This window comes from Eretmochelys imbricata, chromosome 23, assembly GCF_965152235.1.
Source record: "Eretmochelys imbricata isolate rEreImb1 chromosome 23, rEreImb1.hap1, whole genome shotgun sequence".
Classification (NCBI taxonomy): Eukaryota; Metazoa; Chordata; order Testudines; family Cheloniidae; genus Eretmochelys; species Eretmochelys imbricata.
This window is the reverse complement of record NC_135594.1, coordinates 4,813,434-4,957,612: the sequence shown is the minus strand read 5'-3', so window position 1 is coordinate 4,957,612 and position 144,179 is coordinate 4,813,434. Positions and strand designations below refer to the sequence as shown.

Here is a 144,179-nt window from a genome sequence, read left to right as displayed (position 1 = left end):
CAGGGCCAAGAACCAACCCCCGCGGGACCCCAATAGAAACACATCCAGGGGCTGTTGCTGCAGGCAGGGTACTACCACAGCAATTAGGGAGAGGCAGTGATGCCTAGTGGATAGAGCACCAGACTGGGACACAAGAGAGCTTGGTTCTGTTCCTAGCTCTGCTGCTGGCCTAAGGCCAAGTCCTACTCCGTGCCTCAGTTTCCCCATCTCTAAAATGGGGGATGGTGATACTGTCCTCGTTTGAAAGCTATGGGTGGTAAGAGCTAGGTTTTATTATTCAGGGTAGGCACCATCTCTGAGCCATTACCGTGATGCACAAGGAGCAAGGATACCAGACTGCTACCTAGAGGGATCTACAAATCTTATCCAGGATTCTGGGCCCAATGAACCAGTGCAGCTATTAGCCCAACATGGCTCCAGCTGAGATGGAAGCAGTGGTTCAGTGCAACATTCATGCACGGTGAGAGGACAGACCTTCCTTAAAAAGAATTGGGCCTCACCCCAGGAAGAAAGGACCTTTCCCTGCATTCCGGGCTGCCCCAAGACAGCCTGCATTCTCCACAAAAACAACATGAGGGAAAAGCCCTAACAGGGGACGACTGCTCCGGAGATTGGCACTCCTGGCCTCTTTCATGAGACACCAGGGTAAATTCCTCAGCAGTATAGTCCAAGCTCTGGAGAAAGCCAATTAGAGCAACAGCCCCGCGTGTACGGTGAACTCCCTGTAGCATCTGAAGGTCACACAGCAGCTCCTGACCAGACCCACTTAGCTCAAAATATTAAGTATTACAGCCAAAATATTTCAGTCCTGAAATGGCAACTGTGAAGCATGGCTCCTGTTCTCCTCTACAGGCTGGGCTCCCCAGCCAGACTACATCTCCCATGATGCACTGCCTTCCTTCAAAAGGGAAGACTCTGGTGGCTCATGAGAGTGGCAGTCCAACCAGGGAGTCCAGCCTATGGGGAGAATGGGAGCATAAGGTGCCTGAACTCCCATGATGCACCACAGCAGCATTTCAGAATTGAAATCATTTGGCTGAAAACACATAGTCCTGTTTTTCTTGCCAAGATTGTCCATGAAAAATTTGGGGGAAAAACCTACCCTCTCCCCCCTGTACATCGTTCCCCACCAGCTCTGGTGACAGTCTCTGAAAGTGGCTCTGAAAGTGGGGAATACCAGAGGCCACTAAGAACATGACCTGCTCCCAATGCCAGATAGCAACACCCAACAGGAGTTTCCTGCATGTACCTCAGAGCCTTATGTCAAATCTACCACCAAGAACCCCATTCCCACTCCCTCCCTCCTGCTTCTGCAGGGCTCTTCAGAGACCACCACGGAGAAAGGAGCGTTTCACAGATCGTTTATTTCAATACAGCACTGGCCATACGGTACGGCTGCCGCTCACCAATGGGTAACACACAGTTGCGGTCCCACTTCTGGTGCAGACTCGGCACACGAACGGGGGGACGACGACGACAGCGCACGCTGGTTATATGGAGGGAAAACACAGAGGTTCGGGGATGGTTGTGTCAGGGCCCTAAAAGGAATTTTTTTTTTTTTTTTAATACAGTTGCTCTCTCCCGTTAGACCCACCCACACGGGATCTCAGCTGCCGCATTCGAGTGTGGGGAGGTGGGACTGAAATTTTCGACTTGTGGTTCTGATCCATTTGAGGGGGCGTCCCTTCCTCACAGTGGAGAGTGGCTACATTTGCTCTGAGACAGTCATTGATTCAGGGACTAGGTGCAAGGAGGAGACTAGAGGCAGGGTGGGGTATGGAGCCGATTCGATCCAGTTCTCTCATTCCAAGGACTGCAGCATAAGCAGCTGTTTCAGGACTTTCGTTTGGCTTGTCTCACGGATCTCGCCGGCTAGGAACATCTCGTCCACCACGGTGTAAACCTGCCACAAAAAACAGACCACCCGTGAGCGACGTGCACTGAGAGCAGCCTCAGCACTGCCTCTCCCTCTGGGGAACTCTGCAGCATACCTGTAGCCTGGTATGCAGCACCTGGGTTCGTCCATCAAGTGGCACCGAAAAGCATTTCCAAGGACAACGTTGTTTCCTCTGACATTTTCTGCATCCCAAGTGCCACGGGAAGGTAAAAAGACTGGCACCTGTGTCCTCCCCCAGAACAGCAGAGTGACCCTGGCACAGAGGGACCCTCACGGTACTGAGGCCTGGCAAGTGGGTCCATAGCCATCAAATAGAGACCAGCATGCTTAACCTCTCCCTGCTACATTCCAGCCCTCTAAAATCCTCCAACTCGCAGCGGGGATTTATGTACCGGAATGCCACAGGGTTGCATGGGATCTGCCCTGTGAAGCTGGAAGGGTCATCAGGGACAAGGGCTGTCAATTTAACACGTTATATTTTGAATGTTTAATCCTTCCTCCTCCCCACCCAGGAGATGGGGAGGCCAAGCACGCTCAGCGCAGCAATGATTCATAGATTCCACAGCCAGAAGGGACCATTGGGATCATCTCGTCTGATCTCCTGTGTAGCACAGGCCAGAGAATGGCCCCAAAACAACTCCTAGAGCAGATCCTAGAAAAACATCCAGTCTTGATTTCAAAATTGTCAGCGATAGAGAATCCACCATGACCCCTGGTCAAATGTCCCAGTGGTTAATGACTCTCACTGTTAAAAACTGACTCCTAATTTTGAGTCTGAATTTGTCCGGCTTCAGCTTCCAGCTATTGGATCACGTTAGAGATTTCCTCTGCTAGGCTGAAGAGCCAGTTATTCAATATTTATTCCCTACGCATGTACTGTTAGACTGGGATCAAATCCCTGCCTAACAGTCGCTTTCTTAAGCTAAATAGATTTAGCTCCTGGAATCCATCACAATAAATAAATATTTCCTAATCCTTTAATCATTCTCGTGGCTCTTCTCAGACCCCCTCCAATTTATCGACATCCTTCTTGGACTGTGGGCACCAGAACCGGACACAGGATTCCAGCAGCGGTTGCACCAGGGCCAAATACAGAAGGAGAATAATTTCTCATAGAAACATGATTCTCTCCACTCCTACTTGAGATTCCTCTGTTGATGCATCCAAGGATCGCATTGGCCTTTTTGGCCACAGCATTGCAGTGGGAGCTCATGTTCAGCTGCTTATCCACCCCCATCCCCCAATTCTTTTTCAGAGTCACTGCTTCCCACGATAGGGTCCCCCAGCCTGTAGGTACGTCTGACACGAGACCATTATTATACAGCAGCTGCATGGAACTGCACAGTGACGGGCCCCGCGCTCCCCTCTCCGCTGGGCTGAGCTCACCTTGTAGAAGTTGAAGACCAGGTCAAGTTCACAGACGTTGTGGAAATATTCATTCAAAACCTGGGCCAAGAGAAAGGAGAGCTGGATTTCAGAGACTGGGAGAAGGAAGGAGCCACGTCACCTTTCAGTGAGAGATGCTAAAGCCACAAGGGACCATTGTGATTGTCCAGTCTGATCTCCTGATTAGCACAGCCCACAGAATCCCACACAGGATCCCTGCCTGAGCCAGCATGGGTCGTTTAGAAAGACACGGCCAGCCTGGATTTAAGACTCCAAGGGATGGAAAAAAATCTACCCTTGTCTCTGGATCAGCTGTTCCAATGTATCAACCTTACCTCTAGTTTCAGCTTCCAGCCGCTACAATGGGTCAGACCATTGCCTGGGCGGGATATGCCTCTGCCTCAGAAAAGGGTCACCAAAAGAGATCCCTTGCAGCCAGTGGAATCTGCAACCCTGACCCCCTTGAACACAGGCACAGCCCCCAGTCTACCTGAAGGATGAGGCACCATCTTTATGTCCCATCACAGCCGAGATCAGAGGGGCAGGAACTGCTGACTGTCCTGCCAGCACAGAGAGGGGCTGTTGAAAACAGCTCACGGTCCTTTTAGGGCTGCCGTCCCTCTGAGGAGCTGGCACAAAGGACCAGGCCACAAGACGGCTCAAACTAAGGGAAGGGAAAAGGCCGCGGGCAGTGCTCACCTCCACGAAGTTGTGGATGGCCTCCAGGTAGGCCAGGTTGTTGTCGTTCACATCCACGCAGATGCAGAAGTACAGCCCCGCGTAGCGGCGGTAGATGATCTTAAAATTCCGGAACTGGGAGAGAGAGGAAGAGGACCAGCTGACATCTGTGCTGCCCCTGGATCAGACAGCCCCCCACCCCCCAGATAGCCCCCTTCTGGAGCATAGAGCAGCCAGTCAGAGACAGCATGGCCCAAGGGGTCACCCATATCACTGGTGATAGCCGAGTCTATAGAATAAATCCCTAGCTCTAGTCTAGCACTTTTCACCCCGAGACCTCAAAGTGCTTTATGAAGGAGGGGCAGAATCATTAGCCCCATTTTACAGATGGGGAAACTGAGGCACAGAGCGAGGCAGTGACTTGCTCAAGGTCACCCAGCAGGCCAGGACACAGCCAGGAATAGAATCCAAGTCTGTCCCCCCCGCAACCCTCCGTACCAGTCTAGTCATCACATCACAGCAGCTCAATGTCGGCCTGCTGCCCCCAGGCTGATCGGAGCAACTCCAACGAGATGAGACATGAACGGCTTGTGGCTGGAGGAGAGATACCAGGAGAATTGTGAATCCCTACGCAACTGGCTGGGCTTGCCTCAAACAGACTAGCTGGCTCTCCGCTCAAGGGCGTCAGGGCTGAGCAGCTGGTGGCTGGTTCTTAGCTGCAGTGATCCACCGCCCCTAGACTGTGTAATGAGCATGCTATATTTGGAGCTGCCTCGAGAGCCACCCACAGGCTGCAGCCACAGCAGGACCCAGCAGCTGGAGGGCTCAGGCATGGAGATCTCCAAGATCAGGGTTGGTATAAATTGAAGGGTTGTACCAGAGAGGGCGAGATTACACCTGCCACAGCCTCAGAGGCCTGCAGTGTATGCTGGGGCGTCGGTTGGCTGCCCATTTGGCATGCCAGGGGTGCCTTACCTCCACGAAGTTGGTGTGCTTAGCGTCTCGCACCGTGACCACGGCATGCACCTCCTCGATGAGCTTCTGCTTCTCGTCGTCATCGAACTGCATGTACCACTTGGCCAGGCGCGTCTTGCCAGCCCGGTTCTGGATGAGGATGAAGCGAATCTGCAGAGAGAGCAGGCAGGGTTACGGGCATCCCACCCAGCTCTCCCCACCACTAGCACCACCCCCCCACCGGGATGCTGCTGCTCAAATACGGGGCGGCTCGCAGGCTCCCGGGAGGGTGGTGCCTCCCCTCCCCCTCATGTCAGCTGGCAGAGAGCCCAGCTGTTCAAAGCTGGAGCCACCAATGTAGGGACCTTTACTCTGAACTGCAGAAAATTCTGTAACTATCTAGACTTCCTCTGCCCTGTGCTCACTGGCTGTTTGCTCCATCCCCCTCCCTCCCTCAGCCCCACTCACCCTGTTCTCCCCTGCATCTTCCCCCTCCTCTTTCCATTTCTCTGATCCCCTCCCTAACTAATCCCACCCAAAAATAAAGTCACAGCACGGACATGTCTGTCACTGCCATCGCTTTGTTCACGCTCGACCCCTCGCCCCACCTCGGCTCTGTCTGGTCTATTCGATTGCCAGCTCTTTGGGGCAAGGGCAGTCCACTACCATTTGTACAGCACCTTGCACAACGAGGCCCCATCTTGGTTGGTCTTTAGGCATGTAATAAAGATGATTGCTAAGCAGCAACAGCTGCGGGGTAGAGTCTGGGGGCTACTTCTTTATGGAGGTGGAGCCGTTGCCTCTCTGTGGGTGCAGCATACCCTGGAAGGAGGGTCTGTCCAAGTACGCTAACATCCCAGTGTGGCCCGTGCCCTCTGCAGGCACAGCTGTGCCTTAGCAAGCAGTCGGCACAGTATGGGGTAGAAGCAGAGGTCACTTTACCAGTCCCATGTGAGGTTATTCTCCATCAGTGACATGGGAGCTGCTCTAAGTCCCAGCTGCTCTTCCCATGTCATTCTGTGTCCCCCATAGACCTCCTTCATGGCACTCTCCAAAAGGGCACCGGCTCCCCCAGGCAGACTGCCCTGGCAAGGGTCTAAGATCCCTGGAACTTGGTTCTCATTGTCTGGCCCATGTAGTTCATTGGCCTCCTGGAAGCTCTTCCTAGGGACAGCAACAGCAAGAATCAGGCAGAGTGGGGGACAGGACAGGGCAGATCTCCCCCTCACCAAGGTATCTCCCAGAGGAAAGAGATGCAGAACTGCCTTCGTACATGGCGTCTTCAGCAGGTGTCTCTCCCAACCTGCCCCACTTCGGGGGCCCTTTGTCAGCTGCTCCCTCTGACAAGATCCTGTCCCTTCCTTTCACCCGCTGGCATCCCGTGGCTGTGCACAAAAGACAACATGTCTTGCGCCTCCTCCCACCCCACCCGTTCTGCTGGGCTGTGTGGAAAACAGATAACAAGGGGGGTTGTTGACGCAGGGATGCCCCAGAGCAGGAGAAGCCACAGGCATAGTTTGCGACTCCTGTCCATTGCCCTGCTGGTCCAGCCTCCTTCCTCCACTTCCGCCCACCAGCCTGTGTCTCATGTCACAGCCATAAGTCGGGCCTGTGTGGATCCTCCTTCCCTTTCTGAGGGCTCCTTCCCATCACCAGGAACCCCACCATAACAGCGAGGCCCCACGTAACAGCCAGAGAGATCACTGCTTGCACAGCTCCTCTGGGGTGTCAGCACCGGGTACTGTATTCTGGAAAGCAAGCAACTCACAGAAATTCAGGGGTGGTGGTGGATGATCAGCTGAACACAGGCTCCTAAAGACGCTGTGGCCAAGAGCTAATGCAATCCTGGGATGCATCAACAGGGGACTCTCGAGTAGGAGCAGAGATGTGATTTTATCTCTGTAGTTGGCCCTGGGATGACCGCTACTGGAATCCTCTGTCCAGTTCTGGTGCCCACAATTCAAGAAGGATGTGGATAAATTGGAGAGGGGTCAGAGAAGAGCCATGAGAATGATAGATTCAAGGAGCTCAATTTATTTATTTTAACAAAGACAAGGTTAAGGGATGACTTAATCCCATTCTATCAGTATCTACATGGCGAACATTTAATAATGGGCTCTTCAGTCTAGCAGAGGAAGGTCTAACACAATCCAACGGCTGAAAGTGGAAGCTGGACAAATTCAGACTGGAAATAAGGGGTCAATTTTTAACAGGGAGAGTAATTAACCACGGAGACAAACTCACCAAGGGTCATGGTGGATTCTCCAGCACTGACCATGTTTAAATCAAGGATTGGATGTCTATCTAAAAGATCTGCTCTGAGGACTATTTTGGGGCAGTTTTCTGGCTTGGGTTATCCACGGGGTCAGTCTAGATCAGGGGCGGGCAAACTTTTTGGCCTGAGGGCCATATCGGGTTTCCAAAATTGTGTGGAGAGCTGGTTAGTGGAGGCTGTGCCTCCCCAAACAGCCAGGCGTGGCCTGGCCCCTGACCCCTATCCAACCCCCCTGTTTCTCGACCCCCCCGGGACCACTGCCCCATCCAACCATCCCTTCTCCCTGTCTCCTGAGCGCCCCCAGAACCCCTGACTGTCCCCCGCCACCCCACCCAACCCCTCCTCTCCTTCCTGACTGCCCTCCTGGGACCCCTGCCCCCATTCAACCCCCCTCTTTCCTGCCCTCTGACCACCCCGACCCATATCCACACCCCCACCCCCTCACCGCCCCCCGAACTCCCCTGCCCTGTATCCGACCCCCCGCCCCGCTCCCTGCCCCCTTACTGCACTGCCTGGAGCACCGGTGGCTGGCGGAGCTAAAACCATGCCACACAGCACAGTGCACCAGGTCAGGCCGGGCACTGCAGCCCCCCTGCCCAGAGCATTGTACCGGCGGCACAGTGAGCTGAGGCTCCGCGGGAGGGGGAACAGTGGGGGAGGGGCTGGGGGCGAGCCTCCCGGGCCAGGAGCTGGGCAGGAGGGTCCCGCGGGCCGGGCCGTACTTTGCCCACCTCTGGTCTAGATGATCACAACGGTTCCTGCTGGCCTTGGAATCTATGAATAAGCAGCAGCATGGGAGGGGTCACGGCAGATGGCTCCTCCCCAGAAGGAGCTGCCTCACCATACTGCAGGGCCTTGCTAAGCAGAGAAGGGCATGAGTCGTCCAAGCAGCCTGCAAGGTCTTGCATTCTGCTGAGCCAGGAGAAAGGGCTTGCTCAGAGGAAATTCAGACGAGCAGCTGGCATGGCTCCAGCACAGAGCCGGTTGGTCGCACAAACCCGGGGGGGGGGGGGGGGGGATCTTGCTCATTTCCAGTCCATTGACAGCAGGCAGACATGCAGGGGACAGGCAGCACTGCAGAGACACCCCTGCATTTTAAGCTTGTTTTTCCTTATATTTTGCTGGGCTTCAGCATCCAAACATCTCACACCACGTCACACGCTGCAGCTAATCCTCACGTCACTAGCTGGGAAGTAGCCAGTCCCCATTCCACAGATAGCAAGGGGAGGGGAAGCGAGGTGTCCAAGGTGTGTCAGTGAATCAGTGGCAGAGAGAATGGAGCCCAGGACTCCCATCTCGACCTGTGTCCCACATTCAGGCCTCACCAAGGAGAAGGACAGGCAGGAGGGTCAGAGAGTTGGCCAGTTCCAGCAGCACCCCACTCACCCAAGCTTCGTGTTTGAGGGTAGGGAAGATCTCACTCAGTGGAGAGTGCTGTATGGCTTTTCCAAACTCCAGCTCTCCCCCACAGCCAGACCATGTGGATTTATCTACTACTCTGCTTTACTTGCGGAGCCCTGCAACGTCACCAAACAGCCACTTGCTCCTTATCTCTGCACCGAGACGCTGACCCCAAGCAAGGGGCACTAGCCCTGGGTTTGGATCCCACGCCAAGCAACCTCCATCGCTCCCCAGGCTCTGAGTCCCCCTCCCTGGGGGATAGGCAGCCCTCTCACCCTCAGCCAAGACAACTGATGGCCTCAGTGCCCCCAGCGCAACCCAAGAGCAGCCATGCTAGTACATCCTCTGCATCCCGGCAATTACCGGCCACCAGGGTCCAAGCTGAGCAGATTGCTAGCAACATCAAGGGCAGAGAGACCGGGCAGCTACTCCAAGGGGACCTCCCTTTATAGCCACACATCACATCGGGTGTGAGAGCTTCATGTGGCCCCATCTGTGTCAAACACCAAGGGCAACAAGGGAGAAAACCATCTCTTTCAGGAGCCTTAGGGCTCAGACTGAACATTACTTGCAGAGTTCACTCCCAACAGGGTGAAGGGGCTGGCACGAGCCCACTCCGTTTTCCTCATCCACATACTAGGCTCAGAACATCCTTGATTACGCCCAACACCGCCCACCCGTCTGAGTGGTTGACAGAGGATCTCTAAACTGGCAACAGACAGTAACACTGTCCCCCCTCCGCCCCCACCTTCCCAGCAAGCATTGGAGTGGGCTTGTTCTGTAGCAAAGAGACTTGGTTTTGAGCTTGTGCAGCATGTGTTAGGACCTGTCTGGGTCAAAGCAAAGGGCCAGGCAGCCGAGAAAACAGATCAGAATGGGGAGATCTTTTGCGTCAGGAGATCAGGGCGTCTCAGATCCCACCGCAGATGGGAGGGCTGAACTGTTTCTAATCCTGAGAGAGTTTATGGCAGGGGAGAAATGCCAGACCGAGGGTCCTGGGGTCTGATTCACTCTAGTGACCCCCTCGAGGATGTACAGGATGGGCAGCAGCTGGGGAGGGGACTAATTGGCGCATTAGCCAGGAGGTTAATGGAAAGGGAACACGCAGACTCCGTGTCAGGGTTAGAGCTAGCCAGAACAAATTCACCAAAACGAGATCTCATCAAACCAAAACATTTCGCAGAGACCTATTGGCTTCCATTAAACTTTTGTCATGAAGGTTTTCGGGTCAGAAAGACTGGCTACAGCTGGGTGCTTCGGGCCCTGCCCTGGGACGTGGGTTCAACTCCCTACCAGGTCTGATTTGGAGCAACCTGGGATGAACACCTCTGCTCTGAAGCAGGCAGAGCAGGGAGTCAAACCCATAGCAAAAAGAAAAGGAGTACTTGTGGCACCTTAGAGACTAACCAATTTATTTGAGCATGAGCTTTTGTGAGCTAGAGCTCACTTCATCGGATGCATACCGTGGAAACTGCAGAAGACATTATATACACACAGAGACCATGAAACAATACCTCCTCCCACCCCACTGTCCTGCTGGTAATAGCTTATCTAAAGTGATCATCAAGTTGGGCCATTTCCAGCACAAATCCAGGTTTTCTCACCTTCCGCCCCCCCCCACACAAACTCACTCTCCTGCTGGTAATAGCCCATCCAAAGTGACCACTCTCTTCACAATGTGTATGATAATCAAGGTGGGCCATTTCCTGCACAAATCCAGGTTCTCTCACTCCCTCACCCCCCTCCAAAAACCACACACACAAACTCACTCTCCTGCTGGTAATAGCTTATCCAAAGTGACCACTCTCCTTACCCATAGCAGACGCCAGTGCCCTGTGCACCAAGCTGCAGAGCGACACGCATGCATTTGGCCAGCTCTCAGCAAGATTCATTTTCCAACCATAAGATCTGCTAGGCTATGAAATCGCCTCCCCGAGGGAAGTGTTGGAAGCCACTTGGCTTAGGGCAGTGATACTCAATTAGATCGACCCACAGGCCAATTTGAGAATTGTATAACAAGAGGCGGGCCGGGCCATTTGTGCAGAAGGCTGACAAAAAAAAAAAAAAAAAAAAACCAAAGCAAACAAAACTTCAGCTGCCAATAAAGACCTGGACTGCACCGTAAGTATTAGAGTTTCTATCTTTTAACAAAGTTTATAAATCAACATTATTACCTGTGTGTGTGGCAATCTCTAATGGGAGATTTCAGAGTAGCAGCCGTGTTAGTCTGTATTCGCAAAAAGCTTTCAGCTCACTTCCTCGGATGCATTCAGTGGAAAGCTTATGCTCAAATAAATTTGTTAGTCTCTAAGGTGCCACAAGTCCTCCTTTTCTTTTTTCTAATGGGAGAGGTGACATCGAGGATCTCCGGCAAGCTTTGTGAAGAGTGGTTTGTGGGAGGTCAGGGCAAGGTGCGTGCACTGGTGAAGATGTTCATGTCACACAACTGTGGTGCTGGTTTTTTATGAAGTTCACGCTAGAAAACCCAGATTCGCAGGGGTACGTTGATCTAAAGATCGTTAAAAGATAAATGGCTAGATTCTGGGTACTCTGAAACTGGTCAGCATATTGAATCCAGAAATCACAAAGTCCCACTTCTCTGAATTTTCCCTTCAAGACATCTGAGCTCCGGAGACTTACAATTTTTAATTGAAAGGCATCTTCATCAATTGAATCAAGAATGTTCTTTGCTTCAGAAGGGCAAGGTCCATCAGCAGAGACAATAAATGGATCACAAACAAAAGCAAATCCTTTGGAATTTTAAAATTCTCAAATCGCATTTTGAAATTTTCCATCAGATAGTTTAGGAATTCATGCATCGTTTTTATCTGCAGCAACAACATGCAATATGGGAAAGTGCAACATCTTTCCTGTTAAGTTTGTCTGAAAGATTTCAAGATTCCTCTGAAAGACACACACTTTTTCAAACAAATCCCTGAGACTGCTTGCATGGCCTGGGAGCTGCAAATGGAGGGAATTCAAGTGACCAGTAATATCGCACAGAAAAGCTACCTATGACATAGAGGGGACATCATTCAAAATTCCAGAACTTGCAAGCCTTGTTGGTCTTGTGGTTTGAAGGAAATTCTATTATTTCTTTTTGAAGTGCACAAAACCTCTCTAACACGCGGCCACTACTTAACCAGCGAACATCAACTGTGCTGCAATATTCGCCTGAAATATCTTGTGAAATAGCTTTAACCAGACGATATTGTAAGCTAGAAGTTGGCCATATGTAGTTCACTAAGCTCATCACAGTTCAAAATCCCCAGACAATTTACCGCAAAGGACAATCTGGTGAATAATGCACTGAAGTGTATTTAATGAAGGGTGTAGAACTGCCAAACGTGAAGCAAAGCCCTTCTCTTTCCCTGCCATGGAGGGACCTCCGTCTGTAACAAGCAAGTTTACTTTCCGCAAACCTGAACCTTCCCCCAGCCCCCCAAAGCCTTTTACTTTTTACAAAATGCTCTCTTCTGTAGTGTAGGTTTCTAATGGTATTAAGCACAAAATTCTTCCTGACAATTTCACCATCATAAAAATCTAACAGCAATAGATGGGCAGTGTCACTTAAATCGCCTAATTCGTCCACTGCAAGAAACATATATTTGGCGTTTTTTTAAACCAGAAAGCAGTGCTGACAAATAATCCTCATAAATTATCTCCAATCTTCACACTGTGGAGGAATCAGACAGGGCAACTTGCTTCACACGTTTCACTAGGTCATCTTTGTTTTTATGTCCAGCAAAAAGCTCCTGCAGCATTTCCAATGGCACTCCTTGGCAAGCCTGGCATCCAGGAAAAGCTTTTCTTTTTAGCTAGTACCAACAGTATCTGAAGTGAAGCAGTTATTGCTTTTCCCTGTACAGTTGCTGATGTTAGGAGAATGATATTTGAAGTGTGCTACAACCATGTCAAATTTTCAATTTTGTCACATCTTGCAACATTGCCACGAGGACCTTATTGAAGTTACTGTGCTTTGATTCAAAGTGGTGCCTCATGCTGACGACCTTACAGACGGGGCACATTAAACACAAAGGGTTTGCGTTTAAATGAGGCAGCATAATAAAAAGTGACAGGTTTCAGAGTAGCAGCCGTGTTAGTCTGTATTCGCAAAAAGAAAAGGAGGACTTGTGGCACCTTGGAGACTAACCAATTTATTTGAGCATAAGCTTTCGTGAGCTACAGCTCACTTCATCGGATGCATACTGTGGAAACTGTAGTATGCATCCGATGAAGTGAGCTGTAGCTCACGAAAGCTTATGCTCAAATAAATTGGTTAGTCTCTAAGATGCCACAAGTACTCCTTTTCTTTTTAAGATCCAGTAAGTTACTAATGAAGGAAGTCATAGGCAAATGATAGGCAGCACATCACTGTTTGTGAGTTTAATTAGACACATTTTTTAAGGTGAGCTGGTGGGCCACACAGGAAGCCTTGGTAGGACACATTTGGCCTGCAGGTGACCTACTGAGTATCACTGTCTTAGGGTGTTTCAAACTCTACTAGTCAAGGCCCCAGGAGTCAGACTGAAGGGGACACTCCTGCATTTGCAAGGAAATGGACTGGAGAATTGGTCTTTTCCATTGCTAACTTTTGCAATTCAATTACACACATGCGCACGCACACAGAATTCGGTCCTCAATCTCCAGGGCTGAAACTGGTGGGTTTTTTGCGACCATCCCATCAAGATGGTAATAGCTGTCATGGAGCTGAGTGAGCCAAAGCTTGGAACAACTGGCTTAGGCACAGAAGTGTCTGGATGTCATTATGAATCCCCTGTGCCACCTGAATTAAACCAGACTAGGTCAGATGGGGCCACTCAAGGGGTCCAGGAACCCCTTGGTTGATGACAATATCAGCCCAAATCTGTTATCATCTAAAATCTCCCCACTTGTCACAATGCCACACCACATGGCCCCTCGGAAATTCATAAAGACAACTGGGACTAGAACTCAGAACCTGCCCTTGCCCCGTAAAGCAGAAGACAATCTCCGTAATCAGTTGGTGCTAGACGAGGGGACCCCTGAACAAACAGCTTACTACATCCCACACCAGAGACGGCTGCATGTCAGCAGCGGCTGAGAAACCCCTGTACACAGCCCACACGGCAGTAAGAGTGCTGTCAGAATTACAGCCCCAGCCCCAATCTTCTTCTGTTACCTGCCTACCAAATATCTTATCCTGCAAGAGCCTCCCTCCTCAGGCACTGGGGCTGCTCCCTACTTCCCCAGGGGTGGGGGAGCTTATATCCCAATGGTGCACCCCCTTTCCCCACCCAGGATAGGGAGCCTCTCCCCCACATCCTTCCCCTACAGAGAAACCACCACTGGTGCCTCTCTACAACCCCGAGAGACAGAATCACAGAATCATAGGCCTGGAATGGACCTCAAGAGGTCATCTAGTCCTCTCCCTTGCACTCCTGGCGGGACAAAGTATTATCCATGGGGCTGGGGATCCTGACCCAAATCCCTCCCCATAAGACCCCCAATTTTCCCCCTTTTCCCAGGGATGAAACCCACATCCCACCCAATGGCACCCCACGCTGAAGAGGGAGCCAGGCCCATATCCCCCCCACAGAAGATCTTCCAATGGTGCCCCTCCCACCAGGGATAGGGAGCCAGACCCACATCCCTCCCCCTCGGGATGAGGGCCCATCCCCCCGGGAAAAGGAGCCAGACCCACATCCCTCCATAGAGCCCCACAGTGATGCCCCCCCTTACCATGATGGTCCCGTCCTAGCCAGGCCCCCCAGACCTTCTTCTTTCCCCTCCGCTTCCTCACACCTTCTCTTTTCACCGGATATCCGGCACCGTCCTGTCGCGCGGCCTGCTGGGAGCCGTAGTCCCGGCCGGCCCGGCGGAGTTGCCCCCCCTGCAGGCCGTGCGGCCGCAGCGGTGCATGCTGGGGGTTGTAGTTCCTCCCGCCAGGGCGGGGCGGCGTCGTTCCCCGCCGGCTCCGCCAGGGGGAGCCCGGGCTCCGCGGTGCTTGGGGTCGGCAGCGGTCTGTTGGAGCCGGGGAGTCGCCTGGCGGCCCAGCCGGGAGCTTCCACGCGGGGTCGGGAGAGCTGCCTACGTTAGCCCGCTGCTGGGAGAGGCCGAGTAGGCCCGAGCCTGGCCCAGAGCCCCGCAGCCCCGGGGAAAGCGAGCTGGTCCCCCCACCACCGGGGGGGACCTGTCCCGGTTCCCCCCCTGAAGCGGGGCAGTTCCCAGGCCACTTCCCCCACCTGAGGCAGCGGTGGGGGGCGGCTCATGGCCCGGTTTGCCCCCCAATCCTGGGCAATGGGGCTAGCGGGGAGGGCGACTCTGCCTGAGTCTGGCCCCCGTCCTAGGGGCGAGATCATGGAAGGCACCAGTGGGCTCAGTTCCTTGCACGCTCTGGTCCTGGAGCGGGGCCCTGTCTTCCAATAGTGGGCGTGAGGCCCCCCACCCCACAGTAGCCGGCGGCTGGGTCTGGGCTGTGATTGTGCGAGGTTACATGGGGGACACAAAACCGGGAACGGTAGCTAAACAGAGCTGTAGGACAGACTTGCTTCCTGAAGGGCTTTTTGGTGATCCTTAAATTTAGGAGACCCAGGTTCTAGTCCCTGCTCTGCTACAAGCTCCCTGCATGTCCTCCGGCAAGTCACCTAGTCTCTCCTGGCCTCAATTTCTCCCCTGCACAATGTGGATAAATTCACTAAAGACTGTGAGGCGCTCAGATATTATGAGGATGTGGGACTTAGCTTAGCTTAAACTTGTGTTTTGTGCCCAGACCCCACAGTGACTGGACCCCAGACAGATCAAAGTGACATGCAAACTCCTTAGAGCAAGGACTTTATCTTCTGGAGGCTTGTAGAACACCCTCTAGCTCTATGTTGTAATCACTTTTAGGCTAGAACTTTGAGCCTCCTGCTCTGAAAGCCCTGGCCTCTGCCCTCTGAGCTAAAGGAGAATCTCCATTAGCTAGCAGCAGCATATAGACCTATGACACACAGTTGAGTAGTCCCTGTTGCAGCCAGTAGATGTTAGTGGTGTATATGTGGTAACCCTGAGCCTGGGACGAGCACAGGGGTGGGCAAACTTTTTGGGCTGAGGGCCACATCTGAGTATAGAAATTGTATGGCGGGCCATGAATGCTTACAAAATTGGGGTTGGGGTGTGGGAGTGGGGCGGTGAGGGGCTCCGGCTGGGGGTGCAGGCTCTGGGGTGGGGCTGGGGATGAGGGGTTTGGGGTGCAGGAGGGTGCTTCAGGCTGGGACTGAGGGGTTTGGAGGGTGGGAAGGGGGATCAGGGCTGGGGCAGAGGGTTGGGGTGCAGGGGGTGGGAGGTGGCTCAGGGGTGTAGGCTCTGGGTGGTGCTTACCTCAAGCAGCTCCTGGTAGCAGCAGCATGTCCTGCTCTGGTTCCTATGCAGAGGCACGGCACTGGCCAGGCAGCTCAGCGTGCTGCCCTGTCCGCAGGTGCCACCCCTGCAGCTCCCAGCCAATGGGGTAGGGGCAGTGTGTGGAGCCCAGTGGCTGCCCCTACACATAGGAGCCGGAGAGGGGACATGCTGCTGTGTCCGGAAGCCACATGGAAAGCCCCTGAGCCCGACCCTGCTCCCCAGCGGGAGCTTGAGGGACGGATTAAAAATTCTGACGGGCCAGACTGGGCCCGCAGGCCATAGTTTGCCCACACCTGGACTAGTATGTGATGCAGCAGAACAAAATGCTGTCCTGGGGAGAGACAGACAGCCAATGAGGGCAACTGGAGCTGGAGAGCTGGGAAGGCACCCGAAGGGGGCAGCTGGAAAAAACCTGTTAGAGATGGCGAAGTCCTGCCTTGAGTGCAAGGGACTGGACTAGAAGACCTCTGCAGGTCCCTTCCAGTCCTACGATTCTATAGGAATCTAAATGCTGAGCTATCGGATGAACTGAAGTCTGGATATAAGGTGAAATCATAAAAGAATAGGAGAATGAAAGGAGGGGACTGGGAAGTGAGAAGGAGGAAAGCAGAAAAATAGGAAAGCCTTCAGGTCAGGAGAAGCAGAAACAAAAACAAACCAGGGTATGTGAGCAAACACTATTAGAGAAGGGAAGTAAAGGGAAATAAAATCTACAGATGTACCAGAGAGAGAGAGTATCAAGGGAAAAAAAACGGAAAGGAAATATAATTGGTGAAAAAGGGACTTGATCAGAGAGCTGTGTTAGATTAAAACAGATCCTGAAAGCAGTAAACAGGACGCCCACTTACAAAGGATCTAAACCAGTGATTCTCAACCAGGGGCCCCTGGGAGGCCGCCAGCAGGTTTCAGGGGGTCTGCCAAGCAAGGCCAGCATTAGACTTGCTGGGGCCCAGGGCAGAAAGCCGAAGCCCCACTGCATGGGGCTGAAGCCCAGGGCCCCGTGCCCTGCCACTCAGGGCTGAAGCCAAAGCTGAGTAACTTAGCCCCACTGTGGCACGGGGACCCAGCAGTTACCCTGCTTGCTATCCCCATTGTTGGTCCTGGCTTTTATATGTAGAATATATATGTATAATAGTTGTTGTGGCACATGTGGGCTGTGGAGTTTTTGTAGCAAGTTGGGTGGGCCTCAGAAAGCAAAAGGTTGAGAACCCCTGGTCTAAAGTGTATGAACAGAGAGAATGACCGAGTGAACAGCTATTGAAGAAACACTGTTCAAAGGTGCCTAATGGACAAGTGAGGGTCCACCAGGTGAAGAAACCCTGTTTGTGGATAAACTCGGTGAAAAGAGGTACAGCCTCAGGAACATTGAATCTAAGGAGCACTTCAAGCCAAAGAAAGCAAAGAACAGGACAGCAAAGAGTGGAGCTGGATGTACAGCCCAGAAGAGGAAAAGTTGATTATTCGCTGAAGTGACACAGTATGTTGTTAAGTAATCTCCTTTGTTCTTGTTAATAGTGCATTTGGTATTAACGGCACAGAGTAAGGAAGAGTAGCATGTACGAGCTCCCAATGTGTTGGTAATCTATAGTTTATTATGATAAGGAGTGAGTACTTGGTAATATTCTATATTATTTATGCTCCTGGTACTATATTTGAGTTTTCCCTTACAAAGTTCTAAAAAAACAAATTAAAAGGATCCCTTTTGTATTGGTTTGCCTCTGCCTCTCCTCACAGTTAGCAGAGCCTAGCCTAGCCAGGTCACCACAGTCCCTCCATAGTTACAGTGTGAATAATAATACTTGCTTTCTCCATAGAAAGCGGAATAATGAGGGGAGTAGTTGAAGTGCGACAAGAAAGTGGAGGCAAAGGAGTAATTGGAGGAAGTGGTGGGGAGTCTGCATGGTTTGTCAAAGTCCCTTCCAGTGACAGAAAAGGGGCAGGTGGTCCCCTGTCTTCATTTTTCTGAATCAAGTTATTTTTTTGTCATGTCAGTGGGGACAGTGTTTTATGTAACATGTTCTGAATAATACCAGGAAAGGTCTCCACGCTTGTGAAACTAACCTGGCTCTTTTATTAAGAGAATTATTTACAGAGATGCCACATTTGTAACTAGTATTCCAGCCATGTGCACACAGACTGACTCCCTGGGGTCTCCTCCAAACTCTTCCCCCTTGCAACCTGTGCACCTCCCTCCAAGTTCCATGCAGGTTGTCACATCTCCCTTTTTTAATCGTTGTTGTGTCTGTTGTGCAAGCATTGTCTGACTTGGGGAGTTCAGAGATTATTAGGACATAGACCACCCCAGGGGACATGGCCCTTAGTGACAGCCCATTGCAGTCTGGTAGTTCTCAGAGTCCTTCAAGTGTGACCCCCCCGCCCTTCTTGTTTGTGTTCTCGCAGCTGGTGGAGTAGTTGCTGACTTCTGAGGGGTGGCATCCTCTTGGTCCCCTGTTGTGCTCACGTTCCTTGTTTCTTCTGAATCTCCTACATCAGGCCAGCCGACGCTGAGGCTCTTTCTAAGTCCTCCTGGTCCTGACCTTGGCACCATCTGTCTGGGCATGCTGGCTGCCTGCCACTGCTCTGCAGTTCAGCTCCATCACCGTGCCGAGTCCGTAGCTACCTCATGTGACCTGTGTGCCACTGCAGCTGAGACTGTTGCTTCTCGCCGTTGCGTTGTCTGGCTATTTGATGGTTGGGCCCAGACCTGGTCAGCTATGCGTAGTGGCCTCAAGTTCTGGCTCCTTTGCTGTAGCAACTGCCTCCTAGCTTGGCATTAACTGTTTCTGTGTCCTGCCCATCATTTCTCCTTTGGGGGAATGGGCAGCGCAGGGGTGGAGCCTCATGGGACAGGTGGCACAGGGGGCAGGGCCACGGGTCTGGCACCAGTGGCTCCTCCATTTTTAAGGAGCTTCCGTGGTTCCTGCCTTCTCCTGTAGCATGTTAGGGCTGCAGCCTTGCTTAGGGTTGTTCTTACGCTTTCCGATGCCTGCTCTTGGGTCTCTCACCATTCCCACATTGCATCATTGCGTGTTAACTGTCTCCAGGGCTAACGGGCTTCTGACAGGTGCGCCCAGAGTCTGAAAAACTCGCCCGTCTAACTCGCTGGACTCCCTCCATAGTCTCGACTCTGATCATTTCCTTACTGCCTCTCAGTGTCTGGCCAGAGTCCTTCAGAGGACAACAGACGGCTGATGGAGGGCACCTCAGTTTGTTTCAGCTTGTTGGCATTCAGACTGGTACCCTGCTCCCAGCACCCATTTAGGAGCTGTCCCAGCTTGGTATCAAGGTCCTGGATTGCCTCTTCCTTGGCATCTTCTCTTACAATAAGAATGACAATCTTGGTTGTCCCTCTAGTGCTTGGCTCAGTTTACACTGAAACACCTCTGCGCTGGGCTGATGCCCACAGGTGTTTGTACCCAGCAGTACCTGCCAAAGGACGGGGCAAAGGGTGACCGTGTGGCTGATCTAGCTCAATACACCAGCCGTCACAAACACTGACCACGTTTGCCTTGGCTAGATCGGGCAGCGTGTCCTCCATCCTTAACGGGCAGCGACTTCTTTTCAGTGCTCTGTGCAGATCCTCAGTTCTCACCGCTGCTGACCCTTTTGGTGCTAGGTTCCACAGGTGTAATGATGCCTCTTCTTTGCAGGCTTGCCTGTTCCTTCTTCAGTGGGACCGGGGCTAATGGACCTCAGTGTTTCACTAGTCACATGGGCTGCACTTGGGGGTCTGTTTCTACCTTCAGCTTGCCCCCTCCTCGAAATATGCCATTATGTTCTGTGAGAATACCAGACAGGGCCCACAGTGACTATGGTCATGTTGTCAGATCCAGAGCATGTGCTGCCCTTGTGTGTTGGCAGCTATAACTTAAATGTACTTTGGAGCCCGGGGACTGGAACGTGGGTCTCCCATCTCCCCGGGAGAGCCCTAACCACTGAGCTAGAGGCAGATTCTCTCTGACCCCAGGTATAGTTCAGTATTTATACACCGTGGAACAGCTTCGGGGGCAGAGGGGCAGGCAGGGAATTGAGCACAGCCACCGGATTGAGGCCCAAAGGCAATTTATGTGGGGGAGGAATGCCTAGTTTGTGAATCCCAGAGGCTTAGAGGTGAGCTAGGCACTGCCTTGCTGGGCGGTGCCAGAATGTAGGTGGCTGTGCACACACCCACCAGCTGAAATGTAGGAGCCTTGGGAACTTTAATGGCAGAAATTTAGGCACTCCCAGGGCTAGGTAGCAGCTGAGCAGGAATTTTGTGAATGCCTGAGGTTCTTAAAGGTTGGACGTAGGTACCTAAATATCTTTGTGAATGTACCCCATGGTGTGATTATTAGAGGGGTGTTTGGGGCTCTTCAGTCTCCATAAAGACAATACTTTAGAAGGTCTTAGCCAAAGACAAACACCAGCTCTGGTTGCAGCTACCACTTAGTGGCGATGCCTCAAATAGGGGTGGCGGGGCAGACGCATTGATTCTTGGGCAGCAGATATCCCGACCTTGGTTCCTTCATCCTTCTCCACCCCCAGAGCATCATCCTCCAACCAGGCTGTCTTGCTTCTTGCACTTGGTGCAGTCAATAGCTTCTAACTGTTTGTTTATAGTGTCCCTGCATTGGCCTGGTATTCAGCACAGAGGTGTCTAGGATAAAAGTCTGTTTCCTAGGGCTAGCTGAGAGCCGTTTCCTGTACACACTTGTATTGTTCATATGCAGGAGAATTAAGACAATGAAAAGACTGAGTCATCCTTATTAGCTCTCAAGTTTAGTTGTAAATGACCCATGTCTATACTCTGTCTATACTTGAAGGAAAAGGGGTGTTCTAGCCCAGGTTAAACTAATAACGATGTCAGACTTTTAACTTGAGTTAGTGGCTTGAGTTAAAGCCTAAAGGTATTGTACAGGAGCGGCTAACCTGACAAAAGCCAAGTTGCTGTGTCTTCATTGCTATTTTAGCTCAGGTTAGCTAACCCTAGATAACACCCTTTTTTTGCAGTGTAGACACGCTCAGTGGTGGGACTTCTAATGGGCCCCAATGATTGGAAGATGAGTTTGAAGTTGTAGTTTTTGCCTTCCTGAACCCACATAAGTCAAGTAGGCTGGTTTTGTGGTTAAAACCCGGTGTTGAGGTCAGGCAGTCTAGATTCAATTCCCTGCTCTTCCGCAAACTCCCTGGGGGACCTTGAACAAGTCCTTGAATCTCTGGGCTTAAGGCCAAGGTTACACTGGAAATGTATTTTCGTCAGGGGTGTGACTTGTTGTATGTTGGCAAAAACCCTAGCATGGGATCTGCTAATGGAGATGCAGCTTATATCCCCACAAGAGTGCTTTTGCCAGAATAGCTTATTTCATTGGCCGCACTGATATAAGCTGTACCGGCAAAAGCACCCCGTTACCCGTATAAGCGGCATCTCCACTATAACGGTATTAGCAACTCCGGCAAACCTTCTCTAGGCTTAAGTTCCCCCTCTGTAAAAGCGGGATAATGACAGTTCTCTGCCTCCCAGGGATGTTGAGAAGATAAATCCACAAACAGCTGTACGCTGCCCAAGTCACAGCACCCTGGGCCGTGAGTATTTTCCACTTCGCATGGACGAGTTTACAGAAGGCTGCGACCATCTAACCACAAAGGAGTCTTAGGAATCGAGTCCCTGCTATTCAACCATTCCAATCACTGATTGAAAACAACATGCTGCCTCTTCTGTACATTTTCGTCTCTTTATCCTAGTGCGTAGTTACTTATTTATTAAGTTACACAGAGCCTTGCTAGCCACCAAGCTCTTTAAAGATTTAGGCCCAGTTCCTCGAAGGTATTTAGGCTCCCAACAGGAATTAGGCACCCAAATACCTTTGAGGATCTGGGTCTTTCAGACTACACAGGGGTCACTTCATCATCTAAATGCAGCCATCCTGAAGTGGAAGTGTAGCAGTGCTGTCTATGCTTGCTGCTGCCTCAGTTTCCCCTCAGGTTGGATTCCCCCAAATGTTCCAGTCTTGTTTGGTTGCTGCAGTGTCTTGGCTTTCCAGCTAAGTCATTAAGGGGGGAAAAAGCCAGCCCCCTTCCAGGATATGCAAAACAAACACAGAAGAATCTCCCATCCCACATCTCAAGCTAGGCACAGACCCTCCTCCTTCCTAATGGTCGGTTGGTCTTTCTACCTGTCTGTCTAAGTTTTAGGCACTCTTCACCCCACCCTCTGGGTTCTGCTTTCCAGGATCTGCTGCTGCTCAGTCTTGCTGCTGTGGGTCACACCTTGCTCTGTACTGAGCAGCAGCTTCCTGGAATCTTCCTACTCGCCTCTGGCTTGCTACAGGCTTCTGTTTTATCTCCCCTGCCAAGCCCTGCCTGCCATGTGGCCTTGTTCACTTTCTCCACCTGGGGAGGTAAGCTAAGAGCTTTGCAGGTAGGGCTGGACCCATCTCCCCTTAAAGGGACAGTCACTCAGTGATAGGAGAGGAGCAGGCAACAAGCAAAGGCAAATAAAATTAGAGAAAGGCCCAGATCCTTAAAGGTGTTTAGGCTCCTAACTCCCATTGGTGATCTGGGCCGAATGTTTCCCGGCACGGACCCTGTCTTATGATCTGTTTTTATAGTGCCCCCACCCTGATGGGGGTTTCTGGGAGCCATCCCAACTCAAATAGCCCAGAAATAACTCTACCGGACCCTTTGACCCAGCCACTTCAATCAAGAATGCATCTGCTGAAGAAAGCCAGACAGTCTTTGTATTAAAGGTGACCTGGCCAAACAAACAAACAAACAAACAAACAAAAACGGTTAGTGCCCTTTTTTAATGCTTCATGAGGGTTAAAGGCAGCCTGACTTTTATTTATTTATTTATTTCAAGGAAAAATAAGTTTCTGCCTGTCCCTCCCCACCCCCTTAAAAATCCAGGTCTTGTTTACTCTGGAAGTTTCGGTGGAAGACCAGAGAACAGGTAAGGTTAGAACATCAGCCGGGCTAAGGTTACAGAACCTGATTAACTGAGAGAGGGAATGATTTCCCCCCCCCCCCCGACTTTTTAAAACACTGCTTTTTGTTGTTAACAGAAAACACTGGGAAGAAAAAATCTCTTTAAGTATGCAACACCCGCAACCTCTGTTATTAATACTGCAGGAGAGGTTAATGCTAGACGAAGGGGGATAGACTAAAAGACCCCCTCCAAACCTATGATTCTAAGAACCCCAATCAAGGGTTTGAATTCCCATTGTGCTAGGGCTGTACAGATAAATAAGAAAGGAGACAATCTATAGTTCATACACACATTATGGTGCAAGGGCTGGAGAAAATGTCTTACAATAAGAGATTTAAAGAGCTCAAGCTGACTGAGAGTGGCTTGAATATGGCGGTGGAGGAAGGTAGAACAAGACCCAACGGCTGGGAGCTGAAGCCAGACATATTCAGGGTTGAAATTAGGCCTAAACATTTACCAGTGAGGGAGAGTAACCACTGGAACAAACTCCCAAGAGAAGTGGTGGATTTTCCATCTCTTGAGTGTTTCAGATGGAGACTGGATGCCGTTCTGGAAGATGCTTTTGCCCAGCACAGGTTGCTGGGGTCAATACAGGGGTAAGGGGCAAATTTAGTGGCCTGCGCTATACAGGAGGTCAGACTAGAAGATCTAATGATCCCTTCTGGCCTGAAACTCTGTGAATAGAGCACCTGGATTCAGGGCGGGAGAATGAGAGTACAATCAAGACACCAGATTTTAGCAAGCCAATGAAGTGCTGACAACCCTCCTAGGCTGCATTGTCGCTAGAAATGGCTTCCAGACATTGGATTGTGTTAGTCTGCTAGACTGAAGAGACCGTGATGGAATATTTGTTCCCCATGTAGGTGCTGATAGATTAGGATCAAGTCTTCTCTTTGTTTAGCTAAGTAGATTGAGCTCCTTAAGTCTATCACTGCTAGGCAGGTTTTCTAACCCTTTGATCATCCCTGTGTCTCTTCTCTGACCCGTCTCCGATTTATCAACGTCCTCCTTGAATGGTGGGCACCAGAACTGGACACAGGATCCCAGCAGCGGTCGCACCAGGGCCAAACACAGTACTCAAGATTCCCTCTGCTCCTACTTGGGATTCCTCTGTTTATGGAGCCAAGGATTGCAGCCCCACCCGCTCCCCTGGAGCCATACTCGGGTGCTACCCTGAGCCGCCACCACGCTACCTGGGCCACGCTGCTATTTTTAGGTATTAGCTTGAGCAGTGTAGACACTGGCATCGACTTTCCAAAGTACCAGGGGATGCTTGACTCCCAGCTACCCTAGGCCCCACCCCCATTCTACCCCTTCCCTAAGGCCTCACCCAAGCCCTGCCTCTTCCTGCCCCGCTCCACCCCTGCCCTGCCTCTTCCCACCAGTTCCACCCCCTCCCCTAAGCGTGCCAGGTCCTCGCTCCTCCCCCCTCCCTCCCAGCTTCCTGCATGCCGCAAAACAGCTGATCGCGGTGGGCGGGAGCCGCGGGGAGGGAGGGGGAGGTACTGATCTGCGGGGCCTGCTGGTGGGCAGGAGGCAATGGGGGTGGGGTGGGGGGGCTGCCGCATTTTTCCCCATGGGTGCTCCAGCCCAAGAGCACCCATGGAATCAGTGCCTATAGATGTACCCTATAAGGTTTGTTTTCCACTCGTTTAATCATAGTCCTGGCTCTCCTCTGAGTCCATTCCAATTCTGATTAGATTTTGGTAGCCTTTTTGTTTGCAAAATCCACGATCGGGGCCTGACACAGGTAATTTACGTGTAGCTCTGTGTGTTTATAGAAATTCCGCCCCCCGAAGAAACATTTCCCTGAAGGTTTTCAAACTTTCCTCGCCTGCTCTGGAATGAATCCCGAGCCACCTCTCCGGTCTCCAGGGTAATGATGTAATTATGTGGGTGTTTTTCAGAAGCATGTTCAGTGCCCGGCAAAATGAAACTGTGCTGATCTATCGTGTTATGTCATTAGGATGCCCGTTATCTATATTAAGAATCTACATGAATAGTCACGACACATTTACACAGTGCACACTCGGCAGGAAGTTTTGCAGGCCCCACTGTCTCGCCGGAAGGCCAAAAGCTGGAAGGCCTGGGGCTGGAACCATGACTCCCTCCCAGGTTTTCAACCAAAACAGGATTTAAGTCCTGGCTCCACGGCTGATTCTGAACAACCTGCTAATCTAAGCTGAAAACCAGCATGGGGACTTTTTTTCTTTTGTAAGTGGGTACCTGCGTGTGAAAACTCTGATATTGTGCATTTCTCTATCCTCTTTCATCCAGGAATTTCCAGGCCCTGGCCTCTAGTCTCCCCTACAACCTCCTCAGCAGGTTTAACCAGTTTAACTCGGCAGGTTTAACCAGTACTCACAGCACCAGAGCATAGGCGCCAACTCTGTGGGTGTTCCAGGGCTCAGCACCCACCAGCCACCCCCCGATCAGCTGTTCGGCGGTGGGTGGGAAGTGCTGTGGGGAGGGGGCGAGGTGGGGGCAGGGCTTTGGGGGAGGAGGTGCAGCAGGGATGGGAAGAGGTGGAGTGGGGGTGGGGCACCCACCCAGAAAGAAGAACATTGGTGCCTGTGCACCAGAGTCTTGTCTATATTAGGACACCGAGCGGGAGCATTGGTGGGAATCGTAGGTGCCAACTCTGTGGGACTGGCAGCCAGCTCCCCACCAGTGCCTCCAGTCTGCCGGTGGCCCCGCCACTCAACTCCTCCCCCTCCCTCCCAGCACTTCCCACCCACCACAATCTGCTGTTTCACGGCATGCTGGAGGCACTGGGAGGGAGGGGGAGGAGTGGGGATGGGGTGCACTCAGGGGAGGGAGAGGAAGAGGTGGGGAGGGGGCGGAGAATGGGTGGGAAGAAGTGGGGCTGGGGTGGGGGCTTACGGGAAGGGGTACAGTGGGGGCAGGCCTGGGGCTGAGCAGGCATTGAGCACCCCTGGGCAAAGGAAAAGGCCAGCGCCTACGGTGGAAATCTTTCTAAAATTCCTCCAACGTAGACACAGTGTAAAGGAACAAATATTATTTCCCTAAGATACACAGACACAGGCTTCCACTACTCTGGAAGAAAGAGGAAGAGCCCTCAAAAGAGCTATAAAAGTTACCTTCCAAGCCATGGTGCCTAGCAGTTAGGGCAGAGGGCTAGAAATTGGGAACTGTGGGTTTGAATGCCCTGCCACCAGTCCAATGCGTGGCCTTCCCATCTTTGTGCCACACATTTCCATCTTTAAAATGGGGATAATACCTCTTAGCTCAGGAATCAAATCATGTGGTAACGGGGGGGGCCCCAAAATGCAGGACAAATACCTGACAACCTGCCCCCGAGTCCCAGCCGGTGGCGCAGCAGGGCTCAGGCAGGCAGGCTGCCTGCATACCATGGCTGGTGGCCCCACACTGCTCCTGGAAGCGGCCGGCTGCTGGCATGTCTCTGCGTGTCCCGGCGGGCTGGGGGGAAGCAGCTCCGTGCACTGCCCCCGCCCTGAGCGCTGACTCTGCCGCTCCCATTGGCCAGGAATTGCAGCCAATGGGAACTGCGGGGGCAGCAGCCGTGCACAGAGTCCTCCTTCTCCAACCCCCCTCCACCCCACAGGAGCCGCTGCCAGAGGGGGGTGTGTGCCGGTTGCTTTGGGGGCCATGCCACCCGAGATAAGTGCCATCCCCCTGCCCGCCTCCTGCACCCTAATCCCTTGCCCCAGCCCACAGCCTGCATCCAGCACCCAAATTTCCTCCCAGAGCCCACTCTCCGCACCCCCCCCGCACCCCAACACCCTGCCCCAATCAAGGTACCTTTTTTAATTTTCATTTATTTCCCATTACTTATAATAGAGGAGGAGGATGAAGTAAAAAAGAATGAAAAACAGGGGGGAGATAAGGGAGAATGTTGGGTCCCGAGGGGGCCCCGACAATGAAGCTGTGCACAGGGCCACACTAACTCGAAATCCACCACTGTCTTCACTGCTATAACATGGCTTGAAATTCTCAGATGAAAGATCAAGTGTGATTACTACCTAATATACCAGCTCCCTTCGTTCCTGGGCTCCACTTTCAGCATTCGTTCCGGAAACCTTTTGTTTATAGCTGAAATAATGATTACTCCTAACATACACAAACAAGTGTTAGGACACTGTAGCTTTTTCCAGGACCAGCTATTTAAAGAGACCAGCTCTAAGAATGGCTTTTTCTTCTCAACTAGAACGTCTTCCACCTTGAGGGTCAGGCATTGAATAGCTGCTTGGCCCTTTTCTCCCATCAGTCACTGCTTCCTCAACCAAGCTCACCTCCCGGATGAATGGACAAGATCTAATCCGCAAGAGGCAACGCTGTGTTGCAGGACCCATTTCCATAAACTTGGCCATTTCTTCTGCAGCCTCCTCCTGCTCATCTGGACCAGGGCTGGCAGCTCGGACTCCCATTATAAATGAGGCAAATCCCACCTTTATTTTCCTTTAACTAGAGTAATAGAGACTTTTCCTTTCCTTTGCTCCCTGTAACCCACTCAACGCTACCAAACCTGAGGTCTAGCAACTTTTCTTCTCCCAGCCTGGAGAAATCATTAAGGCCCACAGAGGAGTTAGCTGTCTAAATAATTTAGAATGTAAGAGTGGCCAGATCATGATCCATCTTGCCCAGTTTCTTGTCTCTGACATTGTGCCGTACCAGAGTTTCAGGGGGAATGTACAGAATGGTAATTATGGAGCGATCCACCCATCTTCCTCTCCTGGCTTCTTGGCAGTCAGAGGGTTAGGGTCACCTCGAGCATGAGGTTGCGTTTCTGACCGTCTTGGCTAATAGCTACTGATGGACCTGTCCTCCGTGAACATATCCAGGTCTTTTTTTAACATAGTTGTACTTTTGGCCAACTCAACATCCATTGGCAATGAGTTCCACAGGTTAGTTGTACATTGTGAAAAAGTACGTCCTCTTGTTTGTATTAAACATGTTGCCTATTAGTTTCTTTGGATGACCCCTAGTTTTTGTGTTATAAGAAAGGATAAATATCACTTCTCTATCCACTTTCGCCACACTACTCATGATTTTGCAGACCTCATCATATTCCCCCTTTGTTATCTGTTTTCAAAGCTGATCAGCCCTAATCTTTTTAGTCTCTCCTCAAACGACCTTTGAAGATCTGGGCCCAGGGGTCCATCCAAGGGAACAACCTAAAGCCAGCATAACCTACTGGATAGGGTGATGGACCAGGAATCAAGAGTCACTTACTTTACCTCTGTTTCTTCTCCTACCCTTTGTCTGTCTTATCTGTTTAGATCATAAATTCTTTGAGACAGGGAATCTCTCACTATGGTTTGATCTACATATAGATTTTGTCCCAGTTTAACTGTGAGAAGAATGGAAGACTTGTTGTGATCGGTGCAATCTATATGAGGATCGATCAAGGTGAAGGTGATAACTATATCTATTAATTACAGGTTTCAGAGTAGCAGCCGTGTTAGTCTGTATTCACAAAAAGAAAAGGAGTACTTGTGGCACCTTAGAGACTAACCAATTTATTTGAGCATAAGCTTTTGTGAAGTGAGCTGTAGCTCACGAAAGCTTATGCTCAAATAAATTGGTCAGTCTCTAAGGTGCCACAAGTACTCCTTTTCTTTTTATGTCTATTAAGGATGTGGTTTTTTTTTAAACTTTGTTGTTTCGGGTTGGGCATAAGCATCACCATTCATTCAGGGTGAATGTAAAGAAGTGCCTGGAATAATAGTAAAGGAGGACTTGTGGCACCTTAGAGACTAACCAATTTATTTGAGCATAAGCTTTCGTGAGCTACAGCTCACTTGATCGGATGCATGTGTCTCCGCCCAAAAGAAAAGGCAAATGCAAGGCTGCCTAGAAATGTGAGTGGCTTGATATCATTTGGTCTCCTGAGCCCCTGTCTGGTGCTTTCTCCAGTAGGCCACACTGCCTCCATCCTCCTCCCCCCCCCCAGGTTCTGCTCTCTCTGGCGTCTCATTAATGTAAAACCTGCCCCAGTGCTAAATCTGGATCACACACACCTTCCCTGAGAGATGAGTCCTTCCTCAAATGAGCGGGGGGGGGGGGGGGGGCGGGAGGAGGTTCCCTCACCTGACAGGACTTGAAAGGGAAGGGAGAAAAAGGTGTAGGGCCAGATGCAAAAGCTAAGAGGTCTGCAGTGGGCTATTACAACCCATAGTGCTAGGGCAGGGGTTCTCAAACTGGGGGTCGTGACCCCTCAAGGGGTCACGAGGTTATTATGGGGGGTTGTTGTGACCTGTCAGCCCCGGTGCATGCTGGAGCTGACAGCCCCTGCCCTTTGGAGCTGGATGGCTGGAGAGCAGGGGCTGCTGGCTGGGCACTCAGCTCTGAAGTCAGCACTGCCCCCAGCAGCAGCGCAGAAGTAAGGGTGGCGTGGTATGGGGGATGTTGTCACTTTTTTCTGGGGGTTGTCACAGCCTGAAATATTTCCAAAGGGGGTCCCAGCAAAAAAAATTTGAGAAGCCCTGGATTATTGAGTGATCCATCCCGTTAGCCAGTCCCAGCTTCTGGCAGTCAGAGGTTTAGGAATACCCTGAGCATGGGGTTGTGTCCCTCACCATCTTGGCTAATAGCCATTGATGGACCTATGCTCCAGGAACTTATCTTATTATTTTTTTTAAACCACTTACACTTTTGGCCTTCACAACGTCCCCTGGCAATGAGTTCCACAGGTTTGCAGTGCGTTGAGTGAAGCACTTCCTTTTGTTTGTTTTAAACCTACTTCCTGTTAATTTCATTGGGCGATCCCCTGGTTTGTGTATTATATGAAAGGGTAAATAACACTTCCCTAGTCACTTTCTCCACACCATTCATGATTTTAGAGACCTCTATCATATCCCCCCTTAGTCGTCTCTTTTCTAAGTCGAACAGTCCCAGGCTTTTCAATCTCTTCTCACATGGAAGCTGTTCCATACCCCCCTAGTAATTTTTGTTGTCCTCTGTAACTTTTTGAATTCTAATATATCTTTCTTGAGAGGGGGGTACCAGAACTGCACGCAGTAGTCAAGGTGTGGGCATACCATGGCTTTATACAGTGGCATTATGAAATTTTCTGTTTCATAATCTAGCCCTTTCCTAATGGTTCCTAACATCCTATTAGTTTTTTTGACTGCCGCTGCACAGTGAGCCAAGGCTTTCAGAGAACTAGCCACGAGGACTCCAAGATTTCTTCCTTGAGTGGTTACACAGCTAATTCAGACCCCCTCATTGTGTATGTAGAGCTGGAATGATGTTTTCCATGGGACCCTAAGCTTGTGGCATGTGGGGTGCGTGGGGCGGGGAGGCATGCGTGGGTGTGGGGGAGCACGCACGGGGTGTGCATAGGTGTGGGGGAGTATTTGTGGGGGGTGTGCAGGGATGGAGTGGGGGGCATATGTGGGGTGTGCACGGCAGTGGGGGAGTGTGCGTGGGGTGCGCAGGAATGGAGTGGGGGGGCACGTGTGGGGTGTGCACGGGGGGGTGGGGGCAAGCGTGGGGGAATATGTGGGAGTCCTGGGCAATGGGGCAGAGGCGTGGTGCAGGCGCTGCGGTGCGGTCACGCATGGGGCTAGAAGGGCGTGCGTGGGGGGGGTCACGCGTGGGAGCGTGCCTGGGGCTGGAGGAGGGGTGTGGCCGCGCGTGGTGCAGCCAGCTCAGACCCGGCGGCCCCCCGCGCGCGCGCGCACCTCAGGCTCCCTCGCGTCGCGCGCACGCCGACGCGCCTCGCGCTGCCGGAGCCCGCGGCCCCGCCCCCTGCTGCCCGCCCGCGCGCGCCCGCCCGCTCGCTCGCTCCCGCGGCGGCGGAGTCTGAGGGGAGGAGGAAGGAGTCGCGGCAGCCGCCGCCATTACAGGCCGAGCCCGCCCCGAGAGGGACTCGCGCCCCCCCCCCCCTCCCCGCCAGCCGCCGCCAGTCCCCACCGCCGCCCGGGGAGAAACATGGCGCCGCCGCCGTCACCGCCCCCTCCCGCAGTCCCGGGCCGGACCTGCCGCCGCCAGGGTAGGTATCGCCCCCCCCCGCGCCGCCGGGAACAATGGGGCCGGGCCCCACCCCCTGCCGCGGCCTGAGGGGGGAGCCGCCCCCCCCCACCGTGGCATGTGGGGGGCGGGGTGGGGAGCGACCCCCCCTTTCCTGGCATGGGGGGTGGGGAGGGATCCCACACCCACCCCGGCATGTGAGTGTGGGGGGAGCCTGGGGAGCGACCACCCCCACACACACACCGTGGCTTTGGGGGGGGGTAAAGAACAGGGAATGACCCCCCCCATCCTCACCCTGCCGTGGGGAGCGGCCCCTTCTCCTGGCATGGGGCGGGGGACGGGGAGAGTGACCCGCCCCCCTTTCCAGCCCCCTGGGGCCTGAGTGGGGAGGATGGAGCGTGGCTGTCCTCGTCTCTCAGGCCCCGGGAGTGGGGGGGGAGGGGAGGTCTCCTCCCCCCTCCGGGTCATGGGGGCAGGCGGGCGGTGAACTGCCCGCCCGCCCCTCCACCTGGGCGCCTTGCGGCGCGGGGGGAGTGAGGAGCGGCCTCCTTCAGCCGCCGCCCCCCTGCTTAGAGTGGGAAAATGTGCCCTCGTGTCCTGACCCCCGACCAGGGGCCAGGAAGCAGCCTCCTAGCCCTCGTTGTGGCCCTCGGGGAGGGTTAAATGGGGGAGCCACCCAGGGCCAGGGAACATCGATCCTCTCACTTCCTTCTAGGTGGCTGTTGCGTCAGTCCCCACCCTCCTGCCAAGGGTTTTCTCCCATCCTTTTTCGCCTGTGTCAAGGGATAGCCCCCTCTCCTGTGCTAGCGGGAGGATGAGGAAGTATCTGTTTGCTGCCAGGGAATATTGTTCACTGTTCCCAGGGTTTTCTCCTAACACCCCTTTACCTCACTCCTCCCATGTCCTAGGGTGGTCTGCTCCATTCTCAGTGCCAGGAGATTTCAAGATCTGTCCCCCTCCTCAGGCACAGTGCTGCAGATTTTAGGCCTCGCCCTCTTTATCCTCTTTGCTTTGTGCTTTCTAGGGGAGGGGTCCAGAGTAAATTTACCCTCTCTCTTTCAATTATAAATAATTTCTCTGAGCTGGGGGAGGGGAAGGGAAGACCCTGCGTCCCCACAAAAAGAGACCTGATTTTTCCTCCCTTGGCTCCCAGTATCCCCATGCAGATGGAGAATTCTGATTTCCCAGTCGCTGGAATCTCTGGGTTTTGTGACTGGTACAGTAGAGACTCCCTCCTGTCATTTGCCATCGCTGCCCCCTTCCTGTTCATGTGTCTCTTCACGAGTTCGTCTGAGAGCTTGGCCACCTTCGAGCTTCACCCCATAAAATAAGTTCTGTGGTGGGTTAGTGTATGCAGTTGAATGACAGGTGATGGGCACCAGTTTGTCATACCTTCTGTTCTACTAGCCACTGCCCACCATCTCCTATAGAACAAGGGGTCTATCCAGTCCGAGGGCAAAATTTGAGGATCAGAGAGTCCCAGTTGTCTCAGTGAGCTTGTAGCATCCACAGTTAATTGGGAAGCATCAGGCACTAGCTGGTAAAGTGGGGCAGTTGTCCCAAAGGGATTGGAAACTGCAGCTTTAAATGCTTCTCTACATTAAAATAGAATAAATTGACTTTCTTGGAGGGTCATCTCTCTTTATCTGTCCGTTCAGTGCAGACATATATATCCATTTTAGCACATCCTTTGGGGGGTATCAAGCTGAATATGTTTGTAATAACCCTTCCCATAATCAGTTACTAAGGTCCGGTCCTGCTCATATTGAAGTCAACTGGAAACTTATTGACTTCTGTGGCAGCACGATTGGACCACAGCTCTGAGGGAGCAGTTGTGTGAAGGTCTAGCAAGATTACACTGATCAACATTTGTTTTATCATCTCTTACTTAGATTAGAAATCAAATCGTGTATGTGTGTATATAATCCTGTGTATCACTGATACATAGTCATGGAATAAAAACATTCCTGTGTGATGTAAATCAAAACAACTTCAGTGATCAGTAGGACAGTCATGAGTTTTTAATTGTAAATGGTGTCAAGGAACATTTAGCAAAGACTGTGAGACAGAAAACACAGTTTCTTTTAGCCAGTTAATTATAATCAGGAAATTAATATGATCTGCAGTTTCTAAAAGGCCCTTTAGTTTCATTTGCACTCTAGAGCAGAGTTGTGCACCATTTTTTGTCTCAGGAATTCAGGTTTATTCTCTTAAAGTGTGAGTCTGTGAGGTCTGAAAATATAGCTAAGTGTGGCTTTCCGGAGTGTGGCAGTAAATATTTTCTTAGCATGGTGAACTAAAGGCTTGGACGTGTTTTTTTTTTTTTTTTTTTTACCATCATTCACATTCTTATTTGAAAAAGAAATATTTGTGTATGTTCTTGTGCTTCATTTACATAACAGAATGAGCAGACAGATTTACTAGGGAGCTGATTTTTTTCCCTACTTGCTTGAGCTGATAACTGATTTTGTAAAGACTGTGGGATGCTGTGAGCTGACATTGAGGGAGGGAATTCAAAGCAAATGATACATTTATATCTGCTTTTGTTCATGTATTGATGGCTTCAAGAATCTGTGGTGGTAACATTTTCTGTGATACGTGTGCCCGTTGGTGTAAGGTGGTGTGTTTTCTGCATAGATTCTGCATTTCTCATCGCTGGAACCCCTTTAGTAGAGGTAAAGCTGGGTTAGTGAGGACATTCTTATCCAAGGAGTAGGTGATGAAGGTGTGTTCCTAACCATTATTTCTGTGAAAGGAGCTGGGAATTACCAGACCTCTTTGAAAGGCAGCAATAGCCATGTTGATAATTTCTGGTTTTCCTGAATTGTAAAGCTGTTTAGTGTCACATTCTGATTTAGAGTTACTTTTATTTTTTCCAGTCTAGCTTGGACCTCACTTTGTAACACCCAAAGAGCTCAACTCCCAAAGATGGTGTTGGATAATGAAGAGGGTGGCAGTTTATGTACAATACTGAATGTAAAGTTTTTGTTTTTAATCTGTGTTTTGGTTGCACAGTTCTTGTTTGCATTGAACAGGTGAAATAAAGCACAAACATGCCCTGTTTCGTTTTTTTAAGTTATTCAAATGGAAATTAATTCATATTTGGGGGGGGAGGGGAAATCCACACTTTTTTGCCTTTGTAATTAAGACTACACATTTTTAAAAAAGACTTAACTTTTCATGCTGAGTCATTGTTGACCCAGTGCTCCAATAGCAAAGATCTGAATGAATGGCTTGAATTACTGCAATTTGTTTCTATATCAATATTCCTGAAAGTGCACAGCCCTCCCTACTTTTTAATGATTATATTCGGAATGTTCATTCTGGAGTTTTGCACGGTTATTATGGAAGATATCTTTTACATTTCACTTGTTCTTCTGTAAACTTAACAGCTTTCTGTTTCTTGATTATGGAGGGTGGTGGGATTATTGTCAACATTAACGTATTCTCTTGAGCTGTGTGTTAACAGAATTATTGCTTAAAATACTGTGCTCTTCCCATGCTGTTTTCTCCACATGCTACCTTTTGTTAAATTTGGATTCCTTTTCTCTAAATTATCAAGAAATGTTAAAACTACAACTGGCCCTGTTTACCCTAGGATTTTAAAATGTGTTATCTATAACATTTTGAAAACACAGCTTTTTCCTTGTGTATGTCTGGCCTTGGAGACTGCATTTGTGGTGTTGGGTGCACTCCATTGTAGGAGCTTGTAGTATTAGTTTTTTTTTCTCAGTGGAAAGCGCAATGTCTATCCGGGAGGAAGGCATGGGGAGCTGAGTACAAGGGGAGATAATTTTTGGTAGCCAGAAGACAACACGTTGGACTTCAGACAACCAATCCGAGCACCAAGTTGAACTGCATTTTGAATACATGGCCACTATCCCAAAATACAAGTTGCCATATTGATGCAATCTTTATTTGGACTCTTCAGCAAAGTGAATATAGTGTATTCGGCAAGCATCAGGTCTCTGTGTAACAAAGAAGAGAATAAAATGAGGAGTACTTGTGGCTCCTTAGAGACAAACAAATTTATTTGGGCATAAGCTTTTGTTTCCACTGCATGCATCCGATGAAGTGGGTTTTAGCCCACAAAAGCTTATGCCCAAATAAATTTGTTAGTCTCTAGGGTGCCACAAGTACTCCTCGGTTTTTTTGTGCTGATACAGACTAACACGGCTACCACTCTGAAAGAGAAGAATGAATGTCCCGTCATATGCTCATACCCTGCATTCTAAAAGGCCTAAATGTTTTCCTGCTACGGTTGGTGGCTTGTTTCATATTATAAATTTTTCTGAACAGGCTGTAGTAATTTTTTTAATTTAAGACCTTCCAAAATCTTTTTCTTTAGATAAGCAGTAAACCTCTCTAATAACTTGACAGTGTTCCTTTAAATATGAAGGATTATTTCTCCCTTTGGGGAAACTGCAGTCATTTTACAGCATCAAAGTTACAGAGATACGCTGTACAGTCCACAATATACACCATATCCTGAGTTATGTACTTTGAAAATTAGTCTAACTGATGTATAAGTTGACCATGACCAAAAACAATAAGTTTCTTTGTTGCATATTAAAGCAGCATGTTGGAATTGTATTGATTGATTTTTAAATTTTGTTGTAATGACCCTCTAAGAAAACCTTTAAAATCCCAGTTTTTCCTTCTCCATGGAAGGTCAATGATGTATAGTTTCATAATCTATTGGAACCTCTGCATGTACTGACACATGGCAGCTGTGTGAGTGATCACACTTTACAGGAATAAAATGAGAAAAATCATTACCATTAATTGCCATAGGCAATTAAAAAGACCTCTTTTGGTAATTGTTTACAAATGAAAGTGGATAATATGTTACATATGAGATTATTAGACTACCCTCAATGATTCCTAAATCAGGATTTTTAGACAAATAGGGGCTTTTATATCTAGGTAGTGATTTTATGTGGGATAGGATACCTAAATGGACTAGTGATAATTGGCATTTTAATCTGGCCAGATAGAGTTTGGAATGGATGCTTGCTTAGACGGTAGGTGGACTGCTGGCTGATGCTGCTATTGTGATGTAATTTTTAATGGCCTGGATTCATTGATTTATTTCTTTAGCCTGCTGACTGATGTGAGATTCAAGCACTGATTAGTCAGTAAAAGAATGCAAATGAACCCATTTGATAAATGTAAAAAAAAAAAAAAAAAATAACTGCTGTGAGGACTAGCAGTGGGCCTGTGAAATTGGCATTTGCCCAGTAAACAGTCATTGAATACAAATGCTTGGAAGGTGGTGGGTTTAGCTCCAGTGGCCAGTGAATTTGAGGTCTGCATGACTGAGGTTAGTGTCTTTGTCTTGTTTATGCCCAGATCAGTTTGCAGTGTGACATGGTGATGTTTACCTTTTTCATATGTAATAGTTTGGAGTTTTATACAACAGTGTCCTCTGGGTTCTAATTCAAGGTTTTACTTCTAGTGGCATATGGTACTGGAATGAGAAAAGTGTTGTAATAAATATGCTTACAGAACAGTATATGTTATTACTTGTACTTTGATTCTTGTGTTTGTTTTTCTCTGTCCTGATTTTTTTTTTAAATTAGTTTCTCCTGATCTGGATTATCCAAATTTTTGGTGGTTTCAGTTTTTTGAGTCCATTGGAAGTTGTTGAAAATAAACTAAAATCTGATTTTTTTTGGCCTACCACAATCCAGAGTGCTTGTTATCAAATATGATGGTGCACATCTAGTGCCCTTGGTTATGCTATCACAGTTGCTTTTTTTTATCCCCCCCCCCCCCCCACTCCCCGAGGTGTAGTGTGTGGAAATATGTGCCTATGGATTTGTGAGGAAGATTAAGACCATAATCCAATCAAATGGCCTTAATCTCTGATATTTTGGTAAAGTACTCTTTTTAGCCATCGGGTCATCCACATTCTTGATGAAACCATGATGATTCTTCATTTCCCCTTCTTTTATTGCTGCTGTCTCTTGGCCCTGCATCTCAGTTTCCATCTTTCTGCAGATGGCAGGATAGGCTGACTACCGCCGTGCCTCTCCCTCCCTCCCTCCCCCCCCCCCCCCCCCCCCCGAATCCATCAGTGCTGTTCAATTGGCTGGAGGGGTCACCCAGGAGCAGTCTGCTGCCTCTGAAGTGCTTCCAGCATTTGTCTCTCACATAGCAGTGCAAAGCTGTTTTATTAGATCTTTGAGCCAGCCGTACTTATTTCTGACCCTTACCTGTCGCTTTTTTGCTGCTACCCTCTTAATCTTGATGACAAATTTTCCAAGTGTTTTCTTAAGAGTTTTTTAATATCCTTTTGAATCCTCATCTGATTAGGATGAAATTTTAATATCAGTTTTGTCTGTCGACTATTGAGTACATTGGCATTTGTTCTTCGTAGTTGTAATGTGCCCTAATTTTAGTTATTTGTGAAAGGGTGTGGACAAAATGTGGTGACAGGAGATTGGAAGGAGTAAGGCTGTAATGGAACAGTTCACTAAAGATCTAACACCCTGGAATATTGCTCTTGATGCTGCTAGATATAGTTTTTATTCTCATTTTTATACCTTTTTTTGGGGGGTGTGTGTGCGGTGGGGGGTTAGTGTTACATTTCTATTTGCAAACAAAAGCCCTGCCTTCACATTCGTCTGCTGTGATTGGCTCTGACTGCAGTCTGACATTTCACTCTTGATTATTAGAGAATTTTTCTCTTTCCTAATGAATGTATTCGAGGGGCACCATGCATTCAGTAACTTGTCCCTTGGATCCCTGCTCTTTTAAACTTGTTAAGGATTTTCACATTTAATTGGTACCTGGTACTCATATTCTTCTTTTATCTTGCCTTTCAAAAGATCGTTATACTTTTAAAGAAATTTTCCTTGCAGTCTGGGATTTCTAATTTTAGGACAGTGTCACCCAGGCTTTTCTTAGCTAATCAGTCACTGGTCCATTTATCTCAATTCCTTTGATGTGTCTAGTGTGATTTTAGAGCGGGCCTATAGTAGTGAAGCTGCGTTCGTCCACAGAGTTAATGCTCTTACATGGCTGTGGTTTCAGGGTAGGCTGTAGTAATGAAGCTGCGTTCCTCCTCTCTGCTAATGCTCTTACATGCACCGATAACAGGGCTGTATCTATAATTTCTTTTGGATATTTCAGAAGCCTTTGATATGCTGCTTTGACCATGACACTATGTCAGCTTGCCTTGAATCCTATGTGCTGGTTACTGAGGATGCATCAGTGTGATCTAATATATAGGGGATAACAGGCAGTCTGGTAGCAGACTGAGGTGAAGCTCATCATCTTGGTAAAAATAGCAGACTGTTGTTTGAATTAAATAGTATATCGGGGTACAGGGGAAACTTACAAACTACTCATCTACCCAAGTATCAGGAAAACCAGTAAGTTGACTACCAAAAGTTGCTGCTTGGCAGTATATACTAGACTTTTGAGCTATGAACCTGGGATCTGTTCTGCCTTGTAATTTTATTTCTAACAATATTTTCAACGTATTCAGGTTTTAATTGTCCTCTTACAGATAACTGTTGGGGCCTTCTGCATTCTCTTTCACTTTATTTCTATGTACTATTCTGTAACCCTTGCCTGTATTTCAGTTTACATGTTGCTGTGCATTTAGTTCAAATCTGTGGTTCTAATAATGCTATGCCTGTTTTCCTGTTGTCCTCAGACATGCGTAGAAATGTGAAAATTGCTCATTTCCAGTATAATGGTTGTGCTGTTTCAAGGTCTTGCCATTAGTTCTGGAAACACCTCTTCCTATTGACAGTAACGTTTTCGTGTCTTGGTCTCTTTACAAGATTCCTGTCTCCAGTAAACCCTTCCCACTTTGTATCTGAGTGTACCTTCGTCTTGGAAGCAGAGCTAGAATATATTGTCCTCTGTTGAAGCTGTGACCCAGACACACGCACTGGTGTATTTTTCATTATTGATTATCAGGTAAATGGTCTAAAATTTGAAATGATACTGTTCTGTCCCACGCACATCAGGAGGTGTATTTGAACTAAAATAGCTTATTTTAGGACTTGCTTTGCCATGCTGACCCCATTAACTTGTGCCTTCAGACTTTCTTTGCTAGAGCGGAGAAATGGGTCTCTTGGGTCCCTGACTATCTTTCTGCCATGAGATGCACAGAATAGTTACAGTTGCTAGTTCATTTTTATCATCTGTCCCAGGAGTGATCTTGAACTCTTATTCTAGTTGCAGGTAGAGGGGGAGAATGTGCTTTTTTTCTTCTGTAAGAGCTACTTCCCTTCCAAATACTTCCATTCACTTCAACAGGAGTTGGATCAGGCCCTAAGCTGTTAACACACAGAGTCTAATTCTGCTCCCTGCATACAGCGCTTTTGTTAGAATCCAGGGGAGTTCCACTTGCTGAGGAATTGCAGAATAGGGTAGGATCCGCAATAATTTGCTAAATATAATGCTTTTTCTTTCAAGGTGAGAGAGAGCTATCACTTAAGGAGATAGAGGGTGTACCTATGGCCAGATAGGTGGATGGCCAGATCAGATGCTGGGGACACCAGGTGATCTTCATGGTGACTCCTTTCCCACAATTTCCCATAGCAGAACAGTAATACTTATTATGCTTTCATCTGTGCACTGACACACACTCCTTTTGAATATTAAAAGGGAAGTAACCTAGACAACCCTAGATATTACACTGGAAAAAAGGAACCAGATATATCAAAATCTGTGCCTCTTCGTTTGATTATTTTATTTGTTAACCTTTGGAGTCTATTATATTTTTGAGCAAATATTAGACTATTGAATGCTTTAGGACAAATCAGATTGTCAGCTTGCTACGACTGAATCTCTGATGTTCATGTTGTAGAAGTATAAACATGTCATGGTAAACAGTAGATGTTTCAATAGTTTTTTCAATAGATGTTATAGTAAGGTATTTATCTGTTAAATTAATATTTGAGTAATGCAGGTAGTATCCTGCAGGTATTCTGACCTTACTTTGCTATAAAAGATGCTAGCTTTTAGGTCCCACAAAAACAGTCACAACAAGATAACTTAATACTAAGAGAGCCTGCAAATGCCAATGAATTAAAAGTATTTGTTAAATTAACCTCTTTCCCTCTCTCCCTTTTGGACTTCTGGGTGTATAACGGTAAACAGAACATATGTGTTCTGATAGGCAGTAGTGTCCAGTGACGAGCTCATGTTCCGGATAACATCCCTTTCTAGACAGATGCTAAACTGGAGTTGAGGACATCAGTCAAGTGGTGTAAACAAATTATCTGCTTCTGTGTACATAGCTTGTTGGTGTCAGATTTGAAATGCCTGCATTTCTTGGAGACATAGTTTTGAATTCCATCAGGGGTGACTGTTTAGCTTCCCATATGTGTTTTGGGTTGGGTTCTTTTTTGTGAAACCTGAATAACTAAGGTCCTATCAGTATTGGTGGACATTAAAGACTTTTTTTTTGTAAGAGATGGGGTTGCCTCTGCCTTTTCTCCCTCTACTTCCAAATGTTGCTTTGTGTTGTGTGCACCTACTGGCTGCTGCTCTACACCACAAGGTGACTGTTTCAGTGCTGTTCATATATTTTTTAAAGGACTTTGGGATCTGTCAGGTTGAAAGGTGCTACGGAGAGGTTTCTCAAACATTTACAGAGTGGCATGTATTTTAATAACGTTTTCCTTCTCATTCACAGTCAAGCAGACCACTTCCCTTATGATTCAGGGTCACTTACTATCTCTGTAGAAAATTCAACAATTTTTTACATAAAACAAATTAGAAAAGTGATTAATACATTTTTAGATTTTTTTAATGAGATTTAGAATTTGAAATGAGGAAGAGAGGGCAACACAGGCTGACCGCCAACTCTTCAAGGGCTACCAATGGTCTGTGTGCCATACTTTGGAAACCTGTGCACTGTGGAATAATGTAGTATGGCTGTAAATGTGTTTTAAAGACCAGTATACTACGTAGGTTCCAAAGTCTCTCAGAAGGTTCTACTGAACTTTGATTTACTTTCTAATATTCCCAGAACCTCTCCCAAAATCTTATTTAATTGATGTTCCCACAGATATAGCCTAAAATGAGCATGTGATCTGTAGTTCAGAAGTTGGTATCTCTCATGGTGGCAGCGGAAAAAACAGTCAATGGTGGACAGATACATGGAGTTATTGAAGTTATCCTTCTATTTTGGACACAATGTAATCTCTGGTGTGGCTTGGCAGGCTTTTTAATTTTGTTTTCTTGATCTTCATGTGGAATTGATATGTTAGGGTAAGTGTTCCTGTAGCCTTGATTGGCGCAGAATTACACACACAATAGAGCAGCTCAGTGATGTACAAGACAAAATAAATCTACTAATAAAATTGTATATATCACTACTAAGTGTTCCCAAGTCCGAAGAGCAGCTTTTTTAGAAGTAAAGTTAGTCTGTCCTGTTAAGTTTTAAGTAAGGATTCTTTTCTTGTGTATTGATCTGTGGGAATTTCAGTGACTAACAAAAACAGCACTCTAGATGTGTAGCAAATGGTGGTTAAATGTTGAAAGTGGCAGGTATGGTTATGGAGACTTCACACTTACTGGTGAAAAATATGGAATGTGCAAAGTCAAACTTTGCTTCCATTTGAAATAAGTGTTTCTGCTTTCTTTCGAGCACTGTGAACAAACAGTAATCCCAAGGATTTGTATAAATTATCAGTAGGATAGTTGAGAGAAAAGGGATTCTCTCTCTCCTTCAGTGTTGAGTTCCTGGATTTATTCAGCCTCCAAGTTGGGGCAGGGACTGTAGAAGACTTACAGGGAGTGAACATCCACAGTGAGGATGATTACCCTGATTTTGGCTGAACAGCAGTGTGCTGTGTACTGTTCAGCGCATGGTGGGAATTCCATCTGTTTACTGTCCGAGACTTCATCGCTCTCGTGCAACCAGATGCCTTTCTTGGCCACATGCACTCTAGAAAGTCAAATTCTGCTGTCTTTGACTGGTAAAGATCTGGAGTTACCCATGACTTTGGTGATGTTACTCTGAATTTACATTGGACAGAATTTTGTTCTATCAGTTTGGGACCTCCATTGTATTTTCTCCTCTAAAACAAGTCTGAATTTACCTAAGCTAAATAGACGATAGAAGCAACTGAATGGTTTCAGACATTTGAAAAGAAGTTGAAACACTTATCATAAATCTATATCTAAGTTTTGTGGATAGCTCATAATGTGATGAGAGCTGGGGGCAGGGTTAAAAGTGGTTTGTTCATAAACTATAGGGTTCTAATGACATCCCCCCACCTCTGGAGGGAGATATAGTTACAATCTTAACACTCAGATTTTTTCATTTGGGAATTCTTTACATAGAAATTTTTGTCTAATGTTAAAGTGAGGTGTTACAAAAGCCATGGCTTAAAGTAACACTTTTGTTTACACTGTGTAATGAGCATTGTCGCTCTTCTTCCTTATAATTTAAGGTGAATCAGGCTAGATTCAAATGCATCCCTATAAGAGATGAAGTAGGGTCTTTTCATGTAGCTGGTATAATTAGAAGTTTAATTTCTACAGTGAGTTTCTGTAAAAAGATTAACTGGCACTGAGAGGAGAGAAAGAATGGCTTTGAGTAGAAGGGGGGATGACGATAGGGTTCAGAAACATCAGAGCAGAACATGAGTTTTGCTGTACAATGGTTTGCTTAAGTGTCCATAAGCCAGTCTGGAAGTCACAACCCAGATATGGTCAGGCTGTCAACTGGTATAATGGGAATTTCTGCATTATTTTACAAGCATCTATCTCTGGATCTTTGATACTAAAGCATAGTAACATTAGCAGATAAACTAATTTTGAGCTGCCACTTTTCAGTTTTGGTTTTGGGAAGCCCATTTTTATAAAACCTCTCATTTAAATAGATGCTGTGATTAAAGTTGAGCTAAATGAGCAAATAGACTGAGGTGAGAAATGGGTGGTAATTCCATTAAGCTTTAATTTTTTACTGCCGCATGTTCCCTTCCCTTAAAACCTCCATCTACCTTTAACATAAGCCATATCTCCACTGGGACTGAAACTTAGTTAACTATGTTTAACTCAGGTCCAACTAAATTGGTATTTAACACAGTATGACTGCCCAGCATGGATGAGGCTAAATTATTAGTATGACACTGTTTTCTTTTTTAAAAAACGTGATTCTTATGCAGTTTTGCCTCATCCTTGCTGACTTATGAAAGCATGTTAGGAAATAGTTTGTTGAATTTTGCTTTAAACTTGAGTCATAGGTAGGAATCTTAAATCCAGTTTAAGGGAATATAGATAATGGAAAAGTTTCTAAGCTGAAACCAAATTAAAAAGTTTAAAATGCTTTTCTTCATTTTTGGTGAAATGGCAATACCAGAAGAGGGATACCACCCTCATAATGGAGAACTTCATGCTTAATCCTGAGAAGTAACTTGTTGGTTTGTGTTCTGAATCATTAGGTTCGAAATCCCTTATGCATTTTTAGAACACCTTGTGCCTGTAGGATACTCTAGTTACCCCAAACCCAGGGTAAACAAATCTGGAGGTGAAATAGCTGTTTTATTCCCTTCATCGTTCAAATGCAGGTACAACTCACTTGAATCAAAATTCATGGAGCACATTCACTTATTCTGTGAGTCCAAGAAGCAACACTAACTTGAGCTTTCTGCTAGTCTGTAAACTTACAGACATCAAAGGCTTCCAAGAGGAGCTGATAGAGTGGTGAGTTTCACAAGACTCATTGTCCTGAGAGACTTCAGCATCAATATGGACACTCCCTCTGATATGATAAGTCCCAAAACCCCAGTCTGAACACTGCACCCTGGGTGTTTCTAAGATACTTCTGCAACTCCCACCTGCGGTTGGCCATATTCTGGATGGGATTCTCAGGTTGCATGTGGACGTAAGAAATGCAGTAGTAATTGTGTGTTGCTGGTTAGACCACTTTCTCCTCTATGTGGAAATAAACTCTCACTGCTGCAGTGAAAGAAGAAATTACTACCACTGTCTTTCCCTGAAAGCTTTTGGCTCCCCCAGTTTCAAAAACTTTCTTATGGAAAACACCCAACCAAGTGTCTAAGGAGTAGAAACTTAGTGAGACAGCACAACTCTTCCTTTACTACTTTTATAGACTTTAGCACTGAAGCCGCTTTCCCACTCTACTGCCCACACGTATTGTCAGGGTTCTCAGGTGGCAAAGTAGGAAGGAAGAAAACTTGTGCATCAGTGTCAGAAAACATAGTCTGATACAGACACCAGACACACGGAATTTCCACAAGTCCATGCTGTTGTCAGAAAAGAAACAGAGAGCTCGCATCTCTTCTGCTTTTGAAGCAGTAAAGTCTTGTCCTGTGGAGCTTTGCTGGATGATAAATTGCTTTTTAACAGAGGAGATCACCCATATGTGGGATGGGTAAGAAGTAAAAGCCGAAAGCAGGCCCAGAAATACAAGAATTTGACCCATTCACATGAAGTAGGCATGGAATCATTACAGCCGCAATGTGAGACTCTGCGTCCTTCCCTTTCTGGATGGTAAAGCTAAAACATGTAGTTGTCTGACCAGTATTAAAGAAAACATGCTTGATGCTAAAGTCTTCACAAACTACAGTCAGAGGCTGCCTTCTCTCTTCTAAGAGAGAATGTGTGTGTGTGTGTTTGGCAAAACCTTGAGAACCCCACAAGGCTCAGTCTTCTTACCCAGATTGTTCAACGTCTGTGTAAAGCTGAGAGTTGGTGAAATAAATTAGGTTGAAGTGCCAGCAATTCACGTCAAAACTAGTCTCTGCATCTTTTTTGCAAATAGTCCCATCTCCCAGCCTTGTGAATGACTAGCCAAAATCTTTTTAGGGTGAGGAGCAGCTTGTTAAAGTTGACCCCTGCCAGATAGATGATGCTGGTAGGGAAAGGTAGTCACTTTGAAGAACTTGCCTCATAACAACCCCCGCTATAGATGTTCTCCGATTGAGGGTATGTCTACACTGCAGGAAAAAAACAAGAACAGAGAGTCTGTGCCCTCAACTGACTTGAGCTTGCTCTGTGAGGCTAAAAATAGCAGTGTGGATGTTCCTACTAAGGCTGGAGCCAGGGGTTTGAGACCCTTGTAAGGTTTCAGAGTCTGGGCTCCAGCCGGAGCGGTAATGTCTACACTGCTTTTTTTGGCCCTGTAGTGCGAGTCCAAGTCAGTTGACCTGGGCTCTGAAACTCTCTACTGCAGGAGAGTGGGTTTCAGTGTAGACCTACCCTAAGTCACTTCATATCCATGGGATCTTTTTGGATTCCTGAATGTAACCAAATGGCCAAATATTCATAGAAGCAAAAAATTCCCATTTCCATTTCTGATTGCGTACAAGGTTGCTCCCTATGCTATCAGAAATCAATCTGTTCTGTGGTCCATGTGTTTGTATAACCTCCAGGGTTGGTTATTACAACTCATATCTAGAAATGAAGCTCTGTGCTCTTAGAGCTTTTTAAAAATTAGTACAAGACACAGTAGCCCTCCTATTGTAATGTGTTTACAATTTTCTGTAAACTCATCATCAAGCCCTCCATGGGATTGGCCCAAGCTATTTGTGAGATCTCTACTCCCTTCACAAGAACACCCACAAGAATGATATGTCACTGCAGTAATGAAACTATCAGCCAATCTGGCGAGGCTTGAGGGTATGGGAGACAGAATTTTCACAGGAGTTTTACCTGTGCTATGGAGCTCTTGCAAGTGATAACAATGACCAGAGAACTGGCCACTCGGACATAATTGCAAAATTCATGTCTTCAGTTAAGCTTTCCTTCAGTTTTCTCATACCTACGCATACAACGCGCTGATTCATGCAAACCTAAACAAGCAGAAAAACTCCAAACGAAATCTATAAACTAATCAAGCTACTTTTGCTTGCATTGTTTCTGTACTTAGCTCTTTGAGAGTTGCTTAGTTGCCACAGAGATGGGGACAATGCATTGTTGTTAACTGTTTTGCATATAGCATAAATGTCCAAAGCTTTTGTGAATCCTGATATACTCTTGGCCAATGTCTTGTGGCCTGGGATTACTGAGTGTTTTTTTTAAAATCCTTTTATCAGTTTCAAATTTGTTACGTTATAACTCTGTTTGGTATCCCCTTGTTCTTGTATTAGGAGTGTAAATGGAGCGTGTGAAAAGCCTGTTAACCATTCGTTATTTTTTAAGAAGTGCTAAGATAAAATTTTCAAAAGCACGAAAGCTCTATGAGAGCTAAGCAAGATTTAAGCTCCTCAGTGCATGTCACTTTTGAAAATGGGACAAAGTCAGGCTCTTTAAAAAATGTTACCCCATATCTTTATATCTTTTGCCTACAGAAGTCTTTCTCTTCTGTTAATCACTTTTTGTGATCACTCTCTGGACCTGTTCAGTTTCTGCTGAGTTCTTTTTGGAACAGGTGACCATAACTGAATGCAGTATGCAAGCCGAGGGAGTACCATTTGATTTATATAATGCAGTTATACATCAAGTATTCTCCATTTCTTAACAGAACTTAACCTCTTGTTTGGTTTGTAACCATTGAGACTATGTTATGTCCTATTCCCTTCCCCATCCTGTAGTCTCAAGGAAACCCTGATTCTCTAAAGTGAAATGTAACCCTGATAACTGAATACAAACTCCAGAAATACTTGGGTGTTACTGTGATGGATATGTTAGCAATACCTAGCTTGGAGTAAATGTAATGTGTGCAAATGTCTTTCATGTTGTGTAGTTTTTAATGTGGAACATAAGTGACAATTACAAGTTGGGGGTTGACCTCTGGGAGGGGCACTGACATACTTGTTTTTTACATTAATGCAAAACATGCCCTTCTAGTGACATAGGATACTGTTGAAATGAATCTCCTGCCTGAAAGTTTTGTTAGCTTTAGTGGCTTCTACCTTAAATATATTGCATCTAGTGGATTGTTTTCTTACAGCCTAAATATTTGTTGCCTGTGCTGATGAAAGCTTCAGAAGATGCTTTTTGTATGAAAGAAAATGTCTCTAGCCACTTGTCAATTGCTCAGTTCCTGTTCCTGCTAGCAGAGCTTTTCTGTAGCTCAGCTATTAAATTTATGGCTGTCGTTCAATAGCTAAAACCTGGTCATTATCTATGTGATTATAGTTGCAGGGGTCTTAAGTAATCATTAGGAACAATAGACTTACCTGTCTCCTTGAGGAACATCTTTGTCCTGTGAACAAACTGGTGGAGGTGCAGCTTCCAGATTGAGAGATACTGCTTAACTAGAGCCTGTGTTCTTCCATTCAGAGAGTTTTAATGACCCAGCCAGGGGAGGAGTCCAGGCTGCTTGGCTGTTGACCGAGTATTCCACCATCTGAGCTGTGAGATATTATATGGCACTTAGATATCACAGTGATAGGGTCCTTAGAAATGTCTGAGATAGCTAGCTAGTAGCAGAATACCTCAAATTATTTGCTGGTGCTGTGACTTCTAAATGTTTAGGGCATGATTCTGCCACTCTTACAGTACCTTACCCTGCAATTAGTCCCATTAGAGTCAGTGGGACACCTTGCAGTTAAATATTACTCAAAATGACTAAAAGTGGCAGAATGGGCTCTTCATTTTAAGTGTTCAGCTTGCTTGTTAGTATGTTTTGAAGTAGAAATCAGGGCTTCTGTTATCAGTTGCAAACAGCAGGTTCACTTACAGTTTTTTTTTCCCAAAAGTCTAGAGTAAAGAATCTGAGTCTGTTGTGCAATCTGACATTTTATTTGGCAGCCATGTAGATGCAGACTCTTCAATAACAAGGTCATTTCTGAAGAATATTTAGTGGCTGAAAATTTGGGATGTTCTTGTTTGGTAATGCATATAGTTTTGCAGCAGCTTTGTTTAAAATGTAACTTTTGGTCTAATTCTAATTTACTGTTACATTAGATTGCAACGCTGGACTTAGTGTGACTAGAGACTGGAACACTGCAAAGCTCTAGCTATTTGTACATTTTTACATGCTGCTCATTGGAAGGTGTTTTTGTTTGTTTGTTGAGTTTTAGGGGAAAGCTTGATAGTTAAATGTATTTAATCCACTTAATGACAGGCCGGAATCCTTATATCCCTCCCCTTGTTTTCATAGCTCTGGAATGTGGACAGATGACTTCCAAAGTTCAGGTAATAATTTATAATGATGCTGCTAGCATGACTTATCAGGGTTTAACTTTTTTTTAAAAAATCCCTCAATATATGAGAATGGAAAACGAGATATGAAGTTTCAGTGTTTTCAAAGCACTTAATCAAGGTGACTTAACTGGTTCAAAAGCAGAACCAAGGTGAATTATTCATTCCTTAATGCTATGTTAATTTTAGGGTTCTTTTCATTTAAAACAATCACTTTGTTCAAAGGCAGCTAGGTTTATAGTTAGATTTTATATCTTCTATACAAATTAAAACAGTATTAACTGAGTAGGTGTTGGGTGAAGTTCTGGTATTGGTGAAAGCCCCATTGCCTTGGTCATTAAAAATTATACTGCACAAAGTATTCTAGGTAATAGTCTTGTATGGGCCAGAGAGTGTGGGGCGAACAAGAGTCAATCTAGATGACTTAAGAGGTTTCTTTTATCTTTTTATTTCTATAATACTCATAACTGCCAAAAATATAATGAAGGTACTGTTCATTCATACCTGATAATGAAATCCATCAATAGATACTCGGAATTTGAAGGATTCTTCTTAAATTTCAGCTGTGTGTTGCCCCCGTAATAGCTTAATAAACTTTTAAAGTGAAAGTAGTTCAAAACTACACTAACGTGTTTAAAGGCAAATAGAACAGGAGTACTTTTGGTGCCTTAGACTAACAGATTTATTTGAGCATAAGCTTTCATGGGTTATAGCCCACTTCATCAGATGCATAGAATGGAACATATAGTAAAAAGATATATATACCTACAGAGAACATGAAAAGCTGGAACTTGCCATACCAACTCTAAGAGGCTAATTAATTAAGATGAGCTATTATCAGCAGGAGAAAAAAAACTTTTGTAGTGATAATCAAGGTGGCCCATTTCAGACAGTTGACTTAACATGGTGAAATAGATTCAATTTGTGTAATGACCCAGCCACTCCCAGTCTCTATTCAAGCCCAAGTTAATGGTATCTAGTTTGGAAATTAATTCAAATTCAGCAGTTTCTCGTTGGAGTCTGCTTCTTACTATATGTTCCATTCTATGCATCTAATGAAGTGGGCTGTAGCCCACGGAAGCTTATGCTCAAATAATTTGTTAGTCTCTAAGGTGCCACAAGTACTTCTGTTCTTTTTGCAGATACAGACTAACACGGCTGCTACTCTGAAACCTGTCACTATGTTTAAAGGCCTGGTTTTTGTGTTACTATTTTCATGTTGTTTAGCATGTACACAAGGGTTGAAAGCAACATGGCAGGGCTTGGTCATAGTTGTGCCCAAATATACAAAGATAACCTAATAGCATTGCGAGATGGGAAAAATGGTTTTCTGCACTGGAGTGGGGCATCTGTGCCTCTTGGAAGCTGAGGCCACTGTAGAAGTACTGTGGCCAGCCACCCCGCTATGAAGGCATTTTTGCGGTATAGGAAATAGCCTATTACCGTTTTGGTGTATGGCTGTTGAAAGAGAAATAATATCAATACAGTCATTTTTAGACTGCTGATTAATTTTGTTCCTTTAGGAATATGATGGCTTTTGTGCAGAATTGCCTGTGCTTGTGTGCTTTTACTTGAAATTAGAATTAACTCTTAATTCACTTTTGTCACTTTTTCCACTTTATATCTCCTGCAGTCTTTTAATAAAATTGGAACTAGTCAAACTCAGAGCTCAGGTTTTGGGTCCAGTAGAAGCTGGGAACACTGTGGAGGAAGCAAGGCTATGTTTTTTGGAGAAGGAAGTGCCTCCTTTCAATCTATAGCTGTACCACCAGAGCCCACGTTGGACACTGTGGGAATCAAGTACAGCCTAATGCAGACTTTGGGGAGGTGATATTATGTTAAATTGAGCTCCCATAGATTGCAATTGCAGGCTGATCTCCAACTTTGTCTAGCCAAAATCATTGAAAAGTGGTGTGTAAGCTCCAGCACCTAACCTGCTGACCTAGTAGGACCTTCACTAAGCTGTCATGGGAAAAGAGGGAAGGTTCGCTCAAGGATTGGTAACTGGTTAAATGATAGGAAACAAAGGGTAGGCATAAATGGTCAGTTTTCAGAATGGAGAGAGGTAAATGGTGGTGTCCCCCAGGGTCTGTACTGGGACCTGTCCTATTTAACATATTCATAAATGATCTGGAAAAAGGGGTAAACAGTGAGGTGGCAAAATTTGCAGATGATACAAAACTACTCAAGATAGTTAAGTCCCGGGCAGAGTGCAAAGAGCTACAAAAGGATCTCTCAAAACTGGGTGACTGAACAACAAAATGGCAGATGAAATTCAGTGCTGATAAATGCAAAGTAATGCACACTGGAAAACATAATCCCAAGTATACATAGAAAATGTTGGGGTCTAAATTAGCTGTTACCACTCAAGAAAGAGATCTTGGAGTCATTGTGGGTAGTTCTCTGAAAACATCCACCTAATGTGCATTGGCAGTCAAAAAAGTGAACAGAATGTTGGGCATCATTAAGAAAGGAAGAGATAATAAGCCAGAAAATATCATATTGCCTCTTTATAAATCCATGGTACGCCCACATCTTGAATACTGTGTGCAGATGTGGTTGCCCCATTTCAAAAAGGATATATTGGACTTGGAAAAGGTTCAGAAAAGGGCAACAAAAATTTTTAGGGGTATGGAATGGCTTCCGTATGAGGAGAGATTAATAAAACTGGGACTTTTCAGCTTGGAAAAAAGACAACTAAGGGGGTCTATAAAATCATGACTGGTGTGGTGAAAGTAAATAAGGAAGTGTTGTTTATTCATTCTCATAACACAAGAACTAGGGGTCACCAAATGAAATGAATAGGCAGCAGGTTTAAAACAAACAAAAGGAAGTATTTCGTCATATAACGCACAGTCAACCTGTGGAACTTCTTGCCAGAGGATGTTGTGAAGGCCAGGTCTGTAACAGGGTTCAAAAAATAACTAGATGAGTTCACGGAGGATAGGTCCATCAATGGCTATTAGCCAGGATGGGCAGGGATGGTGTCCCAAGCCTCTGTTTGCCAGAAGCTGGGACTGGGCGATGGGGGATGGATCACTTGATGATTACCGGTTCTGTTCATTCACTCTGAAGCACCTGACATTGCCATTGTTGGAAGACAGGATAGACCTGTCAAGGATAGATGGACCTTTGGTCTGACCCTGTATGGCCGTTCTTAAGTTTCAGGCAAGAGTATGACACAGCTTTGGGTGGTGGTACTGGACAACCGCTATGGATAAGATGAGAAACCTTGGCAATCATACTACATTCTGTCTACTGTGGATCATAAGGAGTGCCTGCTTTCTGAATGACCTTGCTGGGGTAGATGGAGCAGTAGTGAATTGCCTTCAGTCATTCCCTTCAGACTAATACCAAAGAACTGTGGTGGGCAGATGTCCCTTGTTTTGAAGGGCCATTATGTGTGGAGTCCCACAGGATTGAGCCTGGGTCATTGCCCTTCCCCCACACTCATATTCATTGGGGCCTCTCGAAGATGTGGGTGGTGGCAAGAGCTCTAATGCACTAATATGCTGGTGACGCCCAGCTGTACATCTCCTTTTAGTGGACACACACTGCACTGTTGCTACTCGGCTGCTGGCGGAAGAGGGAACTTTATTGATTGAGGAACAGAGCATCTGGGCAGTGTCCCAGCTACTAGTCTGAGACTTTGTAGCTGGCAAGGAAGAATTCCCTCTCTTCCTCCAAGAATCTGTCAGGGAATACAGATCTGTGAGTGACTTGGGAGTGCAGATGAGAGTCAGACTTTAAGGCCAGAAGGGACCACCAGATCATCTAATCTGACCTTTGGTATATCACAGGCCACCAACACCATCAAACAGCTGAAATTAGACCAAAGCATTAGAGCCCTCAGGAGACTTAAACTTCTGTGCCACAGGCAACGAATAGGAGGAACCAAGGCACACCAATATCAAAACCTTTCTGCCTGTGTGTATATGTGTGTGTGGGGGGGATAATAAGCAAGATCTGAGGAAACTGAACATTGAATAGACTACCACTTGTGGAGGGGGATTGAATGGCTCCAGGGAGGGACAGCGGTAGGGAACTAACCGCCTTACCTGGTGGGGGCTGCAGCATGTGTCGTTCAATTGCTCCTCCCCTATTGTCTTAGCGGGAGTCACCAGTGGGAAGGAAGCAAGCCCCGGACAGGTTTCAGAGTAGCAGCCGTGTTAGTCTGTATCCGCAGAAAGAAAAGGAGTACTTGTGGCACCTTAGAGACTAACAAATTTATTTGAGCATAAGTTTTTGTGAGCTACAGCTCACTTCATCGGATGCATGCAGTGGAAAATACAGCCCCAGACAGTGATCCCAGCTTGGTGCTGCTTCAGATAATCAGAAAGCACCCGCCCACTCGTGGTGTCCATACACTACTGTTGAGAAGGAGTTGCCCAATCACTCCTTCAGGCTTGTAGCCCAGTCACTTGTGGAACAGTGTCTCCCTTCTGCTTGTCTTGAGATGGATCCCTGGAGCGAGTAATAGAACACTTGTTATCTGCTGCATGTTTGTGGTGCCCATGTAAACAAGAATGACCCTTGCTCTGTCTGCAATCAAAAACGGAGGGGTATGTGTACAAAAATGGTTGGTTGGTTAGTTTTGTTACTTTAAATTCATGTTTTAGTACATAAGCCCTGTATTTTAATTGTGGCTTCAGGGTAGCATGTGGGGGAAGTTGGTAGACTTTAATTGGGTAGATGGCTGGCTATTGAGGTTTTGCAGATGCTGCTTTCCCCTCCAATATTTCAGTGATTTTTTTCACTTGCCTGTATTTAGTCTGGTGTCTGGATTAGAGCCTTAACTCTTCTTTTAACTAATTTTTTTATCTCTAAATGGGCTTTTCTTTGTAACATGAAAACTTAAGAACCTTTCGTGCAGGAATGTATGCAGGACAGACAGATTTGTTCCATAAACTGCAAGTGCCGTAATGAGCTGTTACATTCCACTGGGTCGCTAATCTGCAAACGAGATGTACCTAGTAGATGAGAGAGCAGCAGTTCTTTAAACTGTGTCTACATTAGACTTTGTTTCCTTTACATTTCCCACTGGGGCAGTTTTCGGGTACTAGTGCTTGTGTAGACCATCTGCTATCATTTTAACGTGTCATCTAATATTGCTCACAGTAGGTCTAAACCAGGGGTTTTCAACCTTTTTCTCTCTGAGGTCCCCCCCCCATGCTATAAAAACTCCACGGCCCACCAGTGTCACAACAACTGTTTTTCTGCATATAAAAGTCAGGGCCAGCATTACGGGGTAGCAAGCAAGGTTATTGCCGAGGGCCCCATGCCACAGGGGTCACCACAAAGCTAAGTTGCTCAGGCTTTGGCTTTGGACCCAGATGGTAGGGGCTGGGAGCCCTGGGCATCAGTCCCACACTGCGAGGCTTCAGCTTTCTGCCCTGGGCCCCAGCAAATCTAATACTGGCCCTGCTTGGCACCACCCCTTAAACCTGCTCATGGCCCCTTAGTTGAGAACCACTCGTCTAGACAACAAGGTGGCAGCAATGCCAGAAATCACCAGTGCCTTGTCTATGCAAGTTTTCCCACTCCTGCTACCTTTTGTGGTATTCATGGTGAGAAATCTTGAGAGGTGGAAGGGTGATGTGGGATCCATGATTATCTGTTGCATCACAAACCCATGTTTTCTAAAATACATTAATGTGTATCTTATTGAAGACTGTGTTCTTTGAAACAGGGAATCTCCATCTACATGTTTATGCTGCATTTAGCACACCAGGGACTTGATCCTGACTGGGCCTCTGGGCTACTGTAGCACAAAGCATATTAACTTTGAAATCCAGCACAGTGGTGGAGGTTGATTGAGTTTCTATCTAAAAGCTGGGCACTCTTTTTGTTACAGGCACAGAGTCCTTCAAAAGTAAGGGCCAGATCTTCAGCTAGTGCAGAGGTTTTCAAACTTCATTGCACTGTGACCCCCTTCTGACAACAAAATTTCTACATGACCCAGGTGGTGGTAGTGGGGCTGGAGCCTGAGCCAGAGTGGGGATTGAGCTTGGGCTTCAGCCCTGGGTCTCAGCAAGTATAATGTTGGCACTGGCAACCCCATTAAAATGGGGTCCCGATCCACTTTGGGGTCCTGATCTACAGTTTGAGAACTGCTGAGCTAGTGTAAATCAGTGCAGTCTCTTTGACTTGAGTGAAGCTCACAGATTTACATCAGTTGAGAATCTGGCCCGAAACTTTTATATCACAACCTAGGTAAATTTGTATAAATACCTTGACTAGACAATTGTAATAAATATAAATGAGGTTTATTCTGTATTAACTGCAGCGGTTTGAGTTCTGCGAGAAGGTGTATGTTTTATAACTACATAAAGGGTTAAATAGGCTATGAGGAAGTTCAGAGACCAGAAAACTGTGAAACAAATGGACAAAAGCCAGGAATATTAGTGTTGTCTTTGAATTTCCTGTCTTTTGTAGGTTAGAATCATAACCTTGAAGTTCTTTTCAATGCAGTGTATTGTCAGTGAAGTTAGTCGATGAGCAGGTTGTTAGGTACTCTTATCCGCTGTGAATAGAACCTGGCTGATGGGAAGGGCAGTTGTTGCTCTGTTTCTTAGTAACCTTTATGTGCAACATCAGGTGCATAAGATTTGTATGGTTTTCATAGTTTTCGTGAAACTGTTTAATTGTTCATATTGTTAATTCCATGGCTGCTGTAGCAATACGCCACCAACATGGTGTGTGTTAGATTAGGCACCTTGGGTGTTCTGTGAAGCTGAAGGTTGAGTGCCTCCAGGCACCCAAGCACATCAGTACCCTACCACTGCATATGTTGGTGTGCTTAATGTTGTTCCTTAATTTCAGAATTTTTGTAAAACAGCAACAAAAAAATACTGGGTGTGTGTGGGAGTTGGCTTTCTATATATCTTTCTGCTGTGAAAGTGAGTTTATAGGGAGAAGGGTTAGAAATGCCTTTTCTCTATTTTGAGCCTATAGTTCACTGAACTGAACTATTTTAATTCCTTGTCCTGCCTCCTGTTCCTTATTAGGAACATCTTGTGGCCTAAATGCTACTCATAACTTGCTTTCTGTTATAAATCAAAACGAAATAGGGATTAATGACAAGTTTCTAACTTAGTTTTTATGGCAGAAAATGAAAGTTGTCCTCTGGTCACTTGTTGCCTGCTATTTAGCTGGGGTCCTGGGGAAGGGAGGAGGGGAAATAGAAACCTGCACTCACCCCCACCCCTCTCTTTGCCAGAGGAGATAGTATCACTTGAAAATGTAAAAAGATCAGGGTGGATAAAAATCAATGATTTTTTTTAAAAAATCACATTTTTTATTTAAATCGGATTTTTTTATAAAAAGCATTTTATCTAAAGATAGTTTTAGTTAAGATACATTATAGCTCAAAGATATCTCCTAATGGAATAGGGATTATACATTTTAATTCTATAGTATGAGACAATATATTCATGTAATGTTTTTAAGAAAAGTTTTGTAAATGAGTTCCAATAGTTCATGGATTAGGGACCCAACCTTATGGGATTCCAGGGACTTCTGTATAGATTATTTAGGTTAATCTTTCTATCTACCCAATGGGATTCAGTGCTCAGTCTAGCAGATACCATCAGAGATGCTTAGTTTTGTAGTTCTCAAACTGTGGATTTCTCTCTCCAGAGATAACATGCTTGTTAACAGAAAAAATGTTTTAAAATAGATAATATATGTAGGTGAGAAATAATAGACTTCAACCCGATTGTCCCTCTGCAAATTTGTGTACGCAGAGTCAATCCCTTACCTCTCTCTAAAAGTGCAAAGTTTCAAAAAGTTCAATGAATAGAAGATTGTTGGGGGTGGAATAGATCTGGACAAGGAAAAGTCTGGAGATAAATGTGAGAAGGAAGGGACAGGCAGTAGAAACAAAAGTGAAACTGTTTGAGCAGCATATTCCAGAAGTCTTGAGGTCTTTCTGAGTGTAACCTTCATTGATTTGAGATCTACCATACCATTCTCTCACTAGAAGGGAAAACCTATAATGGCAGCAGGCCGTAAAAGAGACCCAGTTGGGAAATAAGAACCATTCAAGGAATATATGTTTGCTGATGATGTTTTAAAGAAAGTCACACCAGTGAACTGGTGGAAGTCACTTAAGCACTTGAATTCAGAGACTGTTGAAGAGGTAATCTCACTTTTAACAGCAGTAGCTTCTTCTGCCGGTGTAGAAAGAGTATTTTCTTCCTTTGGACTAATTCATTCGAAATTGGGAAATCGTTTGGGACCTGAAAAAGCAGGAAAGCTTGTTTTTTCTTTTCCAGATTATGAACAAACAGGAAAATGAAGGTGAGCACGACTGAGTTAGCTGCAGAAGCCAATATTTTAAGGTTTCAGAGTAGCAGCAGTGTTAGTCTGTATCCGCAAAAAGAAAAGGGAGACTTGTAGCTCCTTAGAGACTCACAAATTTATTTGAGCATAAGCTTTAAGTTGCTCATGTCAACCTGGCTGACTTAGGGTATGTCTACACTACCCGCTGGATTGATGGCGGCGGGCAGCGATCGATCCAGCGGGGGTTGATTTATCGCGTCTAGTCTAGAGGCGATAAATCGACCCCCGAGCACTCTCCCATTGACTCCTGTACTCCACCGCCGCAAGAGGCGCAGGCAGACTTGACAGGGGAGTGGCAGTAGTCGACTCACCGCGGTGAAGACACCACGGTAAGTACGTCGACTTCAACTACGTTATTCAAGCAGCTGAAGTTGAGTAACTTAGATCGATTTCCCCCCCCCCCCCCCCAGTGTAGACCAGGCCTTAGTTGATTTTATTTTTATTTTTTAAAAAAAATATATTTCGTTTATTTTAGTTAAAAACAATTTTAGCAAAAACAAACCTCATTTTAAAAAACCTGAATGTTTAACTAAATTCAAAAATTCATATGCTTGTTCTGTTAAAATATTATGTTTGCTGTTGAAGAAAAAATCCAGAATGCATAACATTGTTTTAGTTAAAACAATTTAAATGTCTGTCTGATGATGTTCTCCTCCTAATATAGCATAGCAAGAAAATTCTCCAAAAATTAATGATTAACCTGTTGAATTGGAGATAGTTCACCTCCCAATGACTTCATAAGTATCCTCTTCAATTACCTTTGGAAAATGAAATAACCAAACTATCATTCATTTTCTGATATAGCTGTAAAACTAATCTGAAAAGTTTTCAAAATAAATCACTTTAAAAATGCACCTTCTAAAAATGAAACCTACATCTGAGTTGTGAAGAATACGTATTAAGGTTATAACCAACAAGAATGTGCTTTTATGTAGAAATCCATGATTAAATCGAGTCTTCCTGACTAGTGATTTAAATCATGATTTAAATCAATTTGATTTGAATCAAATCCACCCTGAAAAAGATACACTTTATCAGGCTGTTCTGTGAGCTTCAATATATGTCCTCTTCAGAGTGAGATGATAAGGTTTTTATCTTTAATGGCACCCTAGATTTTAGACCACAAACTAAAATACATGTATCAACACAAGTTACAAATATATTTAAAACAATGTATTTTGAAAATCATTTCCTCATCTGTCTAGACCTGTGTTCAGGATTCTCTTGCTGACATCTTTCGTTTAGGGTAATAGACACAGCATCCTGCTCTGTTTTAGGTGTTAGTCATGATGTCAGCTCTTGCTACAGAGAGCCCTCTGAAAGCAGATTTGGGGCAAGTAAAAGTAAAGTGTTTTTTTTTTTTAAATGTTATATATTTACAATTGTAAGGCTACATGTGTATGTTAATGATCTTAGATCTTAAATAGGATTTGCAATGACTTCTCATCCCTGGGCTAGCAAAACTGTGGTATAGGTGGCTAGAAAGAATGTCATAGTCATTCTTGAACCTTTTAAAATCAACTTTTATGCAATTTTGCGCTTCTGAAATCCATGTTTTCTTCTTCAGCGTATTAAAAATCTAATTTTCAAAGAATATGAAGTGGATCTGATTTTGGGGGGGAGAGAGAATGGCAGAGGTATTTGCAGTTTTTTTGACCTTCATTGTAATAAAGTATATATCTTATGATTTAGCCCTTATCTTTTTTCTTTTTTAAATTAGAATAATATAATTTTATTTGGAAACACCATTTGTGACATGTTTGCCTATTTGAAAATATTCTTCGGTATCAGAACTTTTTGCCAGTGTAAGAAGTGTTTATCTTATCAACTGTTTATTTTTGTAAAAGCAGGAGTATTAAATTTAAGGAAGTACTTAAGAAGTCACCATTGGAATTTGCTTTCATTCTCAGAACAACTTGCTTTTGGAAATGTTAATTTTACGGCCAGCCTCTTTATTTCTGAATGCCTAAAAAATGAGATTTCTCAGTGAAAAATTATCCCCTTTCTACAACTAGCAAGACAAAGGTGAAGAGTGGAATCCTGTTCTGGTTTCTGCATCTGTTACCAGGGAACAATCCAAATGCCTGGAGATTGCGTCATGTTTGCTGTATCAGTGAAGTTGGATTTGCTATATTAAGAACTGAGTTGGTTCAGGATAAATGATGAAGGAACGCTCACAGTTGCCCTTCTTTTTGCTGTTGATTAAGGCTTAGTACATTCCTCCTTTTATTCATTTCAGATTTAAAACATGGCACTTAGCCAAATAATTTCTGAAATTGATCCTCACATACAGTTCTGAAACTTAGTTGTGTTGCTGACATTCTTTTGTGGGGTGGTAAGGAAGCAGACTTCTGTGCAGGCCTATAAGAGGATACCACAGTGATTTTTGTGGGGGAGGGTGGTCAGTGAGGGGGTGCTGCATAGCATGTGTGGCTTGTAGGCTGCATGTATGCCCTTTGCCTAAGAATAGCCCGTCTGTTGCGTGAGATTAAGCATTTCAAATCCAGATGGTTAAAAGCTTAAATCAGTCTTTCCTAAGATACAAATGACCCATTTCAGAGACTTTCTACACTTGGGCCACTGTGATGCAGTGAGAAAATTTACAACTCTGTGAGGAAATCCTTCCACACTGATGCACCTACAATATGTTCAGCATCAGTGTAATGGCATCCTTTAGTGCCATACTCAAGGGTCATTTGGGGTTTCCTTTATAAACTCTGATTTCCTACAGCATGTAATTATGCACATTACAGCTGGCATACAAATTGTCATTCCTTATTCCAAAAACACCCCTTAAATTGGGTTAATTTGTGATCAGTTTTAAAAAGAACTGTTAGTGAGGATATTTTTATATTAGTTTTGTATAAATACGCTATCCCATATAACTTCATTTAGGGTGTAGGAATACAGAATCCAGTCCTACTATAACAGTGTGGGAGCATCACTTCAGCATTCAGTTTGAAGTAACTCTCAAGACTGACAAGTACCTTGTCCTTCCAAAAAGCTTGAAATGTGCCTGTATCAAAACTTGGGTCCAGGAAACTGATGGAATGCCTTTCTACTAAGAGTCTTATGACACAAAAATTAATATGTAGAAAAGTTCTAGGTGCAGGCTAGTAAAATCTTAATTGTCCAGCAACTCAGGACAAACAGACAATCCTATCTTGACACGTGTAATATAGTTACTTGTTGTTTACCTGCACTTACATTGTTGGATGTGTTTAATGACTGACACATCTGATTTGGGGCTGTTATTGAGAACAAAGGCCCTACAATGTAGCTGTCCTTGTAAATTTTCCTGTTCGGTATAATTTGATTTGCCTGTCTGACCTGCCTCTTTGCTCAATTTTTCCTTTGGCTTAGCCCCACATACACTTTGAGGTGAGCACGCACAAAACACTATATGTTTCTCCAATCAGTGTAACCAGGATTTTAAAGATCATGTTCGCAGTTCCCAGGAGGGAGCGACATATGATGTAACAATTTTAAAAAGTTACCGTTTTTGGATACCAAATGCATGTATAATATAAAAATACAAATTTGGACAATAATGTGTAGCTTCAGATGAAGGTTTTTCAAAAGTGACTTGTGACTTTGAGTCAATTTTTGAGTGCCCAACTTGATGCTCTAAAGGGACCTGATTTTTCAGATGGTGGATACTCAGCACTCTGAAAATCAGGTCCTATAAGAGGTACCTGAAATCAGTGATCACTCTTGAAAATCTTAACCCAGTATATTATTGTATGACCTAATTTATACCAGAAGTTATATAGAAAATGCAATGTTTCAGAGTAGCAGCCGTGTTAGTCTGTATCCGCAAAAAGAAAAGGAGGACTTGGGGCACCTTAGAGACTAACAAATTTATTTGAGCATAAGCTTTCGTGAGCTACAGCTCACTTCATCAGATGCATGCAATGTGACTGTTAATGGTGTTGGACAAACTTTTGTAGCGCTCCTTGTCAATCCAATACCTGTGAAAATCACTCAGGATGTTTCCTAGATTTCAGCAGTAACTTTAACATTTTGTATTTCCCCCTGTTCTCAAAGTTAGGGCATCTGGGGAGAGAAAGGGAAACCACTGAGATGCCCAGATAAAGACTTAAACTTACTGGAAGCATTCTGTTCAGAGACAAATCTGCTTGCTTATTCTGTATTTTCTAGATTTCCCTTCTCTCTTGAACCTGGGGCCTGGGCTAAATATGAAGTTGCACCAGTTTATCTAAAAGTGTGTTTTTAAACTGATTTAGTTATCCCTGTGTGGATGCTCTCTTATGTTGATCTTCCTTGCATTAGTAAATTCACAGGTGTAAGCCAAAGCCGTTTTAAACAGAATATGTTCACGCAGGTTAAAAACACACCTTAAGGTAAACTGGCATAACTTGAGTTCTTTGTTAGGTAGCTAGCTGAGCCAGATTTGTTCCCTACCTGAAGTTGACATTTTCAGACACATTAATTGGTGGAAATGTCAGAAGATTGACAAGGATTGGAAAATAAGTAGGTGTAGCAGATAAGCTCCTAGCCTCTTTACATGCACGTATTCTCATTAATAGATGAGAGGATTGCTCCCTTTCCCCCTGAAAATAACATTCAAGCAAAATTTTTCTGAACCAGTAATATGCTGAGCTTTCCCGGAGGTATCAGATCTTTAAATTTAATGTTAAGAGTAGCGGTTCAAAATAATAATAATAAAATTTGGATGGAACAGCAGCTCAGCCGAATAGTTTACATCATACAATATCCCCATTGTGACCTTTCACCTATGGACTCTCATCTTTAAGAGTGAAGTATGGTACCTACAAATGTAGAGATCTTCTCCCTCAGCCATGTCCGGTCTTAGAGCAGCTAAAGATGCTAAGGAGAAAATCTCCAGATTTGGACTCTAAGGATCCTGTCATCACTCCTGGTACCTGACTGCCACGGTGTATATTCATTGCTTTTGTTGCTTTTAGATAATATAGCCTGGTGACTCAGCTAATTTTAACCACCTTTTAAAGAAGCTGAATGTGCTTAAGATCAAGTGTTAAGATTGTCTTCTCAAACTCAAATGTACAATACCATTTTCAGATTTACGGCAGCCTTTGTCTATTGTGTAATTCAATCCAACTGAAGCACTTGCAAAACTGTATTATCCAGACATCAGAGCAAGGAAAATATTTTATACTAGCTGCGTATCCAAAGTTCACACTGCTTGGCAACTGACACAGGCAACTGGCAACTTACTATGAAGACCAACAGTGTTACCAGTATACCAGTTATTTTTTCTGTCTCGTTTTAAAAAGCTTAACACATCAATATCATTCTGAGGGGTTTTTTTAAGCAACTCCCCTCTCTCACTTCTGCTTTTTAAACATATCGCCATACTGAAAAATAGTGTAATTGGAACCGTTCCTTCATTAGGCATTAGTTTAAGAGGACTTCCTTGTTTTAGTATATAAATCTTGGTTAAGTATATGGAAATTATATTCCGTTTTATGGAGTTTACTTAGAACTTTTCATTCTCTAAACTACTATGATCCTATTAGATTGAGTCTGTTCCCCTACAAGTGCAGGAGATAATCCTCCTGGTAGAGGACACATCAGATATTAAACTAGTACCATACTTGATCTTAGCTGGAAGGCAAACAGATTTTACATTCTGCTGCTCTAGGAATTATTTTCAATATGTTAAACAGGAATACATATGCAGTGTTTCGTCTCCTTTCCTCTCCTCTCCTCTCCTCTCCTCTCCTCTCCTCCCCCCTTCCTTTGGGGTGGTTGGGCTTTCTCCTGTCTCCAGAACTGACTCTTATTTCTACCCTTCAAGTCTCTGTGTCAGGCTGACTCATTTTTCCTGCGGAGTACTTGCTCCCAGGCTTTCTAGGGTGGGTTACTCCCTTCTCTAGCCCTCGCCCTAAGGCCTTGTGCAAACTACAACTTTTAGCTGAGTTTGTAACCTTTAGTGACATGGCTGACATATGGTTTGTGCCCACACACCACAAGATATGGCAGTTATAATGATGGCTGGGTAAGTAGTGTCCATCGTGGCTAGGCTAGTGCTTGGTTAGTAACCATGAAAGTTAAGTGTTTTGTCCTTGCCAGAGGCCTAGGCTGGCACATGTCATCCTGTAATCAGTCTGTCACAGCTTTTTGAACTGGGAGCAGGACCCTCACCTGTGTCTGTGTAACTGGTTTGGGTGGTCCTCCCTCCTTCCAGTTGGTGTGGTTGCCTCTTATGCTTATCTTTGTGCATGTTCTCTGGGCACTCAAACCCCTGCTGAGTCAAGAAGGAGAACTGTCAAGTGCACTGTTACAAACTGGATTAGGCACATGGTAGGTGCAGATACACAAACATAAATGTGATGAAAGAAAAATTGCTGCCTGGAGTGGATGCAAACTGAACTGTAACTTGTAAGTGGCTGAGATGACCTCCTTCTAACTGATTACAAAACTCATGGCTGAAGTGGTAGCTTTGGTCAGAGTACCTCTCCTAGCCTAGTATTCCCATTTGTTTGGGTGACCAAACATATCCAGCTAAGCAGTGGGACTTCTGGGAGATGGCAAATGAATGTGAAAGTCAGAATTATAAGATTGAGACACTGCATTGGTAAAATATTTTAAGGAACAGTTTACAACTAGTTGCCATTTGTGTTTGTGATTAAATGCAATGTATTAAACTGTACTGACAGTCTTTCTTGAGTTCAGTTCTATTCGTACGATAATTTCAGAGCTGTAATACTGATTATTCTTTTTCTTTTTTCTAGGGGGAAATGCAGGCTATCCAATTATGAGAATCAGTGAGAACTGAGCTGCTGCTGGTGCATACGGTATGGGAACAGCAAACTTCATTGCCCTGGCAGTCCGCCTGGATTGATAACTGTCACCCCTCCTCCAGCAAGCTTTGAAATTGCATGGGGTACTGGAAACACTAATCCTCTTGGAAGCAGTTGACTGTGGCAGGATGTGTGGATGATGATGATGGCAAGAAAGCAAGATGTTCGCATTCCCACCTACAACATTAATGTGGTGGGATTGTCCGGGACAGAGAAAGAGAAGGGGCAGTGTGGCATTGGGAAGTCTTGCCTCTGCAATCGGTTTGTGCGTCCTAGTGCAGATGACTTTCATTTGGACCACACTTCAGTTCTCAGCACCAGTGACTTTGGAGGAAGGGTTGTCAATAATGATCACTTTCTTTACTGGGGGGAAGTTGTGCGTTCCCTGGAGGATTGCGTGGAATGTAAAATGCATATTGTGGAACAGACTGAATTTATTGATGACCAGACTTTTCAGCCACATCGTAGCACGGCCCTGCAGCCCTATATCAAAAGGGCTGCTGCAACCAAACTTGCATCAGCTGAAAAGCTCATGTACTTTTGCACTGATCAGCTAGGGCTGGAACAGGACTTTGAACAAAAACAAATGCCAGATGGAAAGCTGCTGATTGATGGCTTTCTTCTCTGCATTGATGTTAGTAGGGGTATGAACAGGAACTTTGATGATCAACTTAAGTTTATTTCAAATCTTTACAATCAACTAGCAAAAACAAAAAAGCCCATTGTGGTGGTCCTGACAAAGTGTGATGAAGGAGTGGAGCGGTACATTAGAGATGCACATACTTTTGCCTTAAGCAAAAAGAACCTCCAGGTTGTGGAGACGTCTGCTAGATCCAATGTGAACGTTGACCTGGCTTTCAGCACTTTAGTGCAGCTAATTGATAAAAGTAGGGGGAAGACTAAAATTATCCCCTACTTCGAAGCTTTGAAACAGCAGAGCCAACAGATAGCGGCATCAAAAGATAAATATGAATGGCTGGTTAGCCGCATTGTCAAAAACCACAATGAAACATGGTCGAATGTCAGCCGAAAGATGCAGTCCTCTCCAGAATATCAGGACTACGTGTATTTGGAAGGAACACAGAAAGCCAAGAAGCTGTTCCTACAACATGTCTATCGCCTCAAGCAGGAGCATATAGAGCGCAGAAGAAAGATGTATCTTGCTGCTCTTCCTCTAGCATTTGATGCTCTTATTCCTAATCTGGATGAAATAGATCACCTAAGCTGCATAAAAGTAGAGAAGTTATTGGAGACTAAGCCAGATTTCTTAAAATGGTTTGTTGTTCTTGATGAGACCCCTTGGGATGCTACTAGCCATATAGACAACATGGAAAATGAATGCATTCCTTTTGACCTGATGGAGACTCTGCCTGCAGAGCATCTTTATGAAGCTCACTTAGAAAAGCTGAGAAATGAGAGGAAAAGATCTGAAATGAGAAGGGCTTTCAAAGAAAATCTGGAAACTTCCCCTTTCATAACACCTGGAAAACCATGGGAAGAGGCTCGTAGTTTTATTATGAATGAGGAATTTTATATGTGGCTGGAGGAATCTGTCTATATGGATATCTACAGCAAACACCAAAAACAAATTATAGAAAAGGCAAAGGAGGAGTTTCAGGAACTGCTTCTGGAGTATTCAGAATTGTTTTATGAGCTGGAGCTTGATGCTAAACCTAGCAAAGAGAAAATGGGTGTCATTCAAGAGGTTTTAGGTGAAGAGCAAAGATTTAAAGCTTTACAAAAGCTGCAAGCTGAGCGAGACGCCCTTATTTTGAAGCACATTCATTTTGTGTATCACCCAACTAAGGAAACTTGTCCTAGCTGCCCCGTTTGTATAGACTCTAAAATCGAGCACATGATCAGTTCCAGGTTTATAAGACCATCTGAGCGCAATCAGAAAAACTTGCTTTCTGATTCCAATATAGATAGGATCAATCTAGTTATTCTTGGCAAAGATGGCCTAGCACGTGAACTGGCAAATGAAATTCGAGCTCTGTGTACAAATGACGACAAGTATGTGATAGATGGTAAAATGTATGAACTTTCCTTGAGACCAATTGAGGGTAATGTCCGACTTCCTGTTAATTCTTTTCAGACACCCACATTTCAGCCACACGGTTGTCTCTGCCTTTATAATTCAAAGGAATCTCTATCTTACGTTGTGGAAAGTATTGAAAAGAGTAGAGAGTCCACCCTTGGCAGAAGGGACAATCACTTGGTTCATCTTCCTCTGACACTAATACTGGTTAACAAGAGAGGGGATACCAGTGGAGAAACACTGCATAGCTTAATACAGCAAGGTCAACAGATTGCCAGTAAACTACAGTGTGTCTTTCTTGATCCTGCTTCTGCTGGCATTGGGTATGGACGTAACATTAATGAAAAGCAAATCAGTCAAGTTTTGAAAGGATTACTGGACTCGAAGCGAAACTTAAATCTTGTAAGTTCTACATCTAGCATAAAAGATTTAGCAGATGTGGACCTTCGAATTGTTATGTGTTTGTTGTGTGGAGATCCTTTTAATGCAGATGACATCCTTCTACCTATCCTTCAGTCCCAAACCTGCAGACCTTCCCAGTGTGGCAGTAGTAACTCAGTACTACTTGAACTACCAATAGGACCACACAAAAGACGGATAGAACTGTCCATCCTTTCATACCATTCCTCATTCAGCATTAGGAAAAGCCGGTTAGTCCATGGGTACATTGTGTTTTTTTCAGCAAAACGTAAGGCGTCCTTGGCTATGTTACGTGCCTTTCTTTGTGAAGTGCAGGATATTATCCCCATTCAAATTGTGGCGCTCACAGATGGCTCAATAGACATACTAGACAATGACTTAAGTCGAGAACAGCTGACTGAGGGACAGGAGATTGCCCAAGAAATTGATGGAAAGTTTACGACAATACCCTGTAGCCCGCCTCAACACAAACTTGAGGTCTTTCACTCATTTTTTAAAGATGTGGTGGAGAAAAAAAATATAATTGAAGCCACTCATATGTATGATAATGCTGCTGAAGCATGCAGCACGACAGAAGAAGTGTTTAATTCACCTCGAGCTGGCTCACCTCATTGTAATTCAAACCTTCAGGATTCAGAAGAAGACACTGAGCCACCACCTTACAGCCCATTTAGAGAGGACACGTCCTTGCCCACTTTGCCCAAAGATCATTCTAAACTTTCAATGGAACTGGAGGAGAATGATAGTCTGTCTGTCTTTTCCGTTATGAGCACTTTTGAAAGCAAGCTGAACAACAAAGTACCTCCTCCAGTGAAACCAAAGCCCCCTGTACACTTTGACATTACAAAGGGGGATCTGTCTTATTTGGAACAAGGGCATAGAGATGGACAGAGGAAGTCTGTGTCATCTAGTAGTTGGCTGCCTACGGATGGTTTTGACCCTTCTGATTATGCAGAACCTATGGATGCTGTGGTCAAACCAAGGAATGAGGAGGAAAATATATACTCTGTGCCTCATGACAGCACCCAAGGCAAAATCATCACCATTCGTAATATTAACAAAACTCAGTCTAATGGCAGTGGTAATGGTTCAGACAGTGAAATGGACACAAGCTCTCTGGAACGTGGTCGAAAGGTTTCTGTTGTTAGTAAACCTGTGTTGTATCGGACAAGATGTGCAAGACTTGGGAGATTTGCCAGTTACAGAACCAGTTTCAGTGTAGGAAGCGATGATGAGTTGGGGCCCATTAGGAAGAAAGAGGAAGACCAGACATCCCAAGGATATAAGGGGGATAATGCTGTTATTCCATATGAAAGTGCAGATGGGGAAGATCCAAGGAGAAGGAACATTTTACGAAGCTTGAGAAGGACAACAAAGGTAAGATGCTAATTTTTGTCTTCAGAGTTTATGGGACTTAAAATATACCTTGGATTGTAGAAGTCTTTTTCCTCCATGAGAAAAAAGCATACACTTTCTAAGAACAGAGTAGTTGGGGAACTGTTTACTTGGCATCAGCCTCTCAGATTGGACAACCCAATTAGTATGAGCGTTAAAAACTGGGCTCAGAATGACTTTTTAACAGTCATTTGTATACTTCATATATTTTTAAATTGCCCCTACACATGTTCTTAATTCGTAATTTCTGACTAGTTCTCTGTGCACGGGGGATGAGGGGGAAGATAGCAGAGGATAGGAAAGGAAGAAAGGAAGATTATAGTAAGTAGTTCACCACCAAGGAACATCTCTCTTGTGTAGAGAGATCCTTGTATTGCACTTAAGTAAAAAATATTGTTCCTAATAAGTATTATTTTCTTTAGTCTTAATAAAGTTTTTTGCAGAATACTCTTGGGTTACTTCCTTAAGTTGAATGTTACAATCTAATGTGATTGAAGCAAGAAATCGTTTAACAGTAACGATGTAGTGCCAAAGAAAACCTAAAGCATTTGTTTTACTGTAGCAAAAGTGGTTGTCAGACATGATTGCCATACTTATTCCGTACAGTTCTTGGGATAAGTGTGCCCCCAGCCCTCAAATCTTTGAGAGCAGTGTCACTTGGAACCATTTTTCACCTTAACCCTCCCCCCACATAGCTTATTCTCATGTAGGTTTCTGAGGGTGTAGAACAGAGGTGGGCAAACTATGGCCCGCGGGCCACATCCGGCCCATGGGACCGTACTGCCCAGCCCTTGAGCTCACGGCTGGGGAGGCTAGCCCCTGGCCCCTCCCCTGCTGTTCTCCCTCTCCTGCAGCCTCACCTTGCTGTGTGGGCAGAGCGGCAGGGTGGCTTGCTCCAGCTGGGAGGCGGGGCTGTGAGCTCCTGGTGCTCTGAGTAGCATGGTAAGGGGGTGGGGAGTCCTGGGGGGCAGTCAGGGGACATGGAGCAGGGGGCGGTTGGATGGGGTGGAGGTTCTGGTGTGGGGGTGGTCAGGGAGCAGGAAGCAGTTGGATAGGCATGGGAGTCCCGGGGGGGGCTGTCAGGAGGTGTGGATAGGCGTCGGGGCAGTCAGGGGACAGGGAGCATTGGGGGGGTTGGATGGCTCGGGTGTTCTGAGCGGGACAGTCAGGGGGTGGGAAGTGGGAGGGAGCGGATGGGGGGGCAGGTTGTTTGCGAGGCACAGCCTTCCCTACCCAGCCCTCCATACAGTTTTGCAACCCCGATGTGGCCCTTGGGCCAAAAAGTTTGCCCACCCCTGGTGTAGAAGGGTGAGTGGTCCCAGCTGCCCAGTAGTTACTTTTGTCCACTGAAAACGAAGCGAGCTCAGAGCATACTGTTTCTTGGTGCTTCCCTCACCCTGTGTGTGTTTTTGGGGTGTATAATTGACTGGTTTGAAGATTCAGAGCTTGGGTACCAGAGGCCCACTTTTCCCAAGAGCGTGGGGATTGTTACAGGCACCTCTGTAAAGGGAAGGGATGAACACCTTGTTATATGTTATGTTGCATGGTGGTCCTTTCCTTGAACTTACTGTGGGGAAGTGCCAAAGAGTACAGAATCAGTAATGTTGGAAGATGTAATCTTTGGCTTGAATACATCTTCATATATATAGAATAAATGGCGACGATAGATTTTACGGTGCATGAAAAGGAGGCAGGAAGCTTTGGTGACTACATAACAATTGGTGTCAAATTGAGTCCTTAAAAGCACCTTGCTAGCAACTTCTACAGCCTTGTTTTTAACTTAATTTAGTCATACAGGAATAAAAAATTAAATTCTAACTCCCTCCTCTGTCCATTTGTCTCCACCTGAAAGTATCCTTATCCATGGATATAATCCTACCATCATGGGATATTATTACATGAATACTTTGAGATTATTTTTTTTTACACAATAGTGCTGTTAAACAGTTTTATCAGTATATTTTTCCATTAAAAAAGGAACGCTGACAAGCTTAACATATATAGTAATGAGAAGTTAACATAAAACTATTATACTTTGATACATTGCCAACAATTTTGTGCAAATACATCGGAATTAGTATAGTATGTCATGGTTAGAACTAGCCGCACCTGTGTCCACCTTCTGTTCTCTTTCAGTGAACCCCTTCAGGTGTCATGTCTCATGCTTTTACCTATCCCAGGGTGGAATTCTGCAATTCTTCTACTCTTAGACTGGACCCTAGGCTACAGTATCCTGTCTATCCAGCATTCTTACCCAGCAGGTCTGACTGAATTCGGGTAACCTGTGGTTCCTCATTTTAGGAGTCTGTGACCAATGGTATACAATGATCAGACATGCTTCAGAGAACCAAATAATTGTTTGTTTTAACATAAAAACAAAAAATATTTTAAAATAGTCTGCATCGATGTCTAGCTTAGCTAAATGTATAGCGTTCCCTGACAGTAACTTAGGTCTCCTAGCTTCTTCAGACACGCTTAATTGTGTGTCATCTCAGTCTGGTTTCCCTGAACAACTACTTGCCTCCTGAGAGAGAATTCCTTTTTAAACCTGTCAGAGTTCTTTTGATCTCATTGTTCTCAGGCCTTTTCCTGTCCTGATTAATACTAGTTTTGTAGGTTAGCTGGAGAAGAGGCAAAATCTTCAAAGATAGTAGTCCTGGTATTGTTCCTTTACCACCCTCAAGTGTTTGCGAAGAGGTGGCTTATCTTGAGCAATTCTTTCCCATCCTGCCTGTTTTTTCAGACAGTCTCCTGTTGCACTAAGTCAATACACTCAAACAGAAAACACTTTCGTTACCAGTAAATCAAGTCATAAATTATTATGGAGGGCTCTGAATGAATCACAAAGTACACTTAGCAAAAATCATGAAGGAACCCCTCTATGGCTCAAAAACTGAAACGGGAGAATAAACAAATGCAGAGGAAGATAAGTCTTGAACCCAGAGAGACCCTAGAACTGAGAGTTCTAGATTAGGCAAGTAGATGCTGTAGGAATGGTTCTTCAGTATTCCTTTTTTAAAAAAGTCTAAGGTGCTTTACTTTTTCTCTGTTATACCGACAACACTAGGCACAGCCATTGCAAACAGATTTACTCTTTTCCAGGGCATCTCCCCAATGAGAGACCGAGAGTCACAGTGTTTGCTGCCAAACTCCTTTGGCAGCGAACATCAATCTTGTTTCCACCAACTGTCATGTTTTTGGCAGTCAAAATTCCTCCCCCATATTTTTATTCATATAGGCAGGGGATGTTGGGAGTATCTATTAGTGAGTGAAGTTCTCCATTGCCCCGGGAACGATGTCTTTGATTTTGTTGTGCTGTATGTCTCAGGCAAATTAGCAGGAAGTTGAGAGACTGGGATACTAATACTTCAAAGTTCTTAAATCTACTAACAGAAAATATCACTGAAGCAGCATGGCTGTACACCTATTCAGTTGAAACCAATCTGCAAAATTGCCAAATTCCTTTACTGAATTAGACAATAAACAGGACTTCTGGCTTGCTGGAGCACAGGTTTCTTGTAATGGCCCTATGACTAGTTTTTTAATATATCGATTTAATATCTATCTTATTCAAAAGAACTTAAGGTGGGATTTTCTGAAGTACCATATTTGTCGTAAGGTAATTAATTGTCAGCATTGGAAACTGAAATATTTTATCAATAGAACAGGTAGAACTGAAATAATTGAAGAGTGCCACATAGCCTTGTATGTCCACTTTACCTCAACGCTGGTATGGAGGGGGTTACCTGTGAGGGCATTGGTGGAGTTCAGTCTCTTCTGCACTCTCCTTTGAGTCTGAAATCATCTCACTTGTGACAGAGGTCTACTCGGAATTTGGCTGAGACCCACAAACTCACTTTGCATATTGGAAAGGCATTGTGTTCCATGCAAATCAGGAGTTTATGAGGTGAACGGTGCTGTAACCGATTTTGTAATCTTTTATATGCAGTTATAGGGGTTTTTTTTGTTAGAGGTGCTTGTTGCAACTCCATAGGTAAGGCTGAGTTCCAATTTGCACTTAAAGTAGGATTTCAGTTGCTTTGATTTGTAAGTAAAATGTGTTTTTACTTTCCTGGTTCTTGTCACGCAGACAGCAAGCAGCAAAAGACTAGAAGTCCAAAGTGCAAACAATGCGATGTTTATTGGGGTTAGTTTCTAAGCAAGCATATTCCAAAGCCCTTCACACCAGTTGGGCTTATCTCTATATGCCAATAGTCTGTTTCCCAATGTTCTGCTCCCAGCTCTGACGCCGCAGAGCATTTACCCCGTGTCCCCCTTCCCAGCTCTGATGCCGCAGAGCCTTGCCTGTGTCCCTATTCCCGTTCCCCCCAACCTTAGCAACCATGATTCCAATTTCACAATATCTTCCCCAAGCTAGCAGCACTAACTCTGAGTACACTATGAATTTTCTGAGAATTTACAAGTAAATTTACTGATTAATTTTGAGCTACAGTTAGTTAATTTGAGTCCTTTAAGAAATTTAACACCTGTAAGTCATCTTTGTTTCAAATGATCTTAACAATGAAATAGCACACTTCAAACTTCCAATGTAGTTAAAATTAATTGAAATCATGGACACAGGCTATATTTGAAGAAATTAAATTGTAATTAAGATAAGTTATTAACATTTATGATACAGATTACAGACAGGCTCAGGTAACTGTAAATGGGGCCATTGTGATGTTAGATTACTCAACCAGTTGCCACCTTTCCTCCACAGCTGATTTTCATCCAGCATTTCTATTGCATATAATGACTCATTGATTTGAGGCTCCCTGGTCTCTAGTCAAGAATTCTCATCCGTAGATTTCAGAGTAACAGCCCTGTTAGTCTGTATTCGCAAAAAGAAAAGGAGTACTTGTGGCACCTTAGAGACTAACCAATTTATTTGAGCATGAGCTTTCGTGAGCCACAGCTCACTTCATCGGATGCACACCGTGGAAACTGCAGCAGACTTTATATATACAAATCTGTGTATATATAAAGTCTGCTGCAGTTTCCACGGTGTGCATCCGATGAAGTGAGCTGTGGCTCACGAAAGCTCATGCTCAAATAAATTGGTTAGTCTCTAAGGTGCCACAAGTACTCCTTTTCTTCATCCATAGATTGTGGTCCACCCAGCACTGCTCTTTAAAGATTCCATGGTGGCATACTAGCGTGAGCCGTCGGAGTTTGTAAGGCTCCCCATGCACTGCTTTCTTGACTCCACTGTGCATTCAGAAGGTACTGATGAACTGAGGCAGGAGTGCAGGGGAAGCTTTCAAAGCACAGACATGTTGGGATTTACAGATGGGGCTCTCCTTTTTCTCCCTTTCCACAGCACTGATCTCTGCCACACAGCCTTCTAAACCAAAAAGGACATTGCAGATTAAGGGATAGATTCAGCAGTACACTTTGGCAGCTTTGTGTTACGCAAAGCTACTGTTAAACCCATATCCACGGGCTGGTGAACTTTGGCTACATTGCACTGTTTTCGTATGCCAGTGAATCTGCCCTTTAAAAGTCAAAATTAAAACAAAAAAATGTAAGGTTGATACTGCATATCTTGAAATAAATAGAAATCTTGCATGGTAGAATTCTTTTTAGGCTTCTTTTTTAGTCTTTGTGTATGACGTTTTAAACTTTAAAACTAAGGAAATTCCCGGAAACGCGAACTACATTAAGAGGCTAAGATTCATAGTATGTCTCAGTAATGTAAGGGTAAGAAATGTTGTAATGCTGCTGTAAATATCCAAAAATAAAGTATTGTAGACCCAAGAAATTAAGAATTACAGCAATATTTAAAAGAAATCAAAACATGTTAAAGAAAGAAATGTGTAATTAAGGCACCTAAACAGCCTTAGCTCTGGTCTGTAGTAATGCTGTGATAGGTAAGAAATATGAAAATACAAACAAACTTAATCTAATCTGGGATCACACACCCTAAAATGCCTTAATCATAATCAGAGACAAGGTGGGTGAGGTAATATCTTTTACTGGACCACCTTCTGTTTGTAAGAGACAAGCTTTTGAGTTTACACAGAGTTGCTCTTCTTTTTTCCCACAAAGGTCAATTGTAGACTGATCACTATCAGTCCTCATCCTCAAAGGAAACCTGCACAATACTTTCAAAAGACAAGCCTGGGAACTAAATTTATAACTTTGCAAGATGCTAAAAATCATGGTCTTAATAATAACACTATTTGACAACAATCTGTAATACAGTAACTCCCCTTTTTGTCCTGTGACTACAGGGATGTTAAAAGAAAAGGAGTACTTGTGGCACCTTAGAGACTAACCAATTTATTTGAGCATAAGCTTTCGTGAGCTACAGCTCACTTCATTGGATGCATACTGTGGAAAGTGTAGAAGATCTTTTATACACACAAAGCATGAAAAAATACCTCCCCCCACCCCACTCTCCTGCTGGCAATAGCTTATCTAAAGTGATCACTCTCCTTACAATGTGTATGATAATCAAGTTGGGCCATTTCCAGCACAAATCCAGGTTTTCTCTCTCCCTCCTTCCCCCCCCCCGCCCCCACACACACACACAAACCCACTCTCCTGCTGGTAATAGCTTATCTAAAGTGACCACTCTCCTTACAGGTTTCAGAGTAACAGCCCTGTTAGTCTGTATTCGCAAAAAGAAAAGGAGTACTTGTGGCACCTTAGAGACTAACCAATTTATTTGACCATAAGCTTTTGTGAGCTACAGCTCACTTCATCGGATGCATACTGTGGAAACTGTTTTCGTGAGCTGTAGCTCACGAAAGCTTATGCTCAAATAAATTGGTTAGTCTCTAAGGTGCCACAAGTACTCCTTTTGTTTTTACTCTCCTTATAATGTGTATGATAATCAAGGTGGGCCATTTCCAGCACAAATCCAGGGTTTAACAAGAACGTCGGGGGGGGGGGGGGGGTTGAAAAAACAAGGGGAAATAAGTTACCTTGCATAATGACTTAGCCACTCCCAGTCTCTATTCAAGCCTAAATTAATGTATCCAATTTGCAAATGAATTCCAATTCAACAGTTTCTCGCTGGAGTCTGGATTTGAAGTTTTTTTGTTGAAGAATTGCAACTTTCATGTCTGTAATCACGTGACCAGAGAGATTGAAGTGTTCTCCGACTGGTTTATGAATGTTATAATTCTTGACATCTGATTTGTGTCCATTTATTCTTTTATGTAGAGACTGTCCAGTTTGACCAATGTACATGGCAGAGGGGCATTGCTGGCACATGATGGCATGTATCACATTGGTGGATGTGCAGGTGAACGAGCCTCTGATAGTGTGGCTGATGTTATTAGGCCCTGTGATGGTGTCCCCTGAATAGATATGTGGGCACAGTTGGCAACGGGCTTTGTTGCAAGGATAGGTTCCTGGGTTAGTGGTTTTGTTATGTGGTATGTGGTTGCTGGTGAGTATTTGCTTCAGGTTGGGGGGCTGTCTGTAGGCAAGGACTGGCCTGTCTCCCAGGATTTGTGAGAGTGTTGGGTCATCCTTCAGGATAGGTTGTAGATCCTTAATAATGCGTTGGAGGGGTTTTAGTTGGGGGCCGAAGGTGACGGCTAGTGGCGTTCTGTTATTTTCTTTGTTTGGCCTGTCCTGTAGTAGGTGACTAAGGGTCACTTCATCTTGAATGGTCTTTTAGAATATGTGTGAACTACTTACGCTACGCTATCTGTTCAACCTTGTATTTAGCTGTGACACTCTGAGTATCTTTCCCAGACCCATGGAAGAGCTGGTTGGTGCAATTAAAGATATTACCTCCCCCACTTTGTCTCTCTAATATCCTGGGACTGACATGGCTACAACAATAGTGCATACAAAGATAGAAATGTATCCCAGAAAGCTAAATAGCTACTTCTAATAATATGTAGATCCCAAAATTGAGACTTAACCCTTTATCTTCCTCCTTCAGGCTTCCACTTTCCTCATAATTTGAGTAACATATCATTTAGTAATTAGACATGTAGGATAATGTACCCAGGAGCTGAGACTTTTGTCTCTGCATTGCAGCTTCATGGGTTTAACATTGGCAGTATGATATCCTATTAAAACATACGCCTGTACAATCAGTGTAAAAAGCACAGAACTTTATAAGCACAGCAGAAAGCAGTGGATTACTTTTTTTAGAGTCTGGAACACCTTAGGGACAAATAATTTGCAAGTAAAATTTCTCAGACTTCCTCATCCCAGGAGTGTTGCCAGTGAGCATGCAATGATTAAAACTAATCAGTTTTCAGTTGATTGTCCCACATCTTTGAGAAAAATTAAATATAAGCGTTGTCCAGTTCTGGTATTGTGCCATAAATCAGTAGGCCCTTGAATACTACAGTATAGAAATGCCTGTAAATAAATGGTGGAGTATCTTTTGAGGGCATGTTTGTGGAGTGAGGGGAAGAATAGAGAAGCAGAGACCATGTAATTTAAAATGCTGATTTGAAGGAGTAGTGTAAGCATAAGTGATGAAAGTCCACTGTGTATCTAAAAGAGTTGGTATTTCCCAGCGCCCAGGTCAAGAGGTCAAAGGGCTTGGTGTAAGAATAGCAGATCTAGCAGTAGAGCACCCTGTGCAGAATGCTAATGGGGGAAAGGGCAGGAAATTCTCTGACTTCTCAGCTAATTTACTAGTTGCTGTGAAGCTGTGAAATTTACGTAGCAGGTATTGGTTTCGCTGCAGATGTAAATGAAATATCTTAATTTCCTTTCTAATGAATCTACCATGGTAGTCATATCTGGGTGTGTTTGTCATGATTTCATTTAATTCTTTCTGAGCTATTTTGAAATCAGCCTGTTGTCTGCTATATCTACTTGATTTCAAAATGAAGTGTGTACATTTCAGGACTGCTCATGAGGGCAGTGATGCTGAAAGTCTCTCCGTGCGCCCTCCACCTCCTCCCAGTGTGTTTTAAAGATCGTTCATCAGAGGAGCTGTGCAATTGATTTTCAGAAAATACTGGTGATCTAGAAGAAAAGGAGTACTTGTGGCACCTTAGAGACTAACACATTTATTTGAGCATAAGCTTTCGTGAGCAGCTTATGCTCAAATAAATTGGTTAGTCTCTAAGGTGCCACAAGTACTCCTTTTCTTTTTGCGAATACAGACTAACATGGCTACTACTCTGAAACCTGTCATGGTGAGCTAGAGAAACTGTTCTCCCAATATTCCTTTGGAAATCCAGATGCATGTCATTGTTAGCCTTGCTTGTATGGTCTTGCCAATAGTACCTCATCGTTAGGATGAGTCAGATGCTCTTCTTTGAGTGAGAAAGCATAATATGTCACGCTGCCTACCTATGTGTCCTTATTCTATAAGGGTGGAAAATGTGGAGTTAGTCCTGAAATAAGACACCCCCCCCGCCCCGAATTTTCATATTTTCATGTGGAGATTTGTGTGTGAATTATGAATAAACAGCAGCTGGTGAACACTCAGATTTCCCTGCCCTTCAAAAGACAGTGAATTTTGACAGACAAGTTGAATGGTATGAAATTTGAACCTTGTGTACTCTTACAGTATGGAAAAAAAATTTTTGTTGTAAGGAACTATAGTGGTTTGCAGTGTAAACACCCTCTCTCACCAATTGGACTACGGTTTTGTTTCAGTAAGGTGAAATTCTTGAGAAGGCTACTCAGCAATTATGTAAGGTCAGTGCTGCTCCTTGCTTCAAATTGAGCTTTCCGCACAGGTTTTGCCAACTTGGGCTGTAGAAGATTGTTCCTTACAATGAACAATAATAATAACTACTAAAGCGAAGGATATTCTCATTCTTTCATCCTTAAACTCTTGTCTTCTTAAACACTGTTGCTACTGCTTCGCAAATCAGTGGTGATTTCATACTTGCAGCAGCTGTCCCTTGGCAAGCAGGGCAGGGTGGTCTACTTCTTTTCGTTGGCATTGGAACGCTCTTCCTGAAAAACAGAGGAGGGCTGAATTGGTAGAAGTCTTGTACAGTCTGAGGAATTGTTTTGAAGTGGAGAGGTTTTTGCAATTTTTAAACCTTTATGTATTGTGCACTTACTTTGAATTATAAAAATAGAATCTCTTAAAAATTCTGTCAGAGCTTAACACCATTGGGAATTAAATAAGAATAAGAAAAAGCCTATTTTTAGAAAACTATATTCTCTATTCTAAGACCCTCAATGGCAAGGAGAGCTCTGACAAGAAATCAAGTTTTAATTAAAAAGGAGGTGAACTTCCATCAGTTCTTGACCCATAAGGTGAGACCGTCTTAACTGGGTGGAAACAATCTCTGAGGTGCATGAGAAATGCTGATACAGAGAGCTCCTTTCTATAGGAAAGACATATAATCATAGACCTGCTAAACTGTACATTGGCTTAAAGGGACACATTTTAGTAATTTAGGTGCAGAACTCCGTGCTTAAATATTGTGCGATAAGTGCTGTAAAAATAGATCACAGCTGAAAATTTGAAGTATTTTTTAACTAAAAGAGCACAGGACAGGGGAAATCTCCAAAACCCATTGCTTATGGAATACCTGGATTAAAAAAATGTTTTGTGATTGGCTATTTCAGAGCCAGCAGAAGGAGCACAAGTTAATTGCCAAACATAATTACTAGATCTTGATGTTGATGCACAAACAAGTAAATTGAAAGGCTTTGTTAATTTCAAGCTCCATTGGAAACACATGGAGATAACCTAAAATATTTGCCAAATAGAAAACGGAAAGAATTAATAATTTTTATAATAATGACAAATAATCTTTCAAGCTCCTCAGAGGGAATAAATAATAGAGTAAAAATACTTGTTCTGGTGTCCCTTTTTAGTCACTTACCAATTAAACTTAAAATTTTAAGCTGCAATAGCATGTTACCCTGAGGAATTTCTGAGCTGGCACCAGTCAATGCTCTGATTCTTTGAGTCAAAAAAAAAATACCTCAACTCATCAGTCTGTTGAACTCATTCTTTGTCAGATAAGGGCTGTATTCTGGCAATTATTTTCCTGAAGTAAGCTCACCTGCATTAGATAGGTACACTTGGTGGATGTAGCAGGTATGTGCGTAGATTTTTACGGGCAGAAGGGCCCACTGTGTTCATGTAGTCTGACCTCTTGCATAACACACGCCATAGAATTTTATCCTGTGCTTCCTGCATCCAGTGGTGAGTTGTTCCAGTGGTTAACTACTCTGTTTAAAAAAAAAATAAAAAAAATAAAAATAAAAATGGTGCCTCATTTTCAGGTTTGGATTTATCTAGAGCGTTCGGCCATTAGATATTGTTGTGTCTTTGTTTGACTAAAGAGCCTTCTACTCAGATATTATCTGACTGTGTGGAAGTGCTTATAGAACATGATGTAGATGCCTCTTAGCTTTCTCAGTAAGCTAACTACAGCTTATTAAATCTCTCTGTAAGTCATGTTTTCTTGTGGTTCTCTGGTCCATTGTTTATGCAGTTAGTAACTATATTATCCTCCTTTTACAGATGGGGGTAAATTAGGCACAGAGGTTATGGCTTGCCCAAGGTCACCTAGCTAGTCGTCATTTTGTTTTCCTGGTCTTAAAACTAACATAACACTTACACACTCATTGCTTTGTATAGATGTAAAATGAAGGTTAATACTCCACATTTTCTAATCTGCTGAAAGATCTGTATAGATAAGTTGCAAAATCCATTAACTGTCCCTGAAGAATTGATTGAATCCGGCAAATAGAAAATAGGAAAAGTTCAATTAAGGCATTATGACCTCCATCTTCAAAGAGCAAGGTGCTAATAAGAGGATCCAAGTCTCTCTAATCTTTAAGTAACTCATCTGATACTAGAGTTTGTTGCAGGGCAGATTTTGCTCATTTCTTTGGGCTAAAAAATTAATTTTCTCCCTCAGGTCTAAAATGTGAGCTCTGGTCAGAAAGTTAACTTATTTTAAGACTCAAATGATATAATAGAGCAAAATGTACACTGGCACTAAATCCAAGACAGGGATGGATAGAGGAGAGTGTTCAGCAGCCTTTAGAATTTGTTTGGTAAGAGGCAAATTGTGCTTGGCATTTTAATTGGTTCTGCAAGTTTTGTGTTGTTTTAACATATTCCTGTTTTGTCCTGACAGCTTTTTGTTAGTAGCCTTCCTCACTCTATTCAGTGCTATCTGCTTGTTGCTGTAAAAGGCAAAGATCCCTCCAGGTATGTGGGAGAAGACTGTTGGCTCATGAAATCCAAGATCCAGGCATCACAAGGGGCTTGATTACACCATTTCAATTTCAGAGTAACAGCCGTGTTAGTCTGTATTTGCAAAAAGAAAAGGAGGACTTGTGGCACCTTAGAGACTAACCAATTTATTTGAGCATAAGCTTTCGTGAGCTACAGCTCACTTCATCGGATGCATACTGTGGAAAGTGCAGAAGATCTTTTTATACACACAAAGCATGAAGGTATTTTTTCATGCTTTGTGTGTATAAAAAGATCTTCTACACTTTCCACAATATGCATCCGATGAAGTGAGCTGTAGCTCACGAAAGCTTATGCTCAGATAAATTGGTTAGTCTCTAAAGTGCCACAAGTACTCCTTCTCTTTTTACCATTTCAATTCTATCTTTTCATGAATGTTCACAGTGGCCTTGGAGACAGTATGCCTAATATAATCCATGCAATAGTGCATTACTTAAAGCATATGGCATCTGCACCTTCATGAGGCCACCTCTCAGAGTAACATGTCCAGTGTGGGCTTCTACTAGCCTTTCAGTCACTTTTATTTTCATGATAAATTTCTTTTCTCACCATCTTCCATAGTCTGCAAGCTTTCTGTAGCTGATTCAGTACTTTGTCTGATCACAGCTAGTAAAAGATGATGTAATTTAGTTCCAGCTACCTTGTTTTAATGCAACAGAACTTTTAACTCTGTAGATTACTGGTTTGAATCCAGCACAGGATGTTAGGAAATTTAGCATATTCCAACTTCAGTGGTCCATATGAAACAAACAAATGGACTTTTGGTCCAGCCCCAAACAAGGATGTGCATCCATATTTCACAAATCATCATCACTGTTGTCACTAATTGCCCTGCAAATTGACAGTCTCCTTGGAAGCCAAGGATTGAATGACACACTGAAGCTGAACTACCTTTCTGAATGCTAGAAATAGTTTATTCAAATCAGGTTTGAGACAGTCACAGAAGTCGGATTGTCTTACTGCTGTTTGTACTGTAAGTAGAAAACTTCAGTCTCCAGAATTACCAATCCAACACCTTTCACCAGCATTAAATTCACTTTAAAAATACAATTATTTATTATATTTATTATTGTAGTGCCTAGAAATCCCAGTCATGGACCAGGACCCCAGTGTGCTAGACACTGTACAAACATAGAACAAAAAGATGGCTGACGTTTTGCTTAGTAAGAAAGTATTAGTATGCCTTTTCCTCATCTTTCGGTTTCAGGCTGGCATATGTGGAGCTGAGTAGCCCCATTTGCCTACAGTGGAACAGCGCCTAGACTGATAAGGATTGCACAGTGCCAATTTTATTCTCATTTGGTGTATCAGGTAACGCATATCAGCACTGGTGAGTGGTACCCGTAACCAGATTCCAGCATCAGTTCGTCACAGATGTGTAGTGGGAAAAGGTAGCTCTGCTTGTGACCTCCTTACAAGTTGGTTGTGATTGCAAGTTGAAAAAAGCTGCCAGCGTACTTCTAGTCATTGCTGAACCCACCCTTCAGTCCTCATTTACATTTTTCTCCATTTTCTTTCGTCTTTAATCTTGTCTTGTAATTGAGTAGCTAAAACTTCATCCCAGAACATAAGTCTTGTCCAAGTGAATTGCCTAAAGTTTTGCCTGTTATGGGTTAGACGCAGAGAGGCCATCATCTGTGTGATGCTTCTTGGCAGTTAACCATCAGAATCGGCAGCTTTTGCCCTTAACCATCAGGCCCCCCTTCTCTGGGCTGCTGTTAGAATTCTCTCCATGTTCTGGCCATTGAAGCCACGCCGTTGTGTCAGTGTATCACCCTGTGCAATCTGGTCAAACCCTTGGACGCGCTGTGGCTGTGCCTTTGCAGTGCAGCTCAGTTGAGTAGAAATACTGTTTTTTGCCAAGTTCCAACAGATCAATGAGCTACTTCAAGAATGCAAAGATCCGAATAGTTCTGGCTCTCACGGTAGTTCTGTTCTCTGAACAGCGACCAGACTCTGCTTTATTGCTTTAAAAAAAAATAAACACAACCTCATATACCATTTTGTCAGCTGTGTACCATACTGTTGTCCAAAGCATAATACATTAGCATTTATTCAGCACTCTGTGGTTTCGTGTTCTGCACAGCTGTTAATTAATCCATCCTCACACCTGTGAGAGAGCTAAATATTTCCCCCACTTTACAGATTAAATATTTTTAAAATAAAGATAGCTATGCTTTTAAGTCTGTGTGAAGAACTCTCAGCAGGATCATGATATAATTGCTTCATTAAGAGGGAGTACAAAGCATAAACTTGGAAGCTTTTTGGCAGTTATCCATTTCTAGTTCCTGGTCCTTTCTCTGGTTTCCACTTCCTCTCACTCTGAAGCCATTCTCTACTTTACCTGTTACAGCAACTTGCAGAGCTTCTGTTTTGAGAGGAGAAGAACAATGAAAGATGAGCTGCTTCATGCGGTGCTCAGAAGTGGGTCCTGGAGCCCTTCCTCGGAAAGCAAGAATATTGTCATTGCTGCTGCTTAATCCCTTGTCTCCCACCCTTTTCTGGTCTCCATAAGCCAAGAAGCTGGAGTCCTGGAGCAGATTCTGAGTGAGTCTCCTACGTAGTAGTGCAGGCATAAATTACAAATATCCCTGTATGTAGGCAGGCCTTTGTTTCTGGCAAGGTTCTTAATGCTGAGACCCAGCCAAGACACCTGCTGTTTTTATAGAAACTGTCAGCATGCCTGAAGTACTGTGAAGAGTCCTTGCCCTTTTAAAGACCAAACAATTATATTCTCTCTGAGCAGGAGATGTGTGGGGCAGGCAGTTCTGTTGTATGATCAGGACATGCTTTTTGTAAGTACAATTCTTGGTGATTTTTCTTAGTGAATTCTAGGTGTTTAAAAAATAGGTAGCACTGACATGCGTCTATCTTTCTAAAGACTTGATTTATCTATTTTGTAGAGGCTTTCAGTCGGGTTTGCTAACTGAGAATTAGCTGCTGTAAATGAAGATGGATGTTGGGATGGTGTTGCTTTCTTCTTGCTGAGTGCCTGCTGCTGCCCTGTAACCCTTTTAATGATTCCCTAAAGAGTGACGCATGCCTAGCTAAGGGCAGGGGACTGTCCATTAGACATCTGGCAGGTGGCACCACAGGGTGACATTTCCAGCTGAAATTTACACAGTAACGCTTTTATTGCCTGAAGTTCTAGAAGGGTTTTAGTGTGGCTTTCTACATATGTTGTAGCCTCAAATTTCCTTGATGCCCTGACTTTGGTGCACACCCCATCTAGTCACAGGAGGCTAGAGATAGAGCTACAGGTTACCAAGCATTCTATTGCCTTTCAGACGAGTCTAAGGCCTTGTCTACATTGCCACTTTACAGTGCTATGACTTTCTTGCTCAGGGGTGTGAAAACACCCCCTCACCCCCCCTTTGGAGTACTGCAAGTTCCAGCGCTGTAAAGTGGCAGTGTAGACGGTGCACCAGCGCTGGAGCTACTCCCCTCCTGGAGGTGGTCTTTTTACAGCGCTGGGAGAGCTCTCTCCCAGTGCTGGTACTGCGACTACACAGCCACGTTTAACATTGCTAGTGAAGACATACCCTCACAAACTTTTTTAGAAGTCTGCTAGGTCATCAGAATTTGCTTCCTGTAAACATTTATCAGCAGTTTCTTTCCCCTTTATGGTTCATCCAGCTACTACTTGTGAGGAAGAAAGAGAGAGATTCATAGTTCTAGTATTTGTATTTTGCCATCATCCTGCTGTACTATGGATCAGTGGTTCTTAGCCAGGAGTCCAGGGCCCACAGGGATCCGTGAGCAGATTTCAGGGGGTCCGCCAAGCAGGGCTGGCATTAGACCTGCTGGGGCCTATGGCAGAAAGCTGAAGTCCCCACCACCTGAGGCTGAAGACTGGGGCTCGCAAGTCCCGTCACCTGGGGCTGAAGCCGAAGTGTGAGCAGCTTAACTTTGCGGGGGCCCCCTGTGACACGGGGTACCAGGGAATTGTCTTGTTTCCTAACCCCTGACGCTGGTCCTGGCTTTTATATGCAGAAAAACAGTTGTGGCACAGTTGGACCATGGAGTTTTTATAGGATGATGGGGGGGAGGGGGATGACCTCGAAAAGGAAAAGGTTGGGAACCCCTGCTATAGATGATTAAAATGATGTACAATGTGAAAGCTTTCTAGTGTTTGGAGTCATCCCAGTTACAACTTCCTGTCATCTCACTGTTGGATCTCTGACTGAAACACTGATTGCAAACTACTTCTGCGTTGAAGAGGTCTCTCTTCTGTTAGCTCTGTCCAAGCATAGTGTGCTGTACTTCATAGGGTTAGTTACGACAGATGAGGATTTTGTCGTCTTGGCAGTTGTACGTGATGAAATTTGTATTGAATTTCAGTAGATCTGTGACCTAGAACTATGGCAGCATTATTTTAGACAGCCTCCCAAAAGGGGTCTGCTGAGGTTTTTTGTCTGATCTTGGAGCCAAATCTGAGAGGACAGTGTCTCTTTTTCACCTGTTAATTTATTGCACAGAGCAAGCATGCACATAGAAAAGGGGCATGTGACAAATTGCTCATCACAGACATAGTAGGTGTGGCAAGGGATTGATATTAGGATTAAGAACTGTAAACTACATATATTAGAAAGGTGGAAATAAGTGTCTCCCTGTACTGATCTGCTCACTTTTTGCTCACTTTCTGTACACAGGACCAGCACACAGAGGTACATGTAGTAGGTTACATTACAATTGTTGTGTGGGTTTAGCTTTAGGTGTGGACAAGGTTTTCATTCCTTTTTTCACCACTTTTTTCCTACTAAATTTGTCACGTGATACCTATTCTAAATTTGCTGTTTGCTTTTATTGGCACAAACAAGATGCTGTGCCTGTTGCACAAAAATAAACATTTCCCTCATTATTGCAAATTCAGTATTGTTCTAATGTGTCCATGTGTGTCACCACTGCTATGCAGGAGGAAGTTTTATAGAAACGCAGACTAAACAGGAAGTGATCTGTTCCAGCGGGGTGGGGATATAGACAATGTGGGGTGTGTGTGTGAGAGTTTCTTGGAGTCACATGGCCCAGCATCTGGATAGCAGTTCTCTCTAGGGAGGTTTGTTCATGCAGCCGTATACAGTTATTAGGCTTCTGGAATTACAGTTCTATGACATTGCAGGTCAGGAGTTTGAGTAAGAATAATCAACTCCCAGGTCTCAAAATAAATCTGGACACCTGCTCTCATAAGTTATTTTTGTCAAACTAGAAACTGTATGGAAATTGAGCCACCACTGATTAATATTGTCCAACACGTCAACAGCTGTGTCTTCCGTTAGATCTCCTACCATCTACCTCATCTGGAGGGACTGTTAATACTTATTTTGTGAATTGATGCCTACTGAAAAGTGTTTGACTAGCCAGCTTACCTATTGAAAAGTGTTTGACTAGCCAACTTTTATTCTTTAGATGTACGAGCATTTAAAAAACCATTAAATACGTACAATGCCCAAAATAAGTTGCAGAGAACTTCTTCACTCAACCAAAACCATCCTCTCACAGCTACCCACTTAAGAAAAAGACTGTGTGCGTGGGGCGGGACGGGGACAGGACAAAAAATTGATAGAGATGAAAGAAATTCCGGTGGATAAAGGGCTCTTCATTTAGAGTGCCCTTCTTGTGGTCCACTGATGTATAAATCTGTGGACAGTAAACTCAGATAGCCCTGTTGATCTCCGCTATTGGCAGCATCATTCAAAGAATGGAGATAGTTTCATAGATAACTATAGCCCAAACTATAAAGATGAGAACTATTACTTCGAGTATGTCTAGAACCATCTGTGCGCTAGAACTGCACAGGCGTAATGTGCTACCTATGCAGAACAACACTAAATAAATGGGCAGCCACAGTCTGAACTAGCTGAAGTTTCCAAGTGGTTTTAGGGTATGTATACACTTCAATTAGATAGCATTGCTGGCCTATGCCAGCTGACTAGGACTCACAGGGCTCGAGCTTATGGGGCTGTTTAATTGCGATTATAGATTCATAAATACTGAGGTCAGAGGGGACCATTATGATCATCTAGTCTGACCTCCTGCACAATGCAGGCCACAGAATCTCACCCACCCACTCCTGTGAAAAACCTCTCACCTATGTCTGAGCTATTGAGGTCCTCAAATCGTGGTTTAAAGACTTCAAGGAGCAGAGAATCCTCCAGCAAGTGACCCGTGCCCCATGCTACAGAGGAAGGCAAAAAACCTCCAGGGTCTCTTCCAATCTGCCCTGGAGGAAAATTCCTTCCCAACCCCAAATATGGTGATCAGCTAAACCCTGAGCGTATGGGCAAGATTCACCAACCAGAATACTACAGAAAATTCTTTCCTGGGTAACTCAGATCCCACCCCATCTAACATCCCATCACAGGCCATTAGGCCTATTTACCATGAATATTTAAAGATCAATTAATTACCAAAATCATGTTATCCCATCATACCATCTCCTCCATAAACTTGTCGAGTTTAATCTTAAAGCCAGATAGATCTTTTGCCCCCACTGCTTCCCTTGGAAGGCTATTCCAAAACTTCACTCCTCTGATGGTTAGAAATCTTCGTCTAATTTCAAGTCTCAACTTCCTGGTGGCCAGTTTATATCCATTTGTTCTTGTGTCCACATTGGTACTTATATGTCCACATAGATGTTTGGGCTTGGGCAGGACCCTCTGACCTCGCAGGGTCCTAGAGTTTATTATCCTGTGTATGTTGTGGTATTTTTCTTGTTATATTAATTCAAGGATATTCTCTTCTACAGAAACCAAAGCCAAAGCCTCGGCCATCCATCACAAAGACTCAGTGGGAAAGTAATTATTTTGGGGTGCCTTTGTCCACTGTAGTGACTCCAGAAAAGCCTATTCCCATCTTTATCGAGCGATGTATTGAGTACATTGAAGCAACAGGTAAGAATTTCTCTTGGGGCAAGCATCAATGAGTAAAAGCGTACACTGGGAGCTTGGTGCAAAAGTCATATGTTTTAGTTTGTTAGGAAGTCCAGGATCATATTACCCTTGAGGGAGAGAGGCTTATAAAAATGTTTGTATGCAGATGCCTTTTTATATATTGGAAGACTGGAATTACATTTTCCTTAAGCTTCCTGCACTTAACCCTTTAAGTAAGCCAGGTTGCACTGCACTTTTTTTGGGGGAAAAAAAAACAAAAAACAGGTTGTATACAAAAATCTGCATTACAAGCAGTCTAATTGGTTAAATTGAAATGCTGAATACAATACAGTATTTAGGTTGTGAACTTGAATCCCCATTCCTTGCAATTTCAGCTTCCCTGATTTGTATTAGTAATTGACAAATCATTTGTATTTCATGAGATTAGAAAATGAGATAATTTGCTTTGTTGGGTTAAAGCTGAACTTTATTTTGGTGCCGATGTGGGCTTGGGCTTGTGCCTCAATCATGCTACACTGAAATTGCATCCAGATGCTGTAGAACTGCGCACTTTGCTGTTTCATGTCAACAATAAAAACTCATTTAATTTCATTCTGTTTGGCAAATGTATTAAGGTTTGTAGTGCACCGAAGATGTAAAGTGCCATTCTTGTGATTTCAGAAGTTTGCCAAATACTTACTAGCCACAGAAATAAATGTGGTAGCCAGAGAGTAATATGAAAATAACACCCCCCCATCACCAATATCAAGGAGTGGTGTCCTAATGAGAAACCCAAACCCAGCAATCCCCAGTGTTGTCATTCTCTTCATGGTACTGGCCCCAAACTTTGTGTTTCATCTTGTGCATGGTTAGGAAAATCAGATTATATACTGAGTTTAATTTTCTGTCTGGCTTCTGGAGAGAGAAGGATGGGTTGTTCTCCCATCCCCCTTACAGATGCAGAGTGGAAGGGCATCAGGAAGCTTGTGTCTTTTTATTTTTTTTTTTACTTTGTTCATCCTCTCCCTGGATCACACCCCTACTGTTGCTGCTGATCTCTGCCTTATAGCAGAGTGAAAACGACATTACTTTGACCCGCTTCACTCTGCTGTGGCATAGATTAAGGGTATATCTACATTACAGCTGCTTCCGTAGCACCATAGTTTAGACATTTCCTACATCAAAGGAGGAGGTTTTTCCATCAATGTACTCAATCCACCTCACCGTGAGGCAGTTGCTAGATTGACAGAACAATCCTTCCATTGACCTAGTCACATCTACACTGGAGGTTAGGTTGATTTAACTGTTTTGCCAGGGCATGACATTTTTCACATCCCTGAGTGATGTAGCTAGGTCAGCCTAAGTTTTAGGTGTAGACTGAACCTCAGGCCTCTGCTGTTCTTGGACTGTTTTTCAGGGTGGTAGGTGGGGAATCAGTGAGAAGGGAGGAAGAGAAAACATTCACCTTTTACAACTCTTGAGTCTGCCACAGGCATAAGGAATGGCATGAGCTACCAGTTAGCAACCTGTTGCCATGTCAGCTGAACATTGATGTGCATGATAAAGAAGACAGAACAGTCGTGGGGCAGTAATGGAAGAAACTATTGTTCAAGCATAACTTAAAATTGATTTAAAAAATAACTCAGTATCCCATTCTTCAGTATTAGTGAGTGTTCTTATTTGGCTTTTCCTTTCCCTGTGTTAATACAATAGGCCCTGAGATTATTCCTGATTCTGACACTTGATATCAATCTGTTTTCTAGGGATAGAGAGTTCCCATACCTAGTTCTAGTTCCATTTCTGGGAGAGTGACTTCTAAACCTTTCAACATGGAAACATACATTATTTTGGGCCTACTTGTGCATTTCCCCGTTTGCTTGTTCTGTACCTGAAGTGCAATGCAAGGATGTAATTTTGGAAGTTTATTTAATGGTTAGAGATTATCCTTGAATTCTGAAGCTAGGGTTGATTAGTATTGAAAGTCATCACAAGATTCAGTTCTGCCACAACTTCTGTGTCAAAATTCTTTAACTAGCAAAGAATTCTAGATGTCCTAACTATATCTGGATGGTTTACTTAATTCTGTTTGAAATACAATTTTTTGTGTTTCAGAGTAGCAGCCGTGTTAGTCTGTATCCACAAAAAGAAAAGGAGGACTTTTGGCACCTTAGAGACTAACAAATTTATTTGCGCATAAGCTTTCGTGAGCTACAGCTCACTTCATCGGATGCATTCAGTGGAAAATACAGTGGGGAGATTTATATACACAGAGAACATGAAACAATGGGTGTTACCATACACACTGTAAGGAGTGTGATCAGGTAAGGTGAGCTATTACCAGCAGGAGAGGGGGCGGGGGATCTTTTGTAGTGATAATCAAGGTGGGCCATTTCCAGCAGTTGACAAGAACGTCTGAGGAACAGCAAGGGTGGGGGTAATAAACACGGGGAAATAGTTTTACTTTGTGTAATGACCCATCCGCTCCCAGTCTTTATTCAAGCCTAAGTTAATTGTATCCAGTTTGCAAATTAATTCCAATTCAGCAGTCTCTCGGAGTCTGTTTTTGGAGTTTTTTTTGTTGAAGAATTGCCACTTTTAGGTCTGTAATTGAGTGACCAAAGAGATAGAAGTGTTCTCCGACTGGGTTTTTGAATGTTATAATTCTTGACGTCTGATTTGTGTCCATTTATTATCCACTTCAATCTCTTTATTATAATAATAGCTCACCTTACCTGATCACTCTCGTTACAGTGCGTATGGTAACGCCCATTGTTTCATGTTCTCTGTGTATATAAATCTCGCCACTGTATTTTCCACTGAATGCATCCAGTGAAGTGAGCTGTAGCTCATGAAAGCTTATGCTCAAATAAATTTGTTAGTCTCTAAGGTTCCACAAGTCCTCCTTTACTTTTTTGTGTGTGCTTGACAGTATTTTTGATCCTTTTTTCGCCCTCCTCTGGTTTTCACTTGCTGCTTTCAAAGCCTTGATAGCATTTGAGGTGGGAGGTGCTCTTAGTCTCTAGTAATGCAAATTCTTCTTCAGTAATAGCTATGCTCAAGATTACAGGCTTAAACTAATGTGTTAGTAGCCCAACACAGTCAGGCTGCGGATTACAGTCTCTTTACGCCTGGATTTATTCTCTCTAATCCAAGTGTAATCAGTAATGATTAAGTATCATTAAGTGTGGACAGATTGCCTCAGCCTGCTATTAACCCTGATAGCAACATCTGGAGTTGAGTAATGGTGTTAACACTCTCACTATTTGAAACTTCATGACAAGGGGGAAAATACACTGACTTTTAATCTTTCAAGGTCTGGGTCAAATGAAGCCTAGACAACAGTCCAAAAAGTCAATTTTAAAGTGTGATATACTGATTTAGTTCCAATTAAATAACTCTTCAGTGTAAGTCTGTATTCTATATTTGAAAATGCTTCTTTAGACAAGGATTCTCTTCTGTTTGATCTAGTTGTTAAATGCCAGCAAAGCTTTGCTGGAGTGCTAAAGGACGTAAATCTTTGGTGTCCTATCCCCACCTTCTCAAAAGTCATACAACAGGGTAATGTGTACAGACAAAATAAAGCTAATGACATATATATCAGGTTTCAGACTTCATTTAAAATGAAAATGTCTTACATACACAGAACCTGCTTTTAGAATAGGTGTAGGTAGCATCCCTATTGCTTATACTGGTCCCGTCCGTTATGCTGTTCCTTTGTTAAAGGTGTTGGGGTTTGATGCAATGTGTAGATGGAACTTAATCTTCAGCTACCCTTCTGTATCCTCTTCAGATACTGAGTTTGTAATGCTCTGAACTGGAAGGTGAAGACCTGACACAGATATTGAAAATCCAGTCGCTGATATTTCATTTTCACTGATTTTTCTCCAGTAGGTGTGATTTATAAGCCTATCCCCTAATCCATATTGGGCTTCTGAGATGTCCTAATACCTAAACTGCCTTCTCTGAAGAGCAGCTTTTTGCTAGAGACAGTTGCATTTTGGTCCCCATCTGTTCTCATTTTTTCAAAGTGGTGATATGGCTCCTCAGATCTATGCGGTATTTAAATTGCTGTCAGGATTCAGTTGTTGGAGTCTTTGCTTTGACCAATGGAAGGTTTTCTCTTGCTTGGTGATAAGTCCGTTTATCTTGAGGGAATTGCCATTTTCTCCTGAAGATCTTTGATCCTACAGCTGTGGCCTTGAATGGTCATTTTCTCTTGGGGGCTCTAAATTTTTCTATATATGTTTCAGCTTTATTCCCTTATGGCTCATATGAGGGGAAAAATGGGACAGCATCTTTGTTGCTTTGATGGTATAATTCAGGCATTTGCAACACTGGTGACCAAGACATCTGTAAAGACCCAAGAATTTATTTTTCCAGCCAGAGCTAAATTCAAATAGTTCTGTTGCCTGCTCAACACCCAAAACAGCAGGATATTCCTGAAGAGATTCTCTAGTCTGAAACCTGAAGTATTCTGCATCATCAGAATTTCCTAGGTTTCCGTTTTTGTGTGTTTGTATAGGGGAACATCTTTTGTCATTGCAGTCCAGCTCTGTTCACTTAAAGTTCGTGAGGGAAAAAATAATCTCTTCTTGAAACGCTTCCTAAAACATGCCTTCTATCCACTGCATGTGCCTATTAATTTCCCTATCAGTGATACAAGTTCTAATGTTTTTAATCTATTCACCATATATGTTCGACAGTTTGTTTATACTGCAGAGGAATGCAAAAATTAAAGGGAAAAAAATTTATCTGTGGACAAGTGGTCAGTCATTTCAGTTACAAACGATTGAGTTCTTTCGGTGGTGGCAGTGGTTGTTCTTACTATAGTACTGCAGTAGTGCTTATGAGTTCCAAACAGCGATCAGGGTCCCCTTGTGCTTGGCACTGTACAAATGTATAGCAGAGATGGATGGTCCTTGTCCCCAAAAGCTTACAATCTAAGTTGTAGACAGATTTTAAAAGTTGCTGTACAATCTGCTTTGGCTTGGCTGGAAAATTAAACTAGTTTCTTATTTTTCTGGGAAAGGGTAACTGCTCTTGACCTACCTGACTATTTTGATCTACCAGAGTAGCTGAAAAACCCAGGCTCTATCTCTTCCCAGTCACCATACACCTGTGATCAGAGAGCTAAGTCAATACATTCAAACTAATGTTCATCACCTCCCCATCTTCCGTCTCTCACCAGAATAGCAACTCAGTTCCGTTTTGTTTAGCCTCTTCTCTCCTTACACCAGAGGCAGCTCAGTTCTCTTTGCTCCCATTCCATGTGGCCCCACTTTTTCACCATCCCCTGATTGATGTCACTCATTCTGCCCCAGCCTCATCGATGGCCTCTTTTTGGCAGGTAGGAAACCTGACACATTTATTTACCCAGATATTATTTCTACTTTTCCTGAGCTTCTGCGTACTGGTTTAGTTAAATTGGTGCAAGCTTGTGTGCACACGTTCTGGTTTCAGTTTAAGAATGTCTACACACAAACAACTGTCAGGAATGGCACAGGTAAACTTAGTCCTGCCTCAGTGCAGGGGGCTGGACTTGATGACCTTCATTTGTGATTCTAAACTTGCACTGTCTACACACAAACTTGCACTAGCAAACTAAATCAGTTAAAAAACATACCTTTAGTTAAACTGGTGCAACCCTGTGTGTATAGACAAAACTTAGAGTATTTTACTCCTTGGGTACGTTGTACTGGGTTTTTATGTGCACAGCTACACTGATGTATCTATATATAAATTGGTTTAATTTTTGTATATTTGCTTTAGGGATAATCAATATGTCATATTTACTGGCAGTTATGGCTTATTTTCATGTGTGTTTAAATATGCGCATTTCTTTAATTGTAATGGAAGTTTCTTTTGGAAAAGCCAGTAGCTTTAATTTCCTGAATAGTGATCAGCAGTTGGCTTGATATAAAAGGAAATGCTTTGCTTAAGGACATATAGCTGCCCTGTTTGCTAATCATTTAATTCACTGGAGGAATGGGTTATACTGTTCTCTCAACTGGCAGTTCAAACGCGCGCAGTCAGTTGTCTCAGCACGTACAGACTCCTGTAGATGAGTCTGAGACTTTTTGGCCATCAAAATACAAAGACTATTACCTGGTCTTTCTCCATGGGCTAACATGAACTAAGTGTGCTGCAGAGGCTTGTAAGAGATCTTGAGTTGTAAAATTAAACATATGCACTTAAAGGGGAAGTCGGATTTGCATGGTAAGAGATATAGCGGGGGTGGGTGGCGGCTAGTTAATCAGAACTCCACTAAATGATAATTATTGCAATATCAGGTCTCATAAATGTGTTCTAATATGTGAAGGGAGGAGGACAACCCCAAGTTCTTTGTTTTCTGAGAAATATGGCAGTGAGCTTGTATTAACTGTATGTAACCAGTTCTCACCAAACTCAGAAGAGCCAAAAAGGGATAGTTCTCTTTCCCCTGTTTACACCTCTCTTTGTGGCGTGTACAAAAAATGTGCAGAAGTCATTGATTTACTAATCATCAAAGATTTGTTCCAAAGAAGATTCTCTTTTATAGATTTGATAGATTAATGTTTTGGTAAGAGTTTGGAAAAGTGATTATTTGTTCTGCTTGAATTAGCCAAAAGTGAGGGTGAAGGCCAATAGGTTGTTGCTAGTAGAGGTCAAGGGCTGCATGAGGAAGGCAAGGGGGGACTAAATGGTGTAGGGGGTTGGTAATCTGATACAGAGCCTCTCCCCTCTGGGTCACTAGTTCAAATCAAACTGGTATCAGCAGGGACTGAAAGTTAGCATCTGACAGCTGTTCATTGGCCTGCCTGAAAGGAGGTCTGGTGGTCCTTGAAAATAGAGGATCTCCTTTTGTCACTAAGTTCTGCAGTCAAAATTGACACACAGCCACTAACTAACATTATTTGGGTTCTTTGGACTCAAAACGGGTTTTTTTGTTTTTTGTTTTTTAAAGAACTGAAGTTAACAATCACAAGAGGCATCAGAGAGATGTTCTGTACATAATACAGATCTTTTAAACCTAAACAATTGGACAATGTTGATTTTTTTTTTTTTTTTTAAGTAAGCATGATATTCTGCTCGCAGATTAGCCCTTACAATAGAGAGAGAAATATCTTAGTGCTTCACAAGTATTTTTAAGGCTGTAATTGCTGTGCTAGGTTTTTATCGTAAAGCTGTCTTTGCTTCAGCAGCCTAAAGATGAATAAAATGCAAAGTGCTGTGGTGGTTTTGCTTCCTAATATCATGCCAGAGGTTCTGACTGCTGATTCTTCTACTTACATTTTGCACATCTTCTTTTGGCTGCTGCCAAAACGTAAATTATTTTCTTTTGAACATGTAACTAAAGTGTAATAATCTGCAAGTAGTAGCATTTTCAGGCATAGAACAACCAGCGACTTTGTAATACAATCCTGTCGAGCTTTCGTTTTGTCAGAAGTAATCCTGTTCTAGAATTTAGGACTGCCTTCAGATTAACTCTAATCTCTGGCTGTTGCATTCTGGTAGAACTGCATAATATAAGGCCATTTTTCTCTGGAGCACTTTGAGTGTAACTTCTGTTTATATTGTTCAGTGGGAAGGAAGAGCTTTGAATGAGACCTTTTTCAAAATAGAAACTATAAAATTCCTCCCAGGAATGTTGGAATATAGCAATAGGGAGCCAGATCTTGTTCCTGCTATCATTGTACTATGCTTCCTTATGAATAGATTGCTTCTTATTTATGCTTGCTCTTTTCTCTGAGCCTTTTGATCCATTTGCAGCCATTCTGTGTGAGAGATTGGTTTGTACTCTGAAATGGCCGGTGTGTAGAAAACAGTCCTCTAGGATTCTGTCTGCAGACATTTTTAATATTGCAAAAACACAATAGTCTGTCCCTCACAATAGAAAAACCTCTTTTTCTTTAGTGTACTAATGAGATATTAGGCTTTCAGTCTGTCAGTGCAAATCGCTCACCATCAGATAGAGCAGGTTCATTGGCATAGCTGAAATGAGGTATCCCATTAGCCCACTTGCTGTTGTATCAGCAGTTCAGGGAAGCTTTAACCACTGGTTAACACACACACATCCACTTCTCACAAAGGAAACTGCACAAAGGAAACTGGCTGACAAGGATACATGTCATGGCTGCTGCCTAACCAGTAGGTAGTTCCACGCCTTGCATGAACATCCGACTTCCTTGGTGAAAGGAGAGATGAGTATCTTCAATTAGGGCTGTTGCATATTGCAGCATTGACATTAGAACAACCAGCTGTAACGATGTCCACCCTAGTATGGACTTGCAAAACACTTTTCACAACTATTACAACTTCCACATGACCTTTCTAGGAATCAGTTCAGATGTGCTGGGTGAAACGTGGAATCATGCTTATGCTGTGCTACGCTGTAATAGACACAGAGGTGTGTGTATTTGCTTGCTGGTTTAGAGCCTTGTGATATTAGATTACCTTGTATGGCTTTACTAATACAGTTCTACAGCAAGCTCTGAAGCCCTGTTCACACTGTAACTAAACTAGCTAAAGCTAAAATGTCCAGTGGTGCTATCTCAGGCTATTTCTCTAGCAGGGTTTGAACACAGGTGCAAAATGTTTTTTATTTAAAAAAAAAAATGGTAAGGTGACATGCTCTAATCATGTTGACCATTCAGTGATAAATCATGTGGTTTTTCTTGTCGCATGTTCAAAGTTCGTAATGCATCAGAACTGCAACTAGTCCTCACTAGGTCCTCCCACTGTGTTACAAATAGCTAGGGGAATGATTTTACGTGCAAGGCTGTGTCTATCAGCTTTACATCTGTAGCTATAATGTATTCAGACAGTACTGTATAAATAGCTATCGGGACAAGGTTTTTGTTAGTGCATCTGTAGCTCATTTTGCCCCAGTGGGATGAATAATACCCTGCAGTTAGCAGCCAGAATTCTCCCTCAAATAATGGAGTGCTCTGAGTATTGTTAATCTTTTTCTTAGTTTGGTAGATCAGTTAGAGGCTGAGAGCCCTTTTGGCAGACCAAGTGCTGGTTGGTTGGTTGTATGTGTTGATAGTGTGCTGTGCCCTTTGTCATATTGCTGACACCCTTTATGATGTATATGCTGAGAGTGCAGGTCTAACCTGCTCCGAAACAGGCAGAATCAGCACATACAATAGATCTCTAGCTGGTGTGTTAGAAGAGGGATTTTGTTCTGTATGTGAAGTGGAATGGCAGTGATCAGCCATTGATAATCTCCATAGTGAAACCTAAATGGTGTCACCTGAAGATGCTTTAAATCAGTGGGGTTGACCATTTAGTTTTTTCTTTTGCTATGAAAATCTGTTCATTTGTTTTACCTTTCATGGTACAACACTAAAGACCATTTGAAAGATTATCTTGCTTCAGGGTATTTCTCTGGTCCTGATTTGGCAGGGATTTGAGTACATATACATCATAATGCCCAATACAAAATATATATTTGATTCCAGCAGGTTTTGAACTCATTCTCCTGGTGATCATGTGCTTCTGTTTTGATTAACTCTGTGGCATGAGCAGGGGGAATCCATGTTTTATCAGATTCTACCAATTAGTGTAATTGAAGGTTTTAGGTTTTTTTTGTTTGAGGGCTCATAACTTTCATAAATGTTTGCTCTGAGTTTAAACTTCGTGTACAAGAGGCTTTTCCTAGAGGAGCCTTAATCTATATAGTAGGGGAAAAAGTAATTGTAATGAGGAAAATAGTTAGCAAGTTAGCCAAAAGGGAAAAAAAACTTGTGAATGTAGGGAGGTAGGAAGGCCAAGAGTTCAGTTCTGTCAATGTTTGGCAACTTGGCCACTCTGTGCCTTTATTAGCACAGCTTTAACACTGTTTATTTAACAAAAAACAAAAATAAGCCCACAAAAAGCAAAACAAAACCCTAGAACTTAATTGAAAACCAGAAGCAATGCAGTTCGCTCTGATATCCTGGAAGGTAGGTTGTACTGTGTTTTTTTTTTTAATCTAACAGCTCTGAGCTATTGACAGATGAAACTGCATTATGTTGGTTTCTCTCAGTCAAAAGACTAAATCCAATTCACTAGTTACAGTCTTGCCCTGTGTATGTGTTGGTCCTCCAAACTTCACTCTTCATCAGTTCGTCTCTGCAGCATTAATAATTGAAGTAATGTGAATAACTGTGGAAGTTCAAACGGAATATAGATTCTTTTTATCCCTTATAGCAATGGTGGGTGAAACGGGATAACATCTGTGAACCATTTTAATATTTAATTTTAGCCAGGTTGATCTTGATGCCTTAAAATAAATCCCTGCATATTTGTCCCCCTAGGAAAACTAGTCTGTGAACCTTGGATCTAAAACTGAAGATCAGATTTTCTAAGTGAAGTGACTTCTCTCTTACTCTCAGTGAAAAGAGTAAAGCTTCCAGGTTGCTTGCTATGTGGGCTAGAATAATCACTTCTGCATACTCTCTCACCATCCCACCTCCTGCATGAGGGTGATATTACCTGGAGTTTCACCTTGTGGTATTTCACATGTGGGATTCAGTGATTACTTGTTGAAACAATTAATTTCCCAGTGGTTAGCTCAGTGTTTAATAACCCAAAGGTCTTAGCAGCAATGCTGCTGATGTAGCTTTGATATTAAATACGAGAGGTCCTTGTGGTGGAGGGAATATCAGTAGGTGTTCTTGTTAGTGCAACATTGCAAGAGGGTGAATCTTCAGCATAACTCCCTGGATGAAAGATCCATCAGCATTACCTAGCTCTAAAAGAAAAATTGCCTCAAGCTATAGAATTGGAACTAGAGAGAGATGAAGAGTATCTCCATTACCTGGAAATATTCTTTCAGGGAGAACATTAAAACCTGCAGCTTTGGATTCGTGGCTGCATTAGATCAGATTGTGTGCGTCATTCGGAGTTCGCATGTCAGCCTCAGCTCTTTGGTTGCAATTGAAAGCTCTAAATAAAAATGGACTTTTGATTTTTGTATGGATGGTTGTGACCACCACCACTGTTTGGTAGGCTGACTGAATAAATGAGCAGAGTGCTTTGTGTGGAAGAACGTATTTAAATTTTATCTTTTAATTTCTGATGGTGTCTTCAGGAAAGCAACTTCTTGTTAGATCAAGAGACCTTTAGAAAACAGATTCTCAATGATTATTCTGGGAGACAGATATGTATCTTATGACAAGCAGAACTGCAGAAAAATGTCCCCGAAAAAGGGGGAGTCTTATGCAAATTCCAAAAGGATATGTTGTATGTTATCCTAGCCCTAATGACTATTTATTGCTGGGTATGAAGTGGGAATTTTCTGTAATCTTTTTGAGACTCCTGTGTATGCCTCAGTTTCCCTTATTTTTTGCATGTTACTGGGAGAGGCAGGACTGTTTGCTTTCAGGGCAGGCTGGGCAACATAGATATGAATGTTACTTAGCTCTCTGAGCCTGAATGGTTTCAGAGTAACAGCCGTGTTAGTCTGTATTCACAAAAAGAAAAGGAGTACTTGTGGCACCTTAGAGACTAACCAATTTATTTGAGCATGAGCTTTCGTGAGCTACAGCTCACTTCATCGGATGCATCCGATGAAGTGAGCTGTAGCTCACAAAAGCTCATGCTCAAATAAATTGGTTAGTCTCTAAGGTGCCACAAGTACTCCTTTTCTTTTTGAGCCTGAATGGGATGTTAAAAATGACTGGCCTAGGCTGACCCCATATCAGTGGAAAATCTGAGAAGATGGCAAATCCAGTCACCAGTACACTGATGTCTAGCAACCAAGGACCGAGAGAAAGATGGAGTTCCCCACCTTTCAGCAGAAAAGCTGAGCAAAATCTCCCAGCTCGAAAATAAAAGACTGGGGAAGATGTGAGGTGGGGGGACAAGAGTTGGCTGCTACAGGGAGTCATGGGCTCTCACCTAGGAACTGACAAGGAGGTGAGAGAGAGAGATGGAGTGTGAACGTGAGGGTTTCACTACAGCTTGGCTGGGGGCTCTGGGCTAACCAGAATGGTTTATGCCTTAATCTTCATTTCTCTGTGCTAACATAAGTACTTCCTATGTTGTGTGCCAGTTGACTAATAAACCCTGCTGTTTTGACAACACCATTTGAGTGTCACTGCAAATGCTTGGTGAGGTACATTAATCCCTGAAAAATGTATAAGACTCTACCTGGAGCATGTCTCAGGTGGACTTACTGAACAGAGCTCATGGTATGAAGCAGGAGTGTTGAAGCAGCAGAGGTTCAGCCTCAGGAGACAATGAGGCCATGTCGCCTATCCTGTAGAAAGAGAGAATCCCCTTGGGGGTCTGGTATACTGAAGGGGTTCCTCTAAGAGACTGCTCCAGAGCCGGGGGCGTAGGACCGATACTGTGGATCAGTGACTTTGATGTCCTAAATATAGTCTCCACTTTGAGACCCAGCTGCTCACATATTATCCTCTATGGTTTGATTTGCAGGTAGGTTTCAGCATTAGATAACTGAATCCTATTTAGCCAAGCAGAGGTGGCATGTGTTAGTGTGGTATTTCTAGTCTCTAAAGGTCACTTCTCCCTTCCTTTCCCCAGGTGTAGGTGGAATTTGTAATCTTGGAATTTGTCCTTATATGTTGTAATACCTGTGTGGGGAATAAGACTATGTTATAACTTCAGAGCCATCTCTTTTCCGGTTATTGTCCTGTGACACTTTAGCTTTTTTCTACACCAAGTTTAGACTTGCAAGCTCTTCGGGGCATTGTCTGTCTATAAGGTGCCATGCGGATTTATACCACTACTGAAATGTCAGCCCTCTCCACCTTTTTATTTTCCTCTTGGGAGCCTATATTTTATACTGTAGTAAGGAGGAGTGAAATTCTTATAAACATACCAAATCTTCTTTTCTGTTGGAGTCCATGACTACTCTTCCTTCTTGGGTTGAGAGTACCGTGGTTCTGGTACTAGAAGGGGTACTTACAACAGCATATGTTTATTTATAACATAGGGAGCAGAGTGTTATTTTTAGATAAAATTCACCTAAAATTTATGACTTTAACAGCTGTTTGGTGCCTTATTGTCGTATTTTAGTAGGTGCAATTAAATAAATGCAGACAGCTATCAGGGACTCGATTTATTTTTTGCTAAATGGCAAACTTATGCCTGGCAATATCAACATGGAGGAAGATTTAGTCTCTGCACCAAGGAGTTTATAACTTACTTCATTAACTGAGATTGCATCTAACATTGTAAAGACTTGGACTCTCCAGTACTTTAACATTTGCCATTTACATCTGTTACCCATGATCTTTTACTTGCATTCTCTTGACCCTTCAGTAAAATCTGTATTGCACTCCTGTCCTTTATTGTATAGCATTCTGTAATGTAAAGATGATGTTCTCAGTGCTGAAAATAGAGCACAACAATGATCCTGCCCTAAATACTAAATGGAGACTAGCTTTGATTGTAAAGACAGAAAATCATTTTGAAATCTGCATTTTAAGAGCTTTATGTACACAGCATGTTCAGGCGAGATGTGGACTGGTTAAGTCATGTGGTATAGCAAAATATCATTGTCTTGAACTCAGATTTTCCAGCTGTCTCTGCTGCCCACATGGTTGATTTGTGGGTGATCCCAATTGGTGGAAATCAAGTTCTAGAAGAGTGCTATGAAAACTCTCCAGTAATATCTTTTTTTTAAAAAAAAAAAAAAAAAAGGTGGGAGAGTTTTATGACCAGATACCTGAGTTTAAGCAGTTTTTTCTATTTTCTCCTGTTGTGGTAATTTTCTAGTCTGGCGCTCAGCCAATAGTTTATTCCTGAAACATTGACCTCAGTGCTTTGGCTTCAGTACCTTTCACATGTTCACCTGGGTCAGCTGGTTCCCAGTCGCCAGCATACAAACCTATGCTAGTAGTTGAGACTTGTGCCAAGTATATATGCCCCTTCCTCCACATCGTATCTCCTTCTCTTGTTCTTGTTTTAACTTAGACTGTAAATTCTTCAGATTGGAGACTCCCGTTTTCATTTTCCATACTTTATGCTGGTGTAGTACAGTATATCTAAGTTCCCTATAAGCTGTGTGGCCACGCAGCAGCCTATTTAGTGCTGCGTAGGCACTTGGGACCCGCCCATCTGTGACCTGCTGCAGCTGGGGGAGGGTCAGCCCGAACCCCTCCCCTACCCCGAACCCAACCCCAGCCTGGACCTGCTGTGGCTGGGGCACCCCTCCCCTGGCCTAGACCTGCCGCGGCCGGGAGTGGGGCACCTATCCCATGGCCCCAGCCCTGGAGCTGCCGCATCAGGGAGAGAGCTGGGGGAAGCCCCACCGCAGAGCCTGCACCCCCAGCCAGAGCCCTCACCCCGCCCCCACCCCCATACTCCAATCCTGTGCCCCAGCCCTGAGCCCCTCATCCCTCCCCACCCCAACCCTCTGCCCCAGCCCTGAGCCCCCTCCCACACTCCGAACCCCCCCACCCATGTGACCCATGTGTCACACATCACTTCCATATTGATGCACATAACATAATTCATTCTGCACATGGGTGGGAAAAATTAGAGGGAACACTGCAGTATATACATAGGTGCACCCACTTGATTGCTGAACCTGTGTTGGTTTTGAAGCAGCTCAAGCTCCAATTGTGGGATCCTGAGGAGCCTAAACCATTGCAAAATGTCCATAATAAATGGGAGGTGGTGGGTGCTGTCGAGGTCTTATTCTGGTAAAGTGGTGGTGGTGGTGGTGTCTGAAAAAGTTGGAAACTGCTGTTTTAAGCTACCAGTCATCAATTTTAGGGAACTTTCTTCTTACATTGGTGTCTCCCCGAACCCTATGTCCTGCAGGAAGCGTTTGCTTGCCTCTGACAACAAGCAGAGCCTCTCCTGGCTCTTTTCTTTCTCCTGGCTCTGAAATTCTAACAGCCATTTGAAGAGCTTGGTAGTCAATGAAGCAGTTTGAACAATGATTTGAAAGTGGTTTTGTGTGAATAAGAAATACATGGCAAATGAATGATTCATGGCAATCCAGACAAAACCTCTCCTCTAATGATAGTGTTAGGCTGGGTTTGGCAGCAGACCACCAAATCAACTGTATTGTTTTAGATCAAAACACGGAGATCTGTCATTTGTAGAGATGAGAAATTTACATATCTGGTTTGCTCTGTGCAGTCCTTTATTTCACTAAACAGATCTCTTTCGGCCTCTGGAGAACTCAGTGAATGAAACTTGCACTTGAGGTCTCAATAATGTGTCATTCGTTTGATAGGTAATTGGGTTAAATCCGAATGGCTCTGTGGCCATGGGACAGTCACCATGCTAATATCCTACTGCAGTTACCACTGTTTTCCCACACAGAGAGCGTCTTTTTGACTTTGCACAGCTACTTTGCACAGCTAATTTGAAATATTTCAAATGAATGACAATTTTTTGACTTCCCTCCCCCACGTTTAAAATGTTTCCTCCATTTCTGGATGATGGAAACATTATGATTTTGCTTAAATGTGAAGACTGATGCATTCATTTAAATGTGGTACTTGTGTGGAATTAAGGTGGTGGGGAAATGGAATCTTTTCCAAGTGCCAAAGTTGTAAGGAGGTCTCAGACACCTCAGGCATCCGGCAGCTTCTGGTGACATTGGATTATGGGCGCCTGCTCCCAAGTTTGAGGTTTGTGGTGTCCTAGGCAGCTAGGAAAGCATGGAGATGGGAGGTTGACGAAGGGAGGGAGGTACACAGATGGCTGGGTCTTCCCAGGAAAGGCACAACAACCAGTAGCAAGTTTGCATAAATAAAGAGGCAAATTTCTTTTGTAGGTTTTAGTAACTGATTCTACAGACGTTTTACACTGTGGCCTAATGGAGCCTGAATAGATGACTAGTTCTGAGGAAAGGTGTGCATACTTCTAGGTCAATGACAGATGGCTGTTGTAACTGTCTATTAGAGATTCTACTCAGTTTACTGTACGGTGATTATTCAGGAAGTTTAAAACCAAGACTGTTGCTTGATCAGAGTGACAATGGCAGTTCAGGAATTATGAAGTTCAATACCAAACAAGGCAAGGCTTTGAGCCAGTAAATGTTTCAGTGAATACTCTCACAGTGGGGGTCTTGTGATAACATCAGGGCTACAGAGATTTGTCTTCAGTGTTGTTCAGTGTCAGAGCTTATTCTGAAAGACTTCTAATTCATTACAGTCCTGTTGATACTGGCTGGGGAAAAGTTAACCCTTCTAGTGAGCAGTGGCTTTTTAAAACATTGTTCTTGCTTGAAAATGGCTCACAAGTTTTGACAATTAGTGCACCCAAGCAATGTGAATTCCTTCTTGTAGTGATGCTGTGAGAGGAAAAATATTAAAAGAAAATATTTAAAAATCAGTTTCACTGTCACTAAAATGCCTCCTTAATTATGGATGACATTACTACAGGGCAGAGTTAAGGTTGTTTGGTTGTCTTAACTGTTTCTGTAAGATTTCTTACATCTTACAGTAACATGTTCGGATTTCTTTTAAGTATAACCTTAACTTTGAATTTCCTGGGTTTATAATGCCTGGTTCTAGGAGAATTACAGCAGCTTTGTCATATTTTTTACCTTTAAATTATTGATAATACTCTTTGCCTTAATGTATAATCAAAAACTATATACTGTTTAAAATCTCTGGTTTCATTCCAAGCAATGAAACTTGTTTTTAGTGTATTTAATGTAGCCAAAACCTGCTGCAGTTCTTCTCAGACGGATTAAAAATAATGTCAACCTCCATGTATAGGAAGTGAAATGTTCTATGAACCATCTCAAAGAGTGCTAGTACAATTTCTCTATGTGGAAGTGAAGAGGGAATTAAACAAGCTGTTAGCTTCCTCAGACATTTCTTAACATGAGAGCCTTTATCCAGCACCATCCTTTTCAAATGGATGAAAACATAGAAAGATTAATGTAAATTCCAAGGAGATATGTACACAAAGCTCAAAAAGATGTCATCTTACCGTCACTGACACATCATGAAAAAATGTTATTAAATCCATTTAGAGGCAGTTCTGCAGATTATAGTGTTGCAGCAGCAACTTGGAGTTGAGGTAGCACTTTCATTCTAAACCTCCATTTACAGGCATTTGGGGGTTCGTTTTTTTTTTGTTTTTTTTTTTTTTTTGAAAAATTGTCTGGTCAGGCTGATATTTCCCATGTTCGTTCTCTAACACATGGATTTTTTCAAGTGCGTGTAGAATGTTTGTTGAAATTCCCCCCTGTTTTCAGATCATTCAAAATGTTCATTAAAATTTCAGCTTTGCTAAGAGCATACATAGTCCTCTGTAAGGAAAAGTGCCTATAACATCCTCGAAGAATTGTCCTTTATAAATCAAATTGTGGATTAGAGTAATGGATATTCTCTTTGTAGCTTTTTATAAGTAAGTGTGTGTGTATAAATCTTCTGTCTCCAGGGTTTTTTCAACCCTATATACCTTGGATGATACAAAGAGCACATAACTTGGAATTGTGCATATGGGTATCTACATTTTGTTTTAAATTCAGGAGAACCTATTTAAGGGTCTCCTCTGTATATACCCATGTCTCAGTTAAACAAGAATCCCATGTAAACAGTTTGTTTATACAGTACTGAATTTTACCACTCATTTCATTTGGCTGAAGCCTGATTACAATTAATGTACATTTTATTAGTGCATAAAACAGAGTCACTTTTAATTTAAAATACAAAATTAGTAAAATGAACATAGCCAGTGCATTTGTGGCCCTTTCCTGATTGTCATTATAAGACATGCAGAGAATTAAGCCGGAAGCATTTTGTGACTTTTAACTGCCGTGTTCACACTTGTAATTGTAATTGACAGTGTTTTAAGCTGAAAATCACCACGACAACATGGATTGAGCAATTAGTCGTCCTGTTAAGTGACAAAACGCTTATTCTGTTTAATGAGAGAAAAATCAGCTATTTGAGGATTGGTGTATTAAAATTGGCTTTCTTGGTTATCCATGCCTTGTTAGGAAAATAGGAATTGCCAAACTGGATCAGACCCATGATCCATCTAGTCTGGTGTCCTGTCTGACAGTGCTTACCACCGCATGTTCAGAAGATAGTGCAAGAATTCACACAGAGGGCAGATAGTGAGTGATCTGCACCGCATTAAGGTCCCTCCCTAATTGTCAAATTGGTTTAATCTCTGAAGCATGAGATTTTATATCCCTTCCAATACTTCTTATTACCATTAACTATGGATATTCTTGTTATACAAGTTTCAGAGTAACAGCCGTGTTAGTCTGTATTCGCAAAAAGAAAAGGAGTACTTGTGGCACCTTAGAGACTAACCAATTTATTTGAGCATAAGTGTTCAATTCACCTTTGGATTTTGCTAATTCTTGGCCTCAGTGATGCCCTTTGGCAATGAGTTCCACAGCCTAATCATGCATTATTTTTAATATTAATTATGCAACTTTTGTTTGTTTTCATCAAAAAGGTGAGCAGTGATTGGGCAACTAATATAGTGAACGTCTGTGTAAGTGACATGAGATCTGAGGCTAAAATAGGGAAAGAACGAGTTAAGAATTATTTAGGGCTTGCCTACACTAGAAAATTATGTCGCTCAGGGGTTTGAAAAATCCACAACCCTGGGTGACCTAGTAAAGCTGACCTAAATCCCCTGGTAGACAATGGCAGTTCAATGGACAAATTCTTCTGTCGACCTAGCTATCCTCTCTTATGGATATGGATTATCTCTGCTGATGGAAGAACTACCTGGCATAGGTAGTGTCTACACTGAGGTTACGTCTACACTACCGCCTATGTTGGCAAAACTTATGTTGCTCTGGGCATAAATATTCCACCCTCCTGAAGTTACACAGATGTAAGCACTGGTGTGCCGAATGTTATGTTGATGGCAGAAAGAAAAGGAGTACCTGTGGCACCTTAGAGACTAACCAATTTATTTGAGCATAAGCTTTCATGAGCTACAGCTCACTTCATCGGATGCAAGGATGCATCCGATGCAGTGAGCTGTAGCTCACGAAAGCTTATGCTCAAATAAATTGGTTTGTCTCTAAGGTGCCACAAGTACTCCTTTTCTTTTTGCAAATACAGACTAACACAGCTGTTACTCTGAAACCTGTCGTTGATGGCAGAGCTTCTCCTGCCAACATAGCTGATGCTGCTTACAGGGATGGTTTTTTATGCCGACAGGAGAGCTCTCTCCCATCCGCATAGTGTCTTCACTGCAGCACTGTAAGTCTAGACATGCCCTAAGTGTTACAGTGGTGCAGCTGTGCTGCTGAAGCGTTGTAAGTGAAGACAAGCCCTTAGACAAATTAGATGTCTTCAGGTTGGCACCTTACAATACTTAAGGAACTGGCTGAAGAGATCTCTGAGGCATTAGTGATTATCTTTTGAGAACTCATAGAGGACAGGAGAGATCGCGGAGGACTGGAAAAGGGCAAATATAATACTTACCTATAAAAAAGGGGAATAAGGACAACCCACAGAATTATAGGCCAATCAACTTAATTTTGGTACTTGGAAAGAAATAGAAGTACATAATCAAGCAATCAATTTGTAAGCACCTAGAAGATAGTAAGGAGATAAGTAACAATCAACATGGATTTGTCAAGAACAAATCAAGTCAGACTAACCCAGTGGTCCCCAAACTGGGACGTGCTTCCGTACAGAGGAACGTCCGGAGGGGTACAGCGGGGCCTGGGCCAGCCCCCATGAGGGGGCATCACCCAACTCTACTTTGGCCCTGGCCCCAGTTGTGGCTGTGGCCTGGCTCTTGCTTTTCCCCTCCCGTCCGTCCTCAGCTCCGCTTGGGGGTCGGGGCGGGGGGTGACTGGGGGAGGAGGCGCGGACACATTCTATTACTGGTAAGGGAGGCATGAGAGGAAAAGTTTGAGGACCACTGAACTAACCTAACATCCTCCTTTGACAGGGTAACAAGCCTTGTGAATGGGGGGAAGTAGCAGCACCTAGAGGCTACAATTGAGATTGGAACCCCATAATATATATTCGTACTTTGCCAGGCACAGTGGGATCCAGCCTGGTACTGGTCTTTAGGTGTACTCACAATGTAAATAACAATTGTGGCAGGTGTTGTACATATACATAGTAAGAGATGATCCACCATTAGTAATCTTTATCCTTCCTTAATGTGTACAAAGGAAAAGGTAGTTTTGGGTATTGGCAAGTTAAAAAATTTGATGCCTCTGTATCTTGTATTGTGCCAAAGATGACCAGGATGTTCAGACAGTCTTTCATGCTGCCAGCATTGGCAATTTTTTAAGAAGCCATTTTCTGAAATTTTCCTGTAATTACCAAAATCTTATAAACATAAAATGGCTGTCAGGTTTTGGAATAATAGAACTGAATTTGGAATCATAGAGCTGTGGCCTGATAAGGTAATAGAAACCAAAAGACCAAACTGTGTGTGCACTAAGACAGGCAGATAACTTTATACATCTGTCTTCAAATTTCAGGATTACGTAATCCGGTTGGGTCTCTTAAAACAGGACCAAATTCATCCTTTGGTAACTCCATTTATTTTAGTGGAGTTACAGTAGGAATGAATTTAGTCTGTAGTCTCTGTTCACAGCAATGTCTTTTCTATGGGTGTACGGAATTCTGGGATGAATAACAGAAGAAATGGTAGGAGGGCTCACAGTTGTGTTGTCACTAGCCAGATTACACGTTTTTGATATGATGACCATGTCTTGGTAACATTGTACTGCCTATGATTGCTCAGTCTGTGCTAGAATTCAGCAGAAATTTATTAACAGAATCCTAAAGTACTACTTCACACTCTTCCAATTCAGACCTGTTTGAGATTGCTACTCAGAGAGAATACAGTAACTTTCATGCCATAGTCTCAATTTCTTTGCAATGTTTAATCTAATTTTTAGTGGTCACCATTGTTTAGAGATCAAAGTGTATTAGAAGGAGGCCATTTTTTAGTTTAGAGAAAATTGGTGTTGTGGTAAAGCCACTTGATTGGGACTTGGCAGACCTGTGTTCAGTATGAGGGCTTGGCTACACTTGCACGTTATACCGCAATAAAGCCGCCCAGAGCGCTGTACCTCACTCCTCGTCCATACTGGCAAGGCACATAGAGTGCTCTGACTGCCTGGCTAGAGCGCTGCTGGTACTCCACCTCCCCAAGAGGGATAACATTTGCTGCTGCATATTGGATGAGACGCTGCAGCGTCAGTGTGAATGAGGAGTTACATTAACAGAGCTTTGAATGACCTCCGGAAACGTCCCATAATCCCCTTAAATCAGGTGGCCTCTCTTCTCATTGTTGTGAAATGGGCAGGAATGCGGAAGTGACCTTTCAAAGCTGTTTCAGACAGCAGGCTGCTTATCTGGTCCAAGAAAAAACAAGTGTGGGGCTGGGGGAGAGGTCTGAATTTACAAGACAGCACGCTCACACACTCTCAGCACCCCAAAAACCCACTCTTTCTCTCCCCCCCACATATACACACAACACACTGCACCCCACCTTCTCCCCATTTGAAAAGCATGTTGCAGCCACTTGAACGCTGGGATAGCTGCCCATAATGCACCGCTCCCAATGCAGCTGCAAGTGCCGCAAATATGGCCATACCACTGCGCTGTCAACTGTCAGTGTCTACAGATTGCAGCGCTTTCCCTACTGCGCTGTACGAAAGCTGGTTTAACCCAAAGTGCTCTATGTCTGCAAGTGTAGCCATACCCTGAAACTGTACCAGACTTCCTGTGTGATCTGAAGAAAATCATTTAACCTCTCTGGGGTCAGTTCCCAATTTGTAAAATGAGGATAATAGCTCCTTTGTTTGTAAGCTCTTGGGGGCAGGGACTTCCTCGTACTTTGTCTGTACAGCACTCATCACAACAAGCCCTTGGTCTCAGCTGGGGCCTCTAAGGTGATACCATAATACAAATAAATAAAATTTAGGATAGTTCCACTCTGGCAGTTTGCCTTTTAATAGATCATGTATAAGTGATTGAATTAGCAAGACTTGTATAAACTGTTGTTGCATTTTTCTAATGGTGGTGAAAAAAGGGGTATTAAAATACATAGTTCCTTTCAGTATTCTGCATTTTAATGAGCTTATTCATGTTGGTGCCTCTTTTGAGTGATCTTGATAGTTCTAGATTTGTCAGTAGGTCTTTCCTCCATCTTCCAAATATCAGCAAAAGCCTTTTTTATTCAGAGATGCTCATCCTTTTTCCAACCTTTGAGTACTTCATGCTAACTCTACCTCTTTCTTTACAAGACAATGTTCTACAGTAGTGGCGAAACAAAACTGTCTTACAATAGTAGTATTGCAGCATTAAGAGTATTTTTATACAGTATGTTCCAAAAATGCATTAGTAATATGGATAAATCAATAGATTTGCTATTGGCCATTCTAGATAAGCCAGGTATGTTTAACTAGTGATGATGCATGGCTAACGGATTTCCAGTGGACACTGTGTCCTACTACAGTAGCCCTTTTTGATAAGTGTGCCTGGCGTTCAAAGGCCAGAGAGAGAGAGCTTGGTTAGGAAAAGCCAAGCATGAGAGCTCTCTCAAAAACACTGAAATATAATTTGAGATAACACATGGAATTAAGGTGAGTTGAAAAATGTCAGTCGCGTTGACATAACATGTAGCTCTTTTTCTGTGGTTTTAAGGTATGGTTTAAATGATACTTTGAGATGTGCTCAGGTGTAATTAAGAAAAGATCAAATTAGCCTTAATATAATACTAGGAAAAATTCCTAATAGTGAGATCTATTAATTTGTGGAATATTCTCCCACGAGAAATGATCGATGTCCCATCGCTTGTGGAAACCTCACTTTAGACAGGAGCAATCCTGCTTTGGTCTCAGAGCATTGCACTGTATGCAACTATGAAGTCCTTGATGTGGTAAGCCGCTTTCTATGGAGACCCAGTATTTGGAATAGATCAGAGGGTCCCAAACTGTGGTCTGCAGACCACCAGTGGTCCACAAGCTCCATTCAGGTGGTCCGCAGATAGTTCCCTCTTGGGTGTATGCCTGGGCGGCCACACACGAGAGAATGAAGGGCCACCCACCTAATTAGTGGAGCAGCGCAGGCGTGGCTCCACTAATTAGGTGCCTGGCCCCTGGAGGAGACGCACATGTAAGGTGAGGTGGTGGCCTTGGGGGGGAATATGGGGTAGGTGGGAGGGGGCAGTGGGGTGAGAAGAGAGGGTGGGGGGAGTTTGGAACGTGCAGAGCTGCAGTGGCCAGAGAAAGAGGCAAAGTTCCCCAGTTCCAGGGCTGCGGCTGCCGGGGAGAGACGGCCCTCTTTCCCAGCCCCAGCTCTGTGGCTGCTGCGGCGGGGGGGGAGGGTACATCCGTTGCATTAGAAAGGTAAGACTACTGATATTCAAATATGAGTTGTATGCTTTTATTTGTAGAACAAAAAAATGTTGTTTTTTTTATATAGCGCTTTTATCCAAAGCACTTTACAATAGTTAGCTAATGGTACAAACAACATTTGGAAAGATCATGAAGTGGTCCGTTGAGACCCTCAGCAATTTTCATGTGGTCTGTGAAAAAAAAAGTTTGAGAACCACTGGAATAGATAATTCTTTTGAGTAGATAGATGCAGCTGTGTATTCCACTTAGGCGTGTGTGGAGAATTTTGCCCAGCAGGGGCAGCGTTCCCGCCTCATGGCCATAGCCCTAGTACCCGTTTAGTGTTAGAGTTAGTTAAGTTTTTAAACATTGTTATGTGGAGGGCCAGTTCCTAACAACAGTACGCACGTGCGGTGCTTACTGTGCTTGGGCAAGGCTGACAGTACTGGCGTTTCACTGTCTGGAGTCGACGCCTCTCTGAAGAGAGGGAAGAGCCATTCCCCATTGAATGCACTGAGGAAAAGGTCACATAAGACCAGTCAAGACTGTGATAAGCCAGTGTCTATGGAGACCAGTATTTGGAATACATAATACTACAGTAGAACCTCAAAGATACGAACACCAGAGTTAGACTGGGCAACCAGACATCATGTGAAACCGGGAGTAACCAATCAGGCAGAAGCAGAAGTTTTTGTTTTGTTTTGTTTTTAAAGCAAGTACTGTACTATGCCTGTATTGCATCTTAAAGATAGGCACATCTGGGCTGCCCGTGCCCACCCCACCCCCAGCCCCACTCGCAGAGCAGCCACTTACAGCAAGACACTGGGGCTGAGCCAGCAGAGCAGGAGCAGCACTGGGGTCTGTGCAGCTTTCACCCCTCCAGCCCCCAACTGGGAAGAGGACGCACTGTTCTCCCCCCCACCCTGGCCAGGAGGGCAGGGCTGGGGCAAGGATATTTTGCGCCCTAGGCGAATCTTCCACCTTGCACACACACCCCCGCCTCTTCCCCCCCGCCCCCCCACAAGCTCTGAAAACTAGTAAACTTACCCATTCTGACAGGCTGTTTATAATGCTAATGGTTGTTGTAATGTTTCTTTTTTACCTTTAAGGCGTTTCAGTTGTTTGCCATTGCCTCTGATGGTGTCCCATTCAAAGTCTTACTATTGTGCAAAGCTAAACAATTGAGCCTTGCATTGCATCGCCAGTCAGGTTAGGCAGGGTGACAAATCCCCCTTGCCCCAAAGGGCCATTATCCCCTGGTGACTAATTTCTACTCCAAGTCTGTAAAGCAGACTTCTAAGGTAAATACATTATTCCTTCACTATTACCCGTGCACACATCTCACAAAGATTCTCACTCTTAACAAGTTACCAGCCTTGTGTAGATCCCTTCCACGTTCCTCTTTGTGAGTAAGTGCCCTGTAAGACATGTGTGGGGTGCAGTGAGTTTGTCAGGCCTGTGGTGTTTGTGAAGATCAGGGGGCTCTTTGCCAAGGGGTACTGGTGTCACAGTGAGCTTGGGGTGGCTGACAGTATGGGGCAGGGCACTGAGGCTGGTGGGGCAGGTAACACTCACTGGGCTGGGGGACAGGCGGTGCCAGGATGGGGCAGGGGCAGGTACCTGTCAGTCTCCAGCACTTGGGCTGCGCCAGGGCCAGCAACCACTTCACCTTGAAGTCTCCCCTGCTCTGATACTTGTTAATGAAATGTTGTTAATGTGTTAAACTTTGGTTCATTAGTGCCGCTGCTTGTGTCTGAATGAGAACATTGCAGAGATCAACCTCCTTGAGTCAGGAAGGGTCTTGCAGCATACACTTGCATCTCTCGTGGTTTGTTGTGGAAACAGAATAGCAGTCAGCCCTCTCTTTCAGAGGGTGAATATAGAGTGTTGTAGAGAAAGGGCGAAGAGTACTGATGAGGAAATAAAATCTTTATGGGCATTCTAACAAGTTCACACGTTAGGATTCAGTGTCTTTCACATACTTGGCAGACTGTTTACTCCCAGCTGCTTTTACACTTCATCACTCAGGGCTTGTCTTCACTTGAAACACAACAGTGGCACAGCTACATTACTATAGCACTTCAGTGTAGACCACCAGTGTAGACAACCACGCACCCCCCTGCTGGAGCCCAGAGGCGCCCCCACCCCCCCAGCACGGTCGCCTGCCCCAGGCTAGTGCGCCAGGAGGCCGGGCAGCATGGCCCCAGCCTTTCCAATACTTGAGCACCGGGAGGCCAAGTGGCGACCACACAGGAGGAGCTGCAGAGGAGTTCTGGTGGTGAACCATGGGCAGGGCCATGCCTGGCTATTTTGGGAGGCACAGCCTCCCCTAGCCTATGATACCCGCCGCCTGTGCTACCTGTATGCCAACGGGAGGGGTTCTTCTGTTGGCATAGATAATCCACTTCCCTTGCAGGTGGTAGCTAGTCAACAGAAGAATTCTTCTGTTGACCTACCGCTGTCTACCCAACGACTGGCTTAACGATCTTGCTGATTTTTCACACCCCAGAGCAATGTAGCTGGGTCAGCCTAATTGTTTAGTGTAGACTAGGCCTTATTCTCTTTTATTACTTTGATATCTGTATCTGTTGATTTAAATACTTTAATTCTTGAATCAACAGACCCATAACAAATGGTGTTGAAATAGTAGAGATGATATAGTCCAAGAAAAATGTTCTATACCAGGAAAAAGTGCAGAGCAGAAATACTCAGGACGACAGCATGCAGATCTGGTTTATCTAGGGCATGCTTATGGCTTATCTATACTTGGAAGCTTACCAAAATAGCTATTCTGGAATGTTTATTCCAGAATAGCTATTTCAGTAAATTTTGTAAGTGTAGACAAGTTCGGTGCTATAGAAATGGATGCTGTGATAGAAAGAGATTTGGTAATGTCAGTATTTTAAAAATGTCTGAAGATGTACATTTCCATACTAACTGCGGAGATCACTGAAACTGTTTCTGGTTTGGATCAGGACGTGTTCAGAAACTCCCCAGCATATATTATCTGTAATGGGAGGCACAGAAAGAACCAACCAGATGTCGAATCCATATGATGCCACAGACATGGTGTGATGTTTGCACCTCTCCTCTTCCAAACCTAGCGATTTATGACACAGCTGGCTGTGTACACAATGCCTTTTCTAATTTATAGAGTGACAGCATCTGGTTGCCTGGCTGGCAGTCATCAAGATTGTCATAACAGACTGGGTAGATATCGCAAGTCCATGTTTCAGTGAAAGAAGGCAGCGTACTGCCAGAAGTTGACACGCTTACGCTTTAGAGAGATCTTTGCTGCCAAAGAGAAATACCCAGTAAAAATGCAGGGTTAGAGTCTCCTGAGCTGTCTGTCTGACACCTTTCTCTAGCACTAAGTCCACTCAGAATTTAGAGGAGAAATATGGATTGTGTGCAGAATTTCTGCCTGTGTAAAGGGCGAGGGGTGAATATCCTTTAAATAAGGACGCTGGCAAACTTATTTGATGCAGCCAGTTCTAAAGCACCGATTAATGTAAATAAAAATGACAAAAGGTAATGGATGGTGAGGAGAATAAATCTGGCCTGCTCCGGATGACTCTTTGGAGGATGATTTAATACCAGAGCAGAATATTTTTCTTGTCAGCTCCTGATATTCTATATTTAAAACCACTTTGTTAATAAAAGTTGATTGGGATAGGTCATGTAAACTTAAAAAATATAACGTAGGACGCATTCTTGTTTTGTGTGTTGTGGCTTATATATAGAATGTATATAAATATGGGCAGATAGTTATAACGGTTTAAAAAAGAAACAGCAGATTTTCACGGAAAATACTGGAGTTAAAATTGAGAAAGTATGAGTAGCTTACAGGAAAAATATAAGTATTCCCTTTGTTCTTCTCTTAGGCGTCCAATTCAGACCAGGTGTAACTCCATTGATTCTCATGACCTGTTACCCAAGGACTGAATTTAGCCCTGTATTTCTAAAACTCTGGTCTTTTCTAGAGTTTCATCTGTACTGTATTGAGTTTATTCCTTGTTCTGTTTGTCTTGTGGGTGAGACCCATTTTTCTTTCTGAATATTGTATTTTCATAGAATATCAGGGTTGTAAGGGACCTCAGGAGGTCATCTAGTCCAACCCCCTGCTCAAAGCAGGACCAATCCCCAACTAAATCATCCCAGCCAGGGCTTTGTCAAGCCTGACCTTAAAAACCTCTAAGGAAGGAAATTCGACCACCTCCCTAGGTAACCCATTCCAGTGCTTCACCACCCTCCTAGTGAAAAAGTTTTTCCTAATATCCAACCTAAACCTCCCCCACTGCAACTTGAGACCATTACTCCTCGTTCCGTCATCTGCTACCACTGAGAACAGTCTAGATCCATCCTCTTTGGAATCCCCTTTCAGATAGTTGAAAGCAGCTATCAAATCCCCCCTCATTCTTCTCTTCCGCAGACTAAACAATCCCAGTTCCCTCAGCCTCTCCTCATAAATCATGTGTTCCAGTCCCCTAATCATTTTTGTTGCCCTCTGTTGGATGCTTTCCAGTTTTTCCTCATCCTTGTAGTGTGGGGCCCAAAACTGGACACAGTACTCCAGATGAGGCCTCACCAACGTCGAATAGAGGGGAACGATCACGTCCCTCGATCTGCTCGCTAATCCCCTACTTATACATCCCAAAATGCCATTGGCCTTCTTGGCAACAAGGGCACACTGTTGACTTATATCCAGCTTCTGTCCACTGTAACCCCTAGGTCCTTTTCTGCAGAACTGCTGCCTAGCCATTCGGTCCCTAGTCTGTAGCGGTGCATGGGATTCTTCTGTCGTAATGGCAAAGAGGCTGACTGTGCGTTCATTTGGTGACCCCTAGTTCTTGTGTTATGGAAGGAGTAAACAACACTTCCTTATTTATTTTCTCCACACCTGTCATGGTTTTATAGACCTCAATCATATCCCCCTTAGTCATTTATTTTCCAGGCTGAAAAGTCCCAGTCTTATTGATCTCTCCTGTCCCTATTAACCTCTCCTTCAGACAACGGATAGTTACTTCAGGAGACTTAGTCAACACACAATCTAGACAATTTCAGCAAATGAGTTTCAGGTGGTCCAACATGTTCTGAACCCTGTACCAATTTTATTTTATGGTTTTGTAATCGCAGTTCCTGTTTAATTAAAAAAAAAAAAAAAAAAAAAAAAGCTTCCTGGTTGTTGTGTAATGGAACCATACAAACATGGGAAACAGTGGAAAACACTGTTCAAATTGCTATCAAATACATTAAGTTTATTTAAAATCATAGAGAAATATGTTTTTAGAAATGAGATGAATGCTTGTGTGAAATTTGTATGAATGCTATTAGTTTGTAGTAATAGGAGGCTTAAAATATGGAAGTTTTATTTTTTTTAAAGCAGATTATAAAAATATTTTTAAAACTAAAAGGAAATATTGCTTTCACACTTTATATCCTTGAGATTTTGAATGTGAGTTTATAATTTAAAGAGCTCTGTGTAAACCCAAAACTTCTCTCTCAGCAACTGAAGTTGGTCCAATAAAAGATATTACCTCACCCACCTTGTCTCTCTAATATGCTGGGATTGACATGGCTAGGACAACACTGCTTATGAAAAAAACCAGCTGGTTGCTAATGCACAGAACTAGATATCTGCAAATAGCTAGATCTTAATTCAGGTGACTTGCATTTTCAGTATAAGTCTTTTAATGTTTTGTAAAACCAAAATTTCAGAAAAGAAACTAAATGTAGAATATGGTGGTGAAGTTACAGGTTTGGATCTAACCGCAAAAACAGGGAAATCCCTTGAGACACAAGCTTTAGTGCTTATGGTGATTACAACTTGCCTGGCAGGAAAGAATGAGGAGTGTGTGATTCCTCAAGTGATTGCCTGTATGGATTCCACTCTTGGTTTGCTGGAGCCTAAGACTGGATTGTTTTGGCCAGTAGTGTCTGTGCCAGTGCCCTTGATGACCTCATGCCCCACCACCCGAGGACATAAACTGTGGAGAAAGTCCTTGTTTCCTTTTTACCGTTCTTGAAAGAATCCCTGCGGTGTCTGCCTGCTTCTCTGCACTCTGTGCTGGTGTTAGTTATTGGTATTGTTAATTAGTTAGTCTTAGTCTCTCTGCCCTTTGGCACAAAAAATCTTTAGTTAGTTTACAGTCTAAACTCCCTGCCCCTCCCATGACCCCCACCATAGGGGCTCTAGCAATGCAAAAGTGAAATCCCTAGAGTTCAAACCCTGGACCTCATATGAAGCTGCAGTTATGCTTAATGTCAAGCGCTGCAGGTGCCTTTTTGTTCAGAAATATGACCTCTCCTAAGCAACGTTCTGTATGTCACTGCTTTTCTAAGTGGACTCAAAGCTAGAGGTTCATCTAAAATTTTTCCTTATGAAGCGCTCTTTGCTCTATCACAGGAACAAGAGGAATTTAAAGTGACTACTGAGGGACAGATAATAGCCCACATTTCCCTACATATGGCACTGGATGCATTGGACACAGCGGCGTGTATTATGGCCATATCTGTGGAAGAACATCCTCCTAGCTCCAGTCCTCTCGGATTCCCAGGGAAGTCCAAACCACAGCTGAGGACCTTCCCATTAAGGCTAATGAACTTAATTCCAAAATGGATCAGGTTCTCCATTTGCTGAAGGTACTTCAAGAAAACTTTGCATTCTTTGGGACTGTGCAATCCAGCCCCAAGAAGAAAGCAACTAAGACCACAGTGTTCCTTCTGCCCATTGCTATCATCAGCCTCAGAAGACTTTGGAGCCACTGAGAGAGGAGCAGACTTTCTTCCAACAGTAACTCTTCTGCCTCTTCACAGTCTGCATCTTCTGCCAGGCAGCCAAAACTGGCAGGTTTGATGCTAGTGTCAAAGCCTGACAGAACCTCTTGAGGATCTCTTCCTTTCCACCCCTCTTTGGCTTTTTATTTTTGGGAAGCCTGGCCTCGGATCACTTCAGACCAGTGCGTCTTGGAAATTGTCAACAAGGAGTATTCTATCCACTTCCAGTCCCTTCCTACCCTCCTTCCCTGTCCCCTTTCAGGGATCTCATGAGATACTGTTGAAAGAAATAGACTTCTGTCTACAACTTGGGTCTCTAGAGAAGGAGGTGCTGTTAGAGTGCAGGAGCAGCAGGGTTTTTTTTACCCATTATTTTCTCATCCCAAAGAAGAAAGGGAGTTGTTGGCATCCCATTCTGGACTTTCAACATCTTGGCAAATTCGTTTCAAGTTCAGGATGGTGACTTTGGTCTCCGTAATTCTTTTGGTAGACCCTCAAAACTGGTTCACGGCTCTTGACCTTCAGCATGCCGATTTTCATACGTCCATTCATCAACTCACAGGAAATGCTTCAGATTCTTGATTGGAACATCTCACTGCTGGTACAGGATCCTGCCCACTTTGGTCTTTCCACAGCATTGAGGATATTTCACCAAGTGTTTGGCGGTTATGGCAGCTTGTCTAAGGAAGCGTCGAACCAGGTCTGTCCATGTCTCAACTTCTGGCTGATCTGAGGATGGTCACGCTAGCAGTTGACCAACTTGATTCACATGACTGTAAGGCTCTTCAGTGCACTGGGTCTCAAAGTCAACATTGAAAAATACATTTATTTCAACTGAAAACATAGAGTTTTATAGGAACTGAGTTAGATTCCATGTCAGTACAAGTTTACCTTCTATAAGAGAGATTCCAAAGTATAACGAACCTCATCAACCAACTTCAGTCTCTCACAGAAATCATAAGAGCATACCTTAGACTTCTGGATGAAAGGCCTCAAGCACCTGTGTGAAGCAGTTTGCAAGGCTTCACCTACATTCCTTACAAACAGGTTTCAGAGTAACAGCCGTGTTTGTCAGTATTCGCAAAAAGAAAAGGAGTACTTGTGGCACCTTAGAGACTAACCAATTTATTTGAGCATAAGCTTTCGTGAGCTACAGCTCACTTCATCGGATGCATGCTGTGGAAAGTGTAGAAGATCTTTTTATATACACACAAAGCATGAAAAAATACCTCCTCCCACCCCACTCTCCTGCTGGTAATAAGGTTATAAGTGGGGTGGGAGGAGGTATTTTTTCATGCTTTGTGTGTATATAAAAAGATCTTCTACACTTTCCACAGCATGCATCCGATGAAGTGAGCTGTAGCTCACGAAAGCTTATGCTCAAATAAATTGGTTAGTCTCTAAGGTGCCACAAGTACTCCATTCCTTACAAAGGTGGTTAAAATCAGCATATCTATCCAGAAGGCACCACACACCTCATGGATATATGATGGTCACAGTCCTGCAAGAAGTCTCTCCTTGCTAAACTGGTGAAAATGCCCTCTTCAGGTGTGCAAGGGAGTACCCTTCTCTGCAGTTCTTCCAACCAAGACACTGGTGACAGATGCCTCCACTGAGGAATAGGGGTCCCAACCTGAGCTCCTTCAAATGCGGGGGATGTGATCCTTCAGGAAGCTAGTCTGCACATAAATGTTCTGGAACTCAGAGCCATTCATTTGGTATGCAAAGCATTTCTACCTTTCCTCCAGGGATCCCCATGCAACACCACAGCTGTACATTATGTCTACAGGCAGGGAGTAGCCAGATCACCAGCTCTCTGTCAGGAGACCATTCAGCTCTGTACTTGGTGTATTTATCATGCTGAAGGCCCTGCGTCTTCCAGGTTTTCAGACTTACTAACAGGTTATGTCAGCAGACAATTCCCAGACAACTGTAAGCGGTTGCATAAGGATCCAGTGTTGCAAACCATCTTGGTTGGTTGGGCCTTCTCCATCCTTCGGGTGAGGGATGTGAGGATGTCTAGAGCACAGGTTTGTCCCAACAGACTCTGTTGACTAAAACATCTGATCGTGTGCGAGTGGGGTGCACAAACACCAAGAGTTGACAATGCATGTTGAAGAACTGTAGTTACTGTGAGGTTAGTAATAGTTCTTTTATCTTTATAGTGTGTTTACTGCTTTTTGGTGAATTTGAAACCCAGAAATTGTCAACCGCTGAAGTTGCTCTAGCCATCTGTTTCTAATTGCTCACAGGCCCTAGTTGGGTTTTCTGACCAGTCCAGTGTCATCGTAGCTCATTCTTTTTAGTTCTGAAAATCACTCACCAAGTGCATTTTGTGTTTTGTTCTCATTTATGTTGTTTCGTGCTGCTATATTTTTTCAGAACTAATTTAACTTGAATTTTCTTTGATTTTTCTCTCCAAGGCTGGATTAAGGACTCTAGAGACCCTAAATGTCATGAACCTTGCCCTGATGCTATCCTACATATGTAGTATGTTTTTCTCCCTTAAATTGTATTATGTATATAATTATCCTCTGTTTTTGTGCTCCTTTTCCTGACTCTACAAACACATCTGTACTAGTGCTTCTTGCGTGGTGGTACTCAGAACACTGACTTCGCTATAATTTTTCTAGTCGCTAACTAATATGCCTAATGCCTTGTTTTTTCTTTGAGTGATGATCTGGAGAAGAAGAGGTTCTGTCACAGGGGTACATTTCAGATATATAGTAAAGGCCTATAGTGAAGCCTTCCCAGATTGAGAAACCAGATTTATTTCTAGTTACCTGGATTATTAAAGTTTTCTTTCATATTTAACGTGTCCTGCTAAAAAACCTAGATTGTCATGGAATATTATCACCATGGATGTCACAAAATTTATGGAGGTCTCCAGTGAGTCATTTGATTCTTGGTAGCTAGTGTATTGTATGTGAATCTTATTTTCTGGTTGTAGAAATGTCAGCTGGAAGAATTAAGTGCTTTAGAGGAGCAAGGTATATTTGCATATTTATCCAAAATTCTTTTGTGAAACAGATTAAGGTTCTACCTTAATTAACTTTTCCCACTGCTTGATTCTAAGATTTGGCTCATGTAATAAAAGATCTTTTATCGAGAATGGACAAATCTCTTTGGAAAGCCCAACCAGCTTTTTTCTTTGGAATTCATTAGCTGGTTGGGCTTCTGGTTAAGGACTACGTTGAAAATAACGGCTGTCTTTCTTTTCTTGTTCTTGCTGGTGGGAATGCCACTTACGCAATGTTAAAGTCCTTTCTACTGGAAGGCTCTCAGCAGCCAGTCTGTGGTAGGTGTAACCACACAAGATATCCCATTGTAGCCACATTGGGCTCATTATATATCTTTGTCGTCAGATGTTACTGATGAGAATCTGACAGCAAGAGTGAGAAACCCAGCTGTTCCTACTTCATAGTATTTCAGGATGTTGGTCATTTTGTATTCTCACCTTACTTCCATTATCCATGCACTTTCTTACAGCTATTGACAATAACTAATGGGGAGCAAGCATATAAGTGAGGTTATACATGAATTGTGCTGTTGAAAACACTACAGCACAGATCTTTTAATCTTGTCACTCACTGCCCTGACTAGATTTTAACCTGTGAAAGTCGTGTTGCCACTTACATGAATTACCAGAGGTCACCAGTTGGTGCTGCTGGAGCATACCTTCGGCATTGTTAGGAGCAATAAGGTGGGTGACCCAGAGATCGTCTGATTGCTGAGAAGAAGGCAAGCGCAGAAGGCAGGTAGCATTAGAAACCTTTGATGAATTTGGCCCCTGTAATGATCATGTTGGTTATAGTACTGTTGTTCTACCCTTTCTGGTGATCTCCCTTAAAAAAGCTTTACCTTTTTATCATAGAAACCCCATGCTGGATTTATATCTCCATTATTCAGATACCCATTCATTCTGTGTGTTTCATTTAAAAATGAATGGCTTGATCCTCTCCTCATGCAGTGGGTACATACATATCTTGGGAAATCTATTGCCTTTGTATGTAGGCAGGTTCTTTTGATTCTTCACAGAATTCATGTCCATATGTCTGAGAATAAATCTTACTGCTTTTTTGCATATTTAGATTCCAGTAATTCTGTCAAATGCAAGCCCTGTCTTACACTGCTGTAGTGTAGCTGCTCAGGGGATTTGCATGTATATGTCGGTCCACTGGTGCAAAAATCCCTCACACAGACTAGTCCTCGGTGGTGGTGTTCCCCAAGATTATGCATTCCTGAAGGTTGCATGCGAGTCTCACCCTACAGAGATCTGCACGTGCCCATTTCCAGTACGTCTGGTCAAGAGTGCCCTCTGTACAGTACACACCATACCTAAGAGTCTTGCAATCGTGACATGGAGAAGAGTTAGAGAAATTTTGTAGCCTGAGACCATGTTTTCCCTTACTGCACAAGACTGAAATACTAAAGTAGCATGGGTAGTAAGCAGAAATTCAGTGAATGATGGTGCTCCCATCTACGGTTCTTCTGTAGTTATTTCTCTGTAGTTTGTTTAACTCCATATTGAATAAACTGTGGATTTCCTTAGTATTGTCTCTCCAGTTCAGCCCTATCTACACATATGTTTGCAAGATTGGGGACCCTAGTGGGAAGGAAAGGAATAGTTTGGAGTTTTAACGCTACAGTAGGGCACAAGAAAAATCTGGGTTTTAGTCTCGGCTGTGCCACAGACGTTCTCTGTGACATCGGGCAGGTCATTTAATCTCTCTCTACCTTAGTTCCTTATCTGTAAAATAATGATCCTCCCCATCTCTGAGGTATTGTTAGAATAAATTGTGAAGTTTACTTGGGTATTTCACTGATGAGCAACATTATTATTATTATTATTTGTATTATCGTAGCATCTATGAACTCCAGTTATGGACCAGGATTCCATTGTGCTAGGCACTGTACAAACACAAAACAAAAAAGATGGTCCCTGTCACAGGGAGAAACATATAAATAAACTATTGTAGGCAGACTGCTAGAATTGTCACTGATTTAAGCATTGCGTTGACTAGCCCTGCTCTGGCAGATGTTACTTAACATAATGCTTAAAACACTGCTTGCAGCCAGTGGCCCTTCTGTGCTAGGGCTCCCAACATTGCCAAAACTGATGGAGTTGCACCCATGTTACCAATGATGTAGACAGGGCTTTGTTTTTTAAAGTCAAGTTACTCCTTGCAGCTTCTTCCTAGGTTTTGTTTCTGCTTATATGAAATTAGTGGTTGATATTAATCTGTTCAGTTCAGGTCAAATGATGTTTAGCCTGTCTTGATGCTACAGCTTTGTAATGTCTGTGTGGCTGGTGTAAAACAGGATTTCATAAAATAAACATGGAAGTGGATTGCAGGAAATATTAAGTTAGTTATTAAATACTGATGAGACACGGTGGATGAGGTCATATCTTTTATTTGACCAACTTCTTTTGGTGAGAGAGAAGCTTTTGAGCTTACCCAGAGCTTTTCTTCAGGTCTGGGAGACGTACTCAGTGCCATATCGAAGTACAGGTGGAACAGATTGTTTAGCATAAGCCGTAAATCCAGTGTCTCTCTTGAGTCCATGGTTTTTCGTATCTAGCAAAGTTATGAATTTAAGCTCCCAGGCTCATCTTTTGCTGGTGTCATGCAGGTTTCCATTGAGGACTGTGATGTCAGATATAGAGTGATCGCTTTGTCAAAAGTGTTCACCCCAAATGATAGTGTTTTTATCTTCTATTAATTTTTTTGTGAGAGTTCATCAAGAGCATAATGGCAGTGGAAGTATGGCTACAGATTTTACATGTGCTGTTTTGGCAGGATCTGGTGCTGCTTTGAGTTAGTGGTCCTGGTCTGTGGGGCATTTGCTTCCGATGACGAGCTTGGAGAGCATGGGGGGTTGTTTGAAGACCAGAAGAGTCCTCATCCTCTCAGTCCTTATCCTCAAAGAAAACCCACATAATACCTTCAAAAGATGGTCCTGTGAGCTTAAATTCATAACTTGGCTAGATACTAAAAATCATGGACTGAATAGAGACAAAAAGAACAGGAGGACTTGTGGCACTTCACAGACTAACATTTATTTGAGCATAAGCTTTCGTGGGCTACAGCTCACTTCATCGGATGCATAGAATGGGACATGTAGAAAGAAGATTATATCAAATAAATTGGTTAGTCTGTAAGGTGCCACATGTACTCCTGTTCTTATATATAATGTACACACACAGAGAATATGAAAAGGTGGAGTAAGAGGCTAATTAATTAAGATGAGCTATTATCAGCACGAGAAAAAAACTTTTGTAGTGATAATGAAGATGGCCCATTTAGACAGTTGACAAGAAGGAGTGAGGATACTTAACATTGGGAAATAGATTCAATTTGTGTAATGACCCAGCCACTCCCAGTCTCTATTCAAACCCAAGTTAATGGTATCTAGTTTGCATATTAATTCAAGTTCAGCAGTTTCTCATTGGAGTCTGTTTTTTAAGCTTTTCTGTTGCAAAATTGTAGCCCACGTAAGCTTATGCTCAAATAAATTTGTTAGTCTCTAAGGTGCCACAAGTACTCCTGTTCTTTTTGCAGATACAGACTAACACGGCTGTTACTCTGAAACCTGAATAGACACACTGGATTTATTGCTTATTACAACAATCTATAACTTAAACTGCCCCCCCAACACACACACACACACCCCCACACCCACACACCCACACCCCCCCCCCCCACACACACACCATTTTTCCCCCTTCTATGGCTGGGAGTTAATGTTCATGGGCCACTTCACCTTGAATGGTGACTTGAAATATGTTAACTACTTATGCTAGACTGTCTGTACCATCTTATATTTAGCTATGACAGTGAGACTGACTCTATACTAGAAGCATCAGCGGAGCTGCAGTGCTGTAGAGCGTCTGGTGAAAACGCTCTATGCCAACGGGAGAGAGCTCTTGCATCGGCATAATAAATCCACCTCCGCAAGAGGTGGTAGTTTTATGTCAGCATGATAGTGCTGTCCATACTGGTGCTTAGGTCGGTGTGACTTATTCACACACCTGAATGACATAAATTATTCTGAAGTAAGTGGGAGTGTAGTGTAGACCTGGCATGAGTGTATTTCCCAGATCTGAAGAAAAGCTCCGTGTAAGCTCGAAAGCTTCTCTCTCTCCAACAGAAGTTGGTCCAATAAATGATATTATCTCACCCGCCTTCTCTCTCTCATTTCCTAGGACCAACACAGCTACACCACTGCCTACATTAAATATTGGTGTTGCTCAGTCATGAAGGGGGATATTTGAATTTACAAGTTATGTTTGTTTCAAATTATATATGTTGTCAACATTATGCCTCTCATTTTAAGCTACTGGTAATTAATTTGCCATTTCCTCTTATTAGCGGCTATGGTGGACGATCATTAAGAGAAGGAATTACTCATCTTTCTTTGTGCTGAGTGGTAATGTTATGTCAGAAAAAATTAATTGGGGAACAATTGTGGAGCCATCTGCAGTCTTCGCAGTCCCGTAGTGTCTATTCCCTTTCCATCTACATGTCTGAGCAACAAGTTTTGGGGTGGGAGGGGAGAAAGAAAGAAATTGCCAGAATGTCTGTGGCTCTGATGTTCCTTTTGTTTCGTGCATTCATTGCTTAGTATTGCTGTAAGGTTTGACAGTACTAGTGTTACTTAAGGCAAGAATGATGCTGGCTTTATGTGAGTTTGGTGTGACAGAAATGATTGAGGTCAGATTTGCTAACAGGAGCTAGGGCACATGTAGACTTTTAATGACCATACTAGGCTTTTAAACAGCTCGTCATATTTTCACTGCTTTCTTTTTCCAGTTTGCACATACCTGCTTTGATTTCTCTGTGGCTCTCCAACTTTATATGACAATGGAACTAGGACTGGGGTCCCTGACTAGACTGCCTCTTTCTTGGGAACATGGTGCTGTAGACGTGATGGTTCACCATGGGCTGGGGGTTGTAACAAAACACGAGAAGCAGAGCACAATAATCTTTGGGGAAAGTGCATCTCCTGGGGAACACTTAATGTGAACAATATTTTATAGCACAGCAAAGCCCAGAAACAAATCTTAAGAACTACATTACTGTCAATTTTAAGTCCTCTTTGGACAGTTTGGGTATGTCCATCATTAGTGAGTCAAACAGAGGCTACGTCTACAGTACTGCGGGATCGACACTCCAGTGATCAATGCACCGGGGTCGATTTAGTGGGTCTCGTGAAGACCTGCTAAATCGATGGCGGAGCACTCTCCAGTCAACCCCTGTACTCCACCAGGAATGAGAGGAGTAAGGTAAGTCAACGGGAGAGTGTCTCCCGTCAACCCAGCATGGTGTAGACCCCACAGTAAGTCTACCTAAGCTACATCGACTTCAGCTGGAGTTGCGTAACTTAGGTCGACTTACTGCGGTAGTGTAGACATAGCCTGAGACAAGTGTAAGCAAGGACCGGAAAAGCAGAGCTTCCGATTAAAGGCAGAGAGATGGGGCTCTGTCTTTTCTTGCTGTATGTGTACATTAAACAGGTACTTGCCTTAATAAGCCCCGTTGTCTAATGGCAAGCTTGTTTTGAATTTGAGCCGCATGGAGACGCATGGTGGCAGCTGCTCCTGTTTTTCTTTCCAAGTGCACAGACACTGATTCTTTTGTGTCTAGCCCTGAATTTTATGGTCTTCTGGGCTGGTCTATTAACCCAGTTTTCTTTTCTGATGAGGTGAGTTGCTTTCTGTGAAATGAGACCCTGATACAGTCCACTTCTTTAGCAATTAAAAGCTTTTAAACTGTCCAATTGATGCCCTGTATATTGAATAAATCCTTTGCACTTCAGATTCAAATACTATTAATGTACTGTGTATCATAAGACAGGTTCTCTGCTTTTATCTCACTGAACCTGGGCTTCTCAGAAAGTATCAATTAAAATGATGGCTAAATTGAGACATTTGTTTTCCCTGCTCATAGATTCACTGCAAGAGTTGCATATCCTTCTAGTTGCATTGCAAGTGATCACCCTCGCCCTCTTGTGTCCAATTGCTTCTGTATATGCTGAGGTTACTGCAACAGAACTGAATGAGCTCTGTGTATATAGGCATTTGTCCTTGGGATGGTAGTAAGGAAGGGAGCAATGAAGGGTAGCTTCTTCCTTTAGCCAGATTCCAAATACCTATGAACATATTGCTCGTTCTAAGGAATAAAAGTCGTGCACCACTTTCCAGTTCTTGTGACATGGGAGTCACTGAATCATTCATTCCCCTCCTTGTAGACAGAGAATTCTGTTCCATCCAGATAACACTTCCACAAAGTTGCACCCTTCTGATTCCAGTCCTTGCACTGACTTTTTGTTTCCTTGTTGTTTCACTAGGATTGAATACTGAAGGCATCTATCGTGTGAGCGGAAACAAATCTGAGATGGAGAGTCTGCAGAGACAGTTTGATCAAGGTAATGTCTGTTCCTATTGCTGTAATTGGGCAAAGGAGTTTTGGCTGTGGCAGTAGCATAGGAAATATATTTTTTTAATTTACTTAGCATCATCTAGTCTCGTCCAGATCAAAATGATTTATTTTTGTACAATCTGTTTTGATTCCAGGTCCGGGCCTCTGTAATCACCTTTTAAACTATTACTGGCATTTGGACTGAAAGCTGAGAGGTCTGAATATGACCATGAGTTTAATTCAGATTAGATGTAATGGGCACAGCTTTCTTTAATATTTGTTCATTGACTGATTGAGAATTTGCTCTAATTTCTTAAACCTGAGCAATCAGATTGTGATAATCAGCCAAATTATCAGCCAGTGCTGCTGTAACTGTTGTTACGCTGTGTTGGTACTCTGTTCTTCCCAAAATATTTAGGCTATGTCTGCTCTGTTGAAATAATCAGGGTCCTGTGTGTGCTGCGCTTCCCCAGCTGTAGAACTTGCCACACAATCCACCCCTTAAAGCAGACTTGTGCTCTAGAATAAAAGGGATGATAGTGCTCTAGAATACAAGGGCTAGAGATGGTGTCCCTTGCCCTTGTTTGCCAGAAGCTGGGAACGGGCAAGAGGGGATGGATTACTTGATGATCACCTGTTCTATTCATTCCCTCTGAAGCACCTGGCATTGGCCACTATTGGAAGGCCTTTGTTCTGACCCAGTATGGCCATTCTTATGTTTTTATTTCATTTTTTAAAAAGATGTTTCTAGACCTCGTGGATGTGAAACAAGTGTGAATCAATGCAAGGTTCTATTTTTCTGGCTTTGCAAACTGCCCTCTGGCCTTGTCTAGTCTACAGGTAAAAGGTGTATTTTAAATCATGTCTGTTAACATGATATGAAATTCTATTTTATACCGAAAAAGAAAAGGAGTAATTGTGGTATCTTAGAGACTAACCAATTTATTTGAGCATAAGCTTTCGTGAGCTACAGCTCGGATGCTCAAATAAATTGGTTAGTCTCTAAGGTGCCACAAGTCCTCCTTTTCTTTTTGCAAATACAGACTAACATGGCTGCTACTCTGAAACCTATTTTATACCCAGTGTAGAAATAGTTTTAATGCCGTTAACACCCTACAGTTAATTAGGTACCAGCTAACATGGTTTTAAAGGTATTAACTATATCTAGGCTATGTGGTAAGTGATTTCAAACTATGATGATTAATTTAGCTTTAAAAACACTTTTTCATAGGGTACAATCTGGAACTGGAATAACCAATCTGTTTTAATTCACACCCTCATTTATTTTGACTCAAGTCTGTGGGTGCACACTTCTTTTGGATTAATCAAAATAGAACATTCTTAAGCTGAAATAAGTGTGTCCACATGCAGATTTGCACCAAAATAGATGAGGGTGTGAGTTAAAACAGACTGATATTTTGGTTCCAGGTTGTGTAAACAAACCTATAATCTAGACAAGACCTCAGAGGTGTGAGCTGCTCCATTATCTTAATAGGGGTTAACTCTGAAACACAAAGCAAAATAATTTTAAACTACAGTTTCACTGCTTGGGTCTGATAATTTTAGTAGAAACATCCAGCTGTTGTATTTAGCCCACAATCCCAAACTGCCTCCCATGTCTTCCCATATGCCAAAAGCCCCACCTGTTGTTTACCCAACTCCCATCAGTCCCAGACACCTATTGCGATCCAGTTTTGTATTGTCAGTGCACACATTTTCAGCACATTCAAAACTTAAACTGTTGATACAACATAAAATAAATTTATAATCAAAACAATTATCATGGAGACTAGCATACTGATTATTTGTGTTCATATTTATCTAAACTTCCATGTTTAAATTTAGATGGGGATGCCAGAGTACCGCACAGACTTTAGGTCCTTGAAAATAACCCTTTATTTTTTTAATTTTCTCTCTTCTGTTGCTATGTGGAAGACCCACAGATAGCTGGGAAACTAACTTCAGGGGAAACAGTGAAACTGAATAGAAGCAATGTGCTGTCAAATGCACAAAGTAAGCAAAGTGAAAAACACAAGGAGAAATATCTTTTCTCTAATCTTTCAATGACAGTAATCATAGGTATTACTTGGAACAGTTGTAGGGGAAAGGTTGTCAGTAATATGAGTTTTAAGTTAGCTATGTCCCTTCAAACAGAGTAAGTCTTTTCTGATGACACAAGTGAGGCGAAAACGTGTTATAACATGTTTGGGTGACAACCGGATTTAACTGCAGTTATTTTTGTAGCGTAGGCAGAATTGATATTCATGACCTTGCAATTCCTGCCTTAGTTTTTAAATTCATGGCATCACAATATGTACCATAATGCTTGAAAATAGGATTTTCTGGCTCTGGGACATCAAAAGCCTGTACATTTGGCAGTTTTTATGGTGTGTCTTTGTTGCTTCTGGCCTCTGTAGACCATCTTGTCTGATACTTTCCCTTTGCCCTTATCTAAGTCTCTCCCTTTCTTTCCACACTGTTCTGAGAGTTCTGTGAGTGGTTCAGTTGTTAGTAATTAATGTATTCACATGAGGTTTTGCCACTCTGTGTAGGAGTTCTTGTTTGACATGTTCCTTCAACAAAGTGTTTAAGAGATTTATTTAGTGCAGATAAATGAAACAACTAATTCCTGTGTACCAGTGTTTAAATTTCCAGTGTTTTTGTAAGTCCTACCGTTTTGTTCTTCCAGGGCCCTTGCTGACCATTGGGATTTTGTTTATTTCCCGGCTGGGGACATTGTCTGAAAAAGCAAATTAGGACTTTAAACATGATAAAGTGTCTTAAAACTGAATAAATGTAGCTCTAGTCATATGAAAAGTTTAGGGATTCAAACGAGCTTTACGATGATGTCTACTATAGGGTGACAGAGCAAAACTCTTATCTCACCTTGCATGATTGTTAACATTTTAAAGGTGTCTACAGACATTAACTGCAATGATGTCACATTTGAATTTCTTCATCAGTAGCTGCTTTGGGGGAGGGATCTGTAAGAAGATAGATAAATTAGCAGAAAAGAATTTACAAACTGCAGGTGGCTTTGAAAAATAGGACAAAGCAGGAATATTAGTAATCTCATTAGCCAGATCCAAAAGGTTCATGGCAGGCAGTATTCGCTACTGGGTAGAGTAAAACTGGAAGTCAGGACTCCTTTATCCCTTTTCTGGACCTGTCAAATTAATTGCCCCCTCAGAGCTTCTGTTTAGCTAGCAGTCAAATGGGCGTCGTCTTAAAGGATTGGAGTTTTGCATAAGAGCAGGGGATGGTTACTCTGTGTTCTGTGCAAGACATGTGTTTTAGCTGTTTGTCACATAGGCCCTCTACATTCAGCACTTTCTCTAAGTCTCATTTTTAGCCCGCCAAGTGATTTCTATCTCTTCCCTGTCAGGATCTCATGTATGTCATTTGCTTCACTGCAGCAGCTGCATGTCTTGTGTTCGCTGAGATTTAACTGTTAAATGCTTTCATTGTAGATCACAATCTAGACCTGGCAGAGAAGGACTTTACAGTGAATACTGTGGCTGGTGCCATGAAAAGCTTCTTCTCAGAACTGCCCGATCCCCTGGTACCGTACAATATGCAGATTGAACTGGTGGAGGCCCACAGTGAGTATGCACAAGGCAATGGGTGACACCATTGTTTCAAAGCATAAAGAATCCAAATTCTTCTGTCCATCTGGCATTATAGGAACTGCTTTCTCCTGTCTGAAATACATCAACATAGTGGCAGAGCACGTAGTGCCGGCAGTGCGTTGGCTTTAATTGCAAATTTTCTAACTTTAATTGACTTAGTCCGTATTGTGTTTTGTCATCATGACAACAGTAATAATTATCTCCGCTTGCAGAACTTAGAGCAAGAACTGAGCTGAGACGTTTGTGGTGCTTTCCTAATCATACTGTTCTATCCTCTGTCTAGAACATCATGTTCTTTAGGATGTGGATTGCGAGACACAAATACAGAACTTGGGCACATCTGGAAATTTGTTCCAATTATATTGCCCTGGGACGCAATGGGGTCCTGAAGTCAGGATTGTTTGGGCAGGTATAAATCCAAAATTGCAGCCAGTTTCCTTGGACCTCAGCAGGGTGAATCCTTCGTCTCTCAGCTTGCTAAACTGCCTGGAGCTTAGCCCCTGCACAAGTTTTTCCTTCTGTTTTTTATTTCTTTTTCTAGCTGCTTGTCGGGGGCATTGACCCACTGCTTTCGCATGCCAAAAAGGCAGCTGCTACCTTTTAGGGCTGAGCAAGGCTTTCAGTCTAGCTGCCCGGTCAATACATGATCTCTATCAGTAGTCAAGCCCTGATCTATCCAAAGTAGTCTTCTCACAGCAGAACCCACGCTGCGACAATTAATACATTATAGCGGTTGGTATCTCATGTGCCAGGCCTGCAACCCAATCCATTGATTTTATATCTGCTTCTAGTTGCCCTGTATGAGCTGGGTCCGATGATACACACTCCTAAAGGATTCAGAGTAACAGCCGTATTAGTCTCTATTCGCAAAAAGAAAAGGAGTACTTGTGGCACCTTAGAAACTAACCAATTTATTTGAGCATGAGCTCACGAAAGCTCATGCTCAAATAAATTGGTTAGTCTGTAAGGTGCCACAAGTACTCCTTTTCTTTTTGACTCCTAAAGGATGGTTCTTGACAGTCAGTTGGGTCTCTAGAGCATGTTCCTGTTTGCCACAAATAGAGGGAGACAGTGTAATACACAGCCACTGCCTGTTAATGTCTCGATGTTCCATAGATAGCTTTTCTTCCTGGATCAGCTGGAGTTTATAAATGCTTTCAATGCTGAACTTGGGTTTCCAGACACTAGTTGACAGTCCAGTGGGCTGAAAGTTTCCGTAAATGGGTTAATGTCAGGGAAGAGAACTCCATCACCAGTGGTTGAGGGCATGAATGCTAGCAGTGGACATCATGCCGAGGAAAGGATTAAGGACACAGTGAGTCTGTCCCCCCACAGAGTGTAGTTGCTTCCTTCAGTACACTTCTTTTCCTCCTCCCCTATCCTTAAGATGAAGCTGAGAGGGGTTGTTAATATGACCAGTGCCCTTAGAGAAAGAGCCTTTGGAATAATGCATATTAATTAAGCTAGGAGAGCCATAGATTCAGCTGGAAAATGGATCTCTCCTGGCAGTTATCTTTAGGGGCTCTCAGCCTGCTGGAAGCAAATAGGTCTGTTAAGGATAGCCTTGCCATGGCGCCATCTAGAGGCAGAAAAGATAAAGACATGCTAAAAATTCCATTGTGTGAGGGAATTGCTGACACAGCATCTTTTGTTGCATTTTTTTTTTTTTTTTTACTTAAGAAATCTTGGCAAGAAAAATCAAGTAATTCTTGTGCAGCAGCCTTTCTAAAACACGCATATCCTCCTAGTTGATTCTGCTGTGAAGACAGCACATTAAAACAGCAAGAGCCTGGGATGTATTTAATTTCCCTTTTCATTAAGTGTCCTCCTTATTGCTACCGCCCTTTCACGGATATTCACAGCATCTTTAAGTGTGTTAGAGACACAGCCCTGCGCATTTTAACTTGTGATACATCTACCCAAGGGCTAAGCAGAGCAATTAAATGAGGTAGGCAAGACAAACGTACACACACAAACAGGAATTTATATATACAATTCGATGGAGGGGAAAATGCAAATAAAATATTGAGGCTGAGAATTTAAGTGAATAATACAGATTCTCATTAACTCAGTTCCCTTCTGTATATTTCATATTTATTTTAATTACAATCTCCATATCCAGGCACCTGACAGTATTAATGGATTATCCTGATAGTCCCCGTGAAGGGGAAGGGACTTTTGTTACCTGGTACTGCTGAATCACATTTAACAGCAATGGGATACTTTTGTTCCAGAATCTTAGTAATACAAACACAAACAGCCACAGTTGGAATAGTAAATACATAACCAGAACAATGTTTGACAGGCCTCATTGGCTTCCAGGAAGGCGCCAGGTACATCCAGATGTTACCCTTCATGGATATTTAAAAGCAGCATGTGGTCTGCCTTTGAGGAAAACCATAAAACACTCGTCCATGTGAAATATGATAAACATTCAGGTATTGAGCTGGGCTTGGTGGGGGAGTCCAGGGAACACCATTGTCAGTTAACAGTTCAGTGTAGTGGAAGATCATATTTTCATTCCATTTAATTATTTTTGAAAGAGTTTTTTAGTGAAGGCCGATGGTTTGGAGAGAGAATTCTCCAAATCACCAACAGCTTGTGTACATGCAGAGTAGCATGTACTCATGTGGTTTTACAGGTGTGATTCTAAAGCAATTTAGTTAAACTGGTGCAGAAGATGGGACATGCTTATTTCAGTTTAAACCTCTCTTCACCAACCTTTGCTCCCAAGGATCAGTTCTTTCCCTCTTCCAGCCTAATGCTCAACTACTGCCCATTCTGGTTTCAAACCATCCTGCCTTCCGATAGTGGTTCCCAGTCCCATATAGGTTGGCTGGGTTGGAATCATATGCTAGAGATCAGGGACAGTTACTGGCAGTGAGGAGCACAACTTGCTACTGTCTAGGGTCCTGCCTGTCTCCTTGCTGCAGGGATTAGTACTAGTGCCCCTAACCCTCCCTTAAAGCCAGCCAGTTCCTAGGTAAGCTATCCATCTGGGAACTAACCAGGTTCAAAGTGTTCGGCCACATCATCTGGCTTGTTGTTAGGTGCCTCTACTCTTCAACACCAGAGCAGGATCTTCTGAAACAAGACTGATGATTTGTAGCAGCAATGGGTGACTGCTCATATCTGAAACTTCAGGTTGTTTGTAGAGGATGAGGTTATACCTAGAGTGGGATAAATATGGGTATCCTGTAAATCCTCTCTTCCCCTTAATTGTGTTGTATAATGGCAAAGGGGTGCATAAGGGGAGGTAGGCTCAAGCTATTCCCTTTATTCTGGAGAGCTACATGTACATTATGGATGATCAAATATGGTGGAGGTACCAGTCACCGCCCTGTCCTTGAAGGAGAGTGAGAGCACTGGAGACCTGTTCAGGATGCTCAGGAGCAGGGTAGGGAAGTACATAGTACCAGTGCTGCTTTCCTCCCCATTTCAGAATGGTGGCCTAGAGCCAGTAGGGTACAAGGCCAGATCTTGATGCCTTCAAAAAATGGAGATCATTGCCTGTGTTGTCAGCCTCCAGGCTTATTCCAGCTTGCAGTGCCCTCTCCTCCTTCCCGGCTTCTCTGGGCATGTCTAAGTTAGACACCCAGAGCTGTAGCAGCCTTCTGTATCAATCTATGGTCTGATGTGCAGAAGGAGACTTACACAGTTGTAACAAGGACTACTTTTCTTACGTGTGCTTGATATCAAAAATACCAGCCTGGTGCTCAAGTTTTCATCCCTGTTCATCCAGTGTTGGGATGCCAATCTTATCTGACTATGCCCGGTGTTTGTCTTTGATAATGCTTTACTCGAAGGTACATACACAGCTCTATTTGACTGCTTTTCTAGGCCATGTACTGGATGGAAAAGGAAGATACGAATGTGGTAATTATGTTCCCCAAGGGCAATACAGCAGTATACCAAGGATGATGTATTCTTAATAGGGAAGTCTTATTAATTGAGCTGTGAATCTGCTCCCTCACTGTTGCACCCTGGAGGTCATGGAACCAAGTAGGATGTAGCACTTCTCCGTATGTGGTGATATTTGCGTTTAAAGGGTGAATCTATCCTACACCATCTGTGGCATGACACTTAAGTACACATGGCTTTAGGGTTAGCTGCTGACGGTAAACTTTTGGATTGAACAGTAGGATGACATTTGTCTGAACAGATTCCCTGAGATGCTTGGCTCTTTGGAGAAGACCAGTGGGATTCACATCCATATGTTTGAGCAGGTTCTCTTTGCTGCTGGCGGCCTTTGAGTTGTATTTAATCAGCTCATCAAAGGCTCATGAGCATTTCACTTCCTCAGAAATTCCTGAGTCTCATAGCTTTTTCCCTTTTGACAGAAATTAATGACAGAGAACAGAAACTGCATGCGCTCAAAGAGGTGCTGAAGAAATTTCCCAAGGAGAACTATGAGGTCTTCAAATATGTCATCTCTCATTTGAACAAGTATGTACAAGATCTCTTCCTTCTGTATGACCATGGGTAGCGGTTGGATACATAGATTGTCCCTTTTATTCCATGAGCAGCTTCTTAACATAAGCTGTGTACAAAGCATTGGAACAATATTAAGCTAATGTTGACTTATTTAGCAGCTGTAATAGAGTAGGGAAGCTGCCTGGAGTGAATTTGTTCCTTGGCAGTTGTCCCAATTAAGTGGGCATGTCATTTATCAGGGGGGCTAATTAAGTTCCATAAATGTTGCAACATCAGAGCTAGCAGAATTCTGTGGGGAAAACCTACATTAGAGACACATCTCTCCAACTCCTTTAGTTTCTGCTCAGGATGTCACTTGCCTCTGGATGTGTAGGGTCACTTCTGGTGCTGCAGAGTTTAGAAGTCAGCAGGGAGCCTGCATTCATCCGTTCTGCACTACCCATGGGAGGGAAGCAGGAGAGCTCTCCCAGGAGGCACATGACGATAGCTTGGGTTTGTTTTTGAGCATGGTTTCCTAGTCCACCGGAATTTGGATAATGCTATAAAGGGGACGAGTTGGATGCCAACTGATTACTCCCTGTACCCTTCACATCCTAGATATGTGAGCGTTCTTCCTGTTGTGAACAGGCTGTGCTCACGGCCTCTCTCTGTTGTCTGTTGCAGGGTCAGTCATAACAACAGAATGAATCTGATGACGAGCGAGAACCTCTCCATCTGCTTCTGGCCCACCTTGATGAGACCTGACTTCAGCACTATGGACGCTCTCACTGCAACTCGCACCTATCAGACAATCATTGAACTCTTCATCCAGCAGTGCCCCTTCTTTTTCTACAATCGACCAATTATCGAGCCCCCCAGTGCTACACCCAGTTCTCCGTCAGCGGTTCCTGCCAGCACACCTTTCTTATCCAGCACACCTGTGATGACTCAGCCGTCCCCACCACAGACTCCTCCTCCATCACCACAGTCTCCTCTCCAGCCTCTTCTCCCACCCCAGCTTCAAGCAGAGCAGCATACACTGTGAACTGGTGTGGGAAAAAGGAGATTTGGTCTTTTCTCACACAGCGTGGAGATTGGAAAGAAAACCCAGGGTTCTGCTGTCCCCCTCTCTCTACCACCCTGTTGCAAACTTCAGCTGCGTTGGCAGTCTGAAAAAGCAGGAACAAATTGGGGCATCAGGCACAAACTTTGAGCGTTCCAGACTGGTGCCTGGGGCTGGGTTGAAGAGGACATTGGACCTTTCTCTTGTTTGGGGGGGTGGGGGGGGGAGCACTTTTGAGTGTGATTGGTTCTGATCCAAGCCAGCCTATATTCATGATAACACTACCGAGTTGAGTCTAGGGCTCTGAGATCTATTGCTTTTGTCCACTTGGCTGCTTGTACAGAACATGTCCTTTGACTGACTCTTCGCAACACCCTCAGCCTGTGCACGGGAAAGATCCTGCCAGAGTGCAGAGCCACAGAAACACGCAGACACGTTCCACAGGATATGGTTGAGGCTCATCCAACACTTTTTTTAAAAAAAGAAAGAGCGAGAATTCACTGATCATGGGGACCATCACTCGGAACAATCTCACCGCTAGGAGATCAGCGTAGCTACTCTGAAAGCTGCATCGCCACAGGTCTGGACCCAATATCTCTATAACAAGTACAGCTTTGTGTTTGGACAAAGCTAGAATGTAACTTTCTCTGACTTAACTGATGACCAGGGTGGGAAGTGAGAGGAATCTCCCTTCAGAACAAAGGAACACTGGAAAACGAACATGTTCCCACCATCCACTGGTTTTAATCAAGAGCTGAGAGATGTGGCACAGATCAATGGCCCCTTTTCCTTGGAAGCAGAACTACCGTGCAGCAGGTTCCTTAGGAGAGTTCGGGCTTGTGCGGCTGCCCTTGATTTAGCTTAGCCTTGCCTTTTCCTTGACAAATCACTACATATCTCTCACCCTGGTAGAATTTGGCATTAGCACTTACAGGACGAGAGGTTTGGAAACACAGTAGATGTTTACTATCAGACAAGCTGGATTTTGATTCCTTTACAACACTATTGTTACTGAAACACTTTTGTTAAACTGTGTATGGGGAGAGTGGGGGGCAGGTGGTGGGACTAGAACACTTATTTCTTTTGTCGGTGGAAATGTTTTTCAGTCCAGCACTTATTGTGCAATGAAGTGGTGAGGGAAGCGTGTGTCTGCAGTGTGTCACAGGGCTCCGAAGGCACGGACAGCATTGCAGCTAACTTGTCCATGGCAGGGACTGCAGTAGTAAGACACTTGTAGCAGCCCGCAGTTGGGTGGCTGCTGAAGCCTCGGTAAACCTTGAGGACATTCTGGCTTTGTGGGTAACACTCGGTGCGAGTATCCCCGCTAAACGGGGAGGGTGGAGTACGTTACTGGTGTCCCCTCAAGGCTCTGATTTTGTTTGCTTAAAAAAAAATTGTAGCCAGCCTGATGGCATCGTGGGAGAGGGATGACCTTCCAGGCCCTCCTTGTATCTCCTGCTGGTAGCAGTTAGGTGACACACTTTGGCTTTTTGACAAAGGGTGGTGGCCAGTCACTGCATTAACACCTGCTGCTGGTTGATGCCACAAAATTAGTAAGAAAGGTAGGGCATGAACGTTGAAGGGGAGTGGGTGGGGAAAAAAGCTGTGCATGAATGAAAAGGATGGTAGGTTCTCAAGGCTCCCTCTCGGACCTGCCTGCAGGATCTGTACTTGGATCCCTGGTATGGTGCCACCACAGAAAAGCATGTGCAGGCTTAACTAGTTCTATGTGATATGCAAAGTGCTAATTTGGCACCTGAACTGCTGTACCTGCTGTCCTCTCCCTCACCTCTATTTGCATGTGCTGTGTGTGTGTGTCGTTCGGTCCTGCCCACAGCCCTACCGTCCTATCCCTGGCCCCTCTAGACTGTCGTGTGCGCATGTCACCTTCCTCCTCCTCCTCCTCCTCCTCCTCCTTTTCCACATGTACGCTGCTGTGTGTGCGAATCACCTCTTAAACCTGTGTTGTCTCCCCATCTCCTCTCTCTGTGTGGTCTCCCTAATCCTCAGTAACATAGGGCAGTTTTTAACTGGAGTTTCTATGGTACCAATGGGAGAAATCCCTACAAAGATCCTCCTGTGTCTCCTCGCACTTTAATATGGGATCTGTGGTTTATCACTATCTTTTATCTTTCAAGGATGTTTGAGTCCCTATATCTAGGCAATTAAAAACAAAATTAAAAACAAACATAGCCTCAAAGCACGCCCTGCCCTCCTTATGCCCTTTGGCATGCAGAGCCAGCTCTCAGTGAATTGAATCCCTCCTATAAATAAGCTGGGTTATTTATGTACTGACAAAACTGCATTTAAAGTTATACCTATGACAGAATAATGTGCTTGAAAGTACTTCTTATAGCATTCCTCCGAGTTTTATATTCTCATGCTTTAAAACAAAAGCTTTTATGTAAATATTGGATGATGGTTTTTTAGACCGTAAACCCTCTCCCTTCCCCAAAAGCTCTTAGGTTGTGTATGTGTGATGCTAACGTTCTGAGTGGAGGAGATTTGAAGCCCAAGGTTGATTCCTTTCAAACCTTTCACCATAAAATAAGGACCCATCTGTGCTCTATTGGACTCTCTTGCTTCTCTGTAGGCAGTAGGGTGGGAAAGGTTTTTTTTGGTGTTCTTCCTTTGGATTCTTTGGGGTCATTTTGCTTTGTGTAAAAAGGTTTGTTTCCGTGCCTTTCTGTAGGTCTGATGCTAAACTTCTCTCTAGACAGCTTTTTGGTACCTCTTTCCAAAGCCTGCTCAGAACAGAGCCGTCCTGTCTGAGGATGTTGGGAGGACAGGACCCCTTCCTTCACCAAAAAAAAAAAAAAAAATCAAAAATCCCATTCCCTGCAGAGCGGTAGTGCATTCTTCCCCCGAGGCACTGATCAGTTCTTGTTGTTCTGCCTGAGAATTAAAGCAGTTAGTCTCAGGAACTCCCATCCTGGATTCCTCTACTGTGCAGAGGCTGGTTCTACCCAGTCACCCATCTGTGGCCTTGAGATTTTGTCCTCAATTTGTGTATATTGCTGACTGAAGCAGCGAGGTGTGGGGGGGTGTAGGAAGGGCTCAGCCATTGTAATTGTACTGATCTAGTCTGAGGTTCTAGATGCAGAAGGGGAGCCTGCTTTTGCCCATAGGATGGAAATAATGTACCTCATTTTTAAAAAACAAACACACTGCTGATTGATTTCCTACGGGATTTGCTATCTACTTCTGTTCTACCCTGAAAGACCCTGGAGTTGCCTGCTGTGAAGATAGACTAGCAGGCCCACCCTAAGGGAAAGAGGTGTATTTTTGCAGAACGTATTGTCTCCAATCACCTGGCATATACCTGTTTGCAAAGCACCTGATTGGTTGCTTCTCATTGACAGGCGTTAACTGTCTGTCCCTCCCGGAGCAGTAACGTTCTGCCTGTACCTCACACACTAAGTTTTTCACGTCCTTTTCATGCAACCTGTGCATTACAAATGGTCAAGACTTCTCTGTGTTCTGGGGAATGTGGTTTTTCTGTACAGTGGAGGCAACGGCTCTAGAGCAGACAAGAAGTGCATGTTTGGCTTCATCATGCATGTGATACTCCTGGGGGAATTCTGCGACAAAAAAATTAAAAATTCTGCTTACAATATTTTAAAATTCTGCATATTTTATTTTTCAAAATAACATAATATCACATCAGTTTCCATTATTTTGGTAATTTATTTCAAAATACCGCAAGTATGTCTGTAACAATACAGATAACAAAAAGATTGAAGAAATGTTTTTTGACAAATAGATTCCTTACTAGGCATATAAATACAGAACTTTGAGTAATCATTCATTTACACTACAATACAGAAATCTATTTCCCGAACCCCTCAGAAGCAGTGCAAAGACTTGGGGGAGTCCAGGCAAATGGAGGAGCTGAGGGAGAGGGAAGTAATTGTGGGGAAGGAGCCTGGATATGAACTTGGGGAATTCTTGGGTGTGGGTGGGAAAAGTATGGAATGGGGTTTGGGGTTTTTTTGTGGGAGGGAGGAGGATTTTTGGGGAGCCTCCCACATGTGGACGCTGGCTGACACCTAGCCTGTCTCATTCAGTTAGGCACATCTGGCCTGTCCCCATATGTCACTGCACCCCCACTCACCCACCTCTTCTCCCCCATGTGTCCCTGTACCCTCATCACCCCTCCCCATCTCCATGTGTCACTGCATCTCTCCTCCCATTCAGCCTCTGCCCCAGTCTGTCCCCCCGCTAGCCCTTTTGAACTCCAATCTATGACCCCCCCAGCACCCCGATGTGCCCCACACTGTCCGTCCCCCAATATCCTGTGCCTCTTGACCTGGCCCCATGGGCAGGGCACTGTGAAGAATGCAGCTTCTCCTCTTCCTTAGCAGCAGCTGGGGTTGCTCCTGCCCAGGAGTGGCACAGCAGCAGTGACCCCTGGTGGGAGAAAGGCGTAACTGCAGAATTTGTCCACAGAATGTATTTTCTGCCGAGACAAAACATTATGCATGGCACATGAATTCTGCGTGTGCACAGTGGCGCAGAATTCCCCCCGGAGTAATGTGGTTGTGTTCCATGAACAGCATTGTTCCTACTGCAGGTGGGAAGGGTGCGGAGGAAAAGTAGGCACTGAAGGGTGGAAATTTGAAAAGTCTTTAGCTTCTAGTTGCATTTTGAAAACTGTCTTGGCTGTGTGCTCACCACGTGGCTAAATCAGCAATCCAGTGTGCAGCTTATCTCCTTAGGAGAGTGTTCTGCTAGAGGCTGGAAATGTCTGCTTCCCTGCCCGTGTAGTCTATGGTCCCTATCATAGAGATAGCGGTAAACTTCTTCCAAAGTGTTCATTTGTTTTGTCAGGCAAATGGATGTTTTCTTCATGTGTTTTTTGGAAGCGCTTAGGACCTGCTTCATTAATCCAGTGCTCTCCAGCTTTTCTGTGATTCTGTTTTTCCTTTCTTGTGTAACTCGGAGCATCCATGATCCTTGCTATTCTGTGTTATTTTAAAGTAAAATTTAACCCTTTTAAATAGATTACAGGCATCTGAGGTTTAAGTCACTTGTTTAAAAGAACCCGATTGAAGAGAATTGGAGAAGGATGCTTATCGGACTCTAGGGAGCGTTTCCGGACATGTAGCCAGCTTTTCCTTTCAGCTGTGCTCGGCTCTTATACTTGGCAATTACATTTCATCAGTGATTATACCTGTAACATTTCAAAGTTGTTAAACAGTCATCGGAGTGGTGTAATGAATTTTTTAACCACTTCCACTTTAATTGCTGTGCTGATTATTCGTCTTTAATTTCAGTGACTCAGCAACTGTGGTCCAGAGTCTGATTTTTTTGTACAGTCACGTACAGTTTTTCCCTAAATCATTTCCTCATTCAAGTATGTGTCATTCAGTCTGTCTGTCACGCTAACCCAGAGCGCTGCATTGATTTGCAGAGCTCCCACTGTTTTTTTTCCTCCCCTCTTCCTGTGTAATAGGTCCTAGTTTTTATCGCTAGGTTTAAAAACCCTTTTTGTAAAATTGAAATACAATAGGAATATTGTATTTTAAATTTAGTTTAAGGCAGGACATAAGTTATTGTTTAAATAAAAAAATCCTTATTTTTTTTCCCTGTGTACATTTTAAAAACAAAAATCTGTCTCTTAAATTGTATGGGAATAAAACTTGTCCTGAAAAGTTGGATTAGTACTGCACCCAGCTTATTTTTCTGGTACTTGTATTTTCACATGTAAAATGATCTCTATATATGTTGAATTAACAAATATTTTGAGTTCAAGAAGAAGAAAAAAAAACATATTAATGGTATTAAAATGTGTTAGTAGTTCCAGCTAAGTATGTGCCCGAAACAAGTTTTTTGCAGGAAAAAAAAAAGTGAAGATCTGTATGTAAAGAAAAGTATAACGGTTATTTCTTTGTATTTTTAGGGGCCTAACAGCTACATCCTTTAGTTATTGGTGATAGAATATATTTCCTTTTACGCTTCTTTTAAGGACATTTTTAACAATTTGTGGTATTTTCCAGGGCCAATCCAATTAGTGCATGATAATGTTTAAAGCTCTGGGCCAAAGGGCCCGTTTTCTGCTGAGTTTAAAAAAAAAAAAAATCATGTATTTGCTACAGAGTATTGTAATTGTCTCAATGGGAATGGTGTAAAAACTTAAAGGCCTTACGTGATATGTATCATAGTTAATAAATCAATCTTGTAAAAAAAAAAAAAAAAAAAGATCCCTCCAAAACCAACCCATGCGGCAGTTTCTTCTGGTGGCTTCCCCTCTTTGTCTTGTTTCTCTTTGTCTGCTCTGGAGGGTAGGCAGTGTCGCTGCAGGCTGTCCAACAGCCCACCAAGGCAGGCTTCATGGTGCAGGCATAGGGAAGTTAAATGTCTATCAGAAACAAATCACCGACGGGGGGACAGGGTGGTTATTTGGTCAGTCCTGGAGAAACCTGCCCTTTGTTTGTATTTGAGTATCACGGTACTGGTGTGCTATGGTAGGGGGGAAAACCACACTGTCTGGAGCTGGCGTGTCAAACTCCTGAGCTGCTTGCTGTATTTATCAGCTCCTCTGAAGAAGGGAATCTCACACTGGATAGTAAGCTTTTTCTTCAGAAACAGATGTAGCCCTTGCGTACATTGTGAAGATAACAGTCCAACTCTGAAGTGAAGGAGTGCTGGTAAAAACAGCCTGAGCACAGCTCTGAGATGTGAGAACTGGCCCATTCATCTGTGGGGAGTGTTGACCGTGGAGACTAATGACTCTGTGGGCCAGGTTTTCAAAATGATTTAGGCCCAACTGCACATGCCACTGCTGTACACAGATGGCTATATAACCAAAGGGCAGAAATAACTGGTCCTAAAAGTTGCTCACGTCATTGGTTTTTGCTGCTGAGTGGATCAGTAACTTTACTAACTAGAACTTGGTGTAATTTTCAAAAGCTCCTAAGTCCCATTTTCAAGCGATTTAAGGTTTAGGCTCCTAAGTCATATAAGCAATTTAGAAAATTTTACCTGTTGTTACTACATATAGAGGCGGCTGTATTCTTCCCTTGAGCCTAGTGCAAACCTTCCAGTGTCACTAAAAGGAAGCTCTGCTGGGGATCTTGGTTGGTAAATGACGCTAATTAAAATATTAAACATGTTCACCTTTTTATTCCCCACCCTCCTTCCACCAATGGTTTAACCCTTACATTGCTGCAGGTGCATGTGTATCAATCTGCTGCCGTTAATTTATCTTCATGTTCCGAAAAGAGTCGCCTTATGCCTGCCTCTGCTCTCTGCCACTGACTGGTTCCTTCCTTGGGAGGGAGACAAGCACTCCAGTTCCTAATCCTATGCTGCACCCAGTGCTGGGAGCCAGTTGAGCTGGACTTGCTAAGGAACATCTTCCACCCCATGGAACAGTGGGGATGGGTTGGGGTGGGGTGCTGGCTGGTAGGGCTTTTCAGGTGCGAGAGGTGTATTTAGCATGATCTCATCTGAGGGGTCAGTGCCTCTAGGTGCATGTATCCCCCTTCCTTAGAACACTTATTGCCACCCAATCCTCCGGGTAGGGGAGGGGGGCGGCTCTGCGTTGTAAAGTCTAACTGGAACCCTGCAAAGTGAAAGGTAGTTTCTCCCAGGAAGAAAAAAACGAAGGAAACTGGCAATGGGAGGCTTGTCTCTCTTAATACACAAACTTTGTCATGAAACAGTTACACCGCATACCTGATTCACAAGCAAGGGCGTGAAAAGTTATGCCACTAACAGTCCGTAATCCCTAGTCACCTGGAGGCATACGCCTTACCGTAACACCCAAGGCAACCTTAGCTGCCCCCCTTTAACTTTCCCTTCTCCACAAACCCTTTTATCAACTACCCACTACCAGTACTGCTGCTTTCAGGGGAGTTGAGTCAGGTATGTTATGCGTAGCACAGCTAAGTATTTTTGTATATTAATTTCCAAAGCTTTTTTTTTTTTTAAAAAAAAGGATCAAGCTGGGTTTTGGCATTGCACAAGGGCTGGAAAGAAACAGAGGTGTGGTAGGTGTAAATGTAACTGCTAATGGAGAAGTCTTTATCCACCATTAGCTACTGCTGCTCATGTGTTAGGAGCTGCACATAAAGAGTGTATCCATCAGCATCCTGTTGGGGCTTAAACTTTTTTGTTTTGGATGAAAAACTCGTATTACCAGAAATACATTTTTTCTTCAAAGTTATTGCACTAAATCTATTTGGGATACATGTCTCTACCTAATTTTAGTAGAAATACTTGCAGACCAGGGTACTGAACCCACATCTCCACAGGCATGGACTCTCACGTATTTACAGTGCTGTGCTATGGGTGGGACAGAACTGGCAATGAAGCCTCTACCTGACAATGCTCCTTGTTCTATCTCCATTGCTTCACCCAAGGGGTCTGGGCCCATTATGGGTTTTGTTGACATTTCAGAGGAAAAGTGAGAAAGTGGCCACAGAAGCAGCAGCAGGGGAAAGGAGGTATGATCCTGCATGGGCCATCCTCAGCAGGGTGGCTCAGTGGCCCACCTGGAATGTGCGAGGGCAGGATCTTGCAGCTGTTTCTTTGTAAGGGAACAGAACGTGAGCACGACAAGGTGGGTGAGGTAATATCTTCTACTGGACCAACTTCAGCTGGTGGAAGGTACAAGCGTTCTAGCTACACAGAACTCCTCTTCCCACCTGGGAAAGGAAATCAAAAGTTTCTAAGCCTATATGGGTGGGGTGTCTCTGTGTGAGAGAGAGAGTGAGTGTGTGTGTGTGTGTGTGTATCCTTGCTGCCTTCCGCTGCATGGAATCATACCTGCAGCCAACACAATATAAACTCCAGCTGGCTGAAAATTGGCCAATGGAACGTTTTGCTGCTGGAAAATGACTTGTGGAAACTGGGATGTTTCATGGGAACGTTTCAATGCTGAGGATATTTTCAGTTTTATAGGGGAGGAGAGGAGACCCTGAAACATTTTGATGGTACCAGAAGGCTGCAATGAACAAAGGGTCTCTGCAGCACCCCAAATCCTGAAACTGGTCTCAGCTGTGCTCAGTTATTGAGCATGAGCACCTAGAGGCCAAGCAGCTTAGTAAGGCAGTACTGAAGGAGAGGCTACGATGCTGGATCCAATCGAAACGGCATGAGGAAGAAAAGGAGAATGGAATCACCTGCATTGGAATTGACCACTCTGTCCTCAAGGAGAAAGTGACCTTGGGTGTTCAGTGGGCATCCAGAGCCCTGGATTAGTTCTTCCAATGCACTCCTAACCCCCTGTTGTCACAATACCCGAAGACTGACTGACTGAGAAGACGGGGCCATCTACTGAACCACCAGCACTAGTTCCTGCAGCTGAGTTTTCCCCTAGGGATGTCCTAGACTCAAGTCTAACACGTCTTTCATTTGAGCTCTGAAAGGATCATAATGCAGAGCAACCTTAGCTAAAAGCCACAAATGTTTGCTTTAAATGGAGTAAATGAACACTTCTTTTTTTGAGTGATGGTCCCTATGGATAGCCACTGGGGGTGTGTGTGTGCTCTGTCTGCCTGAGACCAGGCGATTTTTCAATAACGTTGTCTGGTCTCACAACGCCTCCTTGTGCTCTAAACCAGGGGCATAGGGGGCAGTGTGGACTGACTGCCTCTCATGGTCTGAGACGGAACCCC

The 144,179-nt window shown here is 43.8% G+C and overlaps 2 protein-coding genes across 8 annotated transcripts; one reads left to right on the top strand and one right to left on the bottom strand.

Moving 5' to 3' along the window:
• Window positions 1–1,344: 1,344 nt before the first annotated feature.
• On the bottom strand, window positions 1,345–14,414 carry AP2S1 (adaptor related protein complex 2 subunit sigma 1). Of its 6 annotated transcripts, XM_077840404.1 has the most exons (7): window positions 14,313–14,389; window positions 5,858–6,079; window positions 4,937–5,086; window positions 4,460–4,555; window positions 3,983–4,096; window positions 3,284–3,343; window positions 1,345–1,903 (listed from the first exon to the last, which is right to left on the bottom strand). In XM_077840404.1, exons 2-7 carry the CDS (start codon window positions 5,864–5,866, stop codon window positions 1,802–1,804), a joined length of 531 nt encoding a protein of 176 aa, XP_077696530.1. In that variant the 5' UTR covers window positions 5,867–6,079; window positions 14,313–14,389; the 3' UTR covers window positions 1,345–1,801. The 6 variants fall into 6 exon arrangements, with proteins under 6 accessions (XP_077696530.1, XP_077696531.1, XP_077696534.1 ...); XM_077840405.1 differs by lacking the exon at window positions 5,858–6,079 and having other exon boundaries at window positions 14,313–14,414; XM_077840408.1 differs by lacking the exon at window positions 4,460–4,555 and having other exon boundaries at window positions 14,313–14,376.
• A 16,351-nt stretch (window positions 14,415–30,765) lies between these two features.
• ARHGAP35 (Rho GTPase activating protein 35) lies at window positions 30,766–140,757 on the top strand. 2 transcript variants are annotated; one of them, XM_077840071.1, is made up of 7 exons: window positions 30,766–30,895; window positions 63,045–66,948; window positions 85,878–86,022; window positions 125,381–125,458; window positions 128,922–129,053; window positions 133,421–133,526; window positions 134,178–140,757. In XM_077840071.1, exons 2-7 carry the CDS (start codon window positions 63,250–63,252, stop codon window positions 134,536–134,538), a joined length of 4,521 nt encoding a protein of 1,506 aa, XP_077696197.1. In that variant the 5' UTR covers window positions 30,766–30,895; window positions 63,045–63,249; the 3' UTR covers window positions 134,539–140,757. The 2 variants fall into 2 exon arrangements, with proteins under 2 accessions (XP_077696197.1, XP_077696198.1); XM_077840072.1 differs by lacking the exons at window positions 30,766–30,895; window positions 63,045–66,948 and adding an exon at window positions 74,185–74,218.
• The last annotated feature ends 3,422 nt before the right edge of the window (window positions 140,758–144,179 follow it).

What these genes read in the sequence shown, in the direction of transcription:
- AP2S1 (XM_077840404.1), bottom strand. An exon ending in AGCACACCAACTTCGTGGAG is followed by an intron (nt 4,556 to 4,936) that starts GTAAGGCACCCC and finishes TCTCTCCTCCAG; the next exon opens with CCACAAGCCGTTCATGTCTC. An exon ending in GTGATGTGATGACTAGACTG is followed by an intron (nt 4,097 to 4,459) that starts GTACGGAGGGTT and finishes TCTCTCTCCCAG; the next exon opens with TTCCGGAATTTTAAGATCAT.
- ARHGAP35 (XM_077840071.1), top strand. Translation starts at nt 63,250, where the DNA reads ATGATGATGATGGCAAGAAAGCAAGATGTTCGCATTCCCACCTACAAC. An exon ending in TGAACTGGTGGAGGCCCACA is followed by an intron (nt 129,054 to 133,420) that starts GTGAGTATGCAC and finishes CCCTTTTGACAG; the next exon opens with AAATTAATGACAGAGAACAG. An exon ending in GTCATCTCTCATTTGAACAA is followed by an intron (nt 133,527 to 134,177) that starts GTATGTACAAGA and finishes TGTCTGTTGCAG; the next exon opens with GGTCAGTCATAACAACAGAA.